Source organism: Pelophylax lessonae (assembly GCF_965119305.1).
Source record: "Pelophylax lessonae genome assembly, chromosome: 1".
Classification (NCBI taxonomy): Eukaryota; Metazoa; Chordata; class Amphibia; order Anura; family Ranidae; genus Pelophylax; species Pelophylax lessonae.
The window spans coordinates 520,870,965-521,015,143 of NC_138768.1; the positions used below are offsets into that span (position 1 = coordinate 520,870,965).

General features: G+C 46.6%; 2 protein-coding genes across 2 annotated transcripts in view; both read right to left on the reverse strand.

Moving 5' to 3' along the window:
* Nucleotides 1-40,543: 40,543 nt before the first annotated feature.
* GPX4 (glutathione peroxidase 4) lies at nt 40,544-93,833 on the reverse strand. Its single transcript, XM_082264768.1, has 7 exons — nt 93,737-93,833; nt 68,009-68,103; nt 56,763-56,907; nt 50,700-50,851; nt 44,183-44,207; nt 44,016-44,075; nt 40,544-40,664 (listed from the first exon to the last, which is right to left on the reverse strand). Exons 1-7 carry the CDS (start codon nt 93,815-93,817, stop codon nt 40,632-40,634), a joined length of 591 nt encoding a protein of 196 aa, XP_082120894.1. The 5' UTR covers nt 93,818-93,833; the 3' UTR covers nt 40,544-40,631.
* A 17,184-nt stretch (nt 93,834-111,017) lies between these two features.
* LOC309561058 (uncharacterized protein) overlaps nt 111,018-144,179 on the reverse strand; it is a 97,588-nt gene continuing 64,426 nt past the window's right edge. Inside the window, exons 7-8 of the mRNA XM_082264781.1 lie at nt 132,003-132,100; nt 111,018-111,588 (exon numbers count right to left, since the gene is read on the reverse strand). Coding sequence (XP_082120907.1) covers nt 111,135-111,588; nt 132,003-132,100 — 552 coding nt within the window. The 3' untranslated portion in view covers nt 111,018-111,134. The remainder of the gene's footprint in view (nt 111,589-132,002; nt 132,101-144,179) is intronic.

Genomic DNA, 144,179 nt, shown 5'->3' on the forward strand with positions numbered 1-144,179 from the left:
ATGACCCCCTCAGCCCCCTCCCCCTAATACAATGCTGTTTCCCCACGTCCCCCTAAATTTGGGGGGGGAATCAGCATTGTATTAGGGGGAGGGGGCCCCAGGAGGGGACGGCAGATAAGCATTGTATGAGGGGGGGGCGGGTAGGTTAGCATTGTAGTAGGGGCCCTAATATGCTGATTCTCCCCCCCCCCAGCCCATTTACTCTTGCTGGCTGTCTCAGGCTCTGCTCCGCTCCTTCAGTCAGTCTCAGACAGTGTGACCTGGCCTGCGATTCATGCTGCTGCCGGCATCTGTGTGGGAGGGATCAGCTCCGTGACCGTCTTGCAGTCAGATGATTCACCGCTGCGCAGCCGCTCCCGCCGGATGTGACGTCATGCCGCTCATAGCGGCTGACGTAGGAAAGAGTATCTGTCACTGGAGCGCAGCGGGGGCCGGGGCTGCAGCGGCCATCACAGCGGTCCCAATGCTTAAAGCGGCCGCATCTTAAAACGGCTGGCCCACCGGGAAATTTCCCGGTATCTGGGTAGGCCAGTCCGGCCCTGCCTGCCTCACTGACATGCAGTGAATGTAAGCCACAGTCACTACTATCTGCTGATTCCCTGACTCCTCCGTTCATTGGAGGTCTGCCTTATCTGTTTACTGCAGCTACTAAATCACTCTCCCCTCCCACACTCCCGCCCTTACCTTGCTCTCCTTCCCAGGACACCTCACTTACACTCACTTGTCCGTTCCGCCCCCTACATCTCTCTCTACCTTTCCTGCACGATCACACAGTAAGTCAGCATCCATCCTCCTTGTTTCTCTGCCCTCTTGATTTTTTTTTTCCCTCTTCTTCTCTTATCTGTTCTGTCTATAAATCTGTACAACACTTGCCCTGCAACTTCTAGTCTCCGCTCAGCATTCCACACACTGATCTTGCACCCTTTCCATTGCAGTTTGCTTTTAGCTCTTCTGTCCTGTCCCCACACAGCCTAGATTAAAACTTTCTCTGCACCCCCTCACTTTGCTCTTCACTAGCACATACCACCCCAACCTCCTCATTGATTCACTATTTTCTTATCCCTAATAGTGGGTTCACATAGGTGAGCGGCAGGATGGCCGCAGCAGGATTGTATGTTCAGTTTACCCACATTTGTAAGTGCGCTTCCATTAAATTCTCTCAGACAGCGTGTTTTCATGAAAGCAAATCACAGTCTTGCATGCTACATCTTTGATGCACGTTCAGAAAATGCACAGTCCATGAGAAATCATTGGGAGTGCACCTAAATCTGCACATACAATCACACTGCGGCCAAACCACCGCAAAAGTGTGAACCTGGTTGCATGTCAGGATTGTTCACAAAATTGTGGCTTTCCTGACAAACACAGAAGCATCCTGTTCTTTAGTAGGTGCTCAGCAGTGCCATTGATGGTTAAGGACACCCCCACACATCTGCTAATGCACACATTTTTACACATACCAAACCACATTGTGCTGCAGCACTGTGTGATGTGACACATTTTTAGAAAAGGGCCATGGACTTATTTTCCAAATTTCTAACCTGTAGGGCAGCCTATCAATCAAAACATTTTGGGATGCATAATATCACAGCTGCATCATGGGCTTACCCCATACGGCTGCCTTTGAAGCTTAAAGGGGTGGAGACAGTAAAACTGCAACTCAACCCCCTTATTTTTGACCCTCCCCCCACCAGCACAAGTGTAAGCAAGACCATAGGGCTTATTCACACAGGTTAGAGGGAGGTAAAAATAGGCAGTTGAGCTGAATTTTTAGTGTCCCAAACACCCACCTGAACAACGAGATGCTGCCAGTCATGGCTCTGCACATGGCAAAAGTGAAATGGCATGTACTGCACACTATAGAGGCACAGTAGGTCAGCATTTTAGGGATAAAACAGATGGTAGCAACTTATGGCCCCCTCACCACCTGTCAAACACCACCCCCCTTCCTCCCTAAGAGCTCTCCTAGAGCCCTTTAGGTCTATGCACCCTTCAGAGTCCACCTACCCTCCCTCATACCACTGAGATAGAGGCCAATCAGTCCTCCTCCTATTGACACAAACAACATACTGTAGCAGTACCATTTGCTCTCAGTCATACCGTCACAGGGACATTTTTTCCTTCTGGTGACACCACAGACCACTACCCTATATGTGTGCACCAATTTTAAACTCTCTGGGTCGCTGCAGTGTAACACTAAGTTCTATTTCAGTGCATGTCACAAACATTACAGACCTTACACCACTATTAGTTTGATCCCGGGGGGAGGGGGGCGGCGGCACAGTTTACCATCTTTGCCATGGGCGCTGAATGACCTTGTCCCAGCACTGGCAGCATCCTTTTGTTCCTAACACATTTAGACCATATCAGTATGAATATCCAGCATATTTTTCCTCATTGAGATCTAATGCGTTTTCAAAGTGTTCCTTTAATTTTTTTTTGAGCAGTGTATTTTGTGAACAGCACACTGAGTAATGCTGCTTGCAACTAGGAAGGATGCAGGACAGGGCTCAGTGCTGGAGCTTGTTTTGCCTTTACGTCTCAGTACAGCAGGTGATGATGATGATGATGCAAGATCTGTCAGCTCCACACCCCTTTACTGGATAGTCCTCTGAACCACCAGTACCCCCTAAGCATTCAAGGGGCCATTCAATGAGTCGGGCTCAAAGATGCCATGCAGTTCTTTAGCTGGTCTGTCAAGGGGATAGGAGCCACAACAGAGCAAAGATTCTTTCAGCTTTGCAGGGGCAGGCCCAGAGGCCATGTCAGCTTGAGCCAGAAATGGTGGTGTGTGATAATGGCACTAACCTTCTGTCCACCCTTTGACAGGTAAAGTTGACACATTTTCCATTTTATCCCTTATCTGAGCTAAAGAGCATCCTTTTGGATTTTTGAAACCAGGGTCATGATACCAGAAGGGTTAAAAGGTTGAATTTGACCCTAACTGTTTTATTTCAGATAAATGTGTGTTTTTTATATCTTTACTTTTAGTTTACGTAGCAGGTTTTCCAGGCATTGGGCCTGATATGGGTCTGCCATTGTTACCGGTGACACCTTCAGCCCATTTAAGCTAAATACCCAAGTGTGAGAGTTGAGACAATGACCATTCCAGCATCTTTGGTTTGTTTTGTTTATTTGAAAATGGGGATGGGAGAAGAGAATGAGTGGGATACTCCTCTGGCTCAACTAGGTACAACTGGGACAGTTTGCAGAAAAAACAGAAATTTTTGTAAAATCTTACCTGTAAAATTCCTTTCTCCGAGTCCTCCGACAGTCACCGCCTCTTCATATTCGTCACTAATGGGGTTATTGACCTTTGCTCCGTAGGAGTAGCTAGGCAACAGAATATATTAATATCAAAGCTTTTAGCATATCCCACCCCCAGGGGGTGGTCCCCTCAGTCAATACCTCCCTGCTTCCTGCATTTCCAACTCAGTTTCAGTAGCATAGCAGTAGAGTACATAAACAAACCCCAAATGAGGGGCGGGGGCGGCGACTGTCGGAGGACTCAGAGAAAGGAATTTTTCAGGTAAGATTTTACAAAAATTCAGTTTTCTCTTACGTCCTCCGACAGTCGCTGCCTCTTCATATAGTCGTCACTAATGGGGACGTCCCATAGCAGTGTAGACATGAGGGGTGGGGAAAAAGCAGCCGCACCTAAAGCAACGCAGTACCCACATCAGATAAAGGACCCTTACCAAAGTAAGAGAACCAACTGGGCAACAGGAAAAAACGTGCTCAACAGGAGCAACAACCCAGGAAAGAACAAGTAACCTAGGGGTAAAAACACCCCAACAGCCAAGGGCCCAAACAAGGGACCCTAAGGCACTGCCGCACTAAGAACTTTACGGCCAAAAGAAGCATCTGCCGATGCCTGAACATCCACTTTGTAAAATTTTGAGAAGGTGTGAACGGACGACCAAGTCGCCGCCTTACACACCTGGGCCACAGAAGCCTGATGACGATAGGCCCAAGACGTACTCAGAGACCTGGTAGAGTGCGCCTTCACAGGAAAAGGAGGAACCTTCCCCTTCAAAGCATAGGCTTGCACAATCGTCTGTCTGATCCATTTGGCGATGGTCGCAGCAGACGCCGCCATGCCCTTCCGAGGACCCTCAGGAAGAACAAAGAGAATCCGACTTGCAAAAGGATTTAGTCGATGACAGGTAAACCCTGATCTCCCTAACAACATCCAAGGAATGCAACGCCACCTCCTTCGGATGCTTAGGCTTCGCGCAAAGCGAAGGCAGAACAATATCCTCATTGAGGTGAAATTCCGAGATCCTCTTCGGAAGAAAAGACGGGTTAGGTCGCAAGACCACCTTATCCAAGTGAATCACCAAATACGGAGATTTGCAGGACAAGGCCGCCAGCTCCGACACTCTGCGAGCCGAAGTGATCGCCACCAAGAAGGCAACCTTCTTGAACAAAGACAACGAGATCTCCCTAATCTTTTCAAAAGGAGCATGTTGCAACACGGACAGAACAAGGTTCAAATCCCATGGAGGCAAAGGCTCCCTCCTAGGAGGGACCAAATGGCGCACCCCTTGAACAAAGGTGCTAACCAAAGAGTTAGACGCCACAGGGCGTTGAAAGAGAACGGCCAGCGCAGAAATCTGACCCTTAAATCGTGGCCAACGCCAAACGCTGGTCCACGCCCATTTGAAAGAAAGCCAACCCTCTCGACACCGAGTACGAGCGATGGGAATACCCCCTGGACTCATACCAGGCAAAGTAAGCCTTCCAAGTACGGTAGTAAATCTCAGACATGGGAGTAAGTCACAAGCAAGTCTCAAGTCGTAACCTTCAAGTCACAAGCAAGTCCCAAGTTACTGTGGCGAAAAGCAAGCGAGTCGAGTCACTGCTAGAAGTCAAGCAAGTCAAGTCATTTATTTTGGTCAAGTCACAAATCAAGTGAAAATACTGATCTACCCCGATTTTCACCTTTAAATGAGTTAAAAGTCAGTGTTCAGGAAATTTTTGATTTTATTTTTAACATTAACAAAACTGCAGTGCTTAGTGCTTTTTTCTTGGCATATTAAAGAAACATTTTGAATGCCCAAACAGAGGGAGAGAGAGAAGAACACAGAGGATGTATATGGCAGGAAAAGGATGGCACACAGAGGATGTACATGGCAAGTATAGGATGGCATAGACAGAGGATGTACATGGCAAGTATAGGATGGCATAGACAGAGGATGTACATGGCAAGTATAGGATGGCATAGACAGAGGATGTACATGGCAAGTATAGGATGGCATAGACAGAGGATGTACATGGCAAGTATAGGATGGCATAGACAGAGGATGTACATGGCAAGTATAGGATGGCATAGACAGAGGATGTACATGGCAAGTATAGGATGGCATAGACAGAGGATGTACATGGCAAGTATAGGATGGCAAGTATAGGATGTACATGGCACGTAGAGGATGTACATGGCACGTAGAGGATGTACATGGCACGTAGAGGATGTACATGGCACACAGAGGATGTACATGGCACACAGAGGATGTACATGGCACACAGAGGATGTACATGGCACACAGAGGATGTACATGGCACACAGAGGATGTACATGGCACACAGAGGATGTACATGGCACACAGAGGATGTACATGGCACACAGAGGATGTACATGGCACACACACACACAGAGGATGGCACACACACACACAGAGGATGGCACACACACACACAGAGGATGGCACACACACACAGAGGATGTATATGGCAGGAAATGGATGGCACACAGAGGATGTACATGGCACACAGAGGATGGCACACACACAGAGGATGTATATGGCAGGAAAAGGATGGCACACAGAGGATGTACATGGCACACAGAGGATGGCACACACACAGAGGATGTATATGGCAGGAAAAGGATGGCACACAGAGGATGTACATGGCACACAGAGGATGGCACACACACAGAGGATGTATATGGCAGGAAAAGGATGGCACACAGAGGATGTACATGGCACACAGAGGATGGCACATAGAGGATGTACATGGCACACAGAAGATAGGTAATGGGTGATTAGGGCATGTATAAAATTAAATTAATTGTACTCACTTTTCTTCATTCAAATAAGAACGACTCTTTCACAGTCACAGAGAATGATTCTCAGTGGGGTACGTGCTGCTGGGTAATGGCCACCTGGAGAAGGTGCTGGAGGGATCACAATCACCCACCAGAAAAAAAATGCAAATTATCGATAAGGCGATATTTATTGGTACAACGAGAGAGAGAGAGAAGCACACAGAGGATGTACATGGCAGGTATGGGATGAGACAGAAGATGTACATGGCAGGTATGGGATGAGACAGAAGATGTACATGGCAGGTATGGGATGAGACAGAGGATGTACATGGCAAGTATAGGATGGCACACAGAGGATGTACATGGCACGCAGAGGATGTACATGGCACGCAGAGGATGTACATGGCACGCAGAGGATGTACATGGCACGCAGAGGATGTGTGTATATATATATATATATATATATGTGTATATATATATATATATATATATATATATATATATATATATATATATATATATATATATATATATATATATATATATATATATATATATATATATATATATATCAGGAAAAAGGATGGCACGCAGATGATGGCATGCACACAGAGGATGGCACACAGGATATACATGGCACAGAGGATTTATAATAAACAGGCAAAAAATTTGGGGGAGCATACCCATGTATTTCCAAAGCTGCTGCAGCTATGAACCAAAAGACATGTATATTAAAAAAAGAATAGCGCGCAAATGCAAAAGAAATTACTACCAAATCTGAAGAGAGTCCATAAATAAAAATGGGGGTTTGGTCCCACCATATGGCCATATCGTGCTCAAGCCCACTACTGCGTCAAAGTACCCCATTATCAGTGGGTCCTACACTATCCATGAAAATTTTTTTGCCTGTTTATTATGTATTCGGTCTGACCAGACTATCGAGGTTGAGCAGCCCTCCCCACCCCCCACACACACCTGTACTCAGTCAGTGTCCACCATCAAGTGGATATAGGAGGAGTCCCCTGTAGTGCATTTGCACATCTCTCCCAGCAAGGAGTATTATCTCCAAGGGTTAGAAAGGCTGGATTCATCTCTTTTTCATGGATAGTGTAGGACCCACTGATAATGGGGTACTTTGACGCCGACTGCACCCAGGAAGGAAGGCTGTCCATCTACCAGCATACAGCTGTCCTGACCTTCACATACACATTGGTTTGCTTTACATAAAGAAAAAAAAAAAAAAGGGACTTTCTCCATGTTGTTAATACATAGTCTGCTAAAATCATAGGTTGTTGCCAAAAAAAAGAAAAATTAGGCTTTCTAAACCCCTCAACACAGAAGTACCTTACCTTGAACAGTGACACCCGAGAGGTCCCTCACCAGGGGACAAAGCTGTCACTACTGAGGCTAGATGCTATGGTTACCCAGGGAGAGTAATGCAAGAAATGGGACTTGTAGTCCATAGTACGGGGGGGGGGGGGGTTACCAGCATACTGCCCAAACCTCACAGTGGCATTAGCATGAGAAAGAGATGGCACACGCAGACAGTGTGAATAAAGCAGCTGCAGCAGCAGCAGTCTGAGTGATTACTTACCTTCCACGGGCCGGCCGCACAGCACATGAGGGAGGAGGTGGGTGGAGCCAGTCTTCTTGGCGCGGAGGACGAGCCGAAGGAGGATCCTCCTCCGCTGTGCATGATGGGTTCGATCACTCAGAACGTCACTGGTTGCTAGATGCCAATCGGGCTGGCCTTCCCAAGCAACCAGTGCAGCAGAGACACGGAGACAGTCGAGGGCAGCACACCAAAGCAGCGGCGACCTATGACTTGCACAAGTCAGTGCAAGTCAAAGTCAAGGTCGCAAGTCATAGTCAAGTCGAGTCATTTAATGCATTCTGTCAAGCAAGTCGCAAGTCCTCAAACAGGTGACTCGAGTCAAGTCATGTAACTCGAGTCCCCCACCTCTGGTAAATCTTCCCCGAAGAGGCCTTCCTAGCCTCGATCAAAGTGGGAACGACCTCAGGGGAAAGACCCCTATTCTTCAGGACCTGGCTTTCAACAGCCAGGCCGTTAAAGCCAGCGACTGTAAAGCAGGATGGAATATCGGTCCTTGAGAGAGGAGATCTTCTCGAAGTGGCAGACGCCACGGAGCGTCGACCGCCAGATTCACGAGGTCTGCGTACCAAGACCGGCGAGGCCAGTCCAGCGCCACCAGAATCACTGTGTGCGGTTCTGAGGCTAACCTGCGAAGGAGCCTGGACAGCAGCTGAATCGGTGGAAAGGCATACATCAGGCGATACTGATGCCAGGGCGCCACTAACGCATCTGAGGCGTCTGCCCGAGGATCGCGCGTCCTTGCCACGAACCTTTCCACCTTGTTGTTTAGACGAGACGCGAACAGGTCCACATCTGGGGACCCCCACTTCGCGCACAACATCTGGAAGACATCCGGGTGAAGGGACCATTCTCCCTGGTCCAGGGTCTGGCGGCTCAGATAATCCGCCTGCCAGTTCTCCACCCCCGGAATGTGAACTGCAGATATCGCCGGGACGTGCGTCTCGGCCCAAGACAGAATGTCGGCTACTTCCCGAGCCGCTCAGGCACTCCTGGTGCCCCCTTGGTGGTTGATGTAGGCCACCGCTGTGGCATTGTCCGTCTGTACCCGAACTGGACGGCCCTGAAGCCTGTCCGTCCAACGCAGTAGGCAGATTTATCGCTCGCAATTCCAGAATGTTGATCGGAAGGGAGGATTCCTCCTTCGACCAAGTACCCTGGGCGGACAGAACGCCCAGACCACCCCAGCCCGACAGGCTGGCATCCATGGTGATCACCGTCCACGACAAAGGACGAAAGGACTTGCCCCCCGACACCGCCGGGGACTGGAGCCACCACAAAAGACCCCTGCGGGTGAGACGGCTCAACGACAGCCGCAGATCCAGAGATTGCGGACGCCCGTCCCACTTGGGCAGGACCTCCGCCTGAAGCTCCCGTGTGTGAAACTGGGCGAAGGGAATCGCCTCGAAGGCCGAAACCATCAATCCCAGATACCTCATACACGTCCGGAGGGACGAGCACTGATTGTCCCTGAGGGACCTGACTTCGCACTGAAGTGTCCGAAGCTTGTCTTCCGGCAGGAAGACCTTCGCTTGAACAGAGTCCAGAATCATCCCCAGGTAGGGAAGACGAACCGACGGACACAACGTTGACTTCGGAAAATTTATCGTCCAACCAAAGTCCTGCAGAGTCTGCATTGTGATGGACAGGTCGTTCACCAGGCCCTGACTGGTCGCGGACCGAATCAGGATATCGTCCAGATACCCCAGGACAGAAATGCCCTGGGCCCTCAATAAGGCCAGAACCGGCGCAAGCACCTTGGTAAAAACCTGCGGAGCCGAAGCGAGACCAAAGGGCAACGCCACAAATTGATAATGATCCTCCGCAATGGCAAATCGAAGGTACCTCTGGTGACCCTCGAAAATGGGGATGTGTAGGTACGCATCCTTCAAGTCGATGGAGGCCATGAATTCCCCCGGAACCAGGGCAGCCACCACTGATCGCAGGGATTCCATGCGGAACTTGCGAACCCGCACAAAGCGGTTCAGAGCTTTTAAGTCCAGAATCGGACGTACCTTGCCCTCCTTTCTGGGCACAGTGAACAGATTGGAGTAGAACCCCCGAAATCTGTCCCGATGAGGCACCGGAACCACCACTCCCTGGGCCCGCAGGTCCCGCACCGCCAGGTGCAGATCCTGCAAGCGCTCCGGAGTCAGCTGAAGGTTTGAGGGGAAAAATCTGCCCGCCGGCCGAGAGAGAAACTCGATCTTGTATCCAGATCGAACGATTTCCTGAACCCATCTGTCCCGAATGCGGTCCAGCCAGGGTTGAAGAAAACCGAGCAAACGTCCCCCCACCCCAGAACCGGGTGGGGCGTCCCTTCAGGCCGCATTGTTATGGGTAGTGGACCCGGACTGGCCGGACTTCTGCTTACCCGTCCACGGCTTCTTCTGGGAGCCTTGGCCCTTGAAGGGCTTGCCCTTATAGTGCGACCGAAAGGCACGAAAGGACCCCTGAGAGGGCCTAAACGAGGTATTCTTCTTACCACGAACAAACTTAGTCTTGTGAGTTTGGGGCAAGAGAGTGCTCTTACCCCCAGAAATACCCTTTATCAGAGTATCCAAAGATTCGCCAAAGAGGCGAGATCCCGCGTAGGGCAAATTAGCCAAAGTCTTGCGGGAAGACTGGTCAACAGACCAACATTTCAGCCATATCAGGCGACGGTTCAATACCGCCACACTTGAAAGACGCGCAGCCAAAGGGACCAAATCTAAGTCCGCATCACACAAATACATGACACCCTGATGAATTTGATCCACCATAGCCAAAGTTGTCGGCGGGGCAGAGTCAGCCACCAGGGTGCGCCTGAGCACCTGCGTCCAATCCGCAATGTCTTGGGCTGCCATAATGGAAGCAAAAATAGGCTTCAGCATAGAACCAGCAACCGTATAAGAATGACGAGCCAGAGATTCCAATCTCCTGTCCGTAGGGTCCCGGAACACCGGGGTATCCTCAGCAGGAATCGCAGTGGATTTATTCAAAATCGCCACCGCGTGATCTACTTGAGGCGGCACACACCAACGCTCATCAGTGGCGGGAGTAAATGGATAACGCAGCTTGAACCTACTCGGCACAGCGAAAGCTTTCTTTAAATTGCGCCATTGCTCATCAACAGCATGCTGAAATTCCGTAGAGCAAGGAAAAACCTGCGATGTTTTGCGCTTTCTTTGCGTCCCATAAGGACATCAAAACTGGAGGACATGGTTCATCCTGTAAATGCAGCGTTTGCTTGATTGAAGAGCTTGCACTCATGGATGAGTTGGTTGCTTCTGACGAGCCAGGGGGAGAATTATCAACCCCTTCCACCTCAGCCTCCCCTTCAGACCCCACAAGGTCTAGAGATGAGTGAGACCCTGAGAAGGGCACTCCAGCCATAGCAGCCCCATCGCCCTCTGAATCAGAGGAAATAGACACTCTGGGCCGTTTTGTGGATCGATCAGCCACCAGCATCTGCACTTGAGCAGCTAAGTTTGCCACAATAGTGGCCAGATCAGCCCCCTCTGGGGAAGCAGCAGCCCCTTGGCCCCCCACCAAGGTGGGAGGAAACTTGCATTCCTGAGAATCCATGCCCCAGCAATATTAGGAAAAAAAGGAGTACTGCCCCTTTAAGATCGCGGCGAGCGTAGCCCACCGCACCTACTGAATACACCGACCCCTACAGGGACAAGAAACTGGGCAAGGAATACAGGAAAAAAAGGGAAGATAAAAACCTGGAGAGATCACACAGGCTGCTGCCACCGATCGCTGTCCCAGAGCAAAAGGAAGTGATGCAAGACTGACCGCCCCTATGAAGCCTATGCAAGGCTACATAAACATGGCCGCTCGGCTGAGGATTCTATGGGCAAATAGAAAACCAGTCCGGATGGCGTGGGGAGCCTGCTCCAGCGACCAAACCGCTGCACTGAGGACAGGGAGTGTCGCAAGCATGACGCAGTGGAACTGCGGTGCGAAACCGCAATGGCGTCCAGTGAGGTAGCCACCTCACCGATAGCATCCCTGCAGCGAACAGGGATGGGTCGTTCAATGTGCCAGGGTAAAACCTAAGCTGAACGCTCGATGGCAGGCTGGGAAGCCCCTGGCCCTGAGCCCTGGGAACCAGGGTGTCCAGACTGAGACCCAGCTCCGCACGATCATCTTCATCAGAAGAAACGAACTAATGCTGAAATAAACAGCTAAGTAAAAGAAAGAGAAAAAAAACTCCAAATAAAATCAAAAAGAGAAAAGAAGCTGAGACTAAGAGCCCCAGCACAGGAACAGCCAGCCTACTCCTGAGCTAGGCATTAGAAACTGAGTTGGAAATGCAGGAAGCAGGGAGGTATTGACTGAGGGGACCACCCCCTGGGGGTGGGATATGCTAAAAGCTTTGATATTAATATATTCTGTTGCCTAGCTACTCCTACGGAGCAAAGGTCAATAACCCCATTAGTGACGAATATGAAGAGGCGGCGACTGTCGGAGGACGTAAGAGAAATGCCTGTTAGCGCTGTCCTGACACCAGCTGGATGCCAACCAACGCTTTCTGACGCTTGGAAATGCTTTATTATTGAACTGTGCTAGAACTTGACTTGTAACCCTCTGGTTAACTCAAAAGATCCTGGACTGTAGTGAAACTTGACTCTTGACACTGTTAAGCTCCAAAGTCCTGTGAACAGCTCCCTCCAGCTCTTTACTGACTGAGGTAGCTCCTTGTCACTGCTTGTGCTGCTGCAACTCTCAACACTGTACACTTTAACTCTTCAGGGCCCAACCGCTGGTGCCCCCTTTACACTTTCAGGGTCCTCTCACTAGGCACCCCCTCTGACACTTCAGGGTCCTCTCACTAGGCACCCCCTTTACCGCTAGCTAGCTCCTGGATCCCTTGGACCTTCACCGGAGCAGTCCCCTCTCAGCTAGGCAGACCCCCAGGCGCAGTTACAGTATTTACAAACTTGGAATGCTTTCCTGAAACTGGGACCTCTCAACTCCACTGGTCCTCGGCGCACCGGATCCTCTCTGCAGCTCAGCTCCGCTCTCTCTATACCCTCAGGCAAGCCGCCCGATCTTTCTGACAGGAGAGACAGCCATACTCTCCCTCCTGGGACTCTGCTTCCCGCCAAATACGCTGCGTCATGTGCTCCCCCCCCAAACTTATACCCACTCCCAGAATGCTGTGCAGCAGAATCTGCCTTCCTGGGGTAGATACAAGCCTGAATTTGCCCCCGAGTAGGTTTCCTTCACTGGCCAATGAGAGCCCTCTCATGGAGTCAGTGGGGAGACTCCCCTCTCAATGGCAACACCTGGGAGACATGGCAGCCCAGCTGAAAATCAGGGCCCTGCTGTTAGGCAGCCAAGGCCCACTATACCTTTGCCTAGCACCTACCTTGTAGGGTGCTACATTTACTTGAATCCCAATTTATTGGGAAAAGTTGCGATAGATGACTGCGGGTATATACCTTTTTTTAAAGTGGGGAAAATTAATAATACAAATATTATGTGCAAGTAATTAATCCCAACGAAAAAGTGAATACATCTAATTAATAATCCTGCAAATAAAGCCGCGCTGAAGGCATTATTAAATGTGAAATAATTAAAGAAAGAAAATTGAAATAGAAGAATGTTCAACCTGCTGCCATTATATAATCATCAAAAATAAATTTCCAAATGAAAATTCCAGTGTATCCTTTCTCCAAACAGCGCTGTGATAAAATTATATCAAATAAATAAAGAAATACAATCAAATAAAATTACACCAAGTGAGAAATGAGTGCTATAAATCATTAAAAATTATTAAAAAAAATGTCCCAAATATCCAAGAGTAAAGTTCATCCAGATAATAGACTCCAAAAAACACCTTGTGCTGTTAATGTAGTGATTCCACTCCCATTGATTGATGCACTCACAAGATTATGTTGCCTTCCATTCTCATGGTTGGCAAAATGAGCTTTCAAATGTAAAAGATTTACACAGGACTTAGTGTCATCACCATCTTCCCGCTGCTTAAGCTACAGATCTCAATTGCGATTTCATGTCAAACAGATCCAGCAGCACTCCGACACATATTCATACTGTAGCAGAGCGTCCCAGAGAGAGCCGGGAAAAGTCCTGTTCGGGGTTTAAACATCCCCCAGACACCTCTCTTATACCTTTAGGGATCGCTGATCCATGATCCAGTTCAGGTCTTGGTCCTCTTCCCCAGGCCAATTTAAACTCACCTGAGACAGACAGACAGCCAGTGCTCTCTCAGCCTGGGAATTGAGACAACGTTCGTCTATGAGAGCAGATGGTCAGTAAAAACTATCAGATTGTATCTTTGGAAGCTGACAAGCAATAGGCTTGTTCAGCCTGTTAGTGAGGGCCTGTTTTGTGTGTAGTAAGCACCGGGACACGGCTAGGTTTTTGTTTTGTCATTTCTCCTGTTTGTTTTACCTTAAAAACACTGCACAGCACCTGTATATAGCACCAATAAACACCACACACTGTCACTACCACACTGGATTTGGTATCTGTGGCTGAAAGACTGCTCATCCCAGGGAGCTTTGCACCCGCTACCTGTTCCCCAGCTTACTATATATACAGTGGGTACGGAAAGTATTCAGACCCCCTTAAATTTTTCACTCTTTGTTATATTGCAGCCATTTGCTAAAATCATTTAGGTTCATTCTTCTTCCTCATGAATGTACACATAGCACCCCATACTGACAGAAAAACACAGAATTGTTGACATTGTTGCAGATTTATTAAAAAAGAAAAACTGAAATATCACATGGTCCTAAGTATTCAGACCCTTTGCTCAGTATTTAGTAGAAGCCCCCTTTTGATCTAATACAGCCAGGAGTCTTTTTGGGAAAGATGCAACAAGTCTTTCACACCTGGATTTGGGGATCCTCTGCCATTCCTCCTTGCAGATCCTCTCCAGTTCTGTCAGGTTGGATGGTAAACGTTGGTGGACAGCCATTTTTAGGTCTCTCCAGAGATGCTCAATTGGGTTTAAGTCAGGGCTCTGGCTGGGCCATTCAAGAACAGTCACGGAGTTGTTGTGAAGCCACTCCGTTATTTTAGCTGTGTGCTTAGGGTCATTGTCTTGTTGGAAGGTAAACCTTCGGCCCAGTCTGAGGTCCAGAGCACTCTGGAGAAGGTTTTTGTCCAGGATATCCCTGTACTTGGCCGCATTCATCTTTCCCTCGATTGCAACCAGTCGTCCTGTCCCTGCAGCTGAAAAACACCCCCACAGCATGATGCTGCCACCACCATGCTTCACTGTTGGGACTGTATTGGACAGGTGATGAGCAGTGCCTGGTTTTCTCCACACATACCGCTTAGAATTAAGGCCAAAAAGTTCTATTTTGGTCTCATCAGACCAGAGAATCTTATTTCTCACCATCTTGGAGTCCTTCAGGTGTTCTTTAGCAAACTCCATGTGGGCTCTCATGTGTCTTACACTGAGGAGAGGCTTCCGTCGGGCCACTCTGCCATAAAGCCCCAACTGGTGGAGGGCTGCAGTGATGGTTGACTTTCTACAACTTTCTCCCATCTCCTGACTGCATCGCTGGGAGCTCAGCCACAGTGATCTTTGGGTTCTTCTTTACCTCTCTCACCAAGGCTCTTCTCCCCCGATAGCTCAGTTTGGCCGGACGGCCAGCTCTAGTAAGGGTTCTGATCGTCCCAAACGTCTTCCATTTGAGGATTATGGAGGCCACTGTGCTCTTAGGAACCTTAAGTGCAGCAGAAATCTTTTTGTAACCTTGGCCAGATCTGTGCTTTGCCACAATTCTGTCTGAGCTCTTCAGGCAGTTCCTTTGACCTCATGATTCTCATTTGTTCTGACATGCATTGTGATCTGGAAGGTCTTATATAGACAGGTGTGTGGCTTTCCTAATCAAGTCCAATCAGTATAATCAAACACAGCTGGACTCAAATGAAGGTGTAGAACCATCTCAAGGATGATCAGAAGAAATGGAAAGCACCTGAGTTAAATATAGGAGTGTCACAGCAAAGGGTCTGAATACTTAGGACCATGTGATATTTCAGTTTTTCTTTTTTAATAAATCTGCAACAATGTCAACAATTCTGTGTTTTTCTGTCAGTATGGGGTGCTATGTGTACATTCATGAGGAAGAAGAATGAACCTAAATGATTTTAGCAAATGGCTGCAATATAACAAAGAGTGAAAAATTTAAGGGGGTCTGAATACTTTCCGTACCCACTGTATATGCTGGACCATGACCATATTAAAAACGTTATTTAAAGCGGAGTTCCACCCTCAGAAAGTTTTTTTCACTAAAAATACCCCCTGGGACAGTCAGGGCTAGTACATTCCACAATGGATAGCCTCTGAACTGTCCCAGGTCACACTTACCTTTTAGAAGAAATACTTACCTTGAAAATGTCTTGTCCAGCGCTGCTTAATTAGGGATGGAGGAGACCAGACAATGTGTGTGGCTAAATTATAGACAAAAAATCCTTTCAATGTCAACAATTCTGTGTTTTTCCGTCAATATGGGGAGCTGTGTGTACATTCATGAGGAAGAAGAATGAACTTAAATGATTTTAGCAAATGGCTGCAATATAACAAAGAGTGAAAAATTTAAGGGGGTCTGAATATTTTCCATACCCACTGTGTATATCTATATCTATCTGATAGATAGAAACAAAGAAGATAGGGTCCAATGGAACAGTATCACTTAAAAGGTAACTTTTATTTATACCAAGTATTGAAATCACATTCTATGAGTCCAATACAGGCATTTCACATTAAAATCAACGTGTCTCACCACATGATATCAGCGTCTAGTATCTCCTAGTAAAATATCGCCATGTAACCACGCCCCAATGTTTCGTCACTTACTGACTTCTTCCTGGGGGGTGGCTATATGGCTGGCGACTTGTGCATAAATACCCTACCATTCGTATTAAGAACGATGTGAGCTACAGCACAGGTGTGCTCCACAGCTCGCTTAAGCATTACTACTGACATTTGTCCGTCAGTGCAATTAACCATTTAGTTAGCCAAATCCAGACATAGTCAAATGTATATATTAACATAGTTAAATTATTTTACACAGTGCAAGTTATAATACAAATAACTATTGTATTCAGAGTAAAAACAACCCTGACACTTTCTAACTTCTCCCACTGATAAATGTGCAATTAACCCATTAATTTATTCTGGTCAAATACACATCCACATCTTCCTGCGGCTCAATTCTCTGGCTGGGAGGGTATTCTAGCAATAAACATTATCCATCATAAAATGCTATTAGCAAATTTACATATTTTAAATGTTCTAGTTAGAACTCCAAAGAGAGAAGTGTAATTTCATCCTGTGATTCAACCATAAACCCTCCAACAATCAATTGGCTGGTATACCATGAGTGAATCATTAGTGACATATATCAAACAGTTTCTGTAAATCTCACAAGAAATAGCAGTACATGATGACTTATGACAATAAAAATAAAATATAAAATAACATTTAAAAAAAAAAAAAAAGAGAACCAAGCACAATAATTGCCAAATGCACCCATATGTATTTTATAATTTTGCAGATCCACCACAAATCAATTAATCCCTTGGAGAACTAAATGTATTAACTCCTATATCTCCAAAAAAAGAAGAGAAAAAAAAAAAATGTACACCAGTCTGATCCATTTCCAGGAGTGAGACGTTAATTATTCAGAAATCACTTATGAAACAGTTAACATCCAACTCCACATTCATTCCTCCTGGTTTTAGAGATTGTAACAAATAAATCCATTTCATCTCTCTTTTCGATATCTCCCTGACCATATTTGACTCTCTCCATGTGGGGTACACCCTATCAATACCCCAAAAAAACAGAATTTTTGTAAAATCTTACCTGTAAAATTCCTTTCTCTGAGTCCTCCGACAGTCGCCGCCACCTCTAAGTCATCACTGTTGGGTATTGACTTCCCATCCGCAGGAATAGCTAGGCATATAGACTTAGTACAAAGACAAAAGGCATTAGCATATACACACCCATGGGGGCTGTCCCATCTGGTCAATACCCCCCCTGCATCACCACTCCCAACTCAGTTTGGTAGCATAGCAGTAGGTAATAAGAACCCCAAAAGAGGGGTGGGGGCGGCGACTGTCGGAGGACTCCGAGAAAGGAATTTTACAGGTAAGATTTTACAAAAATTCCGTTTTCTCTTACGTCCTCCGACAGTCGCCGCCACCTCTAAGTCATCACTGTTGGGATGTCCCAAAGCAGTATAGACATGAGAGGGGTGGGAGACGCAACCGTAGAAAAGGCAACGCAGTACCCACATCAGAGAAAGGAATCTTACATGCACTGTAAGAGAACCAACTGGGCAAAAGAAAAGACAATGCTCAACAGGAGCAACAGCCCAAGAAAGCAAATGCCAACAGCCAGGGACCCCGAAAAAAGTCAAGGGTCCATCATGGCACTGCCGCACTGAAAATGCGGCCAAAAGAAGCATCAGCTGACGCCAGAACATCTTTGTAGGTTTTGGAAAAGGTGTGCACTAACGACCAAGTCGCCGCCTTGCACACCTGGGCCACCGAGGCCCGATGCCAATAGGCCCAGGATGCACTCAAAGACCTGGTAGAGTACGCCTTAACAGGGAAGGGCGGAACCCGTTCCTTCAAGGCATAAGCCTGCTCAATGGTCTGTCTGATCCATATGGCAATAGTTGCTGCGGACGCAGCCATGCCCTTCCGAGAGCCCTCAGGAAGGACAAATAGGGAATCGGCCTTCTGAAAGGATTCCGTAGACAGGTAAACCCTGATCGCCCTGACAACATCCAAGGAATGTAAGGCAATCTCCTTTGGATGTTTAGGCTTCGTACAAAGCGAAGGCAGGACAATGTCCTCATTATGGTGGAACTCAGAGATCACCTTGGGAAGGAAGGATGGGGGTGGTCGCAAAACCACCTTATCCTTGTGAATTATCAAGTAAGGGGAGCGGCAAGACAACGCCGCCAGCTCCGACACTCTGCGAGCCAAAGTGATCGCCACTAGAAAAGCAACCTTTTTCGACAACAGAGGCAACGATATCTCCCTGATGTTTTCAAAGGGAGCACGCTGTAACACGGACAGAACCAAGTTCAAGTCCCATTGAGGTAAAGGCTCCTTCCTGGGAGGAGCCAAATGTCACACACCTTGAATGAAGGTGCGCACCAAGGAATGAGACGCCACAGGGCGTTGGAAAAGGACAGCCAGTGCAGACACCTGGCCCTTTATTGTGGCCAGCGCCAGGCGCTGATCCACTCCAGACTGGAGGAAAGCCAACACTCTCGACATCGAGTAAGAACGGAGGGGAGAACCCCCTGGACTCACACCAGGCGAAATAAGCTTTCCAAGTACGGTAATAGATCTTACCAGAGGAGGTTTTTCTAGCCTTGATAAGGCTAGGGATAACCTCAGGGGAGAGACCCTTGTCCCTCAAGACCTGGGTCTCAACAGCCAGGCCGTTAAAGCCAGCGACTATAAAGCAGGATGGAAGATCGGACCTTGAGACAGGAGATCTTCCCGCAGAGGCAGACGCCACGGAGGCGCCACTGCCAGGTGAACAATGTCGGCGTACCAGGACCGGCGAGGCCAGTCCGGAAGCCACCAAAATTACCATGTGCGGTTCCGAGACCAATCTGCGGAGGAACCGGGAAAGTAACTGAATCGGAGAAAAGGCGTACATCAGACGATACTGATGCCAAGGGGCCACCAACGCATCAGAGGCGTCCGCCAACGGATCGCGCGTTCTTGCCATGAACCTTTTGATTTAGCCGGGATGTGAACAGATCCACGGGGATCCCCACCTCGTACACAGCATCCGAAAGCCGTCCAGGTGTGGGGACCATTCCCCCTGGTCCAGGGTCTGGCGACTCAGATAGTCGGCCTGCCAATTTTCCACACCCGGAATGTGAACAGCTGAGATCGCCGGGACAAGAGTCTCGGCCCAAGACAGAACGTCGGTCACCTCCCGGGCCGCTCGAGCACTCCTGGTGCCCCCTTGGTGGTTGATGTAAGCCACCGCGGTAGCATTGTCCGTCTGTACGCGGACCGGCAGGCCCCGGAGATGGTCCGACCACTGGAAGAGAGAGTTTGATCGCTCGTAATTCCAGCACATTTATCGGGAGGGAGGACTCCTCCTCCGACCAAGTGCCCTGGGCAGACAGGTTGCCCAGGACTCCACCCCAGCCCGACAGGCTGGCGTCCGTGGTAACCAACGGACGGAAGGACTTGCCTTCCGTCACCGACGGGGACTGGAGCCACCACAGAAGAGCCAATCTGGTCTGTTGACTCATGGAGACATCCAGATCCAAGGACTGAGGTAGTCTGTCCCACCTGGCCAGGATCTCCGTCTGGAGAGCCCGCGTGTGGAACTGAGCAAAGGGTATCGCCTTGAAGGCCGAAACCATCAACCCCAGGCCCCGCATACAGGTCCTGAGGTACGAGGACGGGTTGTCCCTGAGGGACCTGAGCTCGTCCCGCAAAGTCCGGAGCTTGTCCTCCGGCAAGAACACCTTTGCCTGAGCAGAGTCCAGAACCATTCCCAGGTAGGGAAGGCGAAGCTATTGGAGACAACGCCGATTTTTGAACGTTGATGGTCCATCCGAACTCCTGGAGCGTCTGTACCGTGATGGACAGATCGCGCACCAGGTCCTGGCTGGCACGTGATCTCAGAAGCAGATCGTCCAGGTAACCCAGAACCGCAATGCCCTGGGCCCTCAGCAGGCCCAGAACCGGCACCAACACTTTGGTAAATACCCTTGATGCCGAAGCGAGACCGAAAGGTAACGCCACAAACTGGTAGTGGTCCTCTGCGATAGCAAACCGAAGGTACCGCTGATGACCCTCGAAAATGGGGATGTGCAGGTACTCATCCTTTAGATTTATCGAAGCCAGGAATTCTCCTGGACTCAAGGAGGCCACAACCGAACGGAGAGACTCCATTTTAAACTTCCGAACACGCACGAAGCGGTTCAGCGCTTTCAGGTCCAGAATAGGACGCACTTTGCCCTCCTTCCTGGGCACAGTGAACAGATACGAATAAAACCCCCGAAACCTGTCGCGATGAGGCACTGGGACAATCACTCCCTGAGCAAGCAGGTCCTGCACCGCTTGATGCAAGTCCTGCAGACGCCCGGAGGCAGATGAAGATTGGAGGGAAAGAATCTGTCCGCCGGCCGGGAAAGGAATTTGATCTTGTAACCTGATCGAACGATTTCCTGAACCCACCTGTCCGATATCCGGAGCAGCCAAGGTTGGAGGAAACCGCGCAAACGTCCCCCCAACCCTGAAATGGGCAGGGGCCCCCTTCAGGCAGAGGCGGATTGACCCGCCAAGCCAGCATTGCCGGCCTTCTGCTTACCCACGGCCTTGAAGGGCTTGCCCTTGGATTGGTTCCGAAAGGCACGAAAGGACCCCCGAGTGGATCTAGGCGCAGAACCCCGCTTGCCCCGAAAGGACTTGTTCTTCGGGTTCTGGGGCAGCATAGTGCTCTTGCCCCCCGTGAAGCCGTTCACCAGGGTGTCCAACGCCTCGCCAAAAAGTCGAGAGCCAGCATAGGGAAAATCAGCAACAGTTTTCCGTGAGGACTGGTCGGCCGACCAGCTCTTCAGCCATATCAGTCGCCGGTTAAGACCCGCGACACTAGAGAGGCGAGCCACCAGGGGGGCCTCATTCAAGGCTGCATCACACTCAACGTGCGCCACATTTCATTAACAGTGTAATGGAATTCCGCTGGGCAGGGGAAAACCTGCGCAGACTTGTGGGTCCTGTGCGTCCCAAACGAGGACACAACGCCCGGAGGACAGGGCTCATCCTCTAAATGTAAGGTGTCCTTTACAGACACAATCAACTCATCCATGGTCGCCCGTTCTTCAGGCGACCCTGGGTAGGAGGTATCAACCCCCTCCATTTCAGCCTCCCCCTCAGACCCCTGGGGGTCAAAGGATGAGCGGGACCCTGAAAAGGGCACGCTCGCAGCAGCCATATCCCTATCTGAATCAGAAGAGAGAGACAACCTGGGCCTCTTCCTCGCAGCGCATTCAGACATCAGCATTTCCATATTTGATAACAAAGGTGAAAATTGCGCTCAGCAATCGATTCTTAAAAAAGTGCTAATAGTGCATCAGTGCATATGTGATTGGTCACAATCTGACAATATGCAAATACAATAATATATGTACAATTAAATAAATAAATGTTGGCATTAAATAGGCTAAAAGTCCTTAAAGTGCTCTGTGCAAACTGTGCAGCTCTAAATCTTCAGCAATCTTGGATTTGATGGGAACCTCCACCACAAACACCTCCACCCAGTGGTCAGATAGTATACTCCTTACCAGAATGCAATGACCCCTTAATTACAGGGGGTCAAACACTGCATTTCACTCCACACTGGCTCAAGGTTATCCTCATCGCTGTTATCACATCAAAGGATTTGTGCCCAAATGCTTTAACAAGGTTCCGGATCTCCGGACATCATAGTGCAAAGAAAGATAAAAGGAAACTCCAATAGTGCATTACCGTTTGATACTGGGTTTAATATAAAATATATTGCACTTACATCATAGCGGTATTCCAACGCTTGTAGTACAATGTATACAGCTGGTCTGGTGGATGGGACGCCACTCACGCTCCGTGCCTCACCTCACCGGAACTCTACGGTCTCACGCTCCCGACGCATCTTTCTTTTGCTGGTATTTGATCACCTGTGCGATTTTTATTTTTTGCACCATAAACAAGAAAAGCGCAACAATTCTGATTTCTGTTTCTTGTTCTCCATAAGAAGATCGCCGTTCCAGCCTAGGAATGGAAAGTGAAAGGAGAGGCGAGGAGTCGGCACCCTGCTGAACAGAAAGGTGCGCAGTCCCGGTGAGCCGTCTTCTCTCACCGGGACTGCGTACCTTTCTGTTCACCGGGACTGCGCACCTTTCTGTTCAGCAGGGTGCCGACTCCTCGCCTCTCCTTTCACTTTCCATTCCTAGGCTGGGACGGCGATCTTCTTATGGAGAACAAGAAACAGAAATCAGAATTGTTGCTCTTTTCTTTTTTATGGTGCAAAAAATAAAAATCGCACAGGTGATCAAATACCAGCAAAAGAAAGATGCGTCGGGAGCGTGAGACCGTAGAGTTCCGGTGAGGTGAGGCGCGGAGCGTGAGTGGCATCCCATCCACCAGACCAGCTGTATACATTGTACTACAAGCGTTGGAATACCGCTATGATGTAAGTGCAATATATTTTATTTTAAACCCAGTATCAAACGGTAATGCACTATTGGAGTTTCCTTTATCTTTCTTTGCACTATGATGTCCGGAGATCCGGAACCTTGTTAAACTCCCTGGCGGTATGATTATGTCAGGAATTACATACCAAAACCGGTACAATTGTTTTCATGGAAATTTGGCGTTATGCATTATAGGCCTACAATTCTTAGTAATTACTGACTTAAACCTGACCAAAACAAGAGTCTAGTGATAAATTTGAAACAAACGCATGAATTATAATCGAATCAATAATATATTATTTAATATATAATATATATAATAAAATTATATTATTGATTAGATCATAATTCATGCATTATATATATATATATATATATATATATATATATATATATATATATATATATGTAATATATAACGCATGAATTATAATTGAATCAATAATATAATTTTATATACATATACATTATGTGTGTGTGTGTGTGTGTGTGTGTGTGTGTGTGTGTGTGTGTGTGTATATATATATATATATATATATATACACACACACACACACACACACACACACACACAATATAAAATGTGTTGTGTTTTGTGCAACGTTTTTTTTTTTTTTTTTAATTTCCCTCCCTAGTTCCGCTCCCATGCAGCATTGCTGCTGCAGGGAACGGAACTAGGAAGTGATCAGACCGACGGTGGACGGAGGAGCGGCGGGACTCTCTGCTGGCGATCTCAGCAATGAGAGATCATCGCTGGATCGCCAGGATAAGGTAAGAGAACACCGCTGCGCTCTCTGCCTATCCACCCCGAGCGTGACTCGGGGTTACCGCTCCTGATATGAAAAACCAACCCCGAGTCACGCTCGGGATTACCGCCTAGGAGGTTAAAGCATTTGGGCACAAATCCTTTGATGTGATAACAGCGATGAGGATAACCTTGAGCCAGTGTGGAGTGAAATGCCGTGTTTGACCCCCTGTAATTAAGGGGTCATCGCATTCTGGTAAGGAGTATACTATCTGACCACTGGGTGGAGGTGTTTGTGGTGGAGGTTCCCATCAAATCCAAGATTGCTGAAGATTTAGAGCTGCACAGTTTGCACAGAGCACTTTAAGGACTTTTAGCCTATTTAATGCCAACATTTATTTAATTGTACATATATTATTGTATTTGCATATTGTCAGATTGTGACCAATCACATATGCACTGATGCACTATTAGCACTTTTTTAAGAATCGATTGCTGAGCGCAATTTTCACCTTTGTTATCAATTTTTCACGTTCAGATTGCAGCTCGCAGTGTGGAAGTAATTCCCGGGAAGCAAATTTATAATATAATTTCACTTATTTATTAAGAAGTTCCTGGTGTCAAATAATATCCTTTGCGCAGGTTTTTTTGGTTAGCACCATTTTTTTCGTTATATTTCCATATTTGCCACTAAAGTCGCCACCACAGCAGCCAGATCGGGTCGCAGCGGGGCCACAGGAGAACTGGGGCCCCCCACTAAAGCTGGAGGAAACTTGCTTTCCTGAGAATCCATTGCTCAAGTTATCAGAACAAACTACAGTGCAATACAAAGTACTGTCCCCTTTAAGAAACGCTGCGGTGTGCACAGCCCACCGCTACTGCAACAGTGATAAAAGACCCCCAAAAGGAGAAAAGAAACTGAGCTAGAAGCGATAGCACAGAGGAAAATTGAGAGTGATAACTTGCAGAGCGTTGCTACCGATGTCCTGCTGCTGATGGAAAGGAAGCGCTGCTGGAGTAGGCTGGACTATATGCCAGACCCTGGGAAAATGGCTGCCCCATAGGGATGCATTGGAGGCTACGCCAAAATGGCCACCGACATGCGGCCGGACCGATTGTTCCACCGCCCACAAAATGGCGGCGAAAGGCGCCAAAATAACATGCAGGATCGCCCCAGAGGAGCTACACATGTTAGCCCATAGTAAAGATGGCGGACCGCGCGAAACTTCGCCGCTGCCGTCGCCACACCATCAGAAACGTCTGCACCCCCAACAATGCACCTAAGTGACACAGGGACAGGGACCCCCGGGCAACATACAGTATCTGCACAAGCGATCCCCACAGGGATCGTACAGGGAGTCACACAGGCACAGACATTGAGAACACACAGCAACACAGACTGCCACCCCAGACAGAGGCCCCACACAGAAGTACTTACCTGTACCAGATGGCGTGGGGAGCCTCTATGCACGGAAAAACCTCTGTCCTCATTTGACAGGGAGTGCTGTGAGCCAGGGACATGACGCTGCAGCACCGCAGACGAGTCCTGTGAGGTAGCCACCTCACGGCTGCATCCCTGTAGCGAACAGGGATGGGTCGTTCGTAATGCCAGGGCGAACCATAGCTGAACGCTCGATGGCAGGCTGGGGGTCCATCTGACCCTTTTGCTCTGGAGAACCAGGGCGGCCAGTCCGAATCCCAGCACCGCATGATCCATCTTCATCCGAAGAGAAGACTAACACTAGAAGCTGACAAAATAAACAGCTAGTAAAGTAAGAGAAAAAAAACTGACATTTTCAAAGAAAATCAAATAAAAGATTAGGAAGGCTGAGACTGAAGCCCCAGCACAAGGTAAGCCTGACTATTCCTGACGCTAGGCAGATTAAAACTGAGTTGGGAGTGGTGATGCAGGGGGGGTATTGACCAGATGGGACAGCCCCCATGGGTGTGTATATGCTAATGCCTTTTGTCTTTGGACTAAGTCTATATGGCTAGCTATTCCTGCGGATGGGAAGTCAATACCCAACAGTGATGACTTAGAGGTGGTGGCGGCGACTGTCGGAGGACGCAAGAGAGCATCTTTTTTTTTTTTATATGAAATTCCCCAAAAAAAAAAAAAAAAATGTAAAAATCAAAATGTTTTAACATTTTAGGCCAATTTGTTTTCTGCTACATATGTTTGGTAAAAAAAAAAAAAAAAAAAAAAAAAAAAAAAAAAAAAAATCGCAATAGGCGTATTTTGATTGGTTTGCGCAAAAGTTATTGTGTCTACTAACTACAGGAAAGATTTATGTCTTTTTTTTTTTTAATAGTAATGGCGGCGAACTGCGATTTTCTTTGTGGGACTGCGACATTGCGGCAGTCAGATCAGACCCTTGACTGACATTTGACACTTTTGGGGGTTACCGTGACATTACTACAGTAATCCGCGCAATAAATATGCACTGTTACTGTAAAAATGACACTGGCAGGGAAGGGGTTAACTTTATTGGTGATCAGTGGGTTAAATGTATCCCTAGGGGCGTGATTCTAACTGTGGGGGGCGTGGCTTGTGATGTAACCACAGAGACATACGATCCTACATAGCAGGATCCTATGATCTCTGCAGTTACATCAGGGAGAATGACAGACAGCTTTGTTTACATTAGCGCCTGCCTTTCTCCCTCTCCAGCGTGAGATCGCGAGTGATCGGCGGACATTGGAGCCGCCGGTCACTCGCGCGGGGATGTTAGTGATGTATTTGTGCGTGTCAATAAATGTACTAAACTTAATAGACTTTTTTGGTGCACACTTCAAGCCCACGGTTAGGATATGTAATTACTTATCAGATAAATCAACTTTACTTAATTTAAAAAATCCCTTCATTTAATCCGCTCTTCTGCTTTTTCTTAAATTGGACTCTACGCCCTGCTCGGTTTCCCCTCTCTTATTTCTGAGTTTTGGTACAAATCCCCTGGTCTCAATTGAGGCCTGGGTATATATACCCCCTCCCTCTTCCCCTACCCCTCCCTAAAAAAAGGGGTCTATTTGGCAGGGGAGAGGGGGGGGGTAATCATCTTGGTAATTATCTAAAGATTGATATCTGGTATATGTTGAGATCTCATACCAGTCATCTCTATATACCTGTCTCCGCATATGAAGATCTTTGGTTGTACCCCAGGGTTTGAGACGTAGAGGAGGAGTAGTTATTAGGGGTGACAGGTGTTCAGGATCGTCCAGCATAATTACTGGGTCCATGTTGGTGACCCCTAAAAACATCTCTTCTATATCCTGTCCCTGATCATGACCCCTCTGGGGTTTGTATCCTCCAATATTCTGGACATGCCCTTGTGTATTGCTATTATTATTATAATTATCTGATTGTGGCATCCGTTTGGATGTTCCTTCATTGTTAGTGTGTTTTGTATTTGTAGCTGGTAAACGATTAGGGGGCGTTTGTGTCATAATCTTTATTTCCTGATCTTTTCTAGATCATGACTACCATTATTGTTATCCAAACTTAGGAAGTGGGAGGGGTGTATATACCCAGACCTCAATTGAGACCAGGGGAATTTTACCAAAACTCAGAAATAAGAGAAAGAGAAACCGAGCAGGGCGTACAGTCAGATTTAAGAAAAAGGAGAGGATTAAGTGAAGGGATTTTTAATTTAAGTAAAGTTGATTTATCTGATATGGAATTACATATCCTAATCTTGGGCTTGAAGTGTGCACCAAAAAAATCTATTAACAAGTTTAGTACATTTGACACACAAATACATCAGAAAATTAAATTTGAAAAAATATTTTTTGGGTAATCCTAATAAGGATCAAAGAGCAATAAATGGTATAAATAGTGGACTGCGCAATAAATTCACTTTTAATTCTCCCATGGTGGCCAATCACTATATTGAAACCGTCAAAGGTTGCGTTTTGAAAGACTTCGACCAAATAATTCCCAAAAAAAAAAAGTTAACCCTTTACATATAAAGGGGGCATTAAAAGTCTGGAAAAACGCAATAGTATTGTGACTCGCCCAGCTGATAAGGGAGGAGGAATGGTGATACTTGATAAAGTTTTTTTTTCAAGAACAACTACAAACTATGTTAGCAGACACAAATACTTAAGACATATTAAAATTAAAAAAAGATCCCACCGGTAAATTTAAAGATCAAAATTGGTAGATTATGGTTAGGATAATCATGTTCTTACCAAACGGGAGAATAGATATCTGGTTCCCAGTGTATGTTGCATACCAGCGATTTACACTTTACCCAAGATCCACAAAAATGCTGAAACACCCCATGGTATTGGATCTGTAACAGCTAGATTGCAAAAATGTATCTACATGTTTGACCAAACACGCATTTTACAGACAAAGGCTTATTTAAAAGACACCAGTGAGTTCCTATCTCTGATTAAGGATATTGTGTTTGAAAGTGATGAGATATGGCTGGCAACAGCTGATGTTTGTTTCATCACTATACACTATTATCCACCATGACCATGCAATGTTAGCCCTTAATTGGGCATTAAGCATGAGAGAGGACATACCATATCCCCAAAAGATCTTTCTAGGGAAAGCGTTACAACTTTTGTCTATCGCACATTTTTGTTATGCTAACAAATTTTACTAACAATTAAGCGGGGTGGCGATAGGAGCTAAATTGGCTCCCACCCTAGCTATTTTTTTTTATTAATGGGGGAATGGGAGAATTGATTTATATTCCACCATAAACCCCCAGAATTATTATTTTATCGGAAGTTTATATAGACACTTGTTTATTTGGAGAGGAACTGAAAAAGTCTGTCAGTTTGTAGCTTCTTTAAATCAGAATAACCAGGGAATTTGTCTTGATTTCCAATATAGTAGAGATTAAATTAATTTCTTGGATGTTAGTGTTCAGGGATGGTATCGTATTAGCTATGAAGGTGTACTTCAAGTCGACAGACAGGAACAGCTACCTGTCCATCAGGATCGGCCATCATCCGCAATGGTTGCAGAACAGATGACTAGAATTAGACGCAATTGTACCTATGAAAAAGATTTAGCTCAATCCCAAATCCTTAAGGAAATTTTGTGCAAAAAAGGGTATAATGAGAGAGATAGACAAACACGTAATGCCACCAGAGATACCCAAAAAAATAATAAAAGACACAATGGAACTTTATATCCGATCATTGTCAATATAATGAAGTGGAAAATGATTTTCAGGAGGCACTGGGATATTTTACAAATGGATAGAACTGTGGGGCCCCATTTACCAGCCAAACCAGGTTTTATTTACAGGAGAGCTCATAATTTTAGTGATAGGGTTGTGAAAAGAATATTTGACCCCCCTAAATATATATCATTATTTCCTGATCGAAAAGGATTTAGGGCATGCCGAAAATGTCATGCGTGCCATTTTGCAAAAAACACACAGCAAAACTTTTTCCACAGAATACTAAAGAGAGCATATTATCCCCGAGTTCGTAAGATGCGATACCCCCCATGTGTAATACGCCTTACAGTGCCCATACAGGCTTATGTGGGATGGACTTAAAGAACCTTAAAAAAGTAAGAGCGGAGGAACATGTAACAAATATCTTAAAAGGATTTAAAGATCACAGCATCTCTGACCATTTTTCCAGATACCATAATAGGGATCCCTCAAAGATGCTTTTTGGAGAATTGATAGGGTGTACCCCACATGGAGAGGGTCGAACATGGTCAGGGAAATATTGAAAAAATGTCACAAATGTAAGTAATAATGCCTAAGCAAGCTGTGGAGCACACCTGTGCTGTAGCTCACATCGTTCTTAATCAGAATGGTAGAGTATTTATGCACAAGTCATGTAGCCACCCCTAGGAAGAAGTCAGTAAGTGACGAAACGTCAGGGCATGGTTACATGGCGACATTTTACTTGGAGATATAAGACGCTGATATCGTGTGGTGAGACATGTGATTTTAACGTGAAATGCCTGTATTGGACTCATAGAATGTGAAAGGTAATTTTTATTTATACCAAGTATTGAAATAATTCTAAGTGATACTGTGCCATTGGACCCCATCTTCTTTGTTTCCGCTCTTATATGTCGGAGTGCTGCAAGATCTGTTTGACATGAAATCGCAATTGAGATCTGTAACTTAAACAGCAGGAAGATGGTGATGACACCAAGTCCTGTGTAAATCTTTTACATCTGAAAGCTCATTTAGCCAACCATGAGAATGGAAAGCAACATTATCTTGTGAGTGCATCAACCAACAGGAGTGGGATCACTACATTAACAGCACAAGGTGTTTTTTGGAGTCTATTATCTAGATGAACATTAAGGCCCGTACACACGTACCGATCGTCGGCATACAAACGTCGGTGGACGAAGGATCTGCCGATTGTACGCGTGTTAGTATGGTGCCTCCGACAGATGTCTGCGCACAATCCGCAGACAAAAGTCTTTCGTGCAAACATGAAAATATTTGTATGCCGACACCAGAACGGACGATTGTTCGCCTGTCAGTACACAATTCGGCCGACAGACCGCAGATTTGCAAGACTGGGCATGCTCAGAAAATAGAAAACACAGGGAAAGTTAACCATTACATGACATCACTTCTGCAGTCGGCGGACAAAATTCTTGTGCTGTCCTTGTGCTGTCTTTGCACTTTTCAGCAGACACCGACATCCCGGGGAGAAAAGAGGAACATTTGTAAGCCGACCATCGGTACGTGTGTACGGGGCTTTACTCTTGGATATTTGGGACATTTTTTTTTAAATGATCATTTAATGATTTTATAACACTCATTTCTCACTTGGGTGTAATTTTATTTGAATGTATTTTTTTTTTATTTATTTGATGTAATTTTATCACAGTGCTGTTATGAGAAAAGGATACATTGGAACTTTTCATTGGGGAAAAAAAAAAATAATAATTTGATCCCCTGCAGATTTTGTAAGTTTGCCCACTTACAAAGAAATGAAGGGTCTACACATTTTATCATAGGTGTATTTTAAATGAGACAGAATATCAACCAAAAATCCATTTAAAAAAAAAAACCTGATACAAACGTTATAAATTGAGTTGCAGTTCAGTTAGTAAAAACTGAATTTTTGTAAAATCTTACCTGTAAAATTCCTTTCTCTGAGTCCTCAGACAGTCGCCGCCTCTTCATATTCGTCACTAATGGGGTTATTGACCTTTGCTCCGCAGGAGTAGCTAGGCAACAGAATATATTAATATCAAAGCTTTTAGCATATCCCACCCCCAGGGGGTGGTCCCCTCAGTCAATACCCCCCTGCTTCCTGCATACCAACTCAGTTTCAGTAGAATAGCAGTAGAGTACATAAACCCCAAAAGAGGGGCGGGGGCGGCGACTGTCGGAGGACTCAGAGAAAGGAATTTTACGGTAAGATTTTACAAAAATTGTTCTTACGTCCTCCGACAGTCGCCGCCTCTTCATATTCGTCACTAATGGGGACGTCCCAAAGCAGTGTAGACATGAGGGGTGGGAAAACAGCAGCTGCGCCTAAAGCAACGCAATACCCACATCAGAGAAAGGAAACTTACTAAAGTAAGAGAACCAACTGGGCAACAGGAAAAAACGTGCTCAACAGGAGCAACAATCCAGGAAATAACAAGTAACCCAGGGGTAACAACACCCCGACAGCCAAGGACCCAAACAAGGGACCCCAAGGCACTAAGAACTTTACAGCCAAAAGCAGCATCTGCCGATGCCTGAACATCCACCTTGTAAAATTTTGAGAAGGTGTGAACGGACGACCAAGTCGCCGCCTTACACACCTGGGCCACAGAAGCCCGATGAGGACAGGCCCAAGACGTACTCAAAGATCGGGTAGAGTGCGCCTTCACAGGCACGGGAGGAACCTTCCCCCTCAAAGCATAGGCCTGCTCAATGGTCTGTCTGATCCATTTGGCGATGGTAGCAGCCGACGCCGCCATGCCCTTCCGAGGTCCCTCAGGAAGGACAAAGAGAATCCGACTTGCGAAAGGAGTTAGTCGATGACAGGTAAACCCTGATCGCCCTAACAACATCCAAGGAATGTAAGGCCACCTCCTTCGGATGCTTAGGCTTTGCGCAAAGCGAAGGCAAGACAATGTCCTCATTGAGGTGAAATTCAGAGATCCTTTTCGGAAGAAAAGATGGGTTAGGTCGCAAGACCACCTTATCCAAGTGAATCACCAAATACGGAGACTTGCAGGACAAGGCCGCCAGCTCTGACACCCTGCGAGCCGAAGTGATTGCCACTAAGAAGACAACCTTCTTGGACAACAAAGACAACGAGATCTCCCTAATCTTTTCAAAAGGAGCATGTTGCAACACGGACAGAACAAGGTTCAAATCCCATGGAGGCAAAGGCTCCCTCCTAGGAGGGACCAAATGTCGCACCCCTTGAACAAAGGTGCTAACCAAAGAGTTAGACGCCACAGGACGTTGAAAGAAAACGGCCAGCGCAGAAATCTGACCCTTAATCGTGGCCAACGCCAAACGCTGGTCCACTCCCGTTTGAAGGAAAGCCAACACCCTCGACACCGAGTATGAGGGAGGGGGAATACCCCCTGGACTCACACCAGGCAAAGTAAGCCTTCCAAGTACGGTAGTAAATCTTCCCCGAAGAGGCCTTCCTAGCCTTGATCAAAGTGGGAATGACCTCAGGGGAAAAGACCCCTATCCTTCAGGACCTGGCTTTCAACAGCCAGGCCGTTAAAGCCAGCGACTGTAAAGCAGGAAGGAATATCGGTCCCCGAGACAGGAGATCTTCTCGAAGTGGCAGACGCCACGGAGCGTCGACCGCCAGATTCACGAGGTCTGCGTACCAAGACCGGCAAGGCCAGTCCGGTGCCACCAGAATCACCGTTTTTGGTGACGAGGCCAACCTGCGAAGGAACCTGGACAGCAGCTGAATCGGTGGAAAGGCATACATCAGGCGATACTGATGCCAGGGCGTCACTAACGCGTCTGAGGCGTCCGCCCGAGGATCGCGCGTCCTTGCCACGAACCTTTCCACCTTGTTGTTTAGACGAGACGCGAACAGGTCCACATCTGGGGAACCCCACTTCGCGCACAATATCTGGAAGACATCCGGGTGAAGGGACCATTCCCCCTGGTCCAGGGTCTGGAGGCTCAGATAATCCGCCTGCCAGTTCTCCACCCCCGGAATGTGAACTGCAGAGATCGCCGGGACGTACGTCTCGGCCCAAGACAAAATGTCGGCTACTTCCCGAGCCGCCCGGGCACTCCTGGTGCCCCCTTGGTGGTTGATGTAGGCCACCGCCGTGGCATTGTCCGTCTGCACCCGAACTGGACAGCCCTGAAGCCTGTCCGTCCAACGCAGAAGACAGATTTATCGCACGCAATTCCAGAATGTTGATCGGAAGGGAGGATTCCTCCTCCGACCAAGTTCCCTGGGCGGAAAAAACGCCCAGAACACCACCCCAGCCTGACAGGCTGGCATCCGTGGTGATAACCGTCCACGACAAAGGACGAAAAGACTTGCCCCCCCGACACCGCCGGGGACCGGAGCCACCACAAAAGACCCCTGCAGGTGAGATGGCTTAACGACAGCCGTAGATCCAGAGATTGAGGACGCCCGTCCCATTTGGCCAGGACCTCCGCCTGAAGCTCCTGTGTGTGAAACTGGGCGAAGGGAATCGCCTCGAAGGCCGAAACCATCAATCCCAGACACCTCATACACGTCTGGAGGGACGAGTACCGATTGTCCCTGAGGGACCCGACTTCGCACTGAAGTGTCCGAAGCTTGTCTTCCGGCAGGAAGACCTTCGCCTGAACAGAGTCCAGAATCATCCCCAGGTAGGGAAGACGAACCGACGGACACAACGTCGATTTTGGAAAATTTATCGTCCAGCCAAATTCCTGCAGAGTCTGCATCGTGATGGACAGGTCGTTCACCTGACCCTGACTGGTCGCGGACCGAATCAGAATATCGTCCAGATACCCCAGGACAGAAATGCCCTGGGCTGTCAGTAAAGCCAGAACCGGCGCAAGCACCTTGGTGAAAACCCGCGGAGCTGAAGCAAGACCGAAGGGTAACGCCACAAATTGATAATGATCCTCCGCAATGGCAAATCGAAGGTACCTCTGGTGACCCTCGAAAATGGGGATGTGTAGGTACGCATCCTTCAAGTCGATGGAGGCCATGAATTCCCCCGGAACCAGGGCAGCCACCACCGATCGCAGGGATTCCATGCGAAACTTGCGAACCCGCACAAAGCGGTTCAGAGCTTTTAAGTCCAGAATCGGACGTACCTTGCCCTCCTTTCTGGGCACAGTGAACAGATTGGAATAGAACCCCCAAAATCTGTCCCGATGAGGCACCGGAACCACCACTCCCTGGGCCCACAGGTCCCGCACCGCCAGGTGCAGATCCTGCAAGCGCTCCGGAGTCAGCTGAAGGTTTGGAGGGGAAAAATCTGCCCGCCGGCCGAGAGAGAAACTCAATCTTGTATCCAGATCGAACGATTTCCTGAACCCACCTGTCCCGAATGCGGTCCAGCCAGGGTTTAAGAAAACCGAGCAAACGTCCCCCCACCCCAGAAACGGGTGAGGGCGCCCCTTCAGGCCGCATTGTTATGGGTAGCGGGTCCGGACTGGCCGGACTTCTGCTTACCCGCCCACGGCTTCTTCTGGGAGCCTTGCCCTTATAGTGCGACCGAAAGGCACGAAAGGACCCCTGAGAGGGCCTAAACGAAGCATTCTTCTTACCGCGAACAAACTTATTCTTGTGAGATTGGGGCAAGAGAGTGCTCTTACCCCCAGAAATACCCTTTATCAGAGTATCCAAAGATTTGCCAAAAAGGCGAGATCCCGCGTAGGGCAAATTCGCCAGAGTCTTGCGAGAAGATTGGTCAACCGACCAACATTTCAACCATATCAGGCGACGGTTCAAGACCGCCACACTAGAAAGACGCGCAGCCAAAGGGACTAAATCCAAGTCCGCATCACACATACATGACACCCTGATGAATCTGATCCACCATAGCCAAAGTTGTCAGCGGGGCAGAGTCAGCCACCAGAGTGCGCCTGAGCACTTGCGTCTAATCCGCAATAGCCTGGGCTGCCATAATGGAAGCAAAAATAGGCTTCAGCATAGAACCAGCAACCGTATAGGCATGACGGGCCAGAGATTCCAATCTCCTGTCCGTCGGGTCCCGGAACACCGGTGTATCCTCAGCAGGGATCGCAGTTGATTTATTCAAAATCGCCACCGCGTGATCCACCTGAGGCAGCACACATCAATGCTCATCAGTAGTTGGTGTAAAGGGATAACGCAGCTTGAACCTACTCAGCACAGCAAAAGGCTTCTTTAAATTGCGCCATTGCTCATCAACCGCGCGCTGAAATTCCGTAGAGCAAGGAAAAACCTGCAATGTTTTGCGTTTCCTCTGCGTCCCATAAGAGGACATCAAAGCAGGAGGACATGGTTCATCCTGCAAATGCAGCGTTTGCTTGATAGAAGCAACCAACTCATCCATGAGTGCAAGCTCTTCAGACGAGCCAGGGGGAGAATTATCAACCCCTTCCACCTCAGCCTCCCCGTCAGACCCCACAAGGTCCAGGGATGAGTGAGACCCTGAGAAGGGCACTCCAGCCATAGCAGCCCCATCGCCCTCTGAATCAGAGGAAATAGACACCCTGGGCCTTTTTGTGGATCGATCAGCCACCAGCATCTACACCTTAGCAGCCAAGTTAGCCACAATAGTGGCCAGATCAGCCCCCTCGGGGGAAGCAGCAGCCCCTTGGCCCCCCACCAGGGTGGGAGGAAACTTGCAATCCTGAGAATCCATGCCCCAGTAAAAAAAAAAAAAAAAAAATTAAGGATACTGCCCCTTTAAGATCGCGGCGAGCGCTGCCCACCGCACCCACTGAACACACTGACCCCCACAGGGATAAGAAACTGGGCAAGGAATACAGGAAAAAAGGAGATATAAAACCTGGAGAGCTCACACAGGCTGCTGCACCGATCGCTGTCCCAGAGGAAAAAGAAGAAGTGATGCAAGACTGACCGCCCCTATGAAGCCTCTGCAAGGCTACACAAACATGGCCGCTGGCTGAGGACAAAACCCTGGGCAAAGAGAACATGGCGCTGACATGTGGGATCGATCGCCGCTCAAAATGGCTGCGTTTGGCGCCAAAACGTGTGCAGTACCTCACAGGACCTGCCACCATAATTTTTGCCCCAGAAAAAATGGCGGATCGCCGCACAGCATGTCTAAAATCTTACTGCTTCATCTGACACCCAGCAGAGCGGGAGAGCCCCCCCCCCTCATAGCCCACACACAGGCAGCAAGTGCACACAGGAGCTGACAGGGAGCACAGCAGCCACACAGACATGCAGGGTCACACAGTCCCAGACTGACACCCAAAAAAGACAGGTCCCCACATAGAGATACACTTTCCAGACCGGATGGCGTGGGGAGCCTGCTCCAGCGACCGAACCGCAGTACTGAGGACAGGGAGTGCCGCAAGCATGACGCAGTGGAGTTGTGGTGCGAAACCGCAATGGCGTCCAGTGAGGTAGCCACCTCACCGATAGCATCCCTGCAGCGAACAGGGATGGGTCATTCAATGTGCCAGGGCAAAACCTAAGCTGAACACTCGATGGCAGGCTGGGAAGCCCCTGGCCCTGAGATCCAGGGTGGCCAGACAGACCCAGCTCTGCACGATCATCTTCATCAGAAGAACTAACTAATGCTGGAAATAAACAGCTAAGTAAAAGAAAGAGAAAAAACTTCAAATAAAATCAAAAGAGAAGTGGCTGAGACTAAGAGCCCCAGCACAGGAACAGCCTGCGTACTCCTGAGCTAGGCAAGTGAAACTGAGTTGGTATGCAGGAAGCAGGGAGGTATTGACTGAGGGGACCACCCCCTGGGGGTGGGATATGCTAAAAGCTTTGATATTAATATATTCTGTTGCCTAGCTACTCCTGCGGAGCAAAGGTCAATAACCCCATTAGTGACGAATATGAAGAGGCGGCGACTGTCGGAGGACGTAAGAAATAAGTATTTGAACCCCTAGCAGCCAACAATAATTCTGGCTCGCACAGACTGGCTACAGTATGTGCTCATGTGGTACACAGATTAGTCCTGTAAATTTAAGGTGCTCCTAACAACAACTGGTTATGTGTATAAAAGACACCAGGCCACAGAATCTTTCTTCCATTCAAACCTCACCATCATGGGCAAGACCAAAGAGCTGTAAAAGGGCATCAGGGACAATAGTGTAGACCTGCACAAGGCTAAAATGGGCTACAAGACCATCAGCAAGAAGCTTGGTGAGGAGACAACTGCTGGAGTGCTTATTCGCAAATGGAAAGAATACAAAATAATCAATCACCCTTGGTCTGGAGCTCCATGCAAGGTTTTGGCTTATGGGGTAAGAATGATCATGAGAAAAGTGAGGGATCAGCCCAGAACTACATGGGAAGAACTTGTGAATGACCTCAGTTGGGACCAAAGTCACTAAACAAACCATTGATAACAATACGCTGCCATTAATTGAAATCCTTCATCCCCCCCAAAAATAAAACAATTACCATTTAAAAGCCCACTAGTACAGGGTCCCTGCCGACCTTCATCGTATTTTCCCCTCCGTCCCTGCTACTTGCTGGAGGGGGTGTGGTGGCCGTGGTACTCTCCTCCATATTTGGTGGGAGTGCCCGGTCATCGCCTCCTTTTGGCGGGACATCCGCGATCAGATTAAAGCCATCCTGGATGTTGAGGTTCCCTTCGACCCCCTCCACTTCTTGCTGCACGTTCCATGCCTGCCGATTAGCCGATACCGACGCAGTATACTGCCCCATCTCCTCAATGCTGCCAGGAGATTAATCCCCATGTACTGGAAGAGGCCGCAGGTGCCGGGCGGCTCGGAGTGGAGGCGAGTGGTTGACGGCATCAGAGATGCGGAGGAATGGCTTGCTAAATGCAGGGGAACCGGGGACCACGATGCTGAGAAGTGGAGACCCTGGCTGGATCACATTGGTGACCCTGCCCTTGTGCCCCCCAGCCTAGATAGGGCCCTGTTAGTGCTTGCTGACCCGTCCTTACCGGACTTGGCGGGCCCTTCGCCCCCAGCCCGACCCCTGGGTCCAGTGCCCCCCTCTCCTTAGGTGGCCACTGGAAGCTGCGTGTAGCCGGCTGTTGGAGGGCGGTGGATGGGATGCGTGGTGGAGATGGGTGTGCCCCGGATGATAGCAGGTACGTTTCTCTCCCCCCCCCCCCCTCTTTTCCTGCTGTTCCCCCCCTTTGTTTCCTCCTACTTCTGATACTCTCCCCCTTTCGTTCTATTTCTCTCACTGACTGTGTGATGCCACTTGCTTGTGTTGTATGTGCCCGGCGACAGGCATGCTGCCGGCGTCGTGTCCGTGGACCCACTGGGTCGTGGACACCCCGTCTGCTATTAGTACGAGGTGCTGTGGTGTGCCGTGTGCCTGGCCCCCCCCCTCCCCGCTGCCCGGCTTGGGTGGTGGGTTGAGAGATGGGACTGTCCTCTGTTGGGGCGACTTCCCGGAGAGCGGTTTGTTGGAGGCTTTTTTGGGCCCCCCTCTCTCTGGGTGTATCCCGCCGGAGGGCCCCGATGGGGTGCTGTTCCTATTTTGATTTTTCTTTCCTTTTCGCACACCTGGCGGCCTGAGTGCTCCGTTTTTGTGTCCACCTCTGGCGCCTGGTGGCATGCCTCTCGCCCCTGGAGGCTTACTGTAGTATGCGGAGCTACAGCACCTTTTGATGCCTAGGATTGCTGCTCCCCTCATGCACCACTTGTCACTTTGCCAATTGTTTGACTTGCTGTTTCTACCGTGCGTTTTTTTTTTCCTTGTACGGTGTGATTTTGTTATGTTGAAAAATAGATTGTTTAAAAAAAAAAAAAGCCCACTAGGGGCGCCGGACATATTGCTGGCTATGGGGGAGGGGGTGGGGTTCCCGGCTGTGACGGTGTTGGGGGCGGTGCCGGTGCGTGCGTCAGTCACCGTCCGACTCCATCACCTTCCCGCAGCCATCAGAGCGAAGAGAGGAGCAGCGCGCCGTGGACGTTGGAGTGACAGGAGTCGAGCCAGCCCACTGCCCAGGAGAGCAGGTAAGTGAACAGTGAGCTGCAGTGGGTAACTATCTGGGCACAGTAAGTAGCAGTGCCATGCCCATACCATGACCTGTGCCATGTCTATACGCCATGCCTATACCATGACCTGTGACATGCCTGTGCCATCTCCTGTACCTTGACCTGTGCAATTAAGTGTATTCAACAATAAAATGAAAAGTAGTAAATTGATATTTGATTCAACATCCCCCTCCGTTTAATATAAGCAAAATTATTATTATTTGCATTTATATAGCACCAATAAATTCTGTAGCGCTTTACAATATTCAATTACCAGCAAGTGGGTCCCAAAAAAAAAAAAAAAAAAACCCTGAATACTATATGGCCTGTGTAGCTTTTGTACAATTTATAAACTAACCTTCCAAACTCAAACTGCAGCTGCTGTTTTCCTAAGCTGTCAAAGAAAAAAAGGCAATGTAACAATTGTTTGCTAGGTGAGGAAAGCCCCTAAAACAGTGATGGCGAACCTTGGCACCCCAGATGTTTTGGAACTACATTTCCCATAAGAAAAAAAACTTCAATGCAGAGTGAATGAGCATTATGGGAATGTAGTTCCAACACATCTGGGGTGCCAAGGTTCGCCATCATTGCCCTAAAGGATTAACTACTGCTAAAGGAATACCACCACTGCAGCTTCTCACATCACAGCACCATGATGCCAACAGGTGATAAATAAAACAAAGCAAGCTTAGCTGAACTGTTATCTGCTCAACACAGAAAAAAGGTAGGCGGACTGCACCAAACTTTTATAAAATGCTGCAATGTACATTGATCACCCAGAGCATAGTCCTGTCTATATACTTATGTTTTGGTTACTTTTGAAATAAGTGGAGTTACCCCCTAACAGCCTGCATGGCATTTGGTCCCTTCTGCTAACCTCAAGCCAAGCATACTCCCATATCCTAGACCTGTCCCGCAACTGAAGCACCCTCAGGATGGCCCAGATACCAGAGGCAGGAACGCACCTGCTTTATCTGTGCTGGGCACACTGAACAGCAGCCCATTAAAAAAGCAGGGCTCCCAGCCAACGCAAATGCCCGCCGATGGCATGGCCCACTCTCCAGGCATTAATCCTCTACGTGTGCCATACCACCACCCCACTGATAGGTGGGGACTCAGTGACCACTTAAATAATCCTGGAAGACTCCTGACCTAGCAGAGGACACCCCAGACCTATACATAGCTGTCCCACACAAGACCTAGCCATGATACACAGCTGTCCCACACAAGACCTGGCCATGATACTTCCAAAGGGCATAAAAGCACAGTACAAAAATTGGTCTAATTAGTTAGGACAAAAGCAGAACATTGCCTCTAGCTCGGCCAAAAAAAAAAAAAAAAAAGGGTTATTTCCCCTCCCCCCCCCCCCCCCACATGCTCTGTGTTGTCTTTTGTCCAAGGAGTACACATTCCAAACAGAGCCATCTTTACCTACATGAAGGACCCGTGTTGCGGGTGGAGACTGCAAGTCAGATACAGAGCTCTTGCCAGCCCTGATGCATTATTGGGTTGCAGTACCATTATCTTTTGCATGTGTGTGTGTGTGTGTGTAAGAATTACACTGGGCACTGCAGTTTAAATGCTACCGATGTGAACAGATCCCAAGCCAAATTTTTGAATGTCATTAGCACCAAAATCAAAGTTGAGCATGTCAATTTTTTTTTTGTTTTGATGTTCAAAACCTAACAAAACTTAAGGGATTATGGTCTTTTGTGCTGTACCAAGTGATGCTTTGAAATAACACAACAAAAAAGAAGGTTTTGTTCAGAGTTTATTGTTCACATGATTTTTTGGTCCACAGTTCAGATTCTAGCAGCAAAATACAGTCTCCTTCCACAGGTGCACGCCATAACACCTTCTGGCTTGCTTCCCCTCACGGTTTTGAAGCACTCCATCATTCTGTGGATTGAAGACTGCCATCTACTGTCAGTTACTGGGTGCATGGAGCATCCTAAAGATAGTTGGGTAAATCTTTCTCTATGACCTAGAAAATACAATGGAATAGACAATTAAACAAGATCTAAAAAGTAACAGCATTGTATTGTTATACAATTTAAAACTATGATAGTCAATTTTGGCAATCCAAAAAACACTTAACCACAGCTTTAGGACCACTAACAGTTTAAAGTGTTAAACCCACAACAGTAAAATCAGTCTGAATATGCAGTAAAACATGAAGGTTATACTCACTGAAACCTAAGAGGTTAATCCTCTGCATTGTGTAAAAAGGCTGTTTGATCCTGACCTCTGTTCCTCCCCAAACCATCTCCTGATTGAGCATGTGCAGATTGCCCCCTGCCCCAAGGCTCTGTTCTGCTTCGTGTCCATTGCTAGAGGGTTTTTTTTTTTTTTATCTTGGGAGAGAGCATGTGATCAGCACAGGGCCAATTCGCACTGTCCACACAGAGGGTCAGGGGCCCTACTGCCTCATAAGAATCAGGGGAGAATGAAAACTCCTACATGCTTTAACCAGACACTGATCAAAGTCACGACTGCACTAACCGCTGATGAGAAAAGGTATTTAGCAGTTTATTTTACGTGGAAATGTAATTTCCATGCAATTTAGCAGTTTATATTTACGTTGCATGTTCTGTGGGATACCAGATATAGTGAATGCAGGGTCTTGGATATAGTAACTGTTTAGTGAACAACATTATCACTATACAATGGCAATATTAGGCAGCAACTAAACAGGTCTCTGAAGTTATGTTGGAAGCGGATCAAAAAAAAAAAAAAAAGGCATTGCAGTTTATTGAATACAAGGGTGTATACCTACAGACCAGTCAGGATGACCATGCTGAAATAGGTCCTCTGCCAAAAGCACATAAGCATCAGAACTGGACAATGGAGCAATGGAAGGTGGTGGCCCTTTTCACATCAGGTGGATGGCCAGGTGTGGGTGCATCACTTTACTTGGGAAGAGATGGCACCAGGATGCAGTGTAAAAGCAGGCAAGCTAGCAGAGGCAGTGATGCTTTGGGCAGTATACTGCTAGGAAACCTTAGGTCCTGCCATTCAGGGTGATGTTACTCGACATGGTCAGCAACAATCTTGAGGAAGGCAGTTCAAGTACACCCCTTCACGGAAACTATTCATTGATGGCAGGTGCCTCTTAGCAGGATAATGCATCCTACCACACTGCAAAAATGGTACAAGAACGATTGAGAACAAAAAAGTTCTGGTGTTGACTTTGCCTCCAAATTCTCCAGATCTTAATTAAAATTGAGCATCCATGGGATGTGCTGGAGAAGAATCCAATCCATGGAATCCCCATGGATTAGGGGGATGACCAATTAAATGACAAAGAATCTACTACAGAGCACTTGGTGCCCGATACCATAGCATATTTTCAGAGGTCTAGTGGCATATATTCCAAGACATATCAGGGCTGTTTTGGCAGCAAAAGGGGGCCTACTCAATATTAGATGGGTGGTCAAAGTTATGGCTGATTAATCTCTCACCACTTGCCGACCAGCTGATGTAGTTTTACAGCGGCAGGTTGCCTGTTACTTTGTGTAGCAGTTAGTGTGGGCGCAAGCGCCGATTGGCTAGGGGGGGAGCCAATCAGTGGATCCGGCGGCCACGATGCCTGCTGGCCAACTGCAGTAGCTCCCCATGGAGACAGAACAGCGGTCTGCTGATGTAAACACAGCAGACCACTATTCTGCGAGTGAACACAGGGATCCTGTGTTCCGTATTTTAGGAAAACTGGTCACTGTTCATCCAGCGAGTACAACCCCCAGTTAGAAAGCACCCCCTAGGCACACATTTAACCCTTTGATCGCCCATGGGTTAACCCCTTCCCTGCCAGTGTCATTAGTACAGCAACAGTGCATATTTTTAGCACCGATTACTGTAGTAATGTCACTGGTCCCCCCAAAAGTGTCAAAAATGTCAGTTAGGTGTCCGATCTGTCTGCCGCATGGGGGGTTGGGTGGGGGGAAACAAAAAAACAAAACCAAAAAACACAATTTTACTTGGGTACAGCGTCGCACAACCGCAAAATTGGTAGTAAAAGTAACGCAGTGCTGGATCGCAAAAAATGGCCTGTTTATTAAGAGGGGGGAACCTTCCGGTCCTTAAAGCGGAGTTCCGCCTTCCCCCCACAAAATAAAATTCAGCAGCTAGTGACTTATTAGGACACTTACATGTCCTGGAGTCCAGCAAAGTCAGCACCGCAGCCGATGTTTCCATCGGCTGTCGGGTGCTGCCGCCGCCATTGCCGGTAAGGGAACCCAGCTCAGCGGCAGGGGAAGGAGGAGGGGCCCAAACTTCGGAGGGATGGCACCATATCCCGGAAGTGGGGGAAGGGAACCTGTCAAACACTCAAACACATGTAAAAAGCAAAAGAGCAGAAGTTCCACTTTTGGGTGGAACTCCGCTTTAAGTGGTTGAATACCAACTCTTTGCCATCACTGAACTTCTTAAATTCCCTGTATGCTGTACAGCTTCTCCTCTGCTCATTTGCTTTGGTTTTCTTTCAATTTGTTTACATATACCATGGTACCTTGGCACCTGTAAATAGATATGACATTTTCTGTACCGATTCTGCTTCATGAAACTCCTGCCGCATGTTTGAAGTTCAAACACCAGGCTCTGAAATGTGACACAGCTTAACAAGATGGCACTTTTAATCAAATCTATAAAAGTATGAAGCAGTGACACTAGGTTTATCATCTGGATTTTGATCATTTCCCTTGCAAGGGATTAATAACTTTATGCACTGCAATAGGTGAACCGATTCCCATTAGCAAACAAGTTTCAGAATCTTTGTGATCCCAACAATGATGCACAGGAAAAGTAGCTTTTTAAACAAAATGGTTCATGTTTAACATTAAAATGTTGTTCCCCTTAACACCCTACACCCCTCCCCACCTGCATTGTTGTGGGTGATGCACTGTCTTCGCTCTCTTCATTTTCTAGGGATTCTATATCCATGAGGGCTTTTGATTTGTCAGCGCCAGCACGAACCAATCAAATGCTCTGAGCTTTTCCAGAAGCCCTAGAGAATGAAGTGTGAAAAGCAGGGATTTTAAATCCCTGGACCATTACGTGGGTCACCAAGCACACCGCCCATGGGTAGGAAATAGTTGAATAGAATGTGGTGAATACATGTTCTCTGTATAAAAATTGGACTGTTGCCCAAAATCTTTTCATTTTTTGATTAATCCAGGATGGTTTGCTTTGGTACCACCACCACAAACTTGATCATACTTACCAAATTAAGAAAGCAAATTTATTTTTACTTGCTGCCTATCAATGTTGTGTCTTGTTTTACATCCAAAATCATTCAACTAGTTAAATGCCCAATTATACATTTCATATCACAACTTACAACTGGATCGTCCATGGGGCTGAATCTTTTTACAACCAATCCCTCACGGTTAATGAGAAACTGTAAAAACAAAAACATTACCAAGAGAAGTAAAAAAAAAAAAAAGTTAGGTAAAGATTACCAAAAGGAGGTACAAAATACAATATAATATATATTTAGGAAATTACCTTTGTGAAATTCCATTTGATTGCACTAGGAAGAGGGAAAAAAAAAAAAAAAAAAAAGTTAACTATGCATGTGTAAAAACACGAGGTTAGATCACCAACATCTTTTCCTTGTGGAATAGTACACCTAAATTACCTGTTGGAACAGAATGAAGTAAAAAGGTTCTCAAGCACACCCTTAACTTGCTAGCCAACTGAAAGCCAACATCCGACAGACCTCCATAGCAACACAAACTATGTGCAATGCAGGAATTAATGGGCTGTAAAAACGGCACCACAATGGAACGTGTGGGTGGGAATCGCACGTGTTACCCATGTGAACTGGCTCTTAAATCATCTAGCCATATGCAGGGAAAACCACAACCTACAGCAATAGGATATCTTGAGTTCGGTTTTATATTTGCAGCCAGATATAAGAGTACAAGAGTACAAGGCAAGCTAAAAGCTTACTCATTTAATAATCCCAACAAAATATCCCAGTTTGCCATTAGTTTACCTGACTTCACTTTTGACCCTTTATACTGGTTATATTTTTTAAAGCATAGTACACAATGGAACTTGTGTTTTAAGGTATTCCCTTCTGGTCTTCTTAGAAAACCAATGGTGCAGAACTACTACTGCTGTCCATATACCCAACCCTATAAGCAGTTTTGCAATAAGATTGCTGTCACAAGTGTGTCATCAGGTCTTTCTAGGGCCTCTCCGCCCGTACACCCTAGACCAGGGATCACTAAATGCCAAACTGCAGCTCGCACAGGGCAGGGGGCAGAAGGTTCTGCAGATCTGGAGAGAGGGAGAGTCTTTTCAAACAAGCAGGCAATTCTCCCCCTTTTTTTTTAACATAAGTTTCCTCCTGCTGTTAGGACAGGTTGAAGACCTGCCTGGGGAGGGAAAAAGAAAAATGTTCACTGTTGTGAAGGGGAACCGAGGACACGGATTTCAAAGGGGTGATTTGAAGGGGGGGGGGGGGGGGTCTCTGAGGATACTGATGTAAAGAGGAGAGACTGATTTAAAGGGGGCTATGTTGTGAAAGGTAGGCTAAAAACACTAATTTACAGGAGTGGGGCTGTGATGCATTATAGCGCAAGTGTAATTCGGACCTCTGCTGGAAAAAAATTTTACAGACTGGATCACCATAAAATTTCAAGACCCCTGTCCTAGACCATATAAAAAAAACATAACCCCTTCATGGTCAATACAAAAACTCTCCAGAGAAAAAAAGCTTTCCCTTGCAGCAGGGCTGTGCCCACACTGCATGGGTTAAGTGCTTGTTTTGTCCAAAAGGAGAAGAGTGTTATAGATCACCAGATTCTCTGCGGCACTCCTCCACAATCCAGCAGTGGGCCGTTTCAGACGTCCTCACATACAGAGCAGGTCTACGGAGCCAGGAACAGTCCCCCACTCAAGCCCGTAGGGGTGCAGGAGCTACAGGGACAGGTCTTGTGTGGGAAGGATCATATCTCCCCTAGGCAAAAATTAGCAATTACCTTTGCAGCGGGGGCTTTTTTGCCTGCAGTTCAGCTTTAATCCCAAAACCCAATCTTTACACACGTTAATAAAACTGTACATACTGTGGCAAGAAAAGGGTGTCAAACCCTTGGAATTAACTGGTCTCTTGCAATAAATTGTGATCTGATCCTCATTTAAGTCTCAGCTGTAGACAAAACAAGGTGCTTAAGCTGATACACAAACAATGCTAATTTCTCATGTCATTATTGAACACATTAAAAAACATTCATACTGCAGAAGAAAAAGCCGGTTCACACAGGGGCGACTTGTCAGGCGACCTGGTCGCCTAACAAGTCGCCTGCCATAGATTAGCACAGGACCCGTTCTAATAGGAGCGACACAAGTCGCTCCGACTTAGAAAAAGGGTCCTGTACTACTTTGGGGCGACCTGCATTGACTTCAATGATATGAAGTCTGTGCATGCCGCTCCGAGGTCGCGGTGCACCACGACTTCACAGGTCGCCCCGGCAAGTCTGGTCGCTCCTATGTGAACCGGCTGTAAATGAACCTTTGGAATGAATAGCTGGCTCAACCTTTTTGGCAGCAATTACTTCAAGCAGCTCTGGATCAGACTTGAACATTCAGAAGGAGTTTTTGACCACTGCTCATTACAAAACTGCTTCAGCACCAACAATTGTAGGTGGTCTAGTGTAAACGGCTCAAGATCATTCCACGGCATCCCTATGGGGGTTAAGGTCTGCTCTGGCTGGGCCACTCAAAAGCACATTTTTTTCCTTTTTTTGAAGCCAGTCTGTGGTGGATTTACTTTGACGCTTGGGGTCATTTCCCTGCTGCATAACCCAACTTCTACTAAGCTTCTGCTGGTAGGCAGCCACTGACATTCTGCAGGATATTTTGGTTAACTTGAGAATTCATTTTCCTCAATGATGGCAAGTGGTCCAGGCCTTGAGACCGCAACCCAAGCTCAAATCATGACATTCCCTCCATCATACTCGCTGCTGGGATGAGGTTTTGATGTTGGCAAGCTGTGCCCAATTTACACCATACTAGTACTGAATATTCTTCCCAAACAACTCACATTCATCATTCCACAAAACCTTAGTGTTGTGGTTTGCCAAGCTTCAGTCGCACAGCAATTTTATTATTATTTTTAAAGCAGTGCCTTCCTCTGGTGTTCGAGCATGAAAACCCTTCTGTTCAAAGGCTTATGCATGCTAGGCTCATGAACAGGGATGTTTACCCAGTTCCAGCGATGTCTTTAAGCCTCTAAGCTGTTACATGTGGGTTCTTACCTTACTGAATATTCCGCACTGTGCCTTGGAGTCACCTTGGCTAGGTGCACACTTCTAGGAATAGCAACAGTACTAAACTGTTCTCCAATGGACACATCAAGATTGCTTTGCATCCCTTCTGGCCTTGAACAGATCAACTACTTTTGATTGTATGAACTCAGCTTTTTTGTGAGGCAGTTTAAAAATTCAGCTGATGACTTATGAACAGCAAAATGTTAGTCTTTAGAAAAGTAGCTCTAAATCACACCTCCAAACTCACTTCATTTATTGACACCAGATGCGCAAACTACTGACTCCAATTTGCTTTCCCTGAAGTAATTAATCCATGGATTCACTTACTTTTTTCCTTCCTCCAACACTGGTTTGATTCAGACATGAGAAATTAGAATGGTTATCAGCTTAAAAACACACCAGGATTTACTAAAGCTAGGAGAGGGCAAAATTAGTCCATTCTGCAGAGAAACCAATCAGCTTCTAACCTCAGCTTGTGAAATAAAGCTTTAGTAATAAATCCTGGAAGCGGATTGGTTTCGCTGCAGAATTGTGATCAATTTTGCCCTCTAGCTTTCGTAAATAAACCCCACTGTCTCTATTGTTGGGACTATGGCAAATTACTGAAGAAAAGCGGTTCATTCCAAGGGGGGTTCAGTCACACGCTTTCTTGCCAATGTATAATCACAACCTGTTTGTTTATCAAGGTGGATTATACCTTGTTTTTTCATTTGGCAAAAGATTCTCGGAATTATGGAAAACTGGCCAAAAAAAAAAAAAAGGCGGAAAAATAGTCTATTCCCAACATTGCAATACCATGCGTTTTGTTCTTTGTACACCAGTAGGGCCAATCGTTTTTTTTTTGCCCCACCTAAACACACTGACCACCTGACAAACATTGTCACGACATGAACACAGATACTTGTGCAACTAGATCAAGCCCTACCCTAATCTTTAGCTTTTTTTTTTTTTTTTAAAAACAGACTTCTCTAGAAAGGAGGAGAAAATGCAATGCATCTTTTCCCCTTCATAGAGGAGAAATGGCACACAGTAGTCCTCACACGATTGTGAGCTGGTCCTTTCTGATTAGACCACACTGTTACCGACAGCTCTGGGTCTCACTTCCAGTGCATGGAGCGTGCAATTGAGCACACTTAAGCATCATCACAAAACCACCATCATATTTCCATCCATCTTCAAGGTCCTTTTAGAAGACGTTCAACTCTTCCTCCAGTTAGTGTTTGCAAATTTGAGCACCCAGAGTTTTGGGACTCCCATTGATTGTGCTTGGGAAAATATCTATATACAGTACATGTAGGGAGCCAAGGACAGTAAATATTTAAAGTGGGCCTAAAGCAAATATTTGCAATGTTAGAGGGAAACTCTAGAGTATTCCTTGCATCTAAACGGTACCCTGAAAATGTCACCTAGGGGTTTACTAAAGTTAGAGGGGGAAAAAAAAAAAAAAAAACCCACACACACTTCTGCATAGAAAATCAATCAGCTTCCAGGTTGTATTACCAAAGCTCAACTGAAGCTGAGGTTAGAAGTGGATTGGTTGCTCTGCAGAAGTGCGACTAATTTTGCACTCCAGCTTTAGTACATAGACCCCATATTGTTTACATTTCTCCTGCAAAAAGTCCTGACTTAAACCAGATAGAACACCTTTGAGAGGAATTAGAGTTCAGACTGCGAGCCAGACCTTTTTGTTCAATATTCGTGCCTGACCTCACAAATGCACTTCCGGAAGATTGGTCAAACATTCTCAAACACCCCTAAACTTCGTGGACAGCCTTCCCAGAAGAGTTAAAGATGTTATAGCTGCAAAGGGTGGGCCAACTCCATATTGAACCCTATAGACTAAGACTGGGATGCCATTAAAGTTCAGGTGCGTATAAAAGGCAGGCATCAATACTTTAATATAGTGTACTGTACTTTCCGGCGTACAAAACGAAACCTCAAAAAAAAAAAAAAAAAACCCAAATAAAATGGGAGGATCGTCTTAAAACGCTGAGTATAAAAATCTCCAAGGTTGTGTACTCTCAAAGCACTGGCTGTCTGCGCCCCATTAATCGCCAAAGTATCAAATGTAATCTCTCAAATCTCCAAGGTACCGTAAGTATTACCGGTAGATGCAATCTCTCAAGGCCCTGGCTGTGCAGGAAATCTTGTACTGGTATACCGTAGCTTTGGCTACATACAGTGCTGAGCCAATTGCAGTGAGTGACTTATTCCATTATTGAATGCAAAGCCTGCTTGGATTAGCGGAGTCAGAGAGTAACATCAGCCCGCTTCTCTAACTCCGCCAATCCGAGCAGGCTTTGCATTCAATAATAGAATACATCGCTCAGCGGGATTGGCTCAGCGTGGTATACTGCATGTATACAAAGCTACGGTACATACGGTATACCGTTACAGGATTCCTGCACAGCCAGCGCCGAGAGATTACATCTAATACTTTCTTACAGTACCTTGGAGATGAGAGATCTGATGTTTTTCAATGGTGTTGCCTTGCTTCGGAAGGGGGGTGTATAGTCTTATACAACGAGTATAGCCCAAAACCTATGTCTTAACTTGAAGTAAGGGGGGGGGGGGGGTCTTAGACAGAAAATACGGTATATGTAAGTGATATACTATGACCAGCATACATTTACTTATGTTTTTTTGCAGAGGATACAAAAAGGTGTGCATTTGGGTTGATCTGTTCGGATGTAGACACCTCCAGGGATGATTTGGCTTTGCTGGGAGATACTGGAATTTAAAAGGTTTCTAAATGTAATATAATGCACATAGGGAAGAGAGATTCCAACATTGGGGGGTACAGTGTTAGCCAGTACTGCAGAGGAAGATTTGGGGGGGGGGGGGGGGTACTTATTTCAGAGGCTTGCAAAATGAGCAACCAGTGTGACCAGGCAGTGGGAAAAGCAAATAGAAATCTAGGATTCATCACTAGAGGGATCACCAGCAGGAGGAAGGAGGTTCCGATTCCTCGATATAGATCTTAAGTGAGACCTCCTCATTTAGAATACTGTGCCCTGGAGACCTCACTGACAAAATACTGATAACAGACAGTGCAGAGACATTTAAACAAAAATAATGAAAGGTCAGGGGGATATAACACATGGAAATCGACTTCTGTAACTATATACAGTCTGGAGGAAAGTGACTTCTGGAACTTCATAAATATGTAGTGTCTGGAGGAAAGGAAAGGGGAAACATGATTGAATACTTAAGATACATCAAGGGGATGAATAAGGTTTGAGAGGGCAGTTTTGTTAATCTGAAACTAAAAAGCAAGAATACAGGGACATTACCTCAAACTGGAAGAAAGTTCAAAACCAAATTTTAGAAAGGATTATTTTACTGAAAAGGGTAGTGGATGCTTGGAATAAACTTCCAGCAGAGTTAATGAGCCAGTGAACTGAAAATGGCTTTAAACATGCTTGGGACAAAAGTTGGAGATAAACCCCCCCCCCCACACACACACACAACAATTTGTTTTTTGCATTCTTCTAGAAGACACCATATCCCCTTCTATTTCACTTTCTGGTTTACTTGATTGCAGTAAAAAGACTACCTCTAGTGAAACTGCACAGGATAAACTCCAATAAGTATTTTGCAAACATGCTAATTATCTTCAAGATATGAGAAATAAATCTATATTTTCCCAGGTTTGCTGTCCTAAAGGTGACCTGGAATAATCCAACATAACATACAAAATCACCAAATAATGTTACACCATCATGCTGTTTGGGATAAATGCTTACTTTCCAAGAGTACCCCGTCCTTTAGGCTGCTCCTTCATCCATTTCCACAAGGGATGGGCACCATCTCCGTTGACCTCAATCTTGCTGAACATATCAAATTTTACATTGTAGGATGCGGCAAAGTCTTTAATTTGAGCTTCATCCCCAGGTTCCTTAAAGTAATTAAGAATAAAATGTTGAAGGTTTCACTTTTACAAGTTTCATTGTGAGCTTCCATCACCAGGAACGCACAAGCAAAAGGCTAAAAAAAAAAAAAAAAAAAAAAAAAAACACGTTCCTCCTGAAGCTCTGCCCATAGCTCGCTCCCCCCCCCCCCCTTTTAATTTTAAAACACATGCCAGAAATACAAGATCAATTATCTTCTTTCTGAAGTTTATTAGACAAGTAAATTGCAAGTTGTAGTTTGAAAGTAGTAAAGTCCATTAGCTAGGAGTGTGCCTTCTGGGTCATGTGCTTTGTCTTTCAACATGTGCTCCCACCCTCATCTGCTGTCTAAAGTGCACAAATTGTTTGAGCAAGCAGAGATATGAGTGACGGAAAGTTCATATTGTTTCTAGCATAATGGATGTAGTGTTTTGCATTGTGAAAATTCTGCCATCACTGACCATTTTAACTCAGTTTTCAGACAGGATACATGGGGCAGTGGCGTTCTGAGCCCTGGACACTTGCCAGCCATTCAACCTCTACCATTTTACAGGTCATTCCTCCTTGTTTACAGTTATTTAGCCTCAAGTTAGAACTCTAGGCAGGGGGGGGGGGGGACATGCAGCAAAAAGTCCTAACATGCTATAATCCTCTCCAGAGAGGTACACACATGGGCAGTCCCTGAAGGCATACACCCACTCACTCCGCTTTTGGATTCAGTATTGTTGCAAGCAGTGTCAGAAGTAAAAAGCCCACTCAACAGGGGCTGGTGCTGCGTCTGTCAATGACCTCCAGAGAAAAGGATTTTTTTTTTACAGCAAGTCAAAAATCCAGTTCTCTATCGTTCATTGACAGAAGCAGCTCCATATTCTTAACCATTGGGACATCCCAAAAGCAGCATTTGCCTGAGGGGTGGGAAAACAATGCAGAGAAAGAACGCAATTCCCCAAAGGCTAAATTTAGCGTAACTGGCAACATGGAGCTCACCTATAAACATTACACCTTCAAAGAAAAATAAATTGCTTTTAAAAATCAGCAGCCTGCAAAACCTTGCAGCCAAAAGCAGCATCCAAGGATAAAAACACATCTACTTGTAGAATTTAGAGAACGTGTGCACAGACGACCTACTTGCCACCTTACAAAACTTTTATTACCGATGCCTGATGGTGAAAGGCCCAAGAGGCACTCCACCCCCTAGCAGAATGCGCCCCTTCACAGGGAACGGTGGAACCTGACCCTTAAGTGAATACGCCTGTACCACCATCTGCTTGTGCCATCTGGAAATTATCGGACGCAGCCAATTCCTTCCAAGGTCCTTCCGTGAGGACAAAAAGGACAGTCTGATTTCCCGAAAAACTCAGTAACCGTCATGCAAACCTCAATTGCCCAGGTAAAACCTAATTGCCCGAACCACAGCCAAAGAATGCAAGGCAGTTTCCTTAGGATGCTTGGGCTTAAGACAGAGGGAAGGCAGCACAAATGTCAATGGATATCAGAAACCAGCTTAGGAAGAAACGACTAATTACAAGTACCACTTAATCTCTGGACCACCAGAACAGAAGGACAACGCCACCAATTCAGACACTCCGCAGGCAGAGGTAATAGGCTACCTCATGTGAGAGTATAACCAGAGGAACCTCCTTTTTGGTGACTAAATTTTCAAAGGGAGGTTTTTGAAAAACAGTACCAAGTTATGATCCCACGGAGGTAACGGGGACCGTATCGGAGGAGCCACATGACAAACTGCCTGGATAAATGTGTGAATCAAAGAATGCATAGCTAAAGGGTGTTGAAAACACCGCCAAAGCTGACACCTGGCCTTTAATAGTGCCCAAGGCCAACTTCTGCTCAAGCCCTCTTTGGAGGAAAGCCAATATCCTAGCCACTGAAAAGTAGTGTGAATGCACCTTAACCGATTCACACCATGAGATGTACGATTTCCACGTACGATTATAAATCTTGCTGGGAGGTAGATTTTCTAGCCTTCAACAGTGTAGGAGTCACCAAATCAGAAAGACCCCTAATCCTTCAATACCTGGCTTTCAACAGCCACACAGTTAAAGCCAGCAACTAAAGCAGGATGGAAGACCGGCCCATTGAGCGCAGAAAACGCATAGATCAGCCAATACTGACCCCAAGGAGCCACCAGTGCGTCTGGAGTCAGAGGATACCGAGACCTGGCTACAACCCTCATTTTCTCGGCTCAACGAGAAGGGACAAACAGGTCTACATTGGGTGTCCCCCACTGGACACACAACAAGTGAAACACCTCCAGGTGACGGGAACATTTCTCCTGATCCAACACCCAATGACAAGTAATCTGCCTGCCAGTTCTCCACTTCGTGTATATGCATGGCGGAGAGGGCTGGAACAAAAATTTTCTGACCATATTAAGAACTCGGTCACCTCCCAGGCCGCCAAAACACTTAATGCCCCCTTGATTGATGTAAACCATGGCCTAGGTATTGTCTGACTGAATCCGAACTGGACAACCCTGCAGGCGATTTGTTCAGTGACTCAAGCAAAGCTTTATCACTCCGAGTTCCAGAATATTAATCTGAAGTCTAGAGTCAGTCCAGGTCCCCTGGACACAAAGCTTTCCAAGTACTTCTCCCCCCAGCCGGACAGGCAAGCATCCGTGGATACCACAGGCCAATACAATGGAAGGAAAGCTTGTCCTGACGCAGAGTCAAGGAATGGAGCCACCACAGAAGAGCACTTCATTTGACTCAACTGAATCAGATTGTCCAAAATCCTTGTTCCACTTGACAAGAATACCCCTTTGCAGAGGTCTCATGTGGAACTGAGCAAACGGAACCGCCCCGAAGGTAGATCCATCAGGTCTACAGCTCACACGCAAGTTAGCAAGGACAGAGTGCTGGATAACAGCTGCAAAAGTTAGGTGATTGTTTGGGGGGGCGGGGGGGGGTGGAGAAACCTTGCAGAGGCGGATTGCAGAGTCAATCCCAGATAAACCATTTGAGGCTGGGACAAGAGCAGGTTTTCTGAAATTGATGGTCCAATCAAACTCTAGCAGAGACCATACAGTGAATACATACAGTCCCAGCAGAACAGAGTGGGAGTCTGCTCTTAAGAGATCATCCAGGTACTCAGTACCGCAATCCACCGCTGTCACAGTGGGGCCAATACCGGAGCCAACATGTTGAAGACCCTGGGGGGGGGGGGGGGGAGAGAGAAACGAGACCAAAAGGGTAACGACACAAACTGATAAGGTTCCTCTTCTAAAGCAAAGAAAAGAAAAAAAAAAAAAAAAAAAAAAACTTGTGTCCTGCGTAAATAGGATGTGAAGATATGCGTCCTCGAACAGATCGAGGCCAAAAAGTCCCTTTGGTGTAGGAATGCCACTACGGTGTGTGTAAATGGGACTCCATTCGAAACCTCTGTACCGCACAAAGCGATTCAGAGCCTTGATGGCCAGAATTGGATGCACTTTCCCTTCTTTCCTGGGAACAGTAAACAGGTTTGAATAAAACTCTAAAAGTGGTCCCGAGAGGGAACCGACACAATCACCCTTTGGGACAGCAGATCTTGTACTGCCCTCGTAGATCCCTTAACAGATCTGAAGATGGGCATAGATTGGACGGAAGAGTCTGTCCGACGGTCGGGACCTGAATTCGATCTTGTAACCCGATCGGAGCAGAACATGGGTGCATTTGTCCTGAATCAAAGAGGTCCCTGGTTCTTGACAGAAAACGGATAGATGCGGATGAGGGCGTCCCTTCATGCAGACGGAGATTCGTCCGCAGATCTGGAAGGGGCCTATTCTCGGCTTACCCGACCACGTCTTCTTGGAACCATCAGATAACCTAAATGACTTAGGTCCATTCTCCTGCGTGGCGAAAAATAAGGGCCCCCGTCTATTACACGGCGACTTTCCCTTAGCAGATAGAGTCAGAAGAGTACTTTTCCCACCTGAGAGTCCCTTTATCAGTTCATCCAAGACCCAAATAAGCGGCCTCCCCATAAAAAGGGGAGATCTTCTAGAGCCTTTTTAGCCACACCATGCGTGGTTACCATTATTGCATTTAGAACTCCACTTACTCACGACAATTTTGTCACAGGTGGGAAAAAGAGGCGTACCTTTACCGCTTTTAGGGGGATCTGCGGGTCCCTAAAGACCCTGGGGGCGTTTTGCACCGATACAATCCGTGCATCCACCAGTGCCCTTGCATGCACAAAAAAAAAAAAAAAGTGTGGACGCAGACCCCCAATAGAGTCGCTATATGCCAAGCCCACCTTGAGAACATAAGAAGGGGAGGTCACTGACCACAATCCTGCAAGGAGACGGCTAAAGTTCCGGCAAAAAGACCCATTAGACCAAAGGATCGCCCACCATAGCCCCATATAAAGGGGAAGGGGGCCTGCCATGACGCAGACAGAGTACCCCCACACAACAATGCCTGCATGGCACCCCCCCCCCCCCGGTTTTAGGTGGATGCCAGGCAGTCCATCCTTGATCAGCAGCTCGGTTAGTAGCTCGGACCTGGTCAGTCAACCGGACAGCTTGGTCAAACAGCCAGCCGCAGCCTCAGTTTTTAGCCTGATCCGGCCACGTGAGGCATCCGCTGGTCAGCTTGGTCAGGCACCTCATCTCAGTCAGCTCGGTTCAGGTACCTGGACAGCCGCTGACTAAATTTTCAGCCAAAACCAGACACGTGAGGCGCAGACCCGCAAGTGAAGAAACCTCCGTTTCCCTCTACCCCCCCCCCCCAAAGCATATAACCACCACAGGGAGCCCAAAGGACATCCCTGCCCCAGTCACTAACGCCCAGGGGGGCTGGGAACTTGTTCAAAGATCCCCCCCCCCCCCCCGTGTGTGATCCACATAGCAAAAACCACACAACCCCCTTACTGAAGTGGCAAAGCCAGCTCCTACCCAACCCTGGGGGGGGGGGGGGTGCATGGAGGTAGGTTAGGGCCAAAAGACCACTGACTGTTAAGGGGCTGGGGGAAATGGAAGGGAGTGGCCCACGTCCACCTTGAGACCACAAGAGCTAAGGGGGGCACTACTTACCATACCAATGACAATCAGGTGAGCGCCACTCCAGACAGACTACCTCTCCACTGGGGGTGGGGGGTGCTGACGGTCAAAGGTCAAAAAAAAAAAAAAATCAAAGACCGAAGCCCCACCCGGGAACTAGGTCTTCTAAACTAGGCAGAAAAACTGAATCCTATAGCAGAGTGGGTGTATGCCTTTAGAGACTGCCCGATGGGTGTGGTAAAGGTTTCCTGCCTAGTGTCCTCCTGTAGGGGGCAGCATAACCCAATAGTTTTTAAGAAGCATATGAAGTTGCGTCTGTCAATGAATGGTAGAGAAATGTAATTCTCAATTTAGGTCAATATGTATTCTGCTACATATATTTTTGTTAAAAAAAAAAAAAAAAAAAAAAATCCTAAATAAAAGTGTATATTGATTGTAGAACCTATAACTTTTTGCAAAAAAAAAACAATGGGATACACTTATGGACTTATCCGTAATTTAGCAGGACTGCAACATTGCGGCAGACAAATCTGACACTAAGTGGTACTTTCTGGGGACCAGTGATCAATGAAAGAGAAAAAAAAAAAGTAGTGTTACTGTATAAGTGACCGGCACTGTATAAATGACTGGCAAGGAAGGGGTTAACATGGGGGAATCAAGGGGTTAAGTGTGCTCCTAGGGAGTGCTTTCTAACTGTACTGGATGCACTAGACTAGAGGAAAAAAGATCCGAGTTTAAGCTTAGCCAAAACACGATCCAGAAGTGGCTATACTGCGGATAAGATAAGTCCTCTAGCAGTTTAGATTTACTAAAATTATTGCATTTACATGTTGTGTGAGACCAGATATAGTGAATGCAGGGTCTTGGTTTCAAAACACTTTAAATGCCCAGGTTAAACCAAACACACTTTACTATACCTGCTTTCCAAATTGATTGCAGGGAAACCCGAGGATGTGTAAACCTTTCTCAGCATATTTGGCGTGCATTTCTACAAGCTGAGTGTAGTTTACAGGTGTTTTTCCTCATTTAGATGCTACATTGACAATGACACACACATAGCCCCTGTGGAGAGATCAGTTGTTAAGTACAGTGCAAACAAAGGGAAAAAAAAAAAGTTCTTGGTAAAGGCTCTGATCATAAGAGTGGAAAACATTCCTGAAACTAGGCTGGCTTTAGCTGGAAGTGAACCATTTTTTTTTCCAGGTTTAAAAAAGGACTCCAATATAAAAAAAAAAAAAAAAAAAACACACACACACAACTTTAAATCCATCCGAGGGACAGTCTTAAGCTGGTTTAGAAGGCTGCCTACAGCTGTATTGGACAGAATATAGTTCCAACCAGCATGCCTCAGTTTTGTAGCAAAACACCCCACGCGCAACAACCTCAGAGAGGAGACCTGTGTCCGCTGAATCACAAGTAGAGGCTTTTACAGCTAGTGAAAAAACCCCATTTGCATCCTCCATTAAAAAATCATTAGACATTAAGTCTAAGTTTGGGACAGCCAAAGCAGCCCAACTCAATACTGGTCATCCCGACACGAGCATCGTGCTGGACAGTAAACTGAGCAAGCACAGCTCAGTATCTGTTTTTACTGCAGAAGGGACAGGACATGTCTCTTCTGCAATATAAAGAAACTAGGCACAGTACTGAAATGACACTGGATTAAAACAAGCACAAATTATACAGGGATATGCTCTGTTCATATTTCGTGTCTGAGGTTTACAACCATTTTAAATTACAAATAAGCGCAAAAATTGGATTTTTGTCTTACCGTAAAAGCCTTTTCTCTGAAGTTCATTGATGGACGCAGTCTGTTCTTCACAGTACGGTTATACTGCCCCCTAAAGGAGTAGGACACTAGACAAAAGAAAGTTCTGGCTACGCCTATGGGCTGTCCCAGGAGGTATACTCCCTCTCTGCTATATGATGTCAGTTTTGTAACAAAGCAGTGTCAGACTCAAATAGAGGGTTTTTATGGTAAGGCAAAAATCCAATTTTCTCCATCGTTCATTAACGGACGCAGTCTGTTCTGCGTCTTAACAGAAGGGACATCCCAAAGCAGTGCCATAAAACATGAGGGGTGGTAACAGCAGAAAATAAATACCCCATGGCTGAACCATAGCCAACATAGGACTCATCAAAACCAGACGAGACCCACCTGAAAAAAAACAAACATTAAAACACCCTCAAGGGAGACTAAAACACCCTTAAATCGCAGCCTGCAAAACGGAGGCATCTGCAGATGCCAGCCTTCAAAAAAAAAAAAAAAAAAAAAAAAGTATGAACAGGCGACCAGGTAGCCACCTTGCAAACCTGAACCACAGGATGCCTGATGGCAAAAGGCCCAGGAAGCACTAAGCGTCCCGAGTAGAATGCACCTTAACAGGGAAAGGAGGAACCTGACCCTTAATTAAATAAGCCTGCACAACTGTCTGATCCATCTGGAAATAGTTGCAGCAGACGCAGGCACCTCTTTCTTTGGCCCATCCGTGAGTACAAAGAGTGAATCTGACTTAAACAAAAAACTCTGTAGTGGCCAAGTACACCCTGATTGCCCGAACCACATCCAAACTATGCAGTGCAAATTCCTTAGGATGTTTAGGCTTAGGACACTAGGAGGGTAGCACAATGTCTTTCATGCAAGTGGAAACCACCTTCGGCAGGAAGGACAGATCTGGACGAAGCACCACTTTATCCCTGTGAACCACCAGATAGGGAGAAAGACTGGATAACACCCCCAGTTCTGACAACCTGCATGCAGAACTAATAGCCACCAGGGCAGCCACCTTCTAAGATAGGTAAGCAGGGGAATCTCCCAAATATTTTCAATGTGAGGTTTCTGCAGAACCCACAGAATGAAAGGTCCCAAGTGTCACACCCCCTAGATAAAGTATACATCAGCCGATACTGACCCCCATGGAGCCACTAGCACATCTGTGGCATCTGCCAGAGGGTCCCGAGAACAGGCCACAAACCTCTGCAATTTTCTGTTGATCAGGGATCATATCAGAATGGAGAGACCATTCCCCTTGATCCAAAGCCTGCTAATCCGCCTGCCAATTTTCCACTCCTGGAATGTGAATGACGGAAAGAGCTGGAATAAAGTGTTCTGCCCATTGAAGGATGCCTGCCACCTCTGGTGCCCCCTTGGTGATTGACATAAGCCACTGCCGTGGCATTGTCTGATTGAATGCGCACTGGACAGCCCTGAAGGTACTCCGTCCAGTGGACTAGGCAAAGCGTTATTGCTCTCAGCTCCAGAACATTGATTGGTAATCTGGATTCTTCCAGGGACCAGACCCCTTGAGCAGAAAGCCTGCTGAGAACACCTCCCCACCCGGACAGACTGGCATCTGTGGTGACAACTGTCTAATATAGGGGAGGAATTATTTTCCTTGTTTAAAAGTTGGGGACCAAAGTCACCATATCACGGACCCCCTGGTCACCTGGCTCTGGTGGTCCAGGAAATTTGGATCTTTGTTTAATTTGAGGAGAATTTCCTTCTGGAGGTTCCTTGCGTGGAATTGAGCAAAAGGGACCTCCTCAAAGGACGACACCATCACTCCCAGAACTCTCATACAAGTCCGAAGGGATGACCATTTGCTGGACAGCAATAGCGGCATCGCAATCTGGAGTTTTTGAAGTTTGTCCGGAGGAAGAAACACCCTGGCTGAGGACGAGTCCAAAGTCAGACCCAGATAATCCAGTCTCATGGAAGGTGCCAGGGACGACTTCTGAAGGTTCAGAATCCACCCGAACTCTTCTCATGGTAACCTCCAAGTTTGTTACCAGCACCGTGGGAGACTGTACGGAGAAGCAGATCATCCAAGTAACCCAGGACTGATAGCACTCACTGGCATAATGACGCCAGGACCGGAGTCAAGACCTTTGAAGACCCGAGGAGCAGAGGTAAGACCAAAGGGTAACGCCCCAAACTGATAGTGATCCTCTCCCACGGCAAAATGCAGAAAACATTGATGTCATACACATATTGGGATGTGAAGGTAGCCATGTTTAATGTCTATGGAGGACAGGAAATCGCCCTGATGTAGGGAAGCCACCACTGAACGGACTCCCATCTTGAATTTTTGAACTCGCATGAATCAATTCAGTGCCTTTAGGTCCAGAATTGGACACACCTTGCTTTCTTTCCTGGGGACCGTAAACAGGTTGAGTAAATGCTGAATTAGTAACTGAATACTCTGTTGTAACAGGTCCTGCACTGCCCCAAAGAGCCTGTAAGCAATCCGGGGACAGTCGCACATTGGAAGGGAAGAACCTAACCGGAGGAACGGATCGAAACTTGATCTTGTAACCGGACCGTATGCCCTTGTGAACCCACTTGTCTTGGATCCGGGATAGCCACAGGTCCAGGAACTGGCAAAGACATCACACCACCCTAGATACAGGTGAGAGTGCACCTTCACGCCAAAGGGGGTCTGGAGAAACCAGATTTCTGTTTGCCAGACCAGGGTTGCTTGGAACCACTCAAGGGGCCTTGAAGAATTTTGATCCCTTATCGCTTGACCCCGAGGGACGAAGCAGAAAAAATATTTAAACTCTGCTAAGGAGGGACCCCCTTCTACGACAAGGGTCCTTACCCTTGTTTGCCTATGGGAGAAAGGTACCCTTCCCCCCCCCCCCATAAGACCTTTAATAATGTCAGCAAGGGTAGCCCCAAACAGGCGATCTTGAAAAAGGGAGGTCAAGGTCTTTGGGGGGGGGGGGGGGATCTGATCGGCAGACCAGCATTTTAGCCAAAATTATACGCCGTAGGTGGCACAGTCCACGTTTTAAAGAGACTCCCCAAAGGGGACGCTTGGGGCAGTTCCACTCTTTGACCATATTGTCAAAATATGCAGGAAACAGAAAAGCTGAGTTAGGCTTACTGGTAACTCTTTTCTAAGAGTCTTCCAGGATAGACCTAGGGCTCCTCCTACCAGGACAGGAAACTGGTTAACCCCACCAGATAAGTGGTCCTCCAGTATTTCTCAAGAACCGTAGGACATTCCTGTGAAACATATGCATAACACATAATACAAGACATCACCAGGTGGGAATCCGGCTGTCCTGGAAGACTCAGATAAGGAGTTACCAGTAAGCCCAACTGATTTTCTCAAGTAGTGTTTCAGGACAGCCCATGAGCCAGAACTTACCAGTCTAGGGAGGGACTTCTGTCTGGAGAAACTTTTGACCAAACATCTGTTCTTGGGAAGAGGGGAGTTCCAGGCAATGTCTAACAAAAGGTCGAAAAAAAATTAGACCAGGTAGGTGCCTTACATATTTTGTTTCCGCGAGGCACCAGCCCTTTTAGCCCAGCATGTGGACAAAGCTCTTGTTGAAATGTGCATTAACAAAAAGGTGGCGCAACATTCTTAACTGTAGGCTTTAGAGATTGCCTGCTTTATCCACCTGGCTATGGTGGCCTTAGAGGCTCCATTACTCTTGTGTGTCCCTGGGTTAAAAAAAACAAAAAAACAAAACACAAATAAGGTTTCAGACTTCCTAAAGGTTCTGGTAACCCCTAGGTAGGCCAGAAGAACCCTTCTGACATCCAAAAAATTAAAACCAATTTTCTGGACAATTACAAAAAGGTTGGTAGTACAATATCCTGTGATCTATGAAAGGAAGTGGCTACCTTTGGCAAAAGCCCTGGATCAGTTTTTAACACTACTCGATCGTCACAAAATAATAAGGAAAGGCCCCAATTGAGAGGGCCTGAAGTTCACCGACTCTGCGAGCTGACGTAACTGCAATCAGGAACGCAGCCTTTAGTGTGAGAAATGTCACTGGAAAATCTTTTAGAGGCTCAAAAGGAACAGTTACCAAAGCCTGAAGGACTAGAGATAGGTTTCATGTAGGACAAGATATGACCAGTATTGGTTGTCCTGGCGAACACACACACACACACCAAACTTTGCTATAAAAATCAGTTTCTCCAGAAGGGAGTACTGGAGAAAAAAAAAAACTAATGGCTGCAGCCTGTACTTTAAAATACTAAGGGCTAGACCCTTGTCAGCACCCTCCTGAAAAAAAAAATTCCAAAATAGATGGGACGTCAGGGAATACTTTGATTCTCAGATAACCATTTTTAACCTTTAACCTCAGAAGAAAAATCTTTTGATCTAGTGGGGAAATCTTGTACCCGAGGTATGTTCCTTTGAGAAGGTTTTCAAGAAGATTTGTCCTAGCGCCCTGAGGAACTCCTGAACCATACGGAGATCCTCCTAGTTTTTTTTATACTAATCTGCCACTACTAGGAGGTCATCCAGATATGGGATGATCAGAATTTGTCTAAATGGGGCCAATGCTTCCCCCCCCCCCCCCCCAGGACTTTTGCGTGGGGCTGAAGACAACCCGAAGGGCAGTGCTTGGAACGGGAAATGTTGAATCTCCGGTCCTAGCCTTACTGCTAGTATGCTGGGTGAATAGGGATGTGGAAGTAAGCATCCTTCAAGTCCAGCATTGCCATTAAGCACCCCAGGCAAAGCAAATTTCTTATGGAATACACCGATTCCATGCGAAAGTTTGTATTTGATCGAGTGATTTAGAGCATGTAGATTCAGTATTAAGCGATAACTCCAAGGGTTGCTTTATCACAAAGATGTGGGAATAAAACCCCTCTCTGCTCTGCCTTTGGGACCAGGACCAAAACATTCTGATCCACCAAGTCTCCTACCCAGAGCAGTAGCCTTAACTCGATCTCTGGGCAGACTGGTGATTAATCTCTCCGGAGGCCTGGCATCGAACTCATTTGTGCCCCTTGGCTACGAGATTATAAAAAAAAAAAAAAAAAAAAAAAGCTTGAAGTTATCCCTTTCCACTGAGGAAGGCCCTTATCTTCCTCCCACACTGCGGAATGAGTCATTGCAGCTTGGTGGGTTGTTGAGGAGAACAAGACCCCCCCCCCCCCCCTCCTCTGCCTTTGTAGCTAGTCCAATACTTCTTGGGCCTGCCCTCCTTTTCTTGCAGATCCTGTTGTCTACCCTCCTTCCCTCGAGAAAACTTCAGGAGTTGGAAACTTCCTCCTTTTCTGCAGTATGTTCCAGAGCTTCTTATAGCCCAGGACTAAAAAGATGGTCGCCTGTCAGGGGAAGACTGCATAAGCATAATTTGGAAGCAGAGTCTCCTGACCATGTTTTAAGCCAGAGACTTCTGGTTGAATTAACCAATGCCGAGCTCCTAGCTGCCATCCTAACCTCAGCGGAGGAATCAGCCAAAAAAACCTACTGCCTAGAAAAGATTTAATAATCTGATCTCTTGGGGTGTCGGCAGACGAGTCTTTATTTGTAAAAGCCACAACTCCAGGTGTTTGGCTAGACAAGTAGACGCTAAGGCCGGTTTGATTGAGACTACTAATAGATACCCCCCCCCCCTCTTATCCATGGGGTCTTTAAGTGTACCCATATCAAAGGCTAGATCCATCTTTTTGGAAATCTCAGAGGGGCATCCCAACTTGGTAAACTTGTTCCATGGCTGAGCCATGTCATTGATGGGAAAATCCTGAAAAAGGAAGCCAATTTTTTCTCCTTCTAATCAAATTGTATCTAGAAGGGAACTTTGCACAGGAGAAACACTGGCCTTTTTCTTATACATTCCTTCATACACAAGATCATGCTTTGATAGCTGAACCTACTTCTCTTCAATTTCAAGTGTAGCATAGACCGCTTTTAATAAATTATATCTTCCAATGACAATTTGCATCTAGAGCCTTTGACAGATTCCCTATCCTTAAGCCAGTACACACGCAAAGATTTTCCACCGACCGGTCGTCCATCTTTTGTCCAAAGTGGCGTTTTGTTGGTTGGAATGTGGCTAGACTGCACGCGAGTTTTCCCGCACGACAAAATTCTACTTCAGAAGTGATGTCATGTGTTTGCTTTCTTTGTGTTCTCTCTGAGCATGCCCAGTCTTGCTCATAAGATTTTTTCCCTGTCGAAATCTGTACTGACTGCATGAAAATCGGATGTGTTTTGATGGACAAAAATGTATAGCCTGCACACCAGATTTTTTTCCGGCCGAAAAGTCGAGTCGGTTGTCGGAAGCATCATACTAACAAGCCGAAAATCGGCAGATATGTCGGACAAAATTCCTGGCCGAATTTTGACTCGTGTGTACGGGCCTTTAGGCTGTTCCCCCAATTCTGACCCTTCCTGTGAAGGATGGGGAGATGCAGACTCATCTCCTGGATCCATACCTGCACCCTGCAGAGGGACTCCAGCCATAGGCCTAGCCAAGCCCTGACTCAGAGGGAGCCTACCTTTTAGTTCTTTTAAGAATCTTGACAAAATGCAGAGGATAGTTCATCTCTAACTGAAGTAAGCATCTTTTGTGAGGATACAGTTGGATCATCTGTCACTAGTATATGCATAAGCGGCAGACCACTTTACTCCATGAGGAGCCAAGTTTTGCCCCAAACACTGTGGGTGGTAGCACTAGGACTTTGTCCAGAACCTTCGTCTGTAAGACATTTAAAACATTTAGTCCAAGCATTGCCACCGAAATCTTTAAACACGCCAGTGTAGGAGAGAGGAAAAGTGCCCCTTTCACCAGGCCCATAAGCTATGATGGAGGGAAAAGAAACACCCCACAGGATTTGCAAGAGGGAAGATTCCCCAGGCTTACCTGAGAGGTGCCGATGCCAGAGCCTGCGTCTTCTGCCTGAGCAGTTGCTGCAGAGGCATCCATCCCACTCAGTTTGTGTTCCCACAGCCTCCGCTGGGTTTTTCACGCAACACCAGCTGTGTCTGTGCTTAGAGACCAGAAACAGAGTCTTCAGTGCCCATTGATGACCTCACCGTGACCCAGAAGTAACCTAGTCACTCGGAGCTGTGAACAGCACTCTGTCCTGGCCTTCAAAAGAGAAAGCAACACACTGCTTCAAAGTTTGCCTGTACTGACCCAACTCCCCTGCTGCCAAAACCCCACATGTGGCTCGGAAGAGTCTCCCCCCCCCCCCTGATTCTTTGACACCATCTGTGGTCCTGGCCCTCCCCAGGCACTGAAAACAGGAGATACAGTAGCCACCACTACCCTGTAAGTTGGGTTATTGCTCTAGGCCAGAGAAGGTAAGTAACAATCCCTCAAAGTCTCCAAGGAACAGACCATGAGACGAGGGACCAGGTTTCAGGAAATATGTTAACCCCGTCCAGAGGAAACACTAATACTGAAGGTGAGGACTGGAGGACCGCCTTTTATCTGGTGGGGTTAAAGCATTTCCTGTCCTGGTAGGAGGAGCCCTAGGTCTCATGGGCTGTCCTGGAAGACTAAGAAAAACCTTTGCCGCTCTGGATGGCTTGCGAGTGCCAAACGTAACCTGCGCCACAGTCGCAGCTGCGTCCTCCACTTTTAGGGAGTCATGCACAGATACAACCAGTGCGTCCAGCAGCGCCTTTTCTTGCGCAGTGGCGGAGGGAGAAGTGTCATCCTCAATGTCAGAGGAGGCAGGGTGCCAGGTAGTAGACCCGGCAGGGAGACCCATGTCTGCAGTGGCCAAATCAGTCAGAATCTGATACAGATGAGGCAGGTCGTTTTTGGCACTTCGTCCCTTAAAGGTCACCTCCACCCAGGACACAAAAGGATTCCAGGACTGCTGACAGTGCATCTATGGTTGGCTGGAATCCAGAGGACCCTGCGGCCTCAGAGAGGGTCAGGTGGGGAAACGTGTTCCACAGAGTCCATGTCGCAGCAGTGGAACCCCACACAAAGATCTGAGGAAAAAACAAAACATGTCCCACCGCACCATAGGATAGGGCCCCTTAAGAGGTCAGGCACAAAGCACTGAAGACCTCCAGCAGAGAGCAAGAGAGGACCCCCCCAGACTCCCCACCCGCACCAGGATGTCTGTACAGCACATGTCTGCAGCGATCTGTAATTAGAAGGAACCCTGAGTGTCAGCACTAAGGAAACCAGGAGGGGCTCCACTGCAAAAAAAAGCCTCTAGTGACTCCAAAAAACATGGCCGCCATTGATTTTCAATGGGGATCCACCCGCCCCCCGATGGGACAAAGATAGCAAAAATAAAACCTCCCTTACGCCAACATTTAAAGATTTAGGCCCCTTTCACACAAACGATCCGTTTTTTTAGGCGGACCCGATTGGATCCTCCATACATCCCTATGGGGTAGCGGATGTCAGTGGACACATCTCCGCTGCCATCAGATTCCGATCCTGTCCGTGCAATCCAGACGGAAGGAAACCCCATTTTCCATCCATCCAGGGGATCGGATGAGAACAGATATGCGGTCCGTTCTCATCCAATTCCCCCATAGAGAACAGCTGGGATCTGACACCTCCCTCTCCGCAGTGAGCGGAGACGCCGCCTGCTCAGCAGGGATTGCGGATCGATCCCCGATGAGCAGTACGGAGTCCGCTGACAGAGGTGGACCGTGTGAAAGGACCCTTAGGTGTACTTTAAAAAGGTGAATCACATAATTGAAGCATCAGTCAGGCGTATGCTTCATGCAGGACTCTTTAGTATCAAAGCTTACCTTGCATGAATGAAATGCGGGCTGTCTAAAAGATAGCGGCCTTGCTTTAGAGCCTCTGACCCAGAAGAAGCTGGATAAAGTGGATCAACTATTCTGGCTGCTGGCCACTGACTGATAGCTGGCCCACTAGTATTTTTAGTTGTCAGCATTGGTAGGCTACACATTGCTCATTTGAGACTTCAGAGATTCTCTTCATTTTAGACACCCCTGTCTTGTGGGTTTACAACAAGATAAAAGGATCAGCAGAGCACAATATGCAAGCATGGCCTGTATAGTGGAAAAAAAAAATTACCAAACCAATTTTAGAATAGAAAATGTCCCCCTTATGGGGAAGGGGCGGGGGGTACACATGCCTCCCTATTAAACATCTTTACATGATAATTTGACAAAAAATACATTCCATTAACACATTAAAAATAATGCTCGACATGAGCACACAACAGTAACATCTAACAGCTATGAATCACATCATTGATACATATGCAACCTCATTTGGACCACTCGACAAACGTACAACGGTTTCCTCAGGTTCATAAAAAAACAGCATTAGGGGAACCCAGGTCTGTTAAGTACTATGCTTTACCCTGAGGCAAGGAAACAGTTTGAGAGTTGGTAGTTGCTAGAAAAAGTAGATGGAACAGCACCTATCCCACACCATTTTATTTCTTGGGACAACCCCCATGTTCTGTAACTAAGCCTTTAACGATCTTGTATGCATCATTTAGGAAACCTGATTAAATGAACAGATTTTGCCATCTTTCCTGTACAGCTGAAAGTAGTTTTGTACTTACACCATCTCAGCATTCTCTGGATTGTATGCAATCACAATTCACTACTGAATGTTAGCCTGATTAAGATAATACAGGTGGGAGGAAAACCCAAGCCCCCCACCCTTTCCCAATATATGTTTGATGGTCCAGCAGCAGAACTAAACCCCCTAGCCTATCCGTCACAGCCAAGGGTGCTGGCATCTTAGTCTGTTTGGTCTGCTGTTGCAATGATGCTGCACATGTAATCAGTTATGACACCAGCCATTTGATTGTTTGACATTTTAAGAGCAAAAGCAGATGTGACAATTGTCATTCACAGCATGCCTCAAACATAATAGTTTTAGGAAACCGTTAAATCAATGGGTTAGTTAAGCTTTAAAGGCTCCTTTCCCCATTTTTTTCCCAAAAACACCCCACACATTTCCTCCGCCCCCATGTAAAAATAAGGAAGGTGTATTTATTTTTTTCCCCAGAGGAATCTGTAGAACACTTCATGATAATTAGATTGTGGGTGCAATGTCAGGCTCAGACACTGCCTCCAGAGTTTATGCCTGTACCTCTGAGTTGTCCACTTGAAAGCTAGGGGAAGAGTTAAACTAAGGGTGTTCATTGAGAACTGCATAAGTGTAAAATGGGACTCTCACTTTCTTCATTCACAGATTTCTGTGAATGAAGGGATCAGCTCTGAAAAGGTGGAGCTCTGCACAGCCAAGCCAATAGGTACAGGGAGCAGATTCCTCCACCCGCTGTGACGGGTGTAGAATTGGGGAATCGAAGAGAAGGGGACAAAAGCTATATATGGGAAGGTGAACTTGGCCTTGAAGGTATAGACAAGCCAGTAGCCAATGCCACCTGCTAACATCCACTTTTGTAAGACAAAATATGAGAACAGAGATAAGTTACCTGTATTTCTCCAGGGAAACTACGTTGCCATCGATGTCAGTAGCAGAGAATTCATAAATAGTCTTCGCATTCTTCCAGTCATCCACCTGGGCGCACTGCAATAAAGGACTTTATTAGACCTCTGGGAACAGAGCTACTATTAAAATATATTACAAAGGATATAAACCCACTTTGTATGCACCAAAGGCTTTTGTAAACCCAGGTATTCTGTTATACAAGTAGCAGAAACATTATGGTGATGCACAGTCTATGCAGAAAAAAAAAAAAAAAAAAAAAAAAAAAAGGAGCTGTAGCAATTTAGCAGGTCCACCCACTACAGGCTGCCTGCAGAAAGTTAGTTGTGCAGGTACAAGGAGCATGTGCAGCAGGGACCCTGCAAAAAAGGAGCATGTGAAGCAGGAAACAATTTCTTTTGTTTGCAAAGCCTGTACAGAGGCCATGTGCCTCAATGCAACTATACAGTATCTTTAGAAACAAGCCTGTCCTTCGATGTACACGTTATTTGACTTTGTCCCCCCCCCCCCCTCATGAGGATTCCCTATTTAAGGTTCTCAACCTTTGTGTAGCTGGGATTGGACTACCAAAATGGGTAAAGTATAATCGAGAGATCGAGAGAGAGAGACAATGGGGAAGCAGAGGACCATAGTTCCTGATTAGTAGGAACACACGATCTCTCCCTTCCTGTCGAACTGTCGATGGCCGTTCTGTTAGTCTCCTCAGCGGCCGCTGGACCCCGCAGACTGCCTCCCACTGTGTCTAATCAAGCGTGCCCCCCCCTCCCCCCCAGAGCCTTAAAGAGGTTGTAAACCCACGTTTTTTTTTTTTACCCTGCAAGAGAAACACGAGCTAGTATGCATTGCATACTAGCTCATTATGAAATACTTACCTTAGAACAAGCCCCCGCCGTGCCACACGCTTACCTGTATGACAGGTGACATGTTCAGTCGCCCGTCTTTCGGGATCGCGGCATGCGGCCATCTGATTGGCCGGACCCGCGATTAAGTCACTCCCGTGCGCAGCTGACGGTCACAGCATGGGGCTCTGAAGGAATGGCACCAGCGGCCGTTCCTTAAGAGCGCATGCGCCAGTGATGTCACTGGCTGCATTTAAGGTAAATATCTCCTGTTTAGGAGACATTTACAGTACCTATAGGTAAGCCTATGATAAGGCTTACCTATAGGTAAAAGTTGCAGAGGGTTTACTTCCTCTTTAATATGCATATTCATGGGCCACGGCTATACAGTGAGTAGATGGAGCCGTGTAAAAGTGCCTGGAGACCGGTCTGGAAGAGAGCAGAGCAGGCATTCAATGAGGCCGGAGTGGTGAAGCGCCTGCAGGCCTGCGAGTGTTGAGGAGAGTATAGGCCCTCAGAAAATAGCAGCCAGCTGCTGAAGGCCTCAGAAGCGATGCGAGAGGCAGCTCCCATGGGTCCCCGGGTGTCAGAGGGGGGGGGGAAGGAGATCGTATCTGTCAGGGCACAGGGAGCAGATGGCAGGTCTCCTTACCGGGCGGTGATTGCCAAGGCCCTCAGATGCACAGCACACGAGCGGTACCGTGAGTAGGCTCTGGGGTCTGTAGCGCGGCAATTCGGTCACCCAGAGACGACCTGAGGGTAGCCCACAAAGTGTACCGTCGATGAGTGCAGAAATCTCCTCGGCTGCGGGCACAGCTACGCGGATGGCACTGGATTGAGTGGTAGATGCGGCGGAGCTCTGGGACTACAAGTCCAGCGCGGCTCACGTCCGGACACGCCCTCCCTTTATGAAAGATTTGTCTGCGAGCCAGATGCAGCCATCAAAAGAGCCACGTTCCCGACCCCTAATCTAAAGCATCCTAGCAGCAGGTTTAAAATAAATTTGCATTGCCATTAGGATTTTTTTATAGAAGGCTTTCTTCCATTTTTTTTTTGTTTTATCAATGTGTGCTGTTCCCCCAAGGGACAAAGTACATGTATTACTTTGTCCCATCTTACTAGGTGCTGTAAATGACTAGCTGTAAGGTTGGACAGGCACCCCTCCTCCCCTCCATGGTCGTCAAACACCACAACTGGCAAGGAGGTTGCTTCTTTGACAGATGGCACTTTTCTGGAACATTTTAGCTGACAACCCCCCTTTCCTATGCATTAATCAGGAGATAAGTGCCATAGCTGCATTGTCAGATGGCCATGGAGGGAGGAGGGGATCCATGTCAGACCTTACAGCTGTACCTAGACAAAGCACAGAAGGATGGGACAAAGTAACTCACGTTGCACTGTGAAGAGTCCAGGTGCTTACAAGGATTAATGGGCCCTAACAAATCATGAAACCCATTAAATACTCAGATATTTATAGAAAGTTTTTGAACAGAAAGGAAGGCCAAAATGTATAGCTTTGGTTATACAAGTTCAGCCAATTTGAAATCTGATCCCTTACTTCAGCAGTATTACATATCCAAATGTCTAGGTCTTAACACAGAATTGTATGAACAGTATTTCCCGACAGGATACCTAGGTGAATTATTTATTAAAAATGCAGACATGCCGTCCCATTAATCTAAAAGCTCATTCGGCTCAAGCATTCCCAGTCTCAACATTACTGGCTAGTCATCCTTTCAACCGTCCTCCCTCCATAATGTTATTCTGGGACAATCTGGGTATTTTAGCAGATGAGAAGAGAACTACCCCTTACCAATAACACCTTTCTCATGACAGGTCTATAGTCCCAACAGTGTAATGAGTCACTGGCTATTTAACAGAGATAAGATGTTCAAGGATCTCTAGTAGTCTCTCTACAGGGATTGTTTTTAACAAATGCTTTAGGCTCGGTTCACACTGATGCGATGCGGGAAGGCTGCGAATTCGCAGCCTGTTCCCGCATCGCACACGCACCCCCGGCAGTTCACACTGCCATATGCGATCCGCTGGGGGTGTCAATGTAATCTTAACGACACCCCCAGTTTGATCGCATATCGCAGTGCGATCGTGCACTTCGCACAGGATCGGATCGCACAAGTGTGAACCGCTGTGCGATCCGATCCTGATGCGGCAGCAAAAATGCCTCCTGTGCGTGTTTGCTGCGGGTGCGATGCGAATTTAGCCATACAAACTGTATGGCTAAACTCGCACCGCACAGCTGATCGCATGTCATGTCGGAGCAGTGCGCTCCGACATGACATGAGAACCCCGCACACGCAGTAGTGTGAACCGGGGCTAAATGTCTGTATTTCATAATTTATGCACACACAACAAAGCACACCATAGAACACAATTAGTGAAGCTGTAGTAGGCGGGACAAATTCAATATCCATGTGCATCATGGATAAAAATAAATACGGTAATTGTTTTGCTGGCCCTAGCTGTTTATCACTGCAGTTCTACAAAGAATGAAAATCTACACACTGCCCCCACAGCACTATCCCAGACCCATCAGTATTACAAAACATCACATTATACTCTTCACAGAGGAGCTACTGTTTACGGTTTGTTTGTCTCACTTTTGAGCCAGAAAGGAATTGAGGACACAGATCCCAACTGGGACTATAGATCCCAAATCCTTTCGCTGCAGCCTCAGCTTGCAAATAAATGAAAACACTCTGTACATTAATTTCATTCACAAACTGAAGCACAGTAAACCCTGGGGGGGAGATTTCCTAAAACTGGAGTATGCAAAATCTGGTCCAGCCATCTATGGTAGACAATCAGCTTACAACTGCAGCTTCTTCAATTAGGCTTGGACAATAAAAACTGGCAGCTGATTGGTTTCTAGGCACAGCTGCACCACTCTTGGGTAATCAACCCCATTGTTTACTATGCTTCAGTTATGTATGCCCAATTCCCCCTGTTGTATTGATGGGGCCAGGGCCCCCCTCATCAGCAATCCTGGCTACCAGAAAGGCATTAGCACTCAGGGTGGTCCAGGCTACAAACAGGGACAAACTTACTAAATCCCTTCAGAATCAATTCTTTCCACTACCCCCCCCCCCCCCCCCAATCCGATATTCAAAAAAGTGATACCAGCGTTGCGTTCCCAAAGTGATACTACATTTGTTTGTTGCCAAAAGGCTGATAAGTGAGATTTTGATTTCTGTCTGACCACATTAAGGGCTCTTTCACACGGGCGTTCCGTATGTCCATTTTTCATCCCATCCGTTTGCGGATGAAAAACTGACATAATGTATCTCTATGTAAATACGGATGATCATCCTCTGACATCCGTTTTTTGTCAGTTCAGTTTTTTTGAACGGAGGAGAACCCTATTTTTTCTTCCTTTCAAAAAACGGAACTGAAGCAAAAACGGATGTCAGTGGTGTCATCCGCAGACATCCGTATTTACATAGACATGCATTATGTCAGTTTTTCATCCGCAAACGGATGGGATGAAAAACGGACATACGGACCGGATGACACTTGTGTCATCCGTGTCCGTTACAAAAAAAAAAAAAAGACCTGATCTTGCAGTCTGTCACAGGACCTTGCTTCCTGTGACAGACTGCAGGAATGCATTGCACCAGATTCAAACACCCAGCTATCCTGGAAGGCAGTAGTTGAGGCCTAGGTAGGTCACTCAAATTCTCAGAAGCACAGAATCTGGGCCCATTTGGAAACTTCTATCTGCAAAGTAATCTGGTCCAGAAATCAGTCTATAGACCCACATAGCACGGCTTAACCCTGCCCCATCCCTACAGTATTTGAATGACAGCAGCATGAGCCTATGGCTCCCACTAATCTCAGCAAAGCTTGTGAAATGCTTACCTCTGATCTCTTTGGAAATCAAATGATCTCCTCATGGCAGTTGTCTCTGGTCTTATAACTATACTCAGCCTCCATCTGTGTGGAGCCTTTAATACCATTTCTCACAACATCCTCCAATGGATTCACTGACACCCCTTAACTGGTTTAAATTTTCTACGGCCCTGCTCATTACATCCAACTCAAATCTTTCAAATCTCTACTGGGAGTGCCCCAAGGTTCATAGTCTTATCTTCTTCCTCTTGATCTCATATTTCGTAAATGCAACATCCACATCATTACCTGCCACCCTTACCGATTGTTTACAGAAACTCAAATCCTGGCTCTCACCAACTTTCTCAAATTGAGAGTGACAAAACCGAGGTTCCAATTGGTACGTATCCACCTTGACAAATCTTGTAGTTGTAAAGTCAGAAGGTTTTCTATCTTAATGCATTTCTATGCATAAACCACGCAGACCGCCCACTGTAAACATACATTGGTACTTTGACGTTAAATACTGGGGTTACGGAAGCAGATAGCTGCGATAACCCCTGTATTGCGATAACCCCTGTATCTTTTTTTTTAAACAGTGGGCAGTCCCAGAGGCAGATTCACCACAAGATCACCTTTATAGGTGGCAGGAAAGGGGCTCCACCACAGCCACCGGTAGTGGGGAAAACAATCCGGTGTGCTCTCCTCTTGTAGGAAGTACAGTGGGGGCAAGATGGCCCCCACTCGACTATTGCCTTGGAGGACTGGAGCGACATTATACGTCACTTCCGCCAAGAGCCTTAAAGGCCCAAAATATAATGTTTAGGGGTTGATGAGTAATTATCTAGCAATAAATTAAAAAAAAAAAAAAAAAAAAAAAAACGAAAACCTGATGATTTTAACTTGTAAACAAGTGTCACAAACTTAAGTGGTTAAGAAAAAAAAGCCTTCTGTGTGCAGCAGCCTCCATCAGCCCCCCCTAACACTTAACTGAGCCCCATCTCTATCCAGCTATGTTATAGAAGTGTCTAGGCTGCCTGGGACTCCCCTCATTGGCTGAGACAGCACAGCGGCACCATTGGCTCCCACTGCTGTCAAAGTCAGCAGGGAAAGGGGGCGGGGGCAGGCTACGGCTCAGGTGTCTGAATTTAGCTCAGGTGCTCCCATAGCAAGCTGCTTGCTGTAGAGGCAAGCAACAGGAGGGAGGGGCCAGGAGTGCCAAAGACCCAGGAAGAGGAGATCTGGACTGCTCTGTGCAAAACCACTGAACAGAGCAGGTAAGAGTAATGTGTTTCTTTGTTAAAAATAACACGAGACTTTGCAATCACTAACAGTTTTTCAGTAGGATCGATACCTCCATAGTCTTTCCCTCCCCTGAGGTAAAAAGTTTGGGTGTCCGCCTCAATAGCACGCTATCTTTCCTAGCCCACATCAGTAATGTCACTTAGACAGCATATTTCCATCTATGCAAGATTAATCGTCCCTGTCCGTTTCCCACACCCAACAGCACTGCCATTCTCATTCGCAAGCTTGTCACTTCTTGCATACATTAGTGCAAATCCCTTCTTTTTGGTCTCCCTTTGAAGTCACTCCATAAACTGCAACTGGTTCAGACCTGCTTTCTCCCATAACCACTAGGACCCCTTCAATTTACTCACATCACTCCTGTCCTTCAGCACCTTCACTGGCTTCCAGTTAAATATCGTATGGATTTCAAGATTCCGTCATTTACAACCTTGCTCCTCTGAATCTTTCTGAACTCCTGCATATCGGCAGACCGTCCCGCACTCAGTTCTTCCATTTACCTGAATGTTGCATCTGCCTGCTTGACCACTATGGGAATTAGAGCCTTAGGCCCCTTTCACACAAGGTCCGTTCAGGTCATCAGTTCAGTCACGTCAAAATGTATCCGTTGTCATCCGATCCGTTTTTTTTTGACGGATGAAAAATAGGGCATTCGTCCGTTCAAAAAAAGCAGAGTTATACTTACTGGTAACTCCTTTTCTAGTAGTCTTCCAGGACAGCCCATGAGACCTTAGGGCTCCTCCCCCAGGGACAGGAAACATTCCAAAATTTAAATAAAAGGCAGTCCCTTAGTCCTCACCTTCAGTATTTCATGAGAACCGTAGGACATTCTGTAAAACATACATAGAAATTATATATATATATATATACATATATACATATATACATATATACACACACATCATACATTATACATAATACAAGACAAACTGGGTGGGAATCCGGCTGTCCTGGAAGACTACTAGAAAAGGAGTTACCAGTAAGTATAACTCTGCTTTTCTCAGAATCGTCTTCCAGGACAGCCCATGAGACGATGAGCAAGAAACTTACCAGTCTAGGGAGGGACTACTGCCTGGAACACTTTCCGACCAAACGCCTGTTCCTGAGAAGAGAGGAGAGGAGATCCAGGCGATAATGTCTAACAAAGGTCAAAAAGTTAGACCAGGTAGCTGCCTTACAGATTTGGTCTGGTGAGGCACCGGCCCAAGACGTGGACAAGGCTCTTGTAAAATGTGCATTGATCAAAGGTGGAGCCACATTCTTTATTCTATAGGCTACCGTAATAGTCTGCTTTATCCACCTAGCTAAGGTGGCTTTAGAAGCTTTTTCCCTCCTATATGAACCAGAAAAAAAGCACAAATAAAAGTATCACACCTCCTGAAAGTTTTAGTCACCTCCAGGTACGCCAGAAGAGCTCTTCTAAAATTCTTCTCCTTTTCATTACTTGGAGAATTACAAAAAGGTAGGTAGTACAACATCCTGTGTCCTATAGAAGGAGGTAGCTACCTTGGGTAAAAATCCTGGGTCGGTTTTACACAATTCTATCTTCAAAAAACATAAGACAAGGCTCTCTTATTGAGAGGGCCTGTAATTCACCATTTCTTCTGGCTGACGTTACTGCAACTAGAAATAAGGTTTTTAGAGAGTAGTTTCTCAGATAAGTCCTTCAAGGGTTCCAAAAGGGATTGTTACTAAAGCCTGAAGGATCAAAAGATAAATTCCAAGCTGGACACGTTTTTACCACTGTCCGCTTTGTCCGGGCACGATGCCCTCCTGAAAAAAATTCCAAAATAGATGGTACATCTGGAAATGGTCTGTGATTTTCAGCCATCCAAAAGTGAAACTGTCTCCATATTTTGGAATATATATTTCTTGTGATATGTTTATGACAATTGATCAAGGTTATAATTACCTTGTCTGAGAATCCTTGGGAGTTTAGTATCTGCTCTTCAGATACCAAGCAGTTAGGTGCAGGGATCTGACGTATGGATGGGTTAAGGGACCCTGCATCAACAGGTCCTGTCTCCAGGGCAAGACTATGGGAGGCCAGGAGGTTAGGACTTGAAGGCGTGTGAACCGTGGTCTTTTGGGCCAAAAGGGCGCTATCAGAATCAGATCTGCGTCCTCCTGGATGAACTTCCAGAGGACCTCTGGGATTAACCTGACTGGAGGGAAGGCATAGCAGAGACTGAAAATCCAGGGATTTGCAAAGGCATCAACCGCTAAGGACTGATCCCATTGGTTTAGGGAAAAGTATCTCTGTTTTGCTGTTCGTCTGAGTTGCAAATAGGTCCACTCCTGGAAGGCCCCACCTGGCTGCAATGTTCGCAAATTCCTCTGGGTTGAGGGACCAATTGTCCTGATATACCTGGTGGTGGCTGAGATGGTCTGCTAGACCATTTTGCATTCCTTTCAGATGAATAACTGAAATGGAGGCAAGATTCAGCTCAAAAAACGGAATTTTTGTAAAATCTTACCTGTAAAATTCCTTTCTCTGAGTCCTCCGACAGTCGCCGCCTCTTCATATTCGTCACATATGGGGTATTAGACTTTGCTCCGAAGGAGTAGCTAGGCAACAGAATATGTTAATAAAGCTTTTAACATATCCAACATATCCCACCCTCAAGGGGTGGTCCCCTCAGTCAATACCCTCCTACTTCCTGCAACCATATCTCAGTTTTAGTGGAATAGCAGTAGAGTATACAACCAAACCCCAAAAGAGGGGCGGGGGCGGCGACTGTCGGAGGACTCAGAGAAAGGAATTTTACAGGTAAGATTTTACAAAAATTCCGTTTTCTCTTACGTCCTCCGACAGTCGCCGCCTCTTCATATTCGTCACATATGGGGACGTCCCAAAGCAGTGCAAACATGAGGGGTGGGAAACACATCCGCGCCGAAAGGCAACGCAGTTTCCACATCAAGAAAGGAACCTTACCAAAGGAAGGAAACCAGCTTGGCAACAGCAAAAAACAAGTGCTCAACAGGAGCAACAACCCAGGAAAAGGCAAAAACCAGGGGATACAAAACTTATCCCAACAGCCAGGAGTCCCCAACAAGGGACCCTAGGGAACAGCCGCACTAAGAACCTTGCGGCCAAAGGAAGCATCCGCCGATGCCCGAACATCTACTTTGTAGAATTTTGTGAAAGTGTGCACGGTCGACCAAGTCGCCGCCTTACACACCTGGGCTACAGAAGCCCCATAACGACAGGCCCAAGACGTACTCAGAGATCTAGTAGAGTGCGCCTTCACAGGCACAGGGGGAACCTTCCCCTGCAAGGCATAGGCCTGTTCAATGGTCCGTCTGATCCATTTAGCGATGGTAGAGGCTGAAGCCGCCATGCCCTTCCGAGGACCCTCTGGAAGAACAAACAAGGAGTCCGTTTTACGAAAAGACTAAGTCGATCGAAGGTAAACCCTGATCGCCCGAACAACATCCAAAGAGTGCAATCTCACCTCCTGTGGATGTTTAGGCTTCGTGCACAACGAAGGCAAGACAATGTCCTCATTAAGATGGAATTCCGAAACACGTTTCGGAAGAAAGGAAGGATTAGGTCGCAAGACCACCTTATCCAAATGAATAACCAAGTACGGAGACTTGCAGGACAAAGCCGCCAGTTCCGACACTCTGCGAGCCGAAGTGATCGCCACCAAAAAGGCGACCTTTTTGGATAACATAGACAACGAGATCTCCCTGATCTGTTCAAAAGGAGCACGTTGTAACACAGATAGCACGAGATTCAAGTCCCAAGGGGGCAGAGGATCCCTCCTAGGAGGAACCAGATGCCGCACACCCTGAATAAAGGTGCCAACCAAAAGGTTGGATGCCACGGGACGTTGAAACAGAACGGCCAGAGCAGACACCTGACCCTTTATCGTAGCCAGCGCCAAGCGCTGATCAACACCCGCTTGAAGGAAAGACAGCACACGGGACACCGAGTACGTGCGGGGTGAAAACCCCCTGGACTCTCACCAGGCAAAATAGGCCTTCCAAGTACGGTAGTAAACCTTCCCAGAGGAAGACTTCCTCGCGTTGATTAAAGTATGAACAACCTCCGGAGAGAGACCCCTCTCCTTCAGGACCTCGGTTTCAACAGCCAGGCCGTCAAAGCCAGCGACTGTAAAGCAGGATGGTATATCGGTCCTTGAGACAGTAGATCGTCTCGAAGAGGCAGACGCCACGGGGCGTCGACCGCCAGATTCACGAGGTCTGCGTACCAGGACCGGCGAGACCAGTCCGGTGCCACAAGAATCACCGTGTTGCGTTCCGATTGAAACCTGCGAAGGAACCTGGACAGCAACTGGATCGGTGGAAACGCATACATCAGTCTGTACTGATGCCACGGGGCCACTAACGCGTCCGACGCGTCTGCCCGAGGGTCGCGCGTCCGTGCCACGAACCTCCTCACCTTGTTGTTGAGACGTGACGCGAACAGGTCCACATCTGGAAGACCCCACTTCGCGCACAACGTCTGGAAGACAGCCGGGTGGAGAGACCATTCCCCCTGATCCAGGGTCTGGCGACTCAGATAGTCCGCCTGCCAGTTCTCCACCCCCGGAATGTGAACCGCCGTTATCGCCGGGACATGAGTCTCGGCCCAAGACAGAATGTCGGCCACTTCCCGAGCCGCTCGGGCACTCCTGGTGCCCCCTTGGTGGTTGATGTAGGCCACCGCCGTGGCATTGTCCGTCTGCACCCGAACCGGGCAGCCCTGCAGCCGGTCCGTCCAGCGACGAAGACAGAGACTTATCGCACGCAATTCCAGAATGTTGATCGGAAGGGAGGACTCCCCCTCCGACCAAGTTCCCTGGGCGGACAGAACGCCCAGAACACCACCCCAGCCCGACAGGCTGGCATCCGTGGTGATTACCGTCCACGAGATAGGACGAAACGACTTGCCCCCGGACACCATCGGGGACTGGAGCCACCACAGAAGGTCTTTTCTGGTGTGATGACTCAACGAGATCTGAAGATCCAGAGATTGAGGTCGCCCGTCCCACTTGGACAGGATCTCCGCTTGGAGACCCCGCGTGTGAAACTGGGCGAAGGGAATCGCCTCGAAGGCCGAGACCATCAATCCCAGACATCTCATGCACGTCCGTAGAGACGATTGCGGAACATCCCGGAGGGACCTGACTTCCTCCTGAAGAGTTCTGAGTTTGTCGTCCGGCAGGAAGACCTTCGCCTGCACCGAGTCCAAAATCATTCCCAGGTAGGGAAGACGAACAGACGGACTCAGTGCCGACTTTGGAAAATTTATCGTCCAACCAAACTCCTGCAGAGTTTGCATCGTGACAGACAGGTCCTGCTCCAGACCCTGGCTGGTCGCAGACCGAACCAGAATGTCGTCCAGATACCCCAGGACAGAAATGCCCTGGGCCCTCAATAATGCCAGAACCGGTGCAAGCACCTTGGTGAAGACCCGCGGAGCCGAGGCGAGGCCAAAAGGCAACGCCACGAACTGGTAGTGATCCTCCGCAATGGCAAATCGAAGGTACCTCTGGTGACCCTCGAAGATGGGGATGTGAAGATACGCATCCTTCAAATCGATGGAGGCCATGAATTCCCCCGGAACCAGGGCAGCCACCACCGACCGCAGGGATTCCATGCGGAACTTGCGAACCCGCACAGAGCAGTTCAGAACCTTCAAGTCCAGAATCGGACGAACCTTGCCCTCCTTCCTGGGCACGGTGAACAGGTTTGAATAAAACCCCCGAAATCTGTCCCGATGAGGCACCGGAACCACCACTCCCTGAGCCCTCAGGTCCTGCACCGCCAGGTGTAGGTCCCGCAGGCGCTCCGGAGACAGTTGAAGATTTGAAGGAAAAAATCTGCTCTCCGGCCGAGAGAGAAACTCGATCTTGTAACCAGACCGAACGATTTCCTGAACCCATCTGTCCCGCACACGGGCCAACCAGGGCTGAAGAAAACCGAGCAAGCGTCCCCCCACCCCAAAACTGGGTGAGGGCGCCCCTTCAGGCCGAACTGTTATGGGCTGCAGGTCCGGATTGGCCGGACTTCTGCTTACCAGACCAGGGCTTCTTCTGAGAGCCTTGACCTTTGAACGGCTTGCCCTTGTAGTGCGGCCGAAAGGCACGAAAGGACCCCTGAGGGGGCCGAAAATTAGCATGCTTCTTCCCAGAAGCCCCCTTAGCCTTGGGGAAATGGGGCAAGAGAGTGCTCTTACCCCCGGTGATTCCCTTAATCAACACATCCAGGGACTCCCCAAAAAGGCGAGACCCATCATAAAGGCAGATTGGCTAAGGTCTTACGCGAAGATTGGTCCACCGACCAACATTTTAACCAAACCAGGCGGCGAGACAACACCGCCACACTGTGCACCCGTGCAGCCAACGGAATCAGGTCCAGGTCCGCATCACACAGATACATGACACCCTGGTGGATCTGATCCACCATGTCCAGGGTCGCCGGCGAGGCCGAGTCGGCCACCAAGACGCGCCTAAGCATCTGCGTCCAACTTGCGATCGCCTGGGCCGCCATGAGAGAAGCAAACAGAGCTTTAAGCATAGAACCCGTAACAGAATACGTATGACGGGCCAGAGACTCCAGTCTCCTATCTGTGGCATCACGGAAAATGGGTGAACCCTCTGCAGGAATCGCAGTGGCCTTGTTCAAAACCGCAATCGCATGATCCACTGGTGGAGGCACGCACCACCTTTCATCAGTGGCAGGTGAAAAAGGATAACGCAGCTTGAATCTACTTGGTACCGCAAAAGGTTTGCGCAGATCGCGCCATTGATCCTTAACAGCGCGCTGAAAATCAGCATTGCAGGGGAAAACCTGTGGCGTCCTGCGTTTCCTCTGCATCCCATAAGCCGCCAAGGCAGCGGGGGGACACACTTCGTCCTGCAAACGTAGCGTTTGCTTAATAGAAGCAATCAACTCATCCATGATTGCAAGCTCTTCAGGCGAGCCAGGGGGAGAATTATCAACCCCCTCAACTTCAGCCTCCACCTCAGACCCCACTAGATCAAGAGAGGAGCGGGACCCCGATAGGGAAGCCCCAGCTAGAACAGCCCCATCACCTTCACCCTCAGAATCAGAGGAGAGCACAACTCTGGGCCTTTTGGTAGATTGAGCAGCCACCAGCATTTGCACCTGAGCAGCAAGGCCAGCCACAATAGTGGCTAAATCCCCCCCCTGGGGGGGAAGCAGCGGTCCCCTGGCTTTCCACCAATACTGTAGGAAATTTGCCCTCCTGAGAATCCATTGCCCCTGTAATGCCAGACAACCAAGGGTTAACTGCCCCTTTCAGCAAGCGCGGCAAGCGCAGCCCACCGCGTCACACTAAGCACAATGAGACCCCCACAGGGATATGTAAACTGAACACAGGCAATGGATAGCAAGAAACAGAAGGATAAAACCTGAGACCCTCGCCGCTGCTGCTGCCTCGATCGGTGTTCCTGGGAAGAGGAAGTGATGCTGCTAGGGCGCTCTATGTAAACCTATGGAGGCTACAAGAAAATGGCCGCCATGCATGTAAAACATGCGGCCGGAGCGAGGGCAGGCAAAATGGCGTCTTTTGGCGCCGAAACCGTCGCTCCACAGTGCAGTAATGCACACATGTCTGTATGTAAAAAAACAGAACCGATCGCCGCAGCGATCGCTGTAAGTGCCCAAACATGCCATAAAACATGCCCCACAGCACACAGCTTTCCACACTGATCATGCTGACACTCATAGTGCCACACAACTCCCCCCCCCCCCTTGCAGCCCACAGCATGCAGCCGAGAGATAGGGAGACAAACAGTGTGCATAGAGACAGGTTACACAGTCCCAGACTGACACCCCTCCAGACAGACAGGTCCCCACATAAATACACTTACCTCACCACGGTGTGGGGGACCCGCACAGGCGAACAAGCCGCTACACATGAGGCAGGGAGAGTCGCATACAAGACGCTCCGAACGTGGGTTAAGAAACCGCACAGCGTCCAGTGAGGTAGCCACCTCACCAAGCATCCCTGCACCGAACAGGGATGGGTCGTTCACTATGCCAGGAGCGTTACCTGGCTGAACGCTCGATGGCAGACTGGGAAGCCACTGACCCACGACCTGCGACCAGGGGGATCAGCCCGAGACCCAGTCCGCATGATCCTCTTCGTCCGAAGAACTAACTAACACTGATAAAATAACAGCTAAGTAAAGGTAGAGAGAAAAACTCAAAACAAAATATTAAAAAGAAGAAAGAGTCTGGGACATAAAGTCCCAGCACAGAGAGAGCCAGCCACTCCTGACAAGCTAGACATTAAAACTGAGATATGGTTGCAGGAAGTAGGAGGGTATTGACTGAGGGGACCACCCCTTGAGGGTGGGATATGTTGGATATGTTAAAAGCTTTATTAACATATTCTGTTGCCTAGCTACTCCTTCGGAGCAAAGTCTAATACCCCATATGTGACGAATATGAAGAGGCGGCGACTGTCGGAGGACGTAAGAGAAAAATATTTTCTGGGCTATGGACTGTAGTCTTTGACTTAGAGTACCTCCCTGTTTGTTGAGGTATACCACTGTAGTTGTCGGATCGAATCTGCAGATGACTTCCCTTTATGACCATCCGAAAGAACTCCAAGGTCTTTAGTACTGCCATGAGTTCTTTCTGATTCGACAAGGTTTTTATCTGCAATGGGGATCAATTCCACTGAGCCCATCTGCTTTGGAGATATGCTCCCCATCCGGAAGAGCTTGCGTCTGTGGTTATTCTCCGATACTGGAATGACCCAGTCTAAACCTTTTGCTAGGTGAAGGGAAGATCTCCACCACCATAGGGCTCCTTTTACCTTGGTGGGCACCTTTACCTTCTGTTCTAAGGAATTTGGCCGTCCGTCCCAGTTCTTTAAGAAGAACCTCTGGAGGGGACATTGCTGGCACCGTGCCCCAGGGACAGCTGGAAAACAGGAGGTCATCAGGCCTATGACCCTTGTTATGTCTCTAGGAGAGACCCATTGGTTGGGTTGTAAAGAGGCTACCATCTGACGCATCTTCAATACCTTGGGCTGTGGGAGAAAAATCTTTTGATCCAGAGAGGAGGAGATCTCGTACCCGAGATAAGTCACCCTCTGGGAGGGTGTTTTAGGCAGGATTTTTGTTTGTTGATGATCCAGCCCTCGGAACTGATAATGTTTGACCTCTGGTCCTAGCTTTACTGCTAGTCTCAGGAACTTCTGGTAAGCTCGGTGAATGGGGATGTGAAAGTAAGCATCCTTTAAATCCAGAGTTGCCATAAAACATCTTGGATACAACAGGTTCCCTATGGAGTGTATTGATTCCTATGCAAAAATGTTTGCATTTTAGCGAGAGATTTAATTTGCGTAAATTTAGAATCAATCGATAACTCCCCGAGGGTTTTCTTTTCACAAAAATGTGGGAGTAAAAACACTCTGCCTTGTTCCCCCTTTGGAACAGGTATTAGTACCCTCTGATCTAGTAAGTCTCCTAACTGGAGACTTAGGGCGGCGGCTTTGGCTGGATCCGTGGGCAACCTGGTATTTTTCTGGAGGCTGAAAATTGAATTCCAGCCTGTGCCCTGTGGACACTAAGTCCAGAAAAAAAGGGGGCTGAACTTCCAGTGTCCTCTGCAGTTTGTCAGCAGTGTGTTCCAGAGCTTCCTGGTTGCCCAGGGCCGAAGAGATGGTCACCCTGTCAAGGGGAGACCACAGAGGCACAGTTTGGAAGTACAGTCACCAGACCATGACTTGAGCCAGAAACCTCTCCTGCCAAAGCTGAGGTTCTGGCTGTCATTCTAACTGCCTCAGCGGATGAATCAGCCAAAAAAAACTCACTGCTAAGAGATTGATAGCCAGTGATTGGTAACAGGATCACCCACACCTGTTCAGGGTGGTGGGGGAGATCGGTGTAATCCGCACTCATCCTCCTCCATTCATAAAATAATGACACACAACTGTGAACCCACAGGGTGTTAGCATGGTTGGTGACTCCAGATCTAGCAATTGACTAAGAGGATATTCTGTTTTTCCATAAGGAGAAACAGGCAAGGATAAACCTCACTGACAATCTATTTTCCATAATTCTTTGCTGTCATCAAAAGAAAGAAAACCTCTTAAATTGTTTCCTTTTAGGATTTTCCCATTCCAGCTGATTGTACTTTAGCAAAAAGCTGAGTTGTTGCATACATAGGATCATGCCAAAAAAACGCTACTGCTTAATTGATCGATTGCCAGTGATTGGTAATCACACACACACCCTGAGTTGTCTGTTCAGGGTGGTGGGGGAGATTTGGTGTAATCAGCACTCCTCCTCCACCTTCAGGTTTTTCCCATGGCAGCTTGATTGCCCGTGATTGGTAATCACACACACCCTTGTCTCTAGCAAGGAGTTGTGTACAGGGAAAAACTCAAGCATTTTTCTTATGGATTGTATACATAAGATTATGCTTGCATCTTCTCCTCTTTAATTTCTAGTATAACATACACTGCTTAAGGGCTCTTTCACACGGGCGGTCCGATCAGATCCGCCTGTCAGTTTTTTAGGCGGATCTGAGCGGATCCTCCATGCAGCTCTATGGGGCAGCGAGTGTCAGCGGAGGTCACCTCCGCTGACACCCGCATCCGATCCTGTGCTGAAATCTGGACGGATGGAAACCCTATTTTTCCATCCGTTCAGTAATCGGAGCGGAGCGGATCTGATGAGAGCGGACAAGCGGTCCGCTCTCCTCCGATCCCCCATAGAGGGCAGCAGGTGCCAAGACACCTCCCTCTCCGCTCTGCAAGCGGAGACGGAGCTGTCATCCGCCCGGCTCAGCGGGGATCGCGGATCGATCCCCGCTGAGCAACACGGATCCGCCTGCGGAGGCGGACCGTGTGAAAGAAGCCTTAAGCAATCCATCCACATTTTCCAGGGAAAAAAAAATAAAATAAAAATATTTAATCTGGAACCTTCACAGGACTTTTTTTCCCCGGGTTCCTCCCCTGATCCAGACTCCTAACTGAAAAATGAGGGGACTCTGATTCCTTCCTTGGGACGTCACCATACACTCTGTTGGCTTAGAAACAGATGTAGGGACCTAACTAAAAGGTCAACATTCTTTTGTGGATACAGTAGGAGCATCTTTAACAAGATTATCTATACATGTGCGGCACGCTGTTTTGCTCCAAGTGGAATCTAGCTTGGCTCCGCAAATTGCACATTTTTTTGGGGCTATAAAGAGAAAAATATAATTAGTTCAAGACTCCCCAAATTATCCCCACATTTGTGTAAGGTAAAGAAATAGTGCCCCCTTTTGCCAACCATTTTTTTTAAACATAAGGGAAGGGAAAAGGAATAAGGAAACCCCGACAGGTATATGCAGACAGGGCCAGACAATCCCCATTGCTTACCTGGGAGGTGCCGGTGCCAGAGCCGGCTTCTACCGACTGTGCGGTCGCTGCCGTGGGATCCATCGCTCTGTCAGGTGAAAACAGAACACGCTGGGACCACCAAACACCGGTCGCCCATTTGTCTCTGTTCGCGCCTCCGGAAACTGGAACGAGGGTTTCCTGGCGCCCGCGGATGTCGTCACTGCGCCGGAAGCAACACTGTCACTTCCTGTTGAGGCCAGAGTGGAAGCGCCTGAGCTCCGCCCCCTCCGTTTTGGCACCAACTTCAAATTTCTTCGAAGTCGGCGGATCACGGGTACACAGCAACTGCTGCTCCAAGGACCCCGCCAGAAACAGAGCGGACTCCCCAGTGTTCCACCAGACAACATCTGCGGTCCTGCCGGTTGGCCCAGAGAACAGGAGAAGCGGTCAGCCCCTATTGCGGCACTTAAGGGGTACCGCTATGGGCAGGAGAAGATGCATCCTTTTCCAAGTCTTTCCATGGACAATCCAGGAACATGTTACCCCCTGTCCGGAGGAAACACTAAATACTGAAGGTGAGGACTAAGGGACCGCCTTTTATTTAAATTTTGGAATGTGTTTCCTGTCCCTGGGGGAGGAGCCCTAAGGTCTCATGGGCTGTCCTGGAAGACGATTCTGAGAAAAATGGACATTGACGGAAGCGGATGAAAACGGATGTTGATCATCCATTTTTACATAGAGATACATTGATGTCCGTTTTTCATCTGTCAACGGATGGATGAAAAACGGACAGCATGTGTGAAAGGGGCATTATAGTTGCTTCGTTCTTCACAATGAACACCCATGTGAATGAGCCCTTAGTGCCGGTTCACACTAATACGACTTGTCAGCCTGGCAAGTCGCACACTGTCGCGGTCCATTGAGTAGTACAGGAACGGTTCTAATAGGATCGATACAAGTTGCTCCGACTTAGAAAAAGGGTCCTTTACTACTTCGGGGCGACTTGCATAGACATTCATTTTATGAAGTCCGTGCAAGTCACACTGCACGCGACTTCACAGGTCGCCCCCTTAGTCGGAGCGACGTAGTGTGAACCGGCACTTAGGGTTTCTATGCTGAGCATGTCATTTTCCACTGGGTATACCCCACTCACATCTGAGCAGCCCATATGAGTGGGCATATACACAGTGAAGAGGACAGCCCACTCCCTCCTTCTCCATGCCCACTAACAAGCTTAACACGATGGGGGTGGGATATTACATTGTTACCCCAACACTTCATATTCCTGCTATTCCATGCACTTGTATGAGAAAGTCTCCTGTTCTCCTTGTATTGCTTCCTTCACATAAAATCCCTGGTGTTCCTGCCAGTCCCCTTGCTTTCCTATTAAACTGACCACACCCCCACGTTCAGTTCTCTTGCCATGCTGGAAAATTAGTGTACTCTCCTCCAATGATCAGACCTGTCCTGACATCCCCCCCCCCCCCCCCCGCAACACTGGGAAGCTCAGTGTCCTGCTACATCTCCTCTCTAGCTCTTATGCAGCTCAACAGAGGGAAGGGAAGGGAATGGGATTATATAATAAAAAAAAAAAAAAAAAAAAAGAAAAGCATTTAAAAAAGTTTTTCTTATATCTATAAGAAATGAAAGGCAAAACATTTCAGATCTTAAACTGAATGGGTTGTTTTACAATGTGATCGATTACAATTACTTTAATTGTGGATTCACCTCCCTCCTATTCTAAGACACAGCCTATGACTGGCAGAAATCCACCCACACCATGTTATTAACAAAAAATAAAGATTTAAGATATGTGTATGACCATTTAAAAAACAGTTATTGATTTAATTTTTACTCCATTCCAAAGGCCGTTTTTTTTTTTTTTTTTTTTACCTTGTGACCAGCAGCAAAGGACTAGAAGCTCCTCCTGCTTCTATGTTTTTCTGCAGACCGGCTGGGAAAGATCTGGGTCATGCGACGGCTATTTAGCACATTGGAAAGCGGTACTTAGATTGGGGGGGGGGGTTATATAAATTAAAGGGCAGCACCATCATCCACAGAGAAATAGGAAGGATAATCTAAATAAAACATTGTCCATTTAGGATCACTTTAACCACTTGCCGACCGCCGCACGACTATCTACGTCGGCGGTCAGCCCCTCACAGGCAAACTAACGTAGGGCTACGTCGCTTGCTTGTGAGGGTCTAAGGAGCGAGCGCGCGCCCCCGGAGGCGCGCTCCCGCGTGGTCACGGACCCCCCCGCGCATGTGACCAGCGGACCCGATGTCCACCGGCCACTCGGCGGGGGAGAGGGAGAATGTCAGGCAGCTTGTGTAAACAAGCCACCTGTCATTCTCCTCGCTGTAAAGACACTGATCACATGGATCTACTATGTAGATCCGTTGATCAGTGTCCTTACAGCTCAAGCCACAGCCAATCACAGTAGAAAGCACGCCCCTCGGGACACAGCCCCTCCCTCCCAAATAAAGTTAACCTCTTCACTACCAGTGTATTTTTACAGTAACAGTGCATATATATAGCACTGATTACTGTAGAAATGTCACTGGTAACCCCAAAAGTGTCAAAAATGTCAGTCAAGGGTCCGATCTGTCCGCCGCAAAAAAAAAAAAAAAAAGACAAAAATCTTTCCCTTTGTTCGTAAACGCGATAACTTTTGTGCAAACCAATCAAAATACGCTTTTTGCGATTTTTTTTTTACCAAACATAGGTAGCATAAAACAAATTGGCAGAAAATGTTAAAAATTTAGATTTTTACATTTTTTTGGGGGGGGAATTTCATATAAAAAAAAGTGAAAAATATTGCTATTTTTGCAAAATTGACGCTCTTTTTTTGTTTATAGCGCGTGATAAAAAAAACAAAAAAAAAAAAACGCACAGGTGATCAAATACCACCAAAAGAAAGCTCTGTTTGTCGGAAAAAAAAAAAAAAGGACGCCAAATTAGTTTAGGTACAGCGTCGCACGACCGCGCAATTGTCCGTTAAAGTCACGCAGTGCCGAATCGCAAAATACCCCCTGGTCGGAATGGGGGTAAAATCTTCCGGGGCTTAAGTGGTTAAAGTGGGGTACACACTTTACGTCAATTGGGTGGATGATCGTACGATTTTTCTCGTTGCTTCACAGTAAGTTTGAACCGAGGAAATATTGTACCAAAATATCATACAAAGGCTTGTTGTGGTTTTTGATCATGTGCAGTCCTTTCGTTTCGGATTTCTCATATGAAAACTGTATACATTAAATGAAAATTGTTCATTCTGTTCCCATATGAGAATAATTTTGGAGTTTGTTCCTTTGAGAATTTTCATTCAGAAGATCGGAATCAGCTGTCTAAAGTGGTGTACACACTATCAGAAAATCCTACGATTGTTCCGGGTACAAAAAGACAGTCTCCCGATTTTCCTATAGCGTTTACGGGCCTTATGTAAAGCTGGGTGGCACAGACAGAATTGCAAGGTGTGTAAACTATAAACTAATGAAAGCGGTGCTACAGACCCATTCATATGACCGCATTGAGCAGCCCTTTTACTTCAGTAGGCTGCCCTATGCAAGTAGCTCCTATATTTTTCACAGCCAGCCTTGCACAACAAAGCACATGACAGTCAGCTGCGTTTGGGGTCTCATTAACCGCTTCAGCCCTGGAAGGTTTGCCCCCCCTTCATGACTAGGCCTTTTTTTTTTCAATAGGGCACTGCGTTACTTTGACAATCGTGCAATGCTAAACCCAAATAAAATTCATGACCTACCCCATCCCCACAAATTGAGCTCTCTTTTGGTGGTTATGTGATCACCTCTTTTACGCTATAAACAAGAAAAGGCAGACAATTTTTTTTGGGGGGGGGGGGGGGGGGGGAGGAATTTACTTTCTGCTGTAAAAAACATCCAAAAGAAAAAAAAGCGTATATTGATTGGTTGGCATCTACAAACTATGGGATAGTTTTATGGAATTATTTGAAAAAAAAAAAAAAAAAAAAACTTCTAATGGCAGCGATTTTTAGTAGGACTAACCCGACACTAGGTGACATTTTTTGGGGACCAGAAAAAAAAAAAAAACTCCCATCACTGTACCAATGACACTGGCTGAGATGATGTTAACATAAAGGGCATGCCACAGACTCAGAAAAGCAAAATCAGGTGGACCCGTTCTAATAGGAGCGACACAAGTCGCTCCAACTTAGAAAAAGGGTCCGGAGCTTCTTTGGGGCGACCCAAAGCGACCTGCATAGACTTCAATGTTATGAAGTCCGTGCCGGCCGCTCCGAGGTCACGGTGCGAGCCACAACCTATGAGGTCGCCCGGCAAAGTAGCGTCGCCCCAGTGTGAACGGGGCCTAAATGCCACTGCAACCCCCATCTTGTATGAATGTGGCCTAAAGCCAAATATGGGAGGAAAGTGACATGTGAACTTGAGGCAGCCCTGGCAGTGCCAGAGGAGACCCAGCTATCATCTTGTTGAGTTACACATGATGAAAAAAAAAGAAAAAAAAAAAAAATCACTGTTCACCAAGCAGAGACTCCATAGTCAGGTCGCCAGATTGAACTGGGATCATTTAGCAGGATTAAGGGATTAGCCCCAGGGTGTGTCTACACCAGTGTTTCTCAACCTTTTCTTAGTCAAGGCACATTGTAAAATTCCGCACAATCATAAGGCACTGCATTCTAAAATGTAAAAAACAACTCGTTTTACATAATGCAGCAACATCCACACATTAGAGTAGTGTTAATTATGTAGACTAACTAAAATGGCATTTTAGTTATAAGACTAAAATAGGACTTAAACAGCATTTTAGTCAAAAGACTGACTAAAACTAAACCGAAAATTAGCAGCAAAATTGACACCACTCTGCTGGCCATTTTAAAATCTGCAACAATTCCATCCAGAGCCTGTAAATAGCAGATTAAAAAAAACATTTTCCCAAAATGTGATGTTTGCTGTATTGTCATCGCACATATTACCAGTAGAGTTTAGTAAAGTTGCGCAGTTTGTCAAAAAGCAATGTTTGTTTATGAAACATGCCTCAAACAAATCACAATGCCTAAGGCCCCGTTCACACTGGGGCGATCCGACTTCCCAGGGCAACCTCACAGGTCGCGGCGCGCTACTCGCACTGCGACCTCGGAGCGGCCGGCACGGACTTCATAACATTTAAGTCTATGCAGGTCGCCCCAAAGAAGCTCCGGACCCTTGTCGGAGCAACTTGTGTCGCTCCTATTACAACGGGTCCACAGCTTCTCTATGCCAGGCGACCAGGTCGCCCCAGTGTGAACGGGGGCTCAGGCTCCTTTCACACGGAGTGGACCGTATTGCGATCCGCTCCGGCACTTTTTTTTTCCACGGACAACATTTGTGTCATCTGGTCCGTATGTCCGCATATCATCCCACCCCGTTTGCAGATGATATACGGACAAAACGTATGTCTATGGGGATTGCAGATGTCAGCGGATGACACCGCTGACATCCGATTTTGCGTCCGTTACGTTTTTTTAAACGGAAGAAGGTTCTCTTCCGTTCCAAAAAACAGAACTGAAAGGACGTAAATCGGATGTCAGCGGATGGTCATCCGCAATCCCATTGACATACATTATGTCCGTATATCACCCGCAAACAGATGGGGCGATATGCAGACATACGGAACACCCGTGTGAAAGGGGCCTTAATCTGGGTCTGTCCCTAACCCCTGCTTGTAATAACAGCTGTGCAGCTGCTTAGCCACATAGGTCTTCATTACAAGAAAGCCAACTGTCCGCTCTAAAAAAAAACAATACCAGGTGATGTCTGTAGCTGCAGGCACTTAAAGCCATATCAATCAGCAAGTTTGATACTTATGCCCCATACACACGTGCAGATTATCTGAAGACTTTTGTCTGCAGACTTACCAAAACCATATAATATGAGGTCAAACCTAAACACTTTCAATTTGTATGCAATCCGGCAGGCCCTTGCACTACATAGAAAAGGTAAGTCTGCAGACAAAAGTCTTCAGATAATCTGCACGTGTGTATGGGGCTTTAGGGCTCTTTCACACGGAGCGGACCGCATTGCGATCCGCTCCGGCACTTTTTTTTTCCATGGAGCGGATGACACTTGTGTCATCAGCTCCGTATGTCCGCATATCATCCCATCCGTTTGCGGATGATATACAGACATAATGTATGTCTATGGGCATTGCGGATGTCAGTGGATGACACCGCTGACATCCAATTTTGCATCCGTTCCGTTTTTTAAATGTAACAAAAATAGGGTTCTGTTCCAAAAACGGAACAGAACTGAAATCAGATGTCAGCGGATGGTCATCTGCAATCCCATAGACATTCATTATGTCCATATATCACCCGCAAACGGATGGGGTGATATAAAGACATGCGGAACACCCGTGTGAAAGGGCCCTTAAAAAAAAAAAAAAAAATGTGATACCGATACTCAGTGGCGTAGCGTGGGTTGTCAGCACCCGGGGCAAGGCAAGTAATTTGCGCCCCCTAACCCGTGGGATTTTAGTACTCGATTCTCTTCCACCAGCAGGTTAGTTAAAGAAACCCTTACCCCCTAAGCAGATGTATTGTTTGTTGTGAAAATACTGATGTAATCAAAGTAAAATGCATCTAAATGCAAGTTTGAATGACCAGCGTGCCCCCTTTTAATGCAGAGAGATCAGCGTGCCCCCTTTCAATGCAGAATTACCAGCGTGCCCCCATTCAATGCAGAGTGACCAGCGTGCCCCCATTCAATGCAGAGTGACCAGCGTGCCCCATTTCAATGCAGAGTGACCAGCGTGCCCCATTTCAATGCAGAGTGACCAGCGTGCCCCCCTTTCAATGCAGAGAAACCATTGTGCCCCCTTTCAATGTAGACAGACAAGCGTGCCCCCTTCAATGCAGAGAGACTTACCTGCAGCTTCTCCTCGAGTCCTCCCACCTCCTCCTCAGCCAATGACATGCATTCGCCTTTCGGCCAATGAGGAAGCGGGTCTCGGATCCGCTTCCTGATTGGCCAGGAGGAGGATCCATGTGACAATAGTGAATTTTCATTCGCTATTGTTACACCATGGGTGGGCTCAGGGCGCACTGCTCTGCGCCCAGGTCCACCCTTTTTTGAAGCCTATTAGAGCCTCTGGCTCTTATCAAGTGATTAAAAAAAAAAAAAAAAAAAAAAAAAAAAAAACAGTCTGTGACTCACTCGCTGCTAAACTGACTGAGCAGTAAAGAGAGGCAGCATAGGTGGGGCTTGGCTTGCAACGCCACCCCACCCTACACCAATGGACAGGTGAGGCACAGTCCAGCCCCGCCCTGACCCGCCATAAGGCAGCCACGCTGGACATCTCCCAGCCTAAAGATGGAGGCAGCCGCAGACAGTGTGTGAACTGTGTATGTCAGACAGAGTGACACTGGATGTGCCCCCCCAGATGTTGTGCCCGGTGCGGCCGGCCCCCCCTGCACCCCCCACGCTACGCCACCGCCGATACTTATTAAAAAAAAAAAAAATGTAATATCTGCCCCTCTGATAATCAGCCAGTCCAGAGTACTGACTAGTATGCCAAGGTTTCTCTTCTCCCCCAGCCCCCATTAACAATGCTGTGACATGTCATGCAATTTGACAAGTCCCTCCCTATTGTCAGCAATGGAACTGTTCAAATCAGTGCAATGCTAACTTCGTGTTGCTTCTCAAATTTGAGAAAAGTAGCTTCTGCACTTTTTTGGGCAATTTCAGGTGCCACTTACATAAGACATCTGCGCATTAAGTCGCACTGACATGCAGCTTTGAAATCATATTATAGCAAGTGATTTTAAAGCAGTATGAACCTAGACTCATTCAGCTAATGTGACCCCCAGTGCTAATGGAGAGGGGCAACACAAGGATGCTGATTAGGCACCTGACAGTCATCAACTGACGACATCATTGGCTGGCAGGACACCAGCAACTAGAAGGCTGCGCAATAAAAACCCATGGCTTTGTGTAACCAATAGGCAGGCTTGATGAGCCACATGCTGGCTTGTACACAATTTGGGGCAGCTTTTAGGTATTTTGCCAAGGCACCCCTGATTTAAAAAGCATGCTCTACACTATGTATGGGGGAATATAAGGCAGACCAGTTATTGCTCTAATCTGATTGGACAGCAAGAACTCCGCCCCCTCACAAATAAATCAGTGTGCGCACCAGGGTTACAAAAAAAAAAAAAAAAAAAACTTGTCAGTCTCCCCCACGTGGTATACGGCAACTCAGGAGTCACGCTGACACAGCACCCTCTTATCTACCGAACTCACTATACTGCATATACTCCGCTGTACAACCTCCACAGAGGTCACAGAGAGGTCAGGAGACGGCCACCGAAAGTTCCCCTCCGTATGACACGTTCTACGAACACTCAGCATACACCCGCTCTACTCATTCTTACCATGGTCCGCCTGCTCAGCACTCCTATCGCAGTCGCTAGCAGTAATGACTGTTTAACGCTGACACACAACCGCTTCAACATGGCACCGCCGCGTCCAGCCCTCTTGTACCAATATTCAGCCTATCAGAAATGATTGGGCGGGTCCAGCACTAACAGAGGGCTCGTTGGTTCATGAGGGAGGGGCGGGGCAAGGTTTCACAGAGCTGTGTGGTGGCGCTAAGGAAGTGTTCAGTCAGTTGTGTGGAGAAGGCCGAGGATTAGCCGCTAATGTTACACCTTGACTGTACAGTACTCGAGTACCTTGTAGTACCGAGCTCCACTCACTGTGTATATTCAATATGGCAGCTAACTTTGTTGTCATGTGAGCTGGGACAGCACTGGCTCGGCTCTCACTGCTTTACCCACTTCAATACCGGGCACCTTTACCCCCTTCCCGTCAAGGCTGTCGCACTTTGAATGAAAACTGTGCAGTCATGTACCCAAATTTTAATTTTATCGCTTTTTTTCACACAAATAGATCTTTCTTTTGGTGGTATTTGTTCTATCAGAATATCGCTACCTATTAGATTCTGCAACCGGAAGTGACGTACGGACTAGAACAACTGTACTGCACATGCGCCATGTGTTCTAACATGGCCGCTATGCGTTCCAATAGGTTTCCTAATGTGACAGAACAAGAAGCAAAGGCGCACATCTTCTTACACCCACGCAAGTCTTGAATTTTACATTTCTTTTAGCAGTTAATATACTGAATCACAGTATTACATTTGTATTGTTATTGTTCTCTAATAAGTATAGCGAGAAACCTGCAGGTAGGAGGTGGCGACGGCCATCTTGGTACACCCCCCGCACTGCTCAGCGACAAACTGACTGAAATAGTCTATTTCAGAATATAAGGTGCCCAATAGCAAAATGACAGGCGGGTGGTGGCTTTCCTGTTCTGACTTCAGAATGGGCTGCTCGTGCACACCCCCAGGGGCGCGCATTGCGGTAATTGGACACACCACATCTCCGATCACGGTAAAGAGCCTATGACGTAGGCTCTTTATCATGTGATTAGCTGTGTCCAATCACAGCTGATCACTGAGTAGCTAGGAAGTGCCGATTATCGTCATTCGGCTACTCACGCTGACAGCACGTGAGTAAAGGAGAGCCACTTATCAGTGCAGCCCCATCAGCAATGCCCACCAGTGATGCCACTCATTGCCCATGAATGATGCCTGTCTGTGCCTCCCTCTCAGTGCCTCCCATCATTGCTGCCTATAGGTGCCCATTAGTGCCACCTATCAGTGCCCATCATTGGTGCATATCCGTGCCCAACAGGGGTGCATATCCGTGCCCATCAGTGGTGCTTATCCGTGCCAATCAGTGATGCATATCCTTGCTCAACAGTGCCGCCTATCAGTGCCCATCAGTGCTGCATATCAGTGCCGCCTATCCGTGCCCATCATTGATGCCTTATCAGTGTCTGTCAGTGCAGCCTCATCAGTGAAGGAGAAAACGTACTTATTTACAAATGTTTATAACAGAAACAAAGAAAAACCTTTTTTTTTTTTTTTCAAAATGTTTGGTCTTTTTTTTCATTTGTTTAGCAAAAAATAGAAAACTCAGCGGTGATTAAATACCACCAAAAGAAAGCTCTATTTGTGTGAAAAAAATAATAAAAATTTAGCTTGGGTACAGTGTTGCATGACCGGCCAATGGTCATTCAAAATGTGGCAGCGCTGAAAGTTGGCCTGGGCAGAAGGGGGGGGGGGGGGGTGAAAGTGTCCTCTATTAAGTGATTAATAACTGCTGGGGTTTTTATTTTTTGCTAAATAAGCAAAAAAAAAAGATCGACAATTTTGTTTCTGTTTACAGTTCTTTGGTAAGAGCCCATTCACACTAGAACGACTTGTGAGGCGAATTGTGTAGCTCCAGGTCGCTTGACATAACAAAAGCAATGTTAATCAATCAGTGCCGTCTAATTGGCACTACTGAAGTTGCTCCGACTTCAGAAAAGGGTCCTGTACTACTTTGAGGCGACCTGTGATCCGACCTGTCCCATATACTTCAATGGGAGTCGCCTCCTTATCTTAATTGAAGCGACTTGTTATCAGACTTTCCAGGAAGAAGAAAGAGATTAGCCAGGCATTCCCCACATTGCAGCCATGCCTATATGGTATATATATATATATATATGTAATGGTATATATATTACATTATCTCTGCTTGGTCTGTGTGAGTGGCACTGGTGGACACTGATTCATGGCACTGATACGTGGCACTGGTGGACACTGATACATGGCACTGATATGTGCCACTGGTGGACACTGATTTGTGGCACTGATATGTGGCACTGGTGGACACTGATTCGTGGCACTGATGGACACTGATACGTGGCACTGATACGTGGCACTGGTGGACACTATGTGGCACTGGTGGACACTGATAGGTGGCACTGATACGTGGCACAGGTGGACACTGATTCATGGCACTGATACGTGGCACTGGTGGACACTGATACGTGGCACTGGTGGACACTGATTTGTGGCACTGATACATGGCACTGGTGGACACTGATTCGTGGCACTGATATGTGGCACTGGTGGACACTGATTCGTGGCACTGATGCGTGGCACTGGTGGACACTGATACGTGGCACTGATATGTGCCACTGGTGGACACTGATTTGTGGCACTGATACGTGGCACTGGTGGACACTGATTCGTGGCACTGGTGGACACTGATTCGTGGCACTGGTGGGCAGTGGCACTGGTGGACACATACGTGGCACTGGTGGGTAGTGGCACTGGTGGACACTAATACGTGGCACTGGTGGGCAGTGGCACTGGTGGACACATACGTGGCACTGGTGGGCAGTGGCACTGGTGGACACTGATACGTGGCACTGGTGGGCAATGAGGAAATGAGTAAAAAAAAAACAGAAAAGGGGAATTAGGTCACAACACATCATATTCTGATTGGCCAAACACAAAGTCGTCTGTCATATAAGTCGCGCAAAATAATTCACAAGTCGTGCTGAAGTCGCGGTAAAAAGTCGCGGCAGTGTGAACTGGCTCTAAGAGTCCCTGGAAAAATTTTTCTAATGTAGGCAACTATGCCATGCAATAGCCGAATGACGACTACAGCCTGGCCGGCCAGGGTGTCATATGACGTCCTCCCATGATTGCGCCCACTGTGGCGTGTGGGTACCACGCTTTGTGGTCACTGTGTCCTCTGGACACAGCTGATCACAGGTCCAGATAAAGAGCCAATCAGCAGCTCTTTACCATGTGATCAACAGTACCCACCGTTGCTGCCAATCAGAGCCCACCAGTGCCTCCTCATCAGTGTCACCTATCAGTGCTCATCAGTGCTGCATCAGTGCCTTCTCATCAGTGTCCCCTATCAGTGCTGCCAATCAGTGCTCATCATTGCCTCCTCATCAGTGTCACCTATCAGCTATCAGTGCTGCCAATCAGTACTTGTCAGTGCCTCCTCATCAGTGTCACCTATCAGTGCCCATTGGTGCCTCCTCATCAGTGTAATCTATCAGTGCCCCCTACCAGTGCGCCTATCAGTGCTCCTATCAGTGCAGCCTCATCAATGCCATCTCATCAGTGCCAATCATTGAAGGAGAAAATCTACCTCTTTGCAAAATTTTATAACTATGAAGAGGTTTTTTTTTTTTTTTTAAAAGGTTTGGTCTTTTTTAGTTTATTTTGCACAAAATAAAAAACCTAGTGGCAATTAAATACCACCAAAGGAAATCTCTTTTTGTGTGAAAAAAATAATAACAAATGTCATATGGGTACAGTGCTGCATGACTGCGCAATTGTCATTCAAAGTGTGACAGCGCTGAAAGCTGAGAATTGGCCTGGGCAGGAAGGGGGTGAAAGTGCCCAGTAGACAAGTGATTAATGACAGGTCAGTGGCAGCTGCAGCTCTGTGGCTATCCTCTCTGCCAGCGATTACCTGCGAGGATTGCTGCGGGGTGCACTTTGTGCGCAATCTGCAGGTAATCACTGGCAGAGTGGATAGTTACAGATAGCTGCAGGTGCCACTGACCTGTCATTAAAGCGTACAGGGCTTGATGGTCAGCAGATTTCTCCTGTTGTCATTCACACCGGTGCTATTTACCAGTACAAATGCAGCCTAAGTCAGGCCAGTGCAAGATGGACCGTGATTGGTCAGTTCAGGTTACTTTGCATAAAATCAACAGACATAGGAGCGGTGCAGTAGCCCATAGTAACCAATCAGAACTTGTCACACATGTGACCAACCAGTAGTGACTTGTGATATGATTTTATGTGCTGGGTAACTGCATCTCCTGGTTGCAATCAGAGCTGGCTGACAAAATGAAAGCCTCATTATATATGCACAGTCTATATACACTATTCACTGTGTCATAGGAAGTGACAGTGCTGAGCAAGATGTTATCAGAAACAGTGCTTGCTGGGACTTGTAGTCTCAGCAAGCTTCAGGGGAGCCCCAGCATCCGTTCAATCCCAGGCCACAGCACTGCAGGAATGTCAGATAAGTTATAAGAAGAGTCTGTACAGCAGCAATGCAGCACCTACTTTCAAGGTGACAGGCAGGCCAGTCTCCAAAAGTTTCCCCCTTCCTCTTCCTCATCAGCAATTCTAGTTGCAGGTCTTTCCCCTCAGTCTGACTAACCCGCGCTCTGACACAGGTCTCGTGTTTGCTGACGCCCAGCCCACCTCTACAGCCAAACAAGGGAAGCAGTAGGAGGAGACAGCCTGTGACCTGAGCGTTCTGCTCCCACAATACTGAAACACATTGGAGTGGGGGGAGCAGTGTGCGCAGGGCGGGCTGATTCAAGGATTATTGCCTTGTCCACACAGCCTTATGCTGGCGCCAGCCCCTATAAGTAAATGCCGCTTGGTGGCCCCGTGGCGGCCCCGGCCCACTGGGAAAGTGCCCAGTCTGCCCTATGGCCAGTCCAGGCTTTCAGCTACCTGCTTTAGCTGTCGCATTCTATTGGGTGAATGCTGGTAAAAGTGGTACAGCTTCTTTAACCACTTCCGGACCGCTTACGGTATATTTACTGTGGGAGGCTGGCTTGTACAGGCAAAACAACGTAGGTCTACGTCACTCGCCTGGGGGCAGCTAGGGGGTGAGCGTGCGCCGCTGGCGGCTCGTTCCTGCCCCCGATCGTCAGCGGGGAAGCCGATGCAGGTGTCAGGCAGCTCAGATTGCCGCCTGACACCCGCGATCATTCCCCGCTGAAAGAGAAGGACGATCGGCTGTTGTAAACACAGCCTACCGTCCTTCTCCCTGGGATGATCACAGAGCTCATGTGATCCTGCTATATAGGGTTGCATGTCTCTGTGATCATTTCACAAGCCACACCCCCCCACAGTTAGAACCACTACCCTAGGCTGACACTTAACCCCTTGATCACCCACAGGGTTAACCCCTTCCCTGCCAATGGCATTATTACAGTAACAGTGCATATTTTTAGCACTGATTACTATAGCAATGTCACTGGTACCCCCAGAAGTGTCAAAAATGTCAGTTAGGGGTTCGATCTGTCTGCCGCAATGTCGCAGTCCCGCAAAAAAATCGCAGATCGCCACCATTACTAGTAAAAAAAAAAAACAATAAAAATGACATAAATCTTTCCTGTAGTTAGTAGATGCGATAACTTTTGTGCAAACCAATCAAAATACGCTTATTGCTATTTTTTTTTAACCAAAAATATGTATCAGAAAACAAATTGGCCTAAAATGTTAAAAAATTTTGATTTTTAAATTTCTTTTTGAGAATGTGAAAAATATTGGGTTGTTTTCAAAATTGTCGCTCTTTTTTTGTTTATAGCGCAAAAAACAAAAATCGCACAGGTGATCAAATACCACCAAAAAAAAGCTCTATTTGTGGGAAAAAAAGGTCGTAAATTTTGTATGGGTAGAGCTTCGCATGACCGCGCAATTGTCCGTTAAATTATCGCAGTGCCGAATAGCAAAATAGGGCCTGGTTATTAAGGGGGCAAATCCTTCTGGTCTTAAAGTGGTTAAAACAGAGTCAAAGTCATCAATGCATTTTCCCTCTTTCACAGAGCTTAATACACTTAAATTAAATCTGTGTGCAACACAGTAAATGCCAATTACATGGCTGAGATTTTAACGTACTTTCTGTACCAGTCCATTTTCAGCTCCAATCATGCTTGCAGCACCATATGTACCAATTCCAAATAGCTGGTTTGAAAAAAGCCAGTCTAAAAGACCATGTGTCTTCTGCTCTTTAGTGATGGTTTCTAAGTACCATCTGCAGTTGCCATTTCAAGAGGTAGGACTGATAGAAATATTTATTTGATCCTATTGTTCTTTGTCAGTTGATCCATCTAGCATCAAACTAACATATTTCGCCTCCTTTAGCTTGCAGATGAGTTCTTTCTGGATTACAGCTGCAATTCCTTGCATCTCTTGTCATTTGCATACTCCTCTCTTACAGCAACCCCTAGTTTTCCTGTCAGCTCTAACAAATCTTTAAAGTCTGTATATGGCTTGTTGTTTTTTGCAATATAATTGGCCACATTAAATAGAACTTTCATGTGGTTGAACATCCCTTGGTCCATTTTCTGCATGCATACAGCCAATGGCGTAGCTTCTTGAGCCAACAGGGCATGTGTGGCCTTTATACATTTTTCATGCTGGAGTGACTTTCCATGTTTTTTGAAGGTCTCCAGTTTAAATGGTCCTGAAAACCCTTTCACAATCTTAGACGTGTGGTCAGCAATGCCAGGGAAGGAGGCACAAATCTCACATATGGCAATACCTGTGGTATGGTCAAATGTGCGCACCAATCTTGCTTAAACTTCCTTCTTCCATCATTTTGAGGGTGACTTGTAGAAGGGGGCACCTCTGCTGGTGGTTCTTCTCTTGTGCAGTTTGATTCTGCAGTAACATGTTGCACTGCACTTTCTAAACAAGAAGTCTTTGCAAAGAAATTTGTCATCTGCAGTTGCTTGGTATCGTCTGGCGTCACAGCTTTTGCAGCACATTAAATTTTTTCTGAATTCGCAAACAAAGATGTTATTGTTAAAATCCCAAAGGGTGTATATTATTTTGTTTGTGTGAAAGTTAGTCTACAAATTATGGTATATATATACTGGAGTTCTTATTTATTTACTTTTTTTTATACTAGTAGTAGTAATGGCGGCGATCAGCAAATTCGCCAGGCCACGGTGATGAATCGCTGGCCGGGACCTTCTGATTGGCATGTGCTGGAGCTGGAAGTGCCAGATCGCTGCTTGCCCGCAGCAGGGCTAAATTAAAAAAAACAACACCTGGCTGGCGCCCAGAAGTGCATGTCCTGGGCGTTGGGTGATATAATTTGCACATCCCTGTGAAAGGAATGGCAGGCACAGCACTTCTGGCCCCCAGCCACAAACCAAACGCTGCAGAAGGCATTTGGACCATCCCCAGTAGGCAACAAGCCCAAGGCAGAAAGGCAGCATCACAGCCTGTTCGTCACTGGGCCACCATATACATGTAAAGCCTTGTACACACTTATCAGTTTTTTTTTTGTTCAACCCAACAGGTTTCACTAAAAAAATGTCTGAGGAGCTGTACTAACAATCTGATGTTAGTACATCAATCTCTCCTGCTGACCTATTGTGTTCTGATAAGGGGACAGCCATTGGCTGATTTTATAGCATACTCATCTGACAGAAGCCGGCCCAGCTGCCATACACACAAGCTGAAATGGCGGCCAGTTTTTATTGAACTGGCCAATGTTGCCCGGCATTCGGCCCATGTGTACGGGGCTTGATGGTGTGATGGGCAGCGGCTCACTAGGGAAGGACAGTACAGCAAGGTGGGGGCAATAGGAGATCCAGTGACCCAGAGTAACATATGCCACATCAGGCCCCTTTCACACGGGAGCCTCCGCTAAGCAGAATCCGCTTGCTCAGCGGGGATCTCTCCGCTGATCCCTGCTGAGCAGGTAGATGACAGGTCCTGTCCGCTCCGCTATGCAGAGAAGACACAGCCTATTCTCCTCTATGGGGAAACATTTCCATCCAATGCCATCTAATCCAATTCACCGGATGGAAAATAGAACCACCATCTAGAGCTGCAAGATTCTGGCAAAAATGAGAATCACGATTTTTTTGCTTGGAATAAAGATCACGATTCACTCACGATTCTCAGCACCATGTATATTTATACATTTATTTATTTATTTTTTTAGGGATTACATTTTCTGCACATAACACTACCTTTTCAGCATTTTTACTTGTGAATTATCAATATAATAATAATTAATGAAATTATTATTTTCATTATATTATTTATATATATATATATATATATATATATATATATATATATATATATATATATATATATATTACAATAAATAATATAATGAAAATAATAATTTCATTAATTATTATTATATTGATAATTCACAAGTAAAAATGCTGAAAAGGTAGTGTTATGTGCAGAAAATGTAATCCCTAAAAAAATAAATAAATAAATGTATATTATAATGAAATGAAATATATATATATATATATATATATATATATATATATATATATATATATATATATATAATTCATTCATTACAATATACATTTAATTATTTATTTTTTGGGTTTTCCCCTCTCTCCCCCCCTCCTCTGTCCTTGATTACCTCATGGAAAGCTCATCATGCCATAATTTTCTCGGACCCGTGAACAAAAAGGACCTCCTCACTTGCGGGGACAGAGCAGGCGGGGCTGAGGTGGGACGGAAGACACCGTCGCGTCATCTGCAGACTTGAATTGAGGAGGCGTGACGGAGGTGCGGCCTGCCGCGTCATCTGCAGAGTGCTCAATGGAGGAGGCGTGACAGAGGTGCAGCCTGCCGCGTCATCTGCAGAGCACTGAATGGAGGAGGCGTGACGGAGGTGCGGCCTGCCTCGTCATCTGCAGAGCGCTGAATAGAGGAAGCGTGACGGAGGTGCGGCCCGCCGCGTCATAGAGGAGGCGTGACGGAGGTGCGGCCGTGAAATAACCCCACCCCCAGAGTCGCCGATATTCGTGATGGAGATCGCATAGGGGGGTGGATCGAGATCGCGATCCCAGAACGATTAATCGTGCAGCTCTACCACCATCCATCTGTTTTTGGTGGACAGGATCGTATGACGGCGGGTTGCCGCTCCGTAGAGGAGACTAAAGGGTCCGATCAGGTCCGCCTGAAAAACTGACAGGCGGACCTGATCAGACAGCCCATGTGAAAGGGGCCTTTGGCTGTGTGGCTATAACATGGCAGGGCAGTGAGATGATGAAAAATAATAAATTAATTTTAATGAAAATAAATAATAACCACACTCCCTCTCCACTTACCATTAAGCAAAGGGCGCTAGATGAAGCCTGCAAAAAATTCAGTCTCTTCTCCTCTTGGGAAGGAGATGGGTGGGCAGTGAGAACAGGCAGGGAAAACAGAGCCGTTGGTGACTGCTTGTCACACCCCTGGCCCCCACAAGAGGGCGCCAGTTTCCCGATGAAAGCATCCCACTGAAGAAGGCCAAAAAGCTGTGGCCTCAATTACCGGATTGCACAGTAGTCTGTGCATTCGCAGGGGGCACACAGGAACAGGACATCTCCTGCAGTGCAGCCCAGGCACAAGGTCGCTAATTCTAGTGGCCAATGCGACCTGGCGCCTAGGGTTTGTCGAGCCCTGGGGGTACTCTGATGTGAACAGAAGAATCATCCTGACTGCTGCACTCTATATGCTGTTTTGTGTGTTACTTACTCCTGACCCCTGCACTATGTACTTTACGTTGTGCACTACATAGTCCTGACCATAGTTTATTGTCTCAACAGTTGCAGTTTTTAATAAAATCCTTCTTTAAGGTAGGCTAAGTCAGACAAAACAATATCCTTTTTGTGTGCACAAAAGCGTGTAATGGTAATGTTTACTTTTGCAAAAATTTTATTTTTTACTTACCATAAAATCCATTTCTCTGATGTTCATTGACAAACACAGCTCCTCATCTTCTTGACTACGCTGGTTATGCTGCCCCCTACAGGGGTAGGACACTAGGCAGGAAAAAACTAAGACTATGCCTAGGGGGCAGTCCCAAGGGGTATACTCCTGCTCCCTGCTATAGGTACTGACTTTTGTTACAAGCAGTGTCAGAAGAAAAAACCCAAACTCGATAGAGGGGTGGGTGCTGTGTCCGTCAATGAACATCAGAGAAATGAATTTTACGGTAAGTTAAAAATCCCATTTTCTCTTTCGTTCATTGACAGACACAGCTTCTCATCATCTTCCCCAAGGCTAAACATAGCCAACCAGGTAACATGGAGCTCAACCATAAAACAACTGGAGCTCACCTGAAAAAAAATTAAAACACCCTGAAATAGGACCAAGTCCTCTAAACAGCAGCCTGCAAAACCTTGTGGCCGAGAGAAGCATCAGCAGATGTCAACACATCCACCTTATAAAACTTGGTGAAAGTGTGCACAGATGACCAGGAGCCGCCTTGCAAATCTGCATCACTGACGCCTGATGACGGAAGGCCCAGGAGGCACTAAGCGCTCGAGTAGAGTGCGCCTTAACAGGGAAAGGGGGAAGCTGACCCTTAATGGAATAAGCCTGAACCACAGTCCATCTGGAAATGGTCGCAGCAGAAGCAGCCAACCTTTTGTGAAGTCCATCCATGAGAACAAATAGTAAGTTTAACTTTCTAAAAGACTGCCAGGTACACCCTGATTGCCTGAACCACATCCAGGGAATGCAAGGCAATTTCCTTAGGATGCTTAGGCCTGGGACACAGGGAGGGCAACACAATGTCTTCATACAAATGAAAGTAAGAGACAACCTTTGGAAGGAACGACGGACATGGATAAGGAACCACCTTATCCCTGTGAACCACCAGGTAATACAAATGACAGACAGCGCCGCCAGCTCCGACACCCTGCGTGCAGAAGTAATAGCCACCAAAAAGGCCACCTTCTGGGACAATGTAAGCAGGGGAACCTCCCGTATGTTTTCAAAGGGAGGCTTCTGGAGAACTGACGACACCAAATTGAGGTCCCACTGCGGCAATGGAGACCGCACTGGAGGAACCAAAAGTCTCACTCCCTGGAGAAAGGTACGCACCAAGGAGTGTATGGCCAATGGGCGTTGAATGGACATTGAAACAAAGCCGAAACCAGGCCCTTCATGGTAGTCAAAGCCAGACGCTCAACCCCTCGTTGGAGGAAGGCCAAGATCCGAGTCACCGAAAAGAAGCGAGGGTGAACCCTGAGGGATTTACACCGTGCAATGTACGTCTTCCAAGTACGATGGTAAATCTTGCTAGAAGTAGATTTTCTAGCTTTTAACAGCGTAGGAATCACTGAGTCAGACAACCCTCTATCCTTTAGCTCCTGGCCGTCAAAGCCAGTGACTGTAAAGCAGGATGGAAGATTGGCCCTTGCGACAACAGATATTCCCTGAAAGGATGTCTCCAAGGAGCATTAGTGATCAGCCGTACTAGATTGGCGTACCAAGACCAGGGAGGCCAGTCTGGAGCAACTAGGATGACCGGAACCTCTTCTTCGATCCGGCGCAGGAGTCTCGACAGAAGCTTGAGAGGAGGAAAAGCGTAAATCAGACAATACCGACTCCAAGCAGCCACTAATAAGTCTGTGGCATTGGCTAGAGGATCCAGGGGCCGTGCTACAAACCTCTGCACTTTTCTGTTAAGGCAAGAGGCCAACAGATCCACCTCGGGAGTACCCCACCGGAAAGATGCAACTGATGAAACACCTCCGGATGAAGTGACCATTCCCCCTGGTCCAACGCCTGTTGACTGAGGTAATCTGCCTGCCGATTTTCCACCCCTGGAATGTGCACAGCAGAGAGGGCTGGAATGAATCGTTCTGCCCACCTTAGAATGCCAGATACTTCCCGAGCCACCAGGACACTTCTCCTGCACCCTTGGTGATTGACTAAGGCCACGGCCGTAGCATTGTCCAATTGAATCCGTACCGGACACCCCGGGAGACAACATGTCCAATGATCCAGACAGAGTCTGATCGCTCGGAGTTCCAATACATTGGATCGGTAGCCTGGATTCTTCCAGACCCCCTGAGCACACTCTGTGCCGAGGATGCCTCCCCACCCGGACAGGCTGGCGTCTGTGAGGAACGTCCAGTATAGGGGAAGAAACGATTTGCCTGATGAAGTGCCGAAGAACGAAGCCACCAAACCAGGGACCCCCTTGTACTCTGGCTCAACAGGATCTGATTGCCTAGAGACTGAGTATTCTTGTTCCATTTCACCAGAATCTCTTTTTGCAGAGATCTCGTGTGGAACTGTGCAACTGGAACCCCCTCCAAGGTAGACACCATCAGGCCCAGTATCCGCATGCAAGACCGAAGAGATGACCGTCTGCTGGACAGAAGAAGCTGAATTGCCTCCTGCAATTTCTGAAGTTTTGCCAGAGGAAGAAACACTCTGGCAGAGGCCAAGTCCAGAGTCAGACCCAGATAGTCCAGGCTTGTGGACTGAACCAGAGCAGACTTCTGAAGATTCAGAATCCAACCAAACTCCCTCAGAGTAATCTCCAAGTTGTTCAACAGAGCAGTCAATGACTCGCACTAGGGCCAATACTTTTGTGAAGACCCAAGGAGCGGAGGCGATACCAAAGGGTAACGCTACAAACTGAAAATGCTCCTCGCCCGCAGCAAAGCAGAGGAAGCGCTGGTGGCCAACATATTGGGATGTGTAGGTAGGCGTTCCTGATGTCGATGGAGGAGAGCAAATCCCCCTGATGTAAGGACGCCACCACCGTGCAAATGGATTCCATTCAGAACTTCTGTACCTGCACAAAGCAGTTTAGCGCCTCGAGGTTCAGAATTGGATGCACCTTGCCTTTCTTTCTGGGAACTGTAAACATGTTTGTGCAAAAACCTTGAAAACGTTCCGATGTCAGAACCGGGACAATCACCCATTGAACATTAACAAGTCTTGCACGGGCCCAAAGAGATCCCCTAAGCGATCTGGGGACAAGTGCAGGTTGGAAGGGAAGAATCTGTCCGGAGGATATGATCGAAACTCGATCTTGTAGCCGGAGCGAATGACTTCCTGGACAAACCTGTCCTTTATTAGGGAGGTCCACAGATCTGGAAACTCGTGAAGACGTCCCCCCACCCCAGATATGGGTGAGGGCATCCCTTCATGCGGAAGAAGCCTTGTCTGCAGGTCTGACTGAACCTGCTTGTGGCTTACCTGACCAGGTCCTCTTAGAACCCCCGGCGGAGGCTCTGAAAGGCTTAAATCCCTTGTCTTGAGACCCTGAGGGACAAAAAGGCCGCTTGTGAGCCGAAAAGAAAGGCCCCCGTCTGCAATGGGATTCCTTACCCTTGGAAGTGTGAGGAAGAAGAGTACTCTTTCCTCCTGTGAGGACTTTGATGTCATCCAAGGAAGCTCCAAATAGGCGATCCCCCACAAATGGAAGATCGGATAAAGCCTTACTAGAAGCCTGGTCCGCAGACCAGTATTTCAGCTAGATAATGCGCCGCAGGACCACCGCTGAGACAGACAGTCTAGAAATCAAGGGAGCCGCATCCAAAGGAGGCGTCACAGACAAACTGTAGCTCTTTACCAACTGATCTGCCAGCTCCGCAAAGGCAGGGGGGAGTTGTTCCCCCTCTAGGTCCCTTGTAGAAGTTTGGTCCACTCTGTCATAGCTTGCGACACCAGGGCAATAGTAAATACCGGCCTAAGTGCCGAAACCAGCTACAGTAAACATATGGCGGGTCAAGGCCTCCGACCTCCTATCATAGTTATATAGTTAGTCAGGATGAAAAAAGACATAAGTCCTTCTGGCTCAACCAATAAAAAACAAAAACAGTAAAGAAAACTCAACCATACAATCCCATATACACAATCCTATACCTGCAGTTGATCCAGAGGAAGGTGAAAAAACCCCAGCAAAGCATGATCCAAATTGCTACAGCAGGGGAAAAAAATTCCTTCCTGATCCCCCGAGAGGCAATCGGATATTCCCTGGATCAACTTTACTTATAAATATTAGTACCCATTTGTATTATGTACACCCAGGAAAGCATCCAGGGATTTTTTAAAGCAATCTAGTGAGCTAGCCAGAACCACCTCTGGAGGGAGTCTATTCCACATTTTCACAGCTCTAACGGTGAAGAAACCTTTCCGTATTTGGAGATGAAAATCTGTTTTCCTCTAGATGTAAAGAGTACCCCCTTGTCCTCTGTGTTGACCTTAAAGTGAATAACTCAACACCAAGTTCACTATATGGACCCCTTATGTACAGTATATGCTCCAGGGACTCCATTAATGGAGAGGGGAACCCACACAAAAAAAGTATAGAACACTGCAGGGGACACCCCACCGCGCTGGCAGCACCACAAGGCCCAGCACAGAGCACTACCACTGCAACAGCACAAGAGAGGGAGATAGAACCCCACAAACAGACTCACCACCACCAGTCAGGTACTCACAGTACCGGACTAACTGCACACCATGCGGCGATCAGGAAGAGGAATTTCCAGGGGTCAGCACTAGAGGCCGAGGAGGGGCTCCCATCGCCCATCCGGCTCCAAAAACATGCCTGCAATTATTTTCAATGGGAGACCACAAGAAAATGGCCGCCGAGGCTACACAAACATGGCCGCCGATCTGTAGCATAAAAGGCTACAAAAAATGGCGGCACCACTCGGCTCCCGGGGGCCCCAGGGGGCACCTTGAAAATGATCAACAGGAAGGGGGGCCCGGGCAGTTGCCCCCACCAGGCCCACCCCCCGCCCAAGGTTTGATAGTTCGGTCACCAGCGGTGCGCTCCCCCTCACCCCCATCGTCAGCTCAACACCCCAGGCCGACCCAAAAAGGTAAATCCACCGTGTGGGCAGATGGGGGGGGGAGAGCGAGCCTGCAGAAGACCACGAGAAAGGGGAGAAGGCTGACTAGGAGGGAGGGGAGCTCAGGGGTCTGACCATCCCAAGGAGGGGCCCACATCCACCCCAAAACCCTCCAGGGGTAGAGGGGGGATAGCTTCTTACCACACCAGAAACAGGGTGGGCACCTCCCTGGACAGACCACTGCTCCATCTTAATGTGGGAGCTGTCGGCCAGGAGGAAACGCTGCGAATCAGGCCGAAGCCAGTTCGTATGCTCCCTCACGAGACGTTTAAATCGCAGGCCAGCCCCAGTCCAGTGGCTCTATGTCACGGCCAACCTAGCGGAGCTGCGGTCTGCACACGCTCGCTGGCCAGACCGGGGGGACCCGATGGATCTAGATTATCCAGTCCGTCGCCCAGTCTAGCACTTGATTGTAGATCTCACAAGAACAAAATAGTAAAAAGAGGAAAAATATTCCATTTAAAAAGAAAAAATTGCCAAGACCAGAGATCCCAGCAAGGAACTAGGTCCTTACTCGTGACTAGGCAGAAAAAGTACCTATAGCAGAGAGTGGGAGTATAACCCCTGGGACTGCCCCATAGGCGTAGTCAAGTTTTTTCCTGCCTAGTGTCCTACTTCTGTAGGGGGCAGCATAACCCACGTGGTCAAGAAGATGTGGAGGTGTGTCTGTCAATGAACGAAAGAGAAATTATTCTTTAAAAAAAAATGCCCTCATGCCACACTGAAGGTGTGTGTGTGTGTGTGTGTGTGTGTGTGTGTGTGTCAGATGGACAAGTAGGGGGGCTGTGGCAAAATTCACCTTCCCCTAAGTAGACAAAAATCCTTGCACCAGCCCTATTTTTGCCCATAATGCATAATACAATCTCCAGGCAGACTCTCAATAAAGTTCATTGAACACTATTTTAAATGCAGGTTGCACTTTATTCATATAGAACAAAACTCCAACTTTAGCAAAACAGAAAACAATGTACATGATACTTGTGAAATTAATATACAAACACTGCCTTAAAATTGTCTGCAAGATTGATTTTCTGCATACCAAGGAAATAATTAGGCACATCATTTTAATGCATCTGCATACATTTCCATATTACATATACAATATAATGGGAAGTGGATGTTCAAGCTGTATAAAAAAAAACATACCATAGTTGCTGACTTTTAATAAAAGGACACTTACCTATCCTAGGATCCAGCTCGGTCCTCACCCGGACTGATTTTTCAGGTCCCTGACCCGAGCATGTTTACTAAGGGAAGCGGGTTGTGACTGCTTGCAGCTTCATTAGCACGCCAGGGATTCCTGGAAAAGGTCCAACGCTTTATTATAATGGGCACATGATAAACATACAGCAACGTTTCGGAGCCACGCAGGGCCCCTTCATCAGGCAAGTTAAGGGGCCCTGGATGGCTCTGAAACAGTGCTGTATGTTTATCATGTGATCACGATAATAAAGCTTTGGACCCTTTTGAGGAATCCTTGGTGTGCTGATGACATTTCTTCACTTTGATCATCCATGGTTTTCAGCCTATGGTCATTACAGCACCCAGCACTACTAAACAGCCAGTTTCTTGTATGTGTGTGAGTGGAATATTGCACTTGCAAGTAGGATTGGGTGCCTGTCAAAGCCAGGTACCCACTTCCCAAAAAAATGTAATGTTTCCAAAATTGATAGAGGGGGCAGGAGGTGAAGTTCCGCTTTAAGCCTAGGTTCACACATGTGTAGTGCGGAAATGCACCCCTGCACTTTTCCTGTACCGCATTGCAATCGCACTGTGTTTGCGATCCGCTGTGCATGTCAATACAAAGTTAACGACATCCAAAATGCATCGCAAATGCTGTGTGGTTTGCCTGCACTGGATCACATAGTACAAAACGGCAATGCGATCTGATTGCGGTGTGACTCTAAAAAAGGTGGATACACGTCTTTGGTGCGATGCGGTGTGATTTGAGTCCATTCAAAATTAATGGGCTCAAATCGCACTGCACTGAATCACATGTGATATTTACAGAAATACAGTGCAGTTCCTGGGCAATTCACATACAGGTTATAGTGTGAACTATAACCTATAACTATAGGCTTAAAGTATAATTAAAGGCAAAACTTTTTTTTTTTGGTTTTGGATAGAGTGAAGAGGTAATAAAATGCTTGTCAGTTTTTATTACTGTCTGTGACCCCATAAGAAGATTCACTCTCTCTACTTGTCCTGTTTACCATTATTGCCGAAAATGAACGTAAAAGCAAATCCCAAATTTTGTGTTGTCCCCACAGAAGTAATAGAGGAGAAAGCTCCCAGTGGGGACACTAGTTCTGGTGACCTGGGGGCCCCAAGGAATTCCTTTAATTTGCAGGGATTTCTTCTCACTTCCTGTTTGGCTATGGGACAGGAAGTGAAGGGAAATCTCTGCAATGGGACACAGATGGTGAAAAAAAAATCTGACTTGTTAAAACCCTCCCTTGCTCTATCCGAAATGGAAAAAAAAAGTTTTGCTTATAGTTCTACTTTAAACCTTTTAATTCACTACACTACTAATGATGTAATTAAACATGAGTCTTTATTCTTCTTTAACTGTGCAATTCTTTCAGATAGTCTTTTTATAGTATGTCTCTGTCTTTGTACTTGACGTTGTAAGGTCCTCACCTTCTTTTTAAGTTCTGTTGTATCAGGTTTATAATAGGGAGTGTCTACTGCATTAAGTAAAGCTGAATATGTGTGATCAGCAGGTCTGGGAGTTTCTTTTAATAGCTCTGAAATCCCAAACTCTAACTTAAAATTGTTTCTTCTACTTTTTTCTTTACATACAAAAGGCACTGCATTCGCATGAAGTCGAGGAACTTTCATCCCTGGCTGCAAAATATAATCTTTATCCTTAAAATGGTCACTGCAGATTCTGCTTGAAGCAGATGGCTTCCATTTTGTAGTTCGAACTGCTTGAATCCATTTGCACAGCTGTTCTGGGTTTTTCAAGGGAAACCTGCAAATAATATGAATGGTTTTCGTTTCTGAATGTTGTTAAATTGTGGACCCACATAAAAAAAAAAAAGGAAAATAGAATAAGAAAAAAAATCCAACTTTGCAGTCTATTGGTTGTAGAATACTACTAATAATGTATGTTAAAGGACACATGCACATTTTAAAGCTGAACTCAGACAAAAAGTTACACACAGGGTTGACTTACAGTACATATATGAGAACTATTCTACCTGCCAAATGATTATTTTTTTCTGTTAATCCAGTCCTGAGATTTACACAGCTCTATCCCACAGGACAGCCCTGTCTGGCAAGGGAAGGGACTGGATTTTCTCTGCTACAGCAGCACCAGCAGTGCTACCAGCATTCTCTACACTGATGGGATAGGTTTGCACACTTGGGCGCTCCTTATCTCCTGAACAGCAGGCAGAAATAATCACTGGAGGGTTTGTTGCCCCCCCCCCCCTCCCCCTGGATTTTTAGCAGGCAAAACACACCAAGTTCCTGATGAAAGTACCCCCAGTTGGGCATAGAGTACTTTTAATGGCCTTGGTGGGACCTGATCACTTGAAGGTGGGTTCTCTTCCTGTGGCTGATCAGCAACCTTGAAGATTTCCCAGATCCTTTCCTGGGTTATGCCCTTAGTCAGGCAAATGTTCTTAACAGTATGGTTCCTGAGTCTGGCTACATAACTATGCGTGCTTTGCTGGACCAAGGCGGGTCAAGAGAACCATGTTCAGCACTTTAGGTTAGGCAGGATCTTTAGAGTTCATTGGTCAGGCCTCAGAGACACCTACAGGTTGAATGGGTTGCCATCTGGTTTTCTGCACAATTCTGAGGTTGTAGTATACTTTTCATCCTTGTCTACCCTTGTAGGGGTACCTCTCTTGCAACCTGCCTCTTCCTTCAGTCAGGCTGAAGGAAGACGTAGGATTTCCATACTTTAGTTCTCTACCAGTCTCATTGGTCCTTTAGTTGTACTTATGGGTTATTATATATGTAGTGATATCTCTCACTTCCAGAATTTCTTTTTGGGAACCAGTTCTCCTGGAAACATTCTGTTGTTTGGTGTGTGAACTCACAGGTCAAAAGGATCTTGAATAGCAAGCAATGGCAGAAAAAGCTTCATGTTTTTAAATGATGCGGTATACGTCCACATGGTCTATCTATACATGGGTCAGTACATGTGTCTATATGCAATATAATGTCCAATATGTACAATGATAATACATTCTATGTTTTTGATGTATAAACTGTTAATGTTCTACATTTGTAGAAACCTTCTGAACTTTACATTTTTATCATTTTCTTTTGTTAAACAAAAAAGTTTTTCATACAAAAATAGTAGCATACATACAGTAATCACACTCCCACGCTCCCCCCTTCCCCTCCTACACTCCCCCCTTCCCCTCCCACCCTCTACGCCACCCAGTTAGAACCATAGAATTCATCTAGACAATTTACAGTGGGTACGGAAAGTATTTAGACCCCCTTAAATTTTTCACTCTTTGTTATATTGCAGCCATTTGCTAAAATCATTTAAGTTCATTCTTCTTCCTCATGAATGTACACATAGCACCCCATACTGACAGAAAAACACAGAATTGTTGACATTGTTGCAGATTTATTAAAAAAGAAAAACTGAAATATCACATGGTCCTAAGTATTCAGACCCTTTGCTCAGTATTTAGTAGAAGCCCCCTTTTGATCTAATACAGCCAGGAGTCTTTTTGGGAAAGATGCAACAAGTCTTTCACACCTGGATTTGGGGATCCTCTGCCATTCCTCCTTGCAGATCCTCTCCAGTTCTGTCAGGTTGGATGGTAAACGTTGGTGGACAGCCATTTTAAGGTCTCTCCAGAGATGCTCAATTGGGTTTAAGTCAGGGCTCTGGCTGGGCCATTCAAGAACAGTCACGGAGTTGTTGTGAAGCCACTCCTTCGTTATTTTAGCTGTGTGCTTAGGGTCATTGTCTTGTTGGAAGGTAAACCTTCGGCCCAGTCTGAGGTCCAGAGCACTCTGGAGAAGGTTTTTGTCCAGGATATCCCTGTACTTGGCCGCATTCATCTTTCCCTCGATTGCAACCAGTCTTCCTGTCCTTGCAGCTGAAAAACACCCCCACAGCATGATGCTGCCACCACCATGCTTCACTGTTGGGACTGTATTGGACAGGTGATGAGCAGTGCCTGGTTTTCTCCACACATACCGCTTAGAATTAAGGCCAAAAAGTTCTATTTTGGTCTCATCAGACCAGAGAATCTTATTTCTCAACATCTTGGAGTCCTTCAGGTGTTTTTTAGCAAACTCCATGCGGGCTTTCATGTGTCTTACACTGAGGAGAGGCTTCCGTCGGGCCACTCTGCCATAAAGCCCCGACTGGTGGAGGGCTGCAGTGATGGTTGACTTTCTACAACTTTCTCCCATCTCCTGACTGCATCTCTGGAGCTCAGCCACAGTGATCTTTGGGTTCTTCTTTACCTCTCTCACCAAGGCTCTTCTCCCCCGATAGCTCAGTTTGGCCGGACGGCCAGCTCTAGGAAGGGTTCTGGTCGTCCCAAACGTCTTCCATTTGAGGATTATGGAGGCCACTGTGCTCTTAGGAACCTTAAGTGCAGCAGAAATCTTTTTGTAACCTTGGCCAGATCTGTGCCTTGCCACAATTCTGTCTCTGAGCTCTTCAGGCAGTTCCTTTGACCTCATGATTCTCATTTGCTCTGACATGCATTGTGATCTGGAAGGTCTTATATAGACAGGTGTGTGGCTTTCCTAATCAAGTCCAATCAGTATAATCAAACACAGCTGGACTCAAATGAAGGTGTAGAACCATCTCAAGGATGATCAGAAGAAATGGAAAGCACCTGACTTAAATATATGTGTCACAGCAAAGGGTCTGAATACTTAGGACCATGTGATATTTCAGTTTTTCTTTTTTAATAAATCTGCATCAATGTCAACAATTCTGTGTTTTTCTGTCAGTATGGGGTGCTATGTGTACATTCATGAGGAAGAAGAATGAACTTAAATGATTTTAGCAAATGGCTGCAATATAACAAAGAGTGAAAAATTTAAGGGGGTCTGAATACTTTCCGTACCCACTGTAAATACAGGCGGTCCAAACATCCGGCTTACAAACGACCCCTACTTAACAAACGGAGGGAGACAACAGGAAGTGAGGAGAAATGTAGCCTTAGGAAGGGAAATTCACTCCTGTAAGGCTCCATTCACACCTGGGCGTTTTCAGCTCCAAAAACGCTCAAAAGAAACACTTCCAAAACGCCCAACAAGTAAAACCCCATTCATTTAAATGGCCCCTGTTCACATCTGAGCATTTTGCAAAACGCCTGTAGCTGAAAAAAGTACATGAGCTTCTTTTTGGGCTGATTACCAGCGTTTTTGATAGATGTCAATGAAAAACGCCTGAAAAAATCGCGGTAAAATCGTGGTAAAAATCGTGGTAAAATCGCGGTAAAAAACGCTACGCTCAAGTGTAAATGCAGCCTTAGTGATCTCAGGGGAAAAGGTGTCTCCACTGAAGCTTTATCACTAATCCTTGTTTCCACAACAACCCAAAATTTTCAAATTATAGTTGTCATAGGCACAGAAAGTGAGGTTAAATCTTCTGAACAGGGGTACAGACAGCAAAACAAATGGTACGGGGTGTTAACCCTTCCCTATGCTATGCAAAAAAACTTAAAAATTATTCTTTTGGCTGGAGCTAAACTTAAAAGATGTGCCTGTTCCGACTTACAAACAAATTCGACTTAAGATCAAACCTACAGTCCCTATCTTGTTTGTAAGCCGGGGACCACCTGTATCCTCTATTTCATGTGGTAGACCAGGAGTTTCTATCCATTCCTTCCATATTTTTTTCCTACTTCCTTTTCTTATGTAAGCCATTATTATATTAATAACTTTTCTCAACCAATCAGTTTCCCTGTTATAACTTTCCTAGCTTGATACAGACATCTTAAAAGCTTCTGCACTTTAACCATCTGCCCCTGAAAAAGAAAGAAACGCTATTTTCGTTGGGCTATCTTCTGTCACACGATTTTGGACAGTCGATGCATGGTTACCTATGTACTAGTCCACGCACTGTTGTTTGTCTACCGCATATCTTTTAAGATGTATCATTGATTGTCTGTTATGTCCTTATATACTTTTGAATAAAACTTTGTTATATTTTTCTTATTCATGATTATCTTTATGCCCTTAAAAAATCCCACCAGAGGGTTTTGTCTCTACTTTTGAGTGAAGCCTGACAAAGGGACATGCATGCCCCGAGCATGAGCACCACCCCGTTTCCGCCGAATGTGACGACGAAGGAGCAGCTGAGACGGCACAGGACTCCAGGAAGCGCCAGAAGCCACTGGCACAGCCAGGACCAAGGACTGCTCTCACCTCCCCTGCATCCCTCACAGCGGATCGGATGAACCATTACTTAAAGCCTGCTTTCCACACACTTTTGTGAGTGCAACTGTGTTTTATAATATTAAAGTATTGTTTTTAATACTACACTCAGGTGGCGCTGCTCTGTTTTTCTCCTTTGCTTGTCTCCACCCACAGAGTCCCCTTCTAGCTCTGATAGAGCCGGCAGCCACCCAGCCATCCATCCCTACACGACTTTACATTATGGACTGTGCATAATCATGTTCTCCCAGATTTATTACCATTGCTTTTAAATGTAACTGCATCCTCCACAATGTAGGTTGAATAGCGCTGGTCTATTTTATTTAATTTGTTTTACATGGCCAACCTCCTGTAGGCAGCAGTATACCCTGACTGTTAATGAATGTATGTGTCCTTCAATGGAATCCCAAAAATAGTTACAAAAATCTTATTTACAGTGGTTGTTACAAGACATAGCACATCCCGTGCTCCCCCTCTTCTGTCGTCACTGATTGTTAGGACTGCCAACATCCTAAAAACAAATGAGGTAAAACGCGTGCCCTACCCCGGGCAGCAAAGGAGGACAGATACTGGAACCTGTGGTTGATTCTTAAAATACTTTGTTTATAACATACTAGCCATTTTGGAGTTAACATGTTGCAGCCATAGCTCATTGCTGTGATTTAGCAGTGCAGCTGCACTTTTTTTTTATGGTATTGAGGTGAACAGGAGCCTGGCTGTTGAGAATAACATCCCTGGAGTCTAGTTGTTACGGAGGAAGAGTTGCTTTCTTGGGGTAGTTGAACTGTGATAGGGACACCTGATATAAGGGGGCCCCATAATGGGGGACACCTGATGTAAGGGACACTGTGATGGGGACATCTAATGTAGGCGGGTACTCCTGATGGGGGTCTATTTTTTGACAGATATACAATGAATATATATTGCCTATCTTAGAAGAAAACTGTAATGATTGGAAAAGTTTTGAATGTGAATTCAATACCCATGCTTTTTATGTCTTTAGATGCCCCATATGCACATTTTATTAAGCAGTAGCAGATTATAATACAGTTTGTGTAGCTAAGACCTGGTTTACCCTGACGGTTAAACACGTTGACATACAGTTGAGCCACGATTTTACTGCCTCCCAACTGCACCCCCTTATGCTGCAAATTTAGTGGCAGGGGGGAGTACACATGCTGCAGCGGCAATGCTTTGTATCGCAACGCAGCAAAAATTATCCTCGCTGTCACATTCAGTGGGCAGTGCTGCCCACTAAACACAACTCATTCTACTGAATAGGAGTGTCCTGCAATCGCATTCAATGAGAGCACTGTTATTGTAAATGAGGCCTAAGAGCTATCTAGAAGTAAGGAGTCCATCCCACATCACAGAACAAAAAGATTGTTTTAGTATCAATCCATATAGCCGGCACGTTGACTGTTCTTCTTAGCTTTCATTTTTATACCCACACTGTATTTGGGGGATGTGAAATTTTACAGCACACAAAAATTTCCTTGCAGTGTTCCAACTGATAACTGCTAGTTTGGAATATTTTTCAGGACTATGCTAAAATATTTCAAACTCTTATTTAGTTCAAGAAAAGGCAAACAACAATTATTATTACGACAAGACGTAGAACATAAAATTATGAAATCACACGATCTGTATGTTAAGTACATGTACATCCTAAAAGGACAAGGTGCTAATTGTCTTGAACTTTTTAAAGAGCATAACAGAAGATAAAAAAAGGGAGAGGAGAAAAACAGTGCAAAGTGCAATAGTGATCTACAGATTTCCTAATAGTCATTCCCTTATTGCCAGCATAGATGTCTCCAGTGTACAAGACTACGATTTCTGGCTTTCTTTTGGAAAAATGGGATTGGAGGAGACTTTAGATAATTACTAATAGACTCCCATGTACAGTGCAATTGCAGGGTCCACAGATCTTGTTCCACAACACAGCCTGCAATGTTTTTCATTTTTTCTAATATACTGTATGGCTCCAAAATGTCTGAATGTGGCTAAAGGAAGCCACTTGTCCACATTTCCTCCAACACATTTGGAAGTCATGGCCAAATTTGTATATGAAATGGTACTCTGTACCAGCATGACAATAGTTTAAAGTTTGATTCTTAAGTCTTAGAGCCAGTGGTGTATTTAGGTTTTGTGCTGCCCTAGGCCTGACTAAACTTCTGCACCCCCAAATTTAAATATGACCCACCCCTTCCTGTAAAGGCCACACCCTTTCCTGTTTATGACCCACCCTGTCATCTGTAAACCACAGACCATAACCACAGTCTGTCAGTGCCCATCAGCATAGCTTCGTCAGTTCCCATTAGTTCAGCCTCATCAGTGCAGCCTTATCAGTGCCGCCTCTTTACTGCCCATCAGTGCAGCATATCAGTGTGGCCTAATCAGTGGTCACCAGTGCAGCCCCATCAGTGGCCATCAGTACAGCCTTATGTCATGGGATTAGTAAGATTACTCTTTTAGGATATTTGGACTTGTGTTTGCTGCCACTGATTGTAGTTATAGGATTTTTTCACTTATTTGTATAATAAATAGGAAGTCCATAGTCATTATACAAATAATGAATTTTTTTTTTTTTTTTTTGCTGCCCCCCTGCAAAGTGCAGCCCTAGGCCTGGGCCTTGTTGGCCTAGGCCAGGATACAGCACTGCTTAGAGCTACATGATAAAACATGATTTAGGAGTTGTCACTTTACATTTCTAGTCATCTGCAAATTTGGTGTCTAATTCCTGTTACCATTTAGTAAGATAGCCCAGTAAGGTTGCGTAGGATAAGGACTGCAGTGTTCTTATTAGAATAGATACACTTATTTTGTGTGGCAATGGTATAGAAACTACCTTCAAGGTTGCAATGCTCTCCTTCAATACATGAGGTGCATAGATTAATTAATATAATGTTTATCAGTGACCAAAATAATATTAATAAAATAAAATAACTATTATATACACAAAAAAAAAAAAAATAATATATATATATATATATATATATATATATATACATACATATATATCAAAGTGAGTCTGTCTTTCAGTGCCAGTCTATAAAAGGTACTGTATATTTACAAAAAGGAAATACCTAGTGCAAAAACAATAAAACAAAGTGAGCTGCAACTATTTTGTGAGATATACACTATACAAAAATAGAGTAGATATAAGTTGCGCTAATAGTGAGTATCCATAAAAATAACTGATATGAAAAAAGTCCATAAGTGATAAAATGAAGAATTCTTGATGTGATAAATAGGGATGATCGAACTTTTCAAAAGTTAGGTTCGGCCAGAACATCCGAACTTCCCGAAAGTTCGGCCCGGATTTCAGAACCCCATTGAAATCAATGGGACCCGAACTTCGGTAATCAAAAAACACCATTTTGAAGCCCTAAAACCCAATAAATGCACCTAAAAAGTGCCTAGGGTTCTGGGTCATACCCCAGGGACTACTAATCACACAAAAAAAAGTTCTGAAAAATTGTCATTTTTGATAGAGAGCCAATTATTGGAAAAATAAAAAATAAAAAAAATTAAAAAAAAAAAAAATTTCTTTGGATTTAGTATCTGGGGTGTCTAAAAGGTGTACCTGTGAAGTTTCAGCTCTGTAGCATGTCCAAAACCATAAAAAATGATAGTTTGTATTTTGTCACTTATAGAACAGGTTAGTGGCTTCTCGCTTTTCACACCTTGCCGCTTTAATAGCAGGCTTTTTTTTGGGCATTTTTTGGGTTCTTTGGAGTCAGGAAAAACATCTGAACTTGTGTATAGTGGTATATATACCACTATACACAAGTTCAGATGTTTTGCCTGCCTCCAAAGAACCCAGAAAAATGCCCAAAAAAACGCTAGCGTCAAAAAAAAAAACCGCCCAGGTGTGTTGTTGCAGGCATTTTTTTGGGGTTTTTGGAGGTAGAAAAAAAAACATCTGAAATTGTGTACACACACATACTTATATGTATTTTACACTTAGACATATATATGTTATAGGAGCGTAACCATATTAGTGTAAATGATTTCATAAACGCAAGCATATATTTCTGCTACTATCACACCTATATATGTCTAGGTGTGTATATACATATAAGTATGTGTGTATATATACCCGTATACACAAGTTCAGTTGTTTTGCCTGCCTCCAAAAACCCCAAAAAAATGCCTGCAACAACACACCTGGGCGTTTTTTTGGCGCTAGCGTTTTTTTGGGCATTTTTTTTATTTTTTTGGGTTCTTTGGAGGCAGGCAAAATATCTGAACTTGTGTATACGGGTATATATACACACATACTTATATGTATATACACACCTAGACATATATAGGTGTGATAGGAGCGTAACTATATTGGTGCTAATTATTTCATTAGCGCAAGTAGTTTTTTCTGCTCCTTTCACACCTATATATGTGCAGGTGTATATATACATACATGGTGTGTGTATATATACCCCCTATACACATGTTCAGATGTCATGCCTGACTCCAAACATGTGCTCAAAAAATCACTATAGACGCCTGCAGCCAAAAAGCAAGCTGACAGGGGCGAAGCCATATTACTGCAGCGAAAGTGACTTCAGAGAAACTAGCTTTTCTCTATAGCGGTCACCCTGATATGGAAGGGTTTGGTCACCCTGCCATAGCAGTCACTGTCAGTTCACCCTACACTACATTACGGTCACCCTGATATGGAAGGGTTTGGTCACCCTGCCATAGCAGTCAGTTAACCCTACACTACATTACGGTCAACCTGACACTTCACACTTTCCCTACAGAAACTACATTTTTGAAGCTAACTAAAGTGTAAAAGAGCACCCTAACTACACTAGATATCCCTTTCCTCACACTAATAAATGCTAAATGACACTTTTAAAGTAAAATTAACAGAACTGCTTCCACTCTCTTCCATGTCCTGTATAACAATGCTAGGAATTTGGCGGGGGCTATCTTATATACTGGGGGGCGTATTCACTAATGATTGGCCTAGGGACCCCCTAGTCACTCCAATCACATTCCTAGCATTCTCCTGCCCCCTCAATTGGCTTTTGCTAATAGTTCTGGTCCAATCACAGGCTTTTAAAGCCCATTTCCTGAACCATTGCATTTTGGTCGGTTCTGGTTGCCGAATTCCCAACTTTTTGGGCAAAAAGTTCTAAATTCGGCCGAACCTCGAACACTTAATGTTCGGGCCGAACCGATGGTCGACCCGAACCGTTCGATCATCCCTAGTGATAAACACCGCTATCCGTCACCATAGGTAAGCTGAGATGACACCACCACTACCAAAGGCTGAAATGGTCTTTCCCTGTCCCAGTACAATGTAATTCAGCTGTGATTAAATTGGTTGTAAAGGCAGAAGGTTTTTTTTTCTTAATGCATTCTATGCAGCATCCCCCCTTAGCCTCCTCTCTATTCAGCGATGTCCACGAGTGCCTCATCTGTCACAGGACTCTCTTTCCTGATTGGCTGAGACACAGCAGCGGCACCATTGGCTCTTGCTGCTGTCAATCAAACTCACTTAGCCAATCAGGAGGGAGGGGGAGGGGGCGGGGCCGAACACGTATGGATGCAGTTCTTTGATAGAGTGTAAAGGCTTAGGAAGGGAATTAATTATTTTCCTGTTGATATCTCCAATAACCTAATAGATGTACATCCCCAGTAAATGCGCAATTTCTAAAAGCTTAAGTGTGCTACTAAAATCGTTAGCAATAAATCACAAAGAAAATGAGGTAACTATAATTTAACCATTTGAGGTTCCTAAATGTACAAGAAACGCCCTAGAAAACTCCTATGTTCAACTACCCTTCAGCTAATATTGGCTGACAGGCTGAAATTGCTATGTATTTCAAAATGCAGCTGCTACTGTGTAAAAGTTTACTTGCAGATAGTCTGCATGCAATGTCCATGAGTAATACAGGATGACAATGTGTTGTTCCATTTTTTTTTTCCTTTTTTATCAACTAGGATTGCTCTTTATGCATGGTACAATAACAGTACATAAAGTTTTTTGGTGCAAAGCACCCGTAACCTGCACTCAGAGTGGTGTAGTCTTTAGTCCACCTTATTAGGGTCTTTCGACTATTTCTGTCGCTGTGGACACGACAACCTAGGAAAAATGCTAGGGTCTTGCTGCCCCTTACATGACCAGGGAAGTCTGGAAACACTGTAACAGCAAACAAACACAGGGGCGCACCGGCCTAGTGCATTATCATTTGCATGGTTTATTTAAAAATAAGGATTAAAAATACTCACAAATGAGTTCTTGTTAAAGAGGAAGTAAACCCTCCTCTGCAAGTTGTACCTATAGGTAAGCCTATGATAAGGCTTACCTATAGGTACTGTAAATATCTCCTAAACATGTACCGTTTAGGAGATATTTACCTTACATGCAGCCAGTGATGTCACTGGCGCATGCGCTCTGAAGGAACGGCCGCTGGTGCCGTTCCTTCAGAGCCCCGTGCCGTGACCGTCAGCGTCAGCTCCCGTGCGCATGAGTGACATCACCGCGGCTCCGGCCAATCAGATGGCCGGATGCCGCGATTCCGGAAGACGGGCGGCTGAACATGTCGCCCGTCATAGAGGTAAGCGGGCAGCACGGCGGGGGCTCGTTCTAAGGTAAGTATTTCATAATGAGCTAGTATGCGATTCATACTAGCTCATTATGCATTTCTCTTTCAGGGTGAGAAAAAAAACAAAACAAAAACAAATTTGGGTTTACAACCTCTTTAAAAGCATGTCAAATAAGGAACGCAGTCCTCAGTAAAGGTATCCGAGGGTGAGTTGTCCCTTGGATTCTTGAAGGCTAATGCATTTCGAGGCCTAGCCTCTTCCTCAGAGCCTAAAAGTGCATGTCCAGCCAGGCCCTGACTTATATACTAGACAATGACATTTGGAACAAGACACAGATTGGGGTAGGGCCCTCCTCCTGGGGGCGTATGCAAGGGGCGTCCGCCCACAACATCATTGGGCAGTAGTAAAGTTATATGCATTGTGGAGGGTGCCTCCCCCTAAGAATATTTTGGTCAGAGGGTACAACACAGTAAAACCGTATAGTGATGTTTAGAGTGGGTAGTACAACACTGTGCAGTAATGAAAATTGTAAAAGAATGCAAGAAAAAAAATATTTTTATAAAAAAAAAAAAAAAAAAATACATATATATATATATATATATGTGTGTGTAAAGTGTATGGCCCTGAAGATATGATCTTGAATTATAAATGCAAATAAATGTAGTCATGAAACATGTGTATCCATGTAGGTATAAGATCCTAGATTTTAGATGCAAATACATGCAGTCATAAAAGGTGTGTAGCTAAGGAGATATTGTAATCCGGGACAATGATGTGTGCTATAGGATATATATCTGTAAAGAGGGACAGAAGGTTTTTCTGTCGCAAAGCTGATGTAAAAGGTGTGCCATGCAGGGGGGTGGGGGGGGGGGGGGGTTTGTCCATAGATCAGAGTTGCCAAACATGAACAGTAGACCTGAGTTCAGTGTATAGTGTACTTGCTGCCTGGATAAAAAACAGAGTGAGCAGATATGCTAACCATGATCTAGTATTTTCAGGACATATGTATATGTGCTAGGCATATGTATGTATGCTAGTGACAGTCCCACCTGTAGAGCCTCGTCACAGAGCATGAGGGGGTGGGGAGACCACCCAGTGTTTGTTTCAGAAGAAAGTCCAACACCTTGTCATTTGTCCCAGGCAGTTGCAGATTGCAGATTTCCGTTGCAGCTTTCAGCGGGGGGGGGGCCAGATCTAAGGGTGGTTGCGGGGGTGCATGGTAAGGATGTCGGCGTGCTGTATGTTGCTATCGGGTGGATGACTACATTTATTTGCATTTATAATTCAAGATCATATCTTCAGGGCCATACACTTTACACACATATATATATATATATATATATATATATATAATTTTTTTTTTTTATAAAAATATTTTTTTTCTTGCATTCTTTTACAATTTTCATTACTGCACGGTGTTGTACTACCACTCTAAACATCACTATACGGTTTTACTGTGTTGTACCCTCTGACCAAAATATTCTTAGGGGGAGGCACCCTCCACAATGCATATGACTTTACTACTGCCCACAGATGTTGTGGGCGGGCGCCCCTTGTATACGCCCCCAGGAGAACGGGGCCCTACCCCAATCTGTGTCTTGTTCCAAATGTCATTGTCTAGTTATATAATTAAGGGCCTGGACATGCACTTTTAGGCTCTGAGGAAGAGGCTAGGCCTCGACACGCGTTAGCCTTCAAGAATCCAAGGAACAACTCACCCTCGGATACCTTTACTGAGGACTGTGTTCCTTATGTGACATGCTTTTAACAAGAACTCATTTGTGAGTATTTTTAATCCTTATTTTTAAATAAACCATACAAATGATAATGCACTAGGCCGGTGCGCCCCTGTGTTTCTTTTTTGTTACAATGGTACAATAACAGCAGGTATTAGGATGGTACAAATCTTTAGAATAAAGTACAAACACATGTGCATAGACTACATATAACCTTAAAGTGATAAGGATAAAGTGATTGTAAACAATCACCTTGTAAAACAGCCCATTCAGTCTAAAATGTAAACAAAAGGCAAAACATTTGTGTATAGATATGAAAAAAAAAAACATCATAAATACATTTTTCCCCCGTTTTATAAGTGACCATATTCCCTCTGCTCCCTCTTTTCTAGGCTGCATAAGAGCTGGGGGAGGAGAAACAACAGTACACTAAACTTCTCAGGGAATGGCGGGGGGGGGGAGGGCTGTCAGGACAAGTCTGCTCAATGGAGGAGTTCCCAGCACAGCTACAGAACTGACCACAGTGTGTTCTCCTGCTTAGTGTGGTCAGTTTTTAATAGGAAAGCAGAGGGACTGGAAAGAACACCAGGGATTTCACACAAAGGAAGCAATACAAAGAGATCAGGATACCTTTTCATACAGGTACATGGGTCAACAGGCACAAATCAGGATTAAGAAAAGCTGGGGTAACAAACACTTTAAGCAGGCCAGAACAGGATACAGGGTGCAAAGGTATAACATAGCACAGGGGTCTCCAAACTATGGCCCTCCAGTTGTTTAGGAACTACAACTCCCATCGTGCCTAGTCATGCCTGTGAAGAGTTTTACAATGCCTCATGGGACGTGTAGCTCAGCAACAGCTGGAGGGCCGTAGTTTGGAGATCCCTGACATAGGATATAATGAATAGGAATCTTCAAAGAAAAACAAAAAAAAAAAGGTCCAAGGGACAGAACCTCCAATGGAGAACGAGGAACACTCATTTGGTCATCCAAGCTGCCAGATTTGTTAGGGCAACTATATTAATTAGTGAAGGCCCAATTTATTACTGTATTATTCACACTAACACTGATAGGTATCATCCCTATATATACGTGGAATTGTACAAAAAGCTGAAAAGAATGGGACTTTAATTATACCTTACCAGTGTTATTAAAAGCCTAATAGCACAAAATTACCTAAAGAATATCCATTGTATTATATAAAATAGTTAAAATTCAGTAGAAAAATACTATATCACATGTCACATTTAAAGCGGAGTTCCAGCCATTTACTCACCTGTCCAACGGTCCAGCGATGCGGCCGCCGGAAGCCTCGATCCTCTCCCTCGGCGCCGGCATCACTGCTGTGGGCACCCGGCTGTTACAGTTTGCGGCTTCACAGCCGGGTACCCACTGCGCATGCGCGAGTCGCGCTGCGCGCCGTGATTGGCCGGCAATCTTCTGGGACCTCTGACGTGTCCCAGAAGATTGCAGGGAGGGAGGGGGAGAGGAGAACTTCCGCTCAGGGCGCCGCGGCGCTCCGAGCGGAAGTGGGAGCGGGTACCTGTCAAAACTAGGTACCCGCTCCCCCCCCCAAAAAATGACATGCCAAATGTGGCATGTCGGGGGGTCAGGACTCCCTAAAGCGGAAGTTCCACTTTTGGGTGGAACTCCGCTTTAAGGTTCTAGACAAAAAAGCTTCTGTCGGCTACATGTTTCGAGATTTTGTACCGCTTCTTCAGGACATTGGCTTGAAGAAGTTTACATAACAAATGAAGTAAGAAGAATATATTCCATCTATTCACCATACAACACAAAATAAAAAAATATAATGCAGGTCAGGTGCAGAGTTAAACTCCCACCATGTCCCCCACCCGGCCTGTGGGAGGGCATGCGTGGGACAAGGAAAGGCAACCGTCTATAGGGAGTATTGGTTACAGATGAGATGAGAGACAGTAATGGCACTGGTGTGGAGGTATACCAAGGTAGATCCAATGTATATTCGACAAAGACACTATCTCTAAGACCAGGTTCACACGACTCCGACGTGACTTGTGCAACCTCAAGTCGTCCCAAGTTGCTTGTCATTACAAACTCAATGTGAATGAATGAGAGCCGTCTTAATATGCACTACTGAAGTCGCTCCGACTTCAGAAAAGGTTCTTGTACTACTTCAAGGCGACCTCTATCCGACTTGTGCACATAGACTTCAATGGCAGTCGCCTCTAAGTCAGATCCTTATCTATTTTCAAGCGACTGTGATCAGACTTTCCAGGAAGAAGAAAAAGATTACCCAGGCATTCCCCACAGGCAAAGTTGCCTATCATTTAAGTCTCTTCAAAGTAGTGCACAAGTCGCACTAAAGTCACGCTAAAAAAAACGCTCCTTCATGGGGCGACTTTCTGGTCGCGGTAGTGTGAACCGGATCTAATTCCTCAAGCTATAAAGATACTCTGTATCGAAAAGCCTGTATGTTACATCTCTCCAGCCACATGGACAATGTATCTATATAGTTTGAAGCATTGGAGATAGTGTTTTGTTGGACATATATCTGATCTAATTTGGTATTCATCCATGTCATTGCCATTGCCCTCATTGGTGGGCATCTTAGGTGCAGGATCACATGACTGGAAAGATGTAACATACATGCTTTTCTTGGACAGAGTATCTATATAGCTTGAAGCATTGGCGATAGTGTCTTTGTCGAACATACATTTGATCAAACTTGGTATTACCAATACTCCATATAGACGGTTGCCTTTCCTTGCCCCCGGCGTGCCCTCTTACAAGCTGGGTGGGGGGACCTGGTGGGAGCTCAACTCTGCACCTGACCTGCTTAATATGTTTTAGTTTGTGTTGTATGGTGAATAAATGTAATATAAATTTTCTTACTTCATTTGTTATGTAAACTGTTATAAGCCAATGCCTTGAAGAAGCAGCACAAAACTGCAAAACACATAGACGACAGAAGCTTTAATGTCTAAAGCATTATATGTGACACATGTGATGTAGTATTTTTTGTATAATAAAAAATTATATTTTTAAGTGATAGTGTTTTTAAACTTTGTATAACACTGTTAAAGTATAAATAAAGTCCCATTCTTTTCAGCTTTTTCTACAATTCCTTGTTTTTTAGGGCAAAATACACTATATTATCAAAAGTATTGGGACACCTGCCTTTACAGGCACATGAACTTTATTGGCATCCCAGTCTTGGCCCGTAGGGTTCAATATTGAGTTGGTCCACCCTTTGCAGCTATAACAGCTTCAACTTTTCTGGGAAGACTGTCCACAAGGTTTAGGAGTGTGTCTATGGGAATGTTTGACTATTCTTCCAGAAGCGCATTTGTGAGGTCAGGAACTGATGTTGGATAAGAGGCCTGGCTCGCAGTCTCCGCTCTAATTCCCCAAGGTGTTCTATCGGCTTGAGGTCAGGACTCTGTGCAGATCAGTCAAGTTCGTCGACCCCAAACTCGCTCATCCATGTGTTTATGGACCTTGCTTTGTGCACTGGTTCAAATCATTTGGTAGAGGAAGGATTATGGTGTGGGGTTGTTTTTCAGGGATTGGGCTTGGTCCCTTAGTTCCAGTTAAGGGAACTCTTAAGGTGTCCAATACCAAGACATTTTGGACAATTTGGGGGAACAGTTTGGGGATGGCCTCTTCCTGTTCCAACATGACTGCGCACCAGTGCACAACGCAAGGTTCCTAAAGACATGGATGAGCGAGTTTGGGGTGGAGGAACTTGACTGGCCTGCACAAAGACCTGATCTCAAGTATAATACACTCTATGTAAACATTTTGTTTTAATCAATTTATCCCGTGAGGAAATAACAAGCTTGAAGCTATCCTCAAAACATTCCTCCCAGGACTCCCTATCCAAAGTTGGAATATCTGTTCTCCACTGGTCCCATAGCCTATCTATCTTACACAGTGAGAAGAGCCAGGTAAAGGGAAGACAGAGGTTTGGGGCAGTGGCGGATCCAGGGGGGATCACTGGAGTGGGTAATATTTTTGGGGGGGCATTTGACCCGTTTCCCCCCAAAAATATTACCCATTCCAGTCCAGACCAGCGAGTCCCAGGCCAGCAGCGGCGGCGGCGGAACCGAGAGCCTCTGTTGTAGTACCTCTGCCGTGCCGCTGGCCTATATTGCAGTGCACTGGTTGCTATCTTCGCCCAGCGTCTAGCAACCAGTGACATTACCTGAGGAGGAGAAGAGCGAGGCCCCATCATCCACAGCGGAGCCTTTTTCCTCCTCTGCTGCACGCCGAGTGGAGTGTTGGCTCCACCCACCTCCTCCCTCCAGCTACTCCAGGCCAGGCCAGCACAGAGTGTCAGCCTACAAACGTGAGTACAATTGAATCTGGAGGCTCTTTTTTAATGTTAGAGGGGGGCTCTGTGGGGACCCTGATGTGAGGGGGACTCTGCGGGGACCCTGATGTGAGGGGGGGCTCTGTGGGAACCCTGATGTGAGGGGGGGCTCTGTGGGAACCCTGATGTGAGGGGGGGGCTCTGTGGGGACCCTGATGTGAGGGGGGGCTCTGTGGGGACCCTGATGTGAGGAGGAGGCTCTGTGGGGTCCCTGATGTGGGGGGGCTCTGTGGGGACCCTAATGTGAGGGGGGGCTCTGTGGGGACCCTAATGTGAGGGGGGCTCTGTGGGGACCCTAATGTGAGGGGGGCTCTGTAGGGACTCTGATGTAAGGGGGGCTCTGTGGGGACCCTGGTGTGAGGGGGGCTCTGTGGGGACCCTGATGTGAGGGGGGGCTCTGTGGGGACCCTGATGTGAGGGGGGGCTCTGTGGGGACCCTGATGTGAGGGGGGGCTCTGTGGGGACCCTGATGTGAGGGGGAGCTCTCTGGGGACCTTGATGTGAGGGGGAGCTCTCTTGGGACCCTGATGTAAGGAGGGGGCTCTGTGGGGACCCAGATGTAAGGAAGGGACTCTCTGGGGACCCTGATGTGAGGGGGGGCTCTCTGAGGACCCTGATGTGAGGGGGGGCTCTCTGCGGGCACTGATGTAAGTGGGGGCTCTCTGCGGGCACTAATGTAAGGGGGGCTCTCTGGGGACCCTGATGTAATGAGGGGGCTCTAGGGACCCATATGTAAGTGGGGGCTCTCTGGGAACCCTGATGTAAAGAGAGGAGGCTCTCTGGGGACCCTGGTGTAACAAGGAGGGCTCTTGGGACCCTGATGTAAGGAAGGGACCTCTGGGGACCCTGATGTGAGGGGGGCTCTCTGGGGACCCTGATGTAATGAGGGGGCTCTAGGGACTCATATGTAAGTGGGGGGGCTCTCTGTGGACCCTGATGTAAAGAGAGGAGGCTCTCTGGGGACCCTAAAGTAAGGAGGGCTCTTAAGACCCTGATGTAAGGTGGGGGCTCTGGGGACCCTGATTTAAGGAGGGGGACTCTCTAAGGGCCCTGATGTAACAAGGAGCAACTCTGGGGACCCTGATTTAAGGAGGAGGGCTCTGAGGACCCTGATGTAAGGAGGAGGGCTCTGGGGACCCTGATGTAAGGAGGAGGGCTCTGGGGACCCTGATGTAAGGAGGAGGGCTCTGGGGACCCTGATGTAATGAGGGGGGCTCTGGGGACCCTGATGTAATGAGGGGGGCTCTGGGGACCCTGATGTAATGAGGGGGGCTCTGGGGACCCTGATGTAATGAGGGGGGCTCTGGGGACCCTGATCTAAAAAAGAGAGGGCTCTGGAACCTTGACGCATGGGAGGGTGGCTCGGCTCAGGGGACCCTAATGTAAGGGGGTGGCTCAGGGCACCTTAATGTAAAGGGGGTGGCTCTGGAGACCCTGGAGTAAGGGGGGAAGGCGACTCTGGGGACCCTGATGCAAGGGGGGATGACTCTGGGGACATAAGGGGGAAGGGTCTTTGACGTAAGGGGGAGGACTCTGATAAAGAGGGGGGATGGGGATTTATGATGTAAGGGGGGACATTCATGTAAACAAGGGGGCTCATCCTGACTGCAGCACTATATCTGTTGTTTTGTCTGATAGACTTGCTTCTGATAAACAGTCCTGCAGTATTCGATAAGCACATGCAGCCAGTGACTGCAATGCTGGTCAGTGTATTCTGACAGTGGGGGAATCCCGCTGTCAGTATATACAGACACAACAGGGAGGATTTCCCCATTCACCTTGAATGTGTGGATGGAGAAATGTATTCAGTTTATTTTGTTCAGCTGACTGGCTGAATGAAAAATACTGAACCATGTATGGCGAGCTTTACTCATGGCCCCTGTACTCTATACATTACGATGTTTTGTATGTTACTTACTCCTCCTGACCCCTGCACTCTACACAGTATGTTGTACATTATATAGCCCTGACCAAGGTGTTTATTATCCCAACAGTTGCAGGTTTTAATGAAGATCTTCTTTAAGGTAGGCTCAGTGATCAGTTTCTGTGCGAAGTAAAGCATATGTGATGGAAACATTTAATTTTTTTAAAAATGATCGTTTATTCTGAGGTTTATATGTATGTATCTATAAAACGGGTACCTGTGGCACAGTGATTAGGAGTATTTTGTGGTACAAGGATTGTGGTATGTGTGCAGTATATACAGCGAGTAGGCACAGATTCTGTTTTATCGCCCCCCCCCCCCCCCCTTTAAGCCCTTTCCAGTTTCCACTTTTAGCTGTGTACACACTTAAAAGAGAAGTATCGGAAAAGTTTGTTTTGCAATACAGTTCTGTAAGCAACAGCTTATTTTCTAGCAGTGCCCCTCCCGAGACTAGACTCTGGATCCGCCCCTGGTTTGGGAAAGGTATCCTGCAAGAGAAGTTCTTCAATTGGGTTGACCTTTAGGCGAGGAGGGGTAGAAAATTGTGATTGAGCTGCATGACGCAATTGATAATAGTGGAAGTACATCCACATAGGTAAATTAAACTTAGAGGAAAGATCCCGAAATGACAATAGGGTGCTCCATCTTTTTATACTTATTATTTTTTTTATTTCATTCATATGGAGGACATGATATCAATGAAGATAACCTTGCAGCACAAAAGTTATTTATTTTTTTTAAATGTACTCCTATTTAACCACTTTGAAAAAGCTTTAATAATCTTAATCAGCCCTAAATAAACTCCTTCCTGTCCTTCTCTGCTATTTTTGTGCTGTTGATTTTTTTTATTCTATTTTTTTTTCTTTAAATATTTAAGTTTTTTTGTTTTGTTTTTTGCTTTCATTTAATTTTATTTGTTTCAGTGTCCCAAAAAACATGTGCAAAATTTAAAAAAAGTTCCCTTTGCCATGCTTTGTACCAGAAACATTGTTTTAGTGTAATTTTAAACTGGATAAATATTAAATAAAATATATACTTTTTATTTAAAGTAAAAACAACTTTTTTTTTTTTTTTTTTTAAACTGGTAAAATCAGGAAAAAAATGTTGGCACTTTGTTACATCTTTTTCGTTAAAGATTACATAGAAATAAAGTCGTGTTTGCAAGACTATGTCGCCAAAGAAAGCCATGTTTTTGTCCAAAAGTAAAAACAATATAATTATTATTTGTTATTTTAAGTAATGTTAATGCCAAAAAAAAAAAAAGACCCACAGTGGAAATGTAAAAATTGCTCTGGTCCATAAGGGGTATAAAAGGTGTGTGAGACCTACAGTTACATGTAAGCAAATGCTACTTCATGTCACTTTTTAACTGAGTTACCAACTCAACGTTTACATACTGTATAGGCAAGCACACTAGGTAATATGGGAGTCACCATGTTTACCTGAAAAATTGCTTTTTGCATCCTTTGACAAAGCGGTTATTGCATCCATATACTACACAGTTTGTATGTAGGCTTTTTACCATAGGGCCAAGTTTAACCTAAAGAAGTAGAAACATGGTTTAACATGGTGTATCAATATTAAATAACATATTAAAATAACATTAAAAATTCTAATTAAATTAAAACAACACAGCTTCATTGTTGTAGTGAGAAGTTGTTCACAGACCATGACACACCAAATACAATTTTCTAATAAGAGCTGCGCAATGTCATTGCACTTTTAACACTATGCAAAATATTTCAAACGCTTCCCTATCACAAACCTAAGCCCTGCTCATCATTTATACACAATGATAGAAAGACTTGGTTTCCTTTAGTTCTGAATACAGTCACTGTATAACAGCTATATAGCAACTGAACAGATTTCACTAACCCACAAAAAGCATTACCTGTTGGGTGCTATTGCAGTTTTTCAATCACAGTCATGATAATCAATCTGGAGGCAAAAAAAACCTAAAAAATCTTGTCCATAATTTATGTTTGCACTATCCCATTAATGTAAATATGGATATGTTACCATATATACTATTACCTATTTCCCCATAGGAAGCAGTAAGCTGGACTCTGCCGCTAATGTTTAATAAGGTGAATTTCCACAAATCTATGCCATGTATTTTAAAAATTAAAGTAGAAGTCCAGTCTAAACCTATTTTTAAACCTGCTCCTATCCCATTCTAAGTTATACACAAACTAACCTGTAAAGGAAAGATGTGTATACATACTTATTCCCTGGTTGCTTTGGTCTAGTCACAGAATATCCCCAGTGGCCTGCTTCAGGGGAGAGGAGAGATCGCTGACAATGGTTGCAATGCCTGGGTGTTTACTTCATCCACAGGCTTACTATGGGGCATCCAATGTCAACTGTCCCTTCTTTACTATGAAGCCAGTACCGGGAGCCGATCACGTGACTGGAAAGGAGCCCCCTGGAAATAGATGAGTATACACATCGTTCCTCTACGGAGGATTAGACTAGGCTTCCACTTTAAGTACATACATACTGAAGCTTTCTGCAGTGCCTCTTTCATCTGTCCTGAAGACAACTCACTTTTTCAAATCCCTAGTATCTCAGTTCATTGTCACTTGACTTCTCAGTGTGTACATTCCCCTCTTTCTTTAATGTGGACAAAAAATATTTAGAACACTGGCATATAAACAAATACATAATCAACTATGAAAGCGGAACTTCACCCTAAAGTTCACCCCCCTTGAAATTATAATTTTTTTTGGGGGGGAGCAGTTACCTAGTTTTCTCAGGTACCTGCTCCCACTTCTGCTTGAACCACCTATGGAAGCTCTCCCGCCTGCAACCTTCTGGGAAACGCCACAGGTCCCAAGTGGCTGCGGGACCATATACACTGCGCACCGTGTCTTGCACAAGTGCAGTGGAAAGCTGCAAGGAGTTCTAGTTGGATTTCCACACTAAGCATGCCGGCGCTGGGGACCTGAATACTGCGAAGAACCAGCTCCGGTTAGGACGGCGCTGGATCCCTGGACAGGTAAGTATCCTTTTAATAAAAGTCAACAGCTACAGTATTTGTAGCTGCGGCCTTTATTTTTTTAAACCCGACTTAAGAACCACTTTAAAGTATTTTTATTTTATTGCGGTAAAAGTAGAGAAGGATTACATCCCCTCACAGGTTTTTATTGCTGTCTGTATCTCCGCTTTTTTAGACTCCCCCTCTTTTTTCCCACTTTCACCAAAGTGAGTTAAGTGAAGTTAAAGTGGAATGCTTTGTCTCTTCTGTTTTAAAGTTACACACCTGCCTGTCCGCTCTTGTACAGTGAGACACACACGCACAACTCAATGTACAAATTCAGCAATACCGATTCTAAATGAACTCCCATGCATGTGCGGGAGTGACGTCATCCCCACCTGGCCATTGAAAGAGGGTGGTGGTTGAAACTCAGAAGCCGGCCACCCAAAGATCAGCGGCCGGAGCGGAGAGCTTGGGGATGTCGCAACACTAGAGCCGTTGGCCCTTAAACCTTCCCCACACTATCCAAAAAATAAAAATGACTATACATACAATTAATATAGAATATTATGTTTCTTTATGCACTATAGTTAATGCTGATAGTCTGGGTATAAAAATATAATGATCCAGTCCCCTATACATACTTACACAGTTGTTACGTGTCATTTTTTGCTTCTAGCCATATAAGGGTATACCTGTAATGGAAGAAATAAGGGGGCTCCATTGCTTACCCCTTTCTAAAAATTCAAGTTTTCTGGCTGTATTGCTTATCCTTTGGTTTCAATACTTACCAGAACAAGATTGTGGACTAGAAATGTCAGAAGTCTATTTGAACAGTTGTTTAAGGTTGATGATTCAAAGTATTGAAGCATGGGGGTCAACATTACAGCCAGATTACTAGCATTATCAGAAGAAGAGCTTAGTAATGGTAGCTTACATGTTTCTCTATTGACAGGTTTCTTTATACTCTATTGAAGAACCCTCATAATTAGATGTAGATGAGTGGCACATGCATTAAGGAAAGGCAGTTGTCAAAGGAATGTGACAGTGCTCTTCACAAACCATGTATAATACAGGCTTCTAAACCATGTTCCACCATGACAAAAATGGGATTTGTGACTTACAGTAAAATCCGTTTCTCTGATATTCATTAACAGATACAGCTCCTGATCTTCTTAACCATTGGGTTATACTGCCCCCTACAGGAGTAGGGCACTAGGCAGAAAAAAAGTCTGGCTACACCTATGGGCAGTCCCAGGGGGTATACTCCCTTTCTCTGTTACAAGCAGTGTCAGAAGAATTATAACTCCACAGAGGGGTGGGTGCTGTGTCTGTCAATGAACATCAGAGAAATGGATTTTACGGTAAGAAAAAATCCCATTTTCTCCTTCGTTCTTTGATAGACACAGCTCCTGACCTTCTTAACCATTGGGACACCCCAAAGCAGTGTTAAACATGAGGGGTGGGAACAGCGAAAAAGAAATGTCCAAGGCTAACTATAGCCAACCAGGTAAACAGGAGCTCAACCAAAACAATTGGAGCTCACCTGAAAAAAACAATACACCCTCAAAGAGGACCAGGTCCTCTAAACAGCAGCCTGCAAAACTTTGCAGCCAAAGGAAGCATCCGCAGATGCCAACACATCTAATTTATAGAGCTTTGTGAAAGTGTGCACCGACGACCAGGTGGCCCCCTTGCAAACCTGCATTACGGACACTTGATGATGGAAGGCCCAAGAGGCACTGACCTTGAAAGAGGAAGGAGGAACCTGACCCCTGATGGAATAGGCCTAAATCACCGACTGTCTGATCCATCTGGAAATGGTCGCAGAGGAAGCGGACAACCCTTTCCGAGGCCCATCCGTGAGCACAAATAGTGAGTCTGACTTCCTAAAAGACTCCATAGCTGCCAGGTACACCCTAATTGCCCAGGCCACGTCCAAGGCATGCAAAGCAATTTCCTTTGGATGTTTTGGCCTGGGACACAGGGAAGGCAACATAATGTTTTCATTCAAATTAAAATCAGAGACAACCTGAGGAAGAAACGACGGACAGGGGCAAAGAACCACCTTATCACTGTGAACCAAGTAAGGTGAACGACAGGATAATGCCGCCAATTCTGACACCCTGTGCGCAGAGGTGAAAGCCACCAAAAAGGCTACCTTCTGGGACAGTGTAAGCAGGGGAATCTCCCGAAGATTCTCAAAAGGAGGCATCTGGAGGACTGAGAGCACCAAATTGAGGTCCCAAGGCAGCAACAGAGACCGCACTGTCTGTGCCTGACTCCCTGAAGAAAAGTATGCACAAGGGAGTATGTGGCCAAGAACCGTTGAAAGAAGACCATGAAGGCCAACACCTGACCCTTGATAGCACTCAAGGCCAGTTTCTGCCCAAACCCCTCGTTGAAGGAAGGTCAAGATCCGAGACACCGAAAAAGAGCGAGGATGAACCCCAAGAGACTCACACCACGCAATGTACGTCTTCCACGTACAATGGTAGATTTTCCTAGAAGTAGATTTCCTAGCTTTTAACAGCATTGGAATCACAGACTCTATCCATTAGCACCTGGCATTCAACAGCCAAGCCATCAAAGCCAGCGATTGTAAAGCAGGGTGGAAGATTGGTCCTTGAGACAGCAGATCATCCCTGAGAGGAAGCTTTCAAGGAACATCGGCGACCAGCCACACCAGATCAGCGTACCAAGTCTGGCGAGGCCAGTCCGGGGCCCCTAAGGCTCCATGTACACGGGACGCTGGAAATGTCCGTTTAGGAGCAGTTGGGCGTTTTTTTTCAGAAGCCCCTGAACCCATCTACATTTTATCTTATCTGTCCATGTACACAGGGTCGTTTACAGTCATTTGCAGGCAGTTGCGTTCAGGGACTTTTTTTAGAACGCAATTATTTGCGTTCGAACGTGTGTTTCCCGGCGTTTCAAACGCACAAACGCGTCTGAACGCGTCTGAACGCGATGACCCGCGTTTAGCGTTCGCGTTTTTCCATTTTAAAGGGGAATGATTTTTTTGACCTCTAGGAACGGTTCTAAACGCAAACGCCCGCAAACGCCACTGTCAGGGATACCACATGCAGGCATCCAGCAAGGGTGATCAGATCAGTTGGCTGCACCAAGGAATCAGGACCCAGATGGATAAAGATGTAAATAAGTTTATTAAGCAAAATGACACACTCCAATACCAACACCAGTGACCATAAACAAGTAAACCAAATATAAATGATAACAGTACAAAACCCCAATAGAACCTAACAAACTATATACAAAGGGATGGAGCAAACAATAGCAGGACAGGACAGGGACAGGAGACAAGGAAAGCAGGGAGCCAGGTACAGGAAGCAGGATGCAGGGAACAGGACTCAGGATCAGGATACAGGTTTCAGGATACAGGTTTCAGGATACAGGTTTCAGGATACAGGTTTCAGGATACAGGTTTCAGGCAGGGACACGGCTAGCAGAGAAAATACTGAAGCACTGAGCCTCAGTGAAGGGCGGGCTTATATTCCCTCAGCAGTCCTCCTCAGGTGCAGCTTAATTAAAAGAACAGTCCAGCTGCTGGGAGACACCCGCTGGTGGGCCCTGGAACTGCGCCCCTCAGTTCCAGGAACAACAGTGCCACCAGCAGGTGACCCATGTAATGACACAGATCCTGACAGTTCCCCCCCTTTAAGGAGCGGCCTCCGGACGTTCCATTGTGCTTCTACCCCAAAAGTCCAAAAAGGTCTCCCCTCCATGTCTGCGGGTCTTCTAGCACTCTCTAGGCCAAAGTCCTTTAACTTGCCGGAAGGCGTGCCACCAGAGTCCAGCAATTGATCATGCGCCCCACCACCAGGGTCTGGAAGCCGTCTTGGCACCCCACAGGTCAAGTTCCTGAAGAGGCGTAACATTAGGGATACACCTGCCCTCATTGCAACACATGTCCCAACACTGGGACTGAAGGCAAGCTGGACATCAAGCAGGGGAGCGCCAGCGGCATGCAGGATATCCGGCAGTGGCACACCAGGCTGGGCAACAGACAGTGGCACATCAAACAGGGCGGCAGACCGTGGCTCAGCAGGCACTGGATCAGCAAACACTGGGTCAGCAGGCACCAGAACAGCAAGCACTGGGTCAGCGGGCACTGGAACAGCAAGCACTGGGTCAGCAGGCAAAGGATCAGCAGGCACAGGATCAGCAGACACATGATCAGCAGACACATGATCAGCAGGCACAGTAGTGGTCACCAGAACAGCGGGCACGGGATCAGCTGGCACCGGATCAGCGGGCTGAGTAAGAGACACCGGATCAGCAGGCACCGAAACAGCAGGCACTGGGTCAGCGGGCACTGGAACAGCAAGCACTGGGTCAGCAGACTGGGTAGTGGTCACCAGAACAGCGGGCACCAGAACAGCGGGCACTGGATCAGCAGGCTCAGTAGGAGGCACCGGATCAGCGGGCACTGGACCAGCAGGCATTAGAACAGCAGGCACTGGATCAGCAGGCTCAGTAGGAGGCACCGGATCAGTGGGCACTGGATCAGCAGGTTCAGTAGAAGGCACCAGATCAGCGGGCAATGTAACAGCAGGCACTGGATCAGCAGGCTCAGTAGGAGGCACCGGATCAGTGGGCACTGGAACAACAGGCATCAGAACAGCGGGCACTGGATCAGCAGGCTCAGTAGAAGGCACCGGATCAAAGGGCACTGGATCAGCAGGCTCAGTAGGAGGCACTGGATCAGAGGGCACCGGAATAGAAGGCACTGGATCAGCGGGCTCAGTAGGAGGCACCAGATCAGCGGGCACTGGAACAGCAGGCATCAGAACAGTGGGCACTGGATCAGCAGGCTCAGTAGGAGGCACCGGATCAGTGGGCACTGGATCAGCGGGCACTGGAACAACAGGCATCAGAACAGCGAGCACTGGATCAGCAGGCTCAGTAGGAGGCACCGGATCAGTGGGCACTGGATCAACAGGCTCATTAAGAGGCACCAGATCAGCGGGCACTGGATCAGCAGGCATCAGAACAGCAGGCACTGGATCAGCAGGCTCAGTCGGAGGCACCAGACAAGCGGGCACTGTAACAGCAGGCATCAGAACAGTGGGCACTGGATCAGCAGGCTCAGTAGGAGGCACCGGATCAGTGGGCACTGGAACAACAGGCGTCAGAACAGCGGGCACTGGATCAGCAGGCTCAGTAGAAGGTACCGGATCAGTGGGCACTGGGTCAGCAGGCTCAGTAGGAGGCACTGGATCAGCGGGCACCGGAACAGCAGGCACTGGATCAGCGGGCTCAGTAGGAGGCACCAGATCAGCGGGCACTGGAACAGCAGGCATCAGAACAGTGGGCACTGGATCAGCAGGCTCAGTAGGAGGCACCGGATCAGTGGGCACTGGATCAGCAGGCACTGGAACAACAGGCATCAGAACAGCGGGCACTGGATCAGCAGGCTCAGTAGGAGGCACCGGATCAGTGGGCACTGGATCAACAGGCTCAGTAAGAGGCACCAGATCAGCGGGCACTGGATCAGCAGGCATCAGAACAGCAGGCACTGGATCAACAGGCTCAGTAAGAGGCACCAGATCAGCGGGCACTGGATCAGAAGGCATCAGAACAGCAGGCACTGGATCAGCAGGCTCAGTAGGAGGCACCAGATCAGCGGGCACTGTAACAGCAGGCATCAGAACAGTTGGCACTGGATCAGCAGGCTCAGTAGGAGGCACCAGATCAGTGGGCACTGGATCAGCGGGCACTGGAACAACAGGCATCAGAACAGCGGGCACTGGATCAGCAGGCTCAGTAGAAGGCAACGGATCAGTGGGCACTGGATCAGCAGGCTCAGTAGGAGGCACCGGATCAGCGGGCACCGGAACAGCAGGTACTGGATCAGCGGGCTCAGTAGGAGGCACCAGATCAGCGGGCACTGGAACAGCAGGCATCAGAACAGTGGGCACTGGATCAGCAGGCTCAGTAGGAGGCACCGGATCAGTGGGCACTGGATCAGCAGGCACTGGAACAACAGGCATCAGAACAGCGGGCACTGGATCAGCAGGCTCAGTAGGAGGCACCGGATCAGTGGGCACTGGATCAACAGGCTCAGTAGGAGGCACCAGATCAGCGGGCACTGGATCAGCAGGCTGGGTAACAGGTATAATTGTATGTGTTGGGAAAAATCTCCTTTTCTTTTTAGGTTTAGATACAGAAATCTTGCTAGTGGTTGCAGGGCTATGAATAGATTGTGAAGTAGATTGAAGCGAAATGGCAGTATTGGGAGATGGTGGAAAAGGAGAGACAGTTACAGAGGAGAATTTCTGAGAGGTTGCTAGAGGCAACAGAGTAGTAGAGGAAGTTTTCACAGAGTTAAATGCAGGAAAAGTGCAACTCGTTAAGCCAGGATATGAACAAGCAGTGGAAAGCAAACCATACCTAACTGCAGCTGTGGTTGCTACGGGTAACGGAGAGGATAAACTTTGAGAAAACTGGTGTCCAGAGGCAGAAGTGGATTGGTGTGAGTTAGCTGATGCTAAATTGGAAAGATCTGACCAGGTTTGCAATAAGGCCTGAACAAAACTCAATTTACAACCCCCTTGTCTGATTAGAGAATATACAGCATTCATGCAATCCAACAGGGCCTCTGGAGAATACACTGAATAATGTTCAATAAAATAGGGTTTATCATCTTCCAAGAGCCACACAAGAGATACCACCTGAGAGACACTAAAAGGAGGAGAATAATCATCACCACCCTTAGGGGTATTAGATAAAGCCAACTCTGCACAGAGCTGAATAAGTGGCTGAATCTCTTTGAACAAAACTCTGCCTTTGTCAACAAACGAGTGGGCCAGACGGATGCATTCCAACAACTGCTCGCTAGTGTAAGTTTTCAAAATTTGGCGACAATATTCCCTGTCTTCTGTTACAAGCAAAGAAAAATAAAAGACCTCCTCTGACTGCATCTTGCAACAACCAGAAAATTCCTAATTCCCAGGTGCAACCGATCTGATCGTTAGTGGCTTCAGTATTCTGTCAGGGATACCACATGCAGGCATCCAGCAAGGGTGATCAGATCAGTTGGCTGCACCAAGGAATCAGGACCCAGATGGATAAAGATGTAAATAAGTTTATTAAGCAAAATGACACACTCCAATACCAACACCAGTGACCATAAACAAGTAAACCAAATATAAATGATAACAGTACAAAACCCCAATAGAACCTAACAAACTATATACAAAGGGATGGAGCAAACAATAGCAGGACAGGACAGGGACAGGAGACAAGGAAAGCAGGGAGCCAGGTACAGGAAGCAGGATGCAGGGAACAGGACTCAGGATCAGGATACAGGTTTCAGGATACAGGTTTCAGGATACAGGTTTCAGGATACAGGTTTCAGGATACAGGTTTCAGGCAGGGACACGGCTAGCAGAGAAAATACTGAAGCACTGAGCCTCAGTGAAGGGCGGGCTTATATTCCCTCAGCAGTCCTCCTCAGGTGCAGCTTAATTAAAAGAACAGTCCAGCTGCTGGGAGACACCCGCTGGTGGGCCCTGGAACTGCGCCCCTCAGTTCCAGGAACAACAGTGCCACCAGCAGGTGACCCATGTAATGACACAGATCCTGACAGCCACTAAACGCCCGCTAAACGCGGGTACAAACACGACCGAACGGACGTTTCAAACGTCCTAAAAATTCCAGCATTCAAAGGGACTTTAAACAACGTCCCGTGTACATGGAGCCTAAGATGACCAGAATCCTTTCTGCCGTGATCCTGCATAGAAGTCTTGGCAGAAGCTTGAGAGGAGGGAAATTAGATGATACTGACCGCACAGGGCCACCAGCGCATCTGTGGCTTCCGCCAGAGGATCCCATGACCAAGCCACAAACCTCTGCACTTTTCTGTTGAGCCGGGACACCAACAGATCCACCAAGGGGATGCCCCACCGGAGACACAACTCCCCTTGGTGCAACACCTTCCGACTGAGGTAATCCACCTGCCAGTTTTCCACCCCAAGAATGTGTACAGCAGAGAGAGCTGGAAAGAATTGTTCTGCCCACCTTAGAATACCGGCTACCTCCAGAGACGCCAGGACACTTCTTGTGCTCCCCTGGTGATTGACATAAGCCACGGCCGTGGCATTGTCCGATTGAATGCGCACTAGACATTCCTAAAGATGATCCAGTCAATGTTCCAGGCACAGTCTGATTGTTCTGAGTTCCAAGACATTGATCAGTAGTCTGGACTCTTCCAGTGTCCAGATCCCCTGAGCAGAATTTTTTGCCGAGGATGCCTCCCCAGCCGGACAGGCTGGCATCTACAACGGGAGGAAGGATTTGCCCAGCCGAAGCGCCGAAGAATGAAGCCACTATATCAAGGACTCTTTCGTTCCCCAGCTCAGCCAGATCTGATTGTCTAAAAACTGCAGATTCTTGTCCCATTTGGCCAGAATCTCCCTTGCAGGGACTTCGTATGGAACTGTGCAAACAGTACCTCAAAAGGAAGACACCATCAGGCCCAGCACCCGCATGCAAGTCCAGAGGGATGACCATCTGCTGGACACCAGGAGACGAATTGCAGCCTGTAGTTTCTGGAGTTTGTCCAGAGGAAGAAGCACTCTAGCTAAGGCCAAGTCCAGAGTCAGACTCAGATATTCCAGCTTTGTGGATGGAACCAGAGCAGACTTCTGAAAATTCAGAATCCAGCGAAACTCCCTCAAGCCCGTATGGTGATTTCCAGGTTTTACACCAGAGCAGTAGGAGACTCCTCTCGCAGAAGTTGTCCAAGTAGCCCAGTACCGTGATCCCCCATTGGCGTAACAATGCTAGCACCAGGGCCAACACATTAGTGAAGACCCAAGGAGCAGAGGTAAGACCAAAGGGTAATGCCACAAACTAATAATGCTCCTCTCCCACGGCAAAGCGTAGGAAGTGCTGGAGACCGAGACATGTTGGAATGTGAAGATAAGCATCCTTGATGTCGATGGAGGCAAAAAAATCCCTCTGATGCAGGGAATCCACCACCATGCGAATGGACTCCATTCTGAACTTCTGGGCCTGCACAAAGCAGTTCAGCGCCTAGAGGTCCAGAATTGGACGCACCTTCCCTTCCTTCCTGGGGACTGTAAACAGGTTTGAGTAAAACCCCTGAAAATGTTCCAAAGTCAGAACCGGGACTATCTTTAAATTAAAAGGTCTTGCACCGCCCGAAAAAGAACCTGTAAGTGGACCGGGGACAGTCGCATGTTGGAAGGAAGAACCTTATCGGAGGGTAAGACCGAAACTCAATCTTGTAGCTGGTCCAAATGACCTCGTGCACCCACTTATCTTGTACCAGGGGAGTCCATGGGCCTGGGAACCAGCGAAGATGTTCCCCCACCCCAATTACAGGGGAAGGTGCACCTTCATACTGAAGGGGCCTTGTCCGCGGATCTGGAGAAGCCCCCACTTGACTTGCTAGACCAAGTTCGCTTGGTTCCACCTGAGGAGGCCCCGAAAGGCTCTGATCACTTGTCAGTCCACCCTGAAGGATGAAAAAACTTCTTATGAGCCGAGAAGGAGTGCCCACATCTACGACGAGGGTCCCTGCCCTTAGTAGCCTGCTGAAGAAAGGTACTCTTCCTCTCTGTGAGACCTTTAATGAAATCATCCAGTGTAGCACCAAACAGGCGATCTCCTTGAATGGGAAGATTAGTCAAGGCCTTTTCAGAAATCTGGTCCGCAGACCTGCATTTGAGCCAAAAGACACCCCGAAGGACCACTGCAGAAAACAGAGAGCCGAGCCACTAGCGGAGCCGCATCCAAAGAGGCATCACAGATAAACTGCAGCCCTTGGACCAGCAGGTCCGCCAGCTCAGCAAAGGCAGGGGGGAGCTACTCCCCCTCCAGGTTACAGCACAAAAGCCTAGCCCATTTGGTCAGAGTCTGTGACACCAGGGCAATGGTAAATATCGGCCTCAGTGCCGAACCAGCCAGGGTGTACACATTACAGGCTACAACCTTCGCCTTCCTGTCATCCGGGTCCTTAAAGGCTGGGGACTCTTCAACTGGAATCATGGCTGCCTTGTTTAATCTGGAAACCAGGGGGTCCACCACTGGTGGAACAGTCCACTTCTTAAGAAGTGGGTATCGCCTAGCAAATCGCTTAGGGATCCCAAGGGAACGCTTTGTTCGTCCCCACTCTTTAGTGACAATTCTGTCAAATTAGGAGTGGATAGGGAACACCTTTTCTGCTCTGGATGGCTTGTGAATGCCAAAGTGAACATGTGGGTCTGTTGCAGCTGCGTCCTCCATCTTTAAAGTCTCACGCACAGCTACAATCAGTGTGTCCACCAGCGCCTTTTTGTACGTGGTTGCAGAAGAGGAGGAACCCTCCTCACTATCTGAGGATTCAGGGTGCATGGTCACAGACCCAGCAGGGTGACTCACTTCCACGGCGGCTGAATCAGATTTGGGATCTGATAGGACAGATGAGGCAGGGGACGCTTTTTGCCAGCCCGTCGCCCAAAAGCCACCTCCACCCGGGATACAAAGGACTCCAGGACGGCCATCAGTGCATCGATGGATGGATGGGACCCGGAGGACCCCGCAGCCTCAGAGAGGGGAATAGGTGGGGAGATGTGCTCCAAAGACTCCATGAGCCAGCAGGGGGACCCCACAAAAA